Here is a 144,179-nt window from a genome sequence, read left to right as displayed (position 1 = left end):
AATCGGCCTTACATTAATGTCATCTTCTCCCTCCCTGGATATTTAGGAACAATATCACAGTGGTGGTGTACACTTCTGTGATATTGGGAGTAATACCATCCTCTCTTACCCTAAATATTAGAAACAATAACACAGAAGGGGTGTTCACCCCCTGCGATATTGGGAGTCATATCATTCTCTCCACCCTGGATATTAGGAACAATAGCACAGCGGGGCTATACCCACCTTCAATATTGGGAGTAATGTCATCTCCCTCTCTGGATATTAGGAACAATATCGCAGTGGTGGTGTACACCCTCTGTGATATTGGGAGTAATATCAGCCTCTCCCACTCTGGATATTTTTTTTAAATGTCAGAGAAGGTGTGTACACCTCCTACGATATTGGGAGTAATATCATTCTCTCCACCCAGGATATTAGGAACAATAGCACAGAGTAAGACTCCATCTCAAAAAAAAAAAAAAAAAAAAAAAAAGCTATTAAAGGAGACTCTCCAAGGTAGGACTTCCTCCAATTGCACTTGAAGTTGGTCCTGCCTGCGGGAGAATCTGCAGGTGGTCCTCTGTTGAGGAAACGGGAGGTGACTGTGGAAGGACCCACATCTCTTCACTCTCCCTGGTGTGTTGAGTCTATGCTCCTGGCACAGCCCCACTCCCAGGTGACCTTCCTTATCAGACCCTCTCACCCTACCCTTTTGACCTCTTGTGACCTTTTCTTAGCAAACTGCCCTAAAGGGTCCCATTGCCTCTGAAATCTCACACCTTGCAGGAAGTTTCCAGAGTGCCTCAATGGCTCCTCCCCAACACCTGGCCAGGACTTAGTTCTTTTGAGGCTTCCTTCCCGTTATCCTCTGCTACCCACCTCTCCTGCACCAGATGAGGCCAGGTCTCTGGTGCCGACCTTCCATAGCCCTGACTTGCTCATCTGGCCTTTTGGTTTCCTCTGTGACCTGACATGTTTATCCTCCACCTTTTATTTCTGCAAAATTCATATTTTCAAACATGAATTGCTTGCTGGGCACAGTGGCTCACGCCTGTAATCCCAGCACTTTGGGAGGCTGAGGCAGGTGGATTGCCTGAGGTCAGGAGCTTGAGACCAGTCTGGCCAACGTGGTGAAACCCTGTCTCTACTAAAAATACAAAAAAATTGGCCAGGCATGGTGGTGTGTGCCTTTGATCCCAGCTACTCAGGAGGCTGAGACAGAAGAATTGCATGAAATGGAGGTTGCAGTGAGCTGAGATATTGCATCGCTGTACTCCAGCCTGAGCAACAGAGCGAGACTCCGTCTCAAAAAAAAAAAAAAAATCAATTGGACCCTTCTGCTGTTTGGATAGCCTTTTTTTTTTCCCCCCCAGGAAGAGAACATGGATTTAATTTAAACAACAGAAAAAAAATTTCAGCTTTTGGAACAAAGCGTTTAAAAAAAAAAGTAGCCTTCAAATGTGGACTTTCATGAAAGATAAGATGATTAAGCCAGATTTCTACAGGCTGGGAATGACTCTATTAAGGACCCCATCTTGGAGATTCAATTTTGGAATAATCCAGAGTGGGAGGCTGAGCAGAGGACATAAAGGAAGTTCTTGTCCCACGGGAAGGAAAAGCACAGACACAGGCAGGTGAGGCTTCAGGAGAAGGTCAAGCTGAGAGCTCTGCTGTGTCTTTTGGGGTTGACACCTGTGCATGGCAGTTGGTGACTCATTTGAGGAAACTCACTCCCAGGGACTCGGAAGGGGTCTGAGAACCCCAGGGCCAATTCCTGCTTCCTTGAGCTGTGCCCTGGAGGGCTGAGAACTCTTAACTAAGCTCTGGCTGTTTGAGCCAAGGCCAACATGGTGTGGAGATGGGCAGCAGCTGGAGTGGAGGGCAGGGACTCCCAGGGTGCCAAGGAGTGTGGGGAAACTGAGGCACAGAAGAGGTTTGGGTTTATGTGAAAGCTTTAAGAGTTCTAGCACCTCACAGCCAGAGAGGCCATGGCCACACCTATGCACATCAGCATGGGATGCCTGATATATCCCCAAGGGAGAGGGGCTTCAGGCCACACTTGGGATTGCCCAGGTCAAGGAGTTCAGGAACCATGGCCTCCAGGGGAAGCCAAGAGTTTCAGATGAATCCAGGGCTTGACAGCAGAACCAATGAGAAAATCTAGTCACATGTCTACAGCATATCACTGTTAAAAATACCATTCTCTGTTATGCTTGGCAAGGAGGGATGATTATTTATTAGCTTCTACAGATTAGACAATGGGGTGGGGGAGGGCTCAAGGTGAGATGATTTTTGGGGTCTCAGTCTGCGCAGGGCAGGCATCCCAGTCTTCGGTCTCCAAATCCACCTCCTGCCTGTCCCCCCACATTACTCCTCCAGGCTTGCGGTTCATTGAAGGTGATTTCTAAGGTTCAGCTCCCATGTCAGGCAGGAAGGTCGGCTACCGGGGCTGAGATCCCCACATTGCCTCCAGCCCTTGCTTCCTACCTGGCACCCCCCGGCACCACCAGGGGCTGGGCCAGGCTGCTGTGCTGCACGTAGCAGGAGTAGGGTGCTGTGTCATTTAAGGGCGCTAACACCACCACCCAGGCCTGGTAAGTGCCATTTCCACTGTAAAGAACATTTCCACATAATTTAGGCTCCCGCACCTTGCCAGCCCGAGTCCAGTGCACATCAATTTCCTGTGGGTAGAAGTTCTAGGCCAGGCACTTGAGTTTCTTGTTTTCTCCTGGGGCCTGGTGGCTGGTGACCATCACGGAGGGAGGATCTGTGGAGGGATAGAGCGTGACACTGCAGGCTTGAGGTCGACTTCTCTGGGCCCAGGTCTCTTCCCACCCCCACCCCTGGATGTCAGCAGTCGTCAGAGCTCTAAGCTCTGCACCTGCCACCCAGGACACTTTCCAGAAGATGAGGGAAGGCTGACGCTTTCCCAGGTCCTTCTCTGTTGGATCATGGAATATCCTGGCTCCCATCTCGCCCAGTCCCCACCCCGCCCATGAATTGACTCTTTCAGCAACAAGTTGTGAATGCTCCATGCACTTTCCCATGTTTCCCATATCTCAGTGGGCCTTGGAGTTCTCCTCTCCCCCAATCTCAGCCCAGCTGCTTGATTCAGCCCATGGCTCTATTCAGCAACTTCTTCCCTGCAGCACCGCACACTCCTGAGTCTCACTACATCTCCAATCCATGTCTCAGCCTGCAGCCATCAGTTCCACTCACTGGCTTGGTCTCATCATTCCGGAGCTGACATTTTACACACCTCCCTTCCCTCTACAACCCAGGGAGGCATCGTTGTAGAGAGAAACAGCTACGGGATTGGGAATCTGAAGCCTGGAATTTGAGTCCCAGCTTTGCCTCTCACAGACAGTGTTACCCTAAACTCTCTGACCTCAAGCTCCTTGTCTGTCAACTGGAGACAATTTGGGAACACCCACCAACAAAGAATGGACTTCCTGGCACATTCTGCCTGAACTTTTGAAGACATTCTTTTCAGACCACAAATTATGTCATCCCAGGGAAGGAATGAATCCTACAAGATGAAAGCTGGGGGTCTGAGGGAACATCCAGGTACAGATGAGACCAGACTCAGATGTTGCCTGAGCTCCTAGCTGGAGATCATCTTTTATTCTGGGCTCAGTACTGGGGAGCAGGGAGCAGTGAGTACCTTGCTGGTCCAGGATATTTTTGCTGTATTTCAGGTATTTCCGCAGAGTCTCAGGGCACTCCTCCTCCAGGTAAGCCTTGGCCCGCAGCACATAGACTGGTTCTGCCTCCCACTTCTGCTTGGTGATGTGGGCTGCTGGGTCCAAGGGGATCCAGGCTGGGATTTCTTTGTCGAATTTAATGTAGCCCCTTTCATCATAGGTATACTTCCAGAATGCTCCAGTGCTTCTGTTATTCTGGATCTCACAACCGAACCGTCCCTGCAAAGTGTGAGACCCTGAAAACTCCCCCAACCCCACAGAGAGACAGTCAGCCTGGTGAGAAATTCATCAAAATAACTCTTAGTCCTGCACATTTGGCAACCCAAAAGAAACAAAGGTTTTTGCAATTCAAGCATGCAATCTTTTTATCAAGGCAAATAAGTTACTACTCCAACACACAGCAGACAGAGAGAGGCTAACTCAGTTTGGTTCGGCATTTCAGACTTGTCTCAGTTGAGATATGTTCCTCCTTAAGAGAGCTACAAGCTGGGTACTGTGGCTCATGCCTGTAATCCCAGCACTTTGAGAAGCTGAAGCGAGTGGATTGCTTGAGCCCAGGGGTTCCAGACCAGCCAGGGTGACACGGCAAAATTTCATCTCTACAAAAAATATATAAATTAGCCTAACATGATAGTACATGCCTGTAGTCCCCACTACTCAGGAGGCTGAGGTGGGAAAATCAATTCAGCCTGGGAGGTCAAGAATGCAATGAGCCAAAGTCACACCACTGCATTTCAGCTTCAGCCTGGATGACAGAGTGAGTACCTATCTCAAAAAAAATAAAAAGATGAACCCAGTGGCTCACGCCTGTAATCCTAGCACTTTGAGAAGCCAAGGCAGATGGATCACCTTAGGTCATAAGTTTCAGACCAGCCCAGCCAACATGGTGAAACCCCATCTTTACTAAAAATACAAAACTAGGCTGGACACAGTGGCTCATGCCTGTAATCCCAGCACTTTTGGGGCAGTACTTTGAGGCAGGAGGATCACCTGAGGCCAGGAGTTCAAGACCAGCCTGGCCAACATGATAAGACCCCGTCTCTACTAAAAATACAAAAATTAGCTCAGTATGCTGTCAGACACCTGTAATCCCAGCTACTCGGGAGGCTGAGGGAGGAGAATCGCTTGAACCTGGGGGGCAGAAGTTGTAGTGAGTCAAAATCATGCCATTGTATTCCAGCCTGAACGACAGAGCAAGACTCCATCTCAGATAAATAAATTAATAACCCGGCATGGTGATACATGCCTGTAACCTATAGTCCCAGCTACTCGGGAGGCTGAGGCAGGAGAATCACTTGAACCCAGGAGGCAGAGATTGCAGTGAGCCGAGATCACACCATTGCACTGCAGCTTACGTGACAAGAGCAAAACTCTGTCTCACACACACAAAAAAGAGCTACAGAATATGGATAGATTTCTATCTCTTCTTCAGCATCACTTCTAAGGACAATTACTTGTTTGAATTTATGCTGAGTCCTGAGGAAGCTGTCACAACTACACCAAAGTGTACTTCTGAATTGGATAGAAATGATTTGGGATTTCATATGAGTAAAGGAAGGCTTGCCTTTTCTCTCAGCTCTAGGTGGAGTTCATATCATCACCCGAATAACCCTAATCTGATCACTTCTTTCTTCCTATCTGGTTTTGATATCTTTATCCCAAATCTCTAAAGTCCCAACCTTCCTGCCCATTAGCCACAACTCTCAGAAATGGACCTCCTTAGGGCACGGGACACAGCCTCTTCATCCTGATGATAAAAGAGGTGTTTACCCAGCACTGGTTGGTGCTGTTGGCGTAGACTCTGACAGCTCTCAAGCTGTCTGGGCTCAAGTCCAAGGTGTCTCCCGCTCCTAGCTGGTGTATTGCCTGAACTGGAGCCACTCACCTCTCTGTGCCTCTATTCCCTCACCTCTGAAATAGCAATGCCAAGAGCACTGTTTGAGGGGGTTATTCTGAGCATTAAATATGCTCATAGATGGGCCTGGCACAAAATAAATGCTCAGTAAATGTCAGCTACTATTAATTTCCTTTTTTTTTTTTTTAATGCAGTTTTGTTCTTGTTGCCCAGGCTGGAGTACAATGGCAGGATCTTGGCCCACTGCAACCTCCACCTCCCAGATTTAAGTGATTCTCCTGCCTCAGCCTACTGAGTAGCTGGGACCACAGATGCATGCCATGACACCAGGCTATTTTTTGTATTATTAGTACAGACAGGGTTTCACCATGTTGGCTGGGCTGATCTCAAACTACTGACCTCGGGCGATTCACCCACCTAAGCCTCCAAAAGTACTGGGATTACAATGCGCCCTGCCTAAGATTATTTTCTTTTCTTTTCTTTTCTTTTTTTCTTGAGACAGAGTCTCACTCTGTCACCAGGCACCAGGCTGGAGTGTAGTGGCGAGATCTCAGCTCACGGCAACCCCCGATTCCCAGGTTCAAGCAATTCTACTGCCTCAGCCTCCTCAGTAGCTGGGACTACAGGCGTGCGCCACCATGCCCAGCTGATTTTTGTATTTTTAGTGGAGACGAGGTTTCACCATATTGGCCAGGATGGTCTTAGTCTCTTGACCTCGTGATCCGCCCACACTGGTCTACCAAAGTGCTGGGATTACAGGTGTGAGCCACCGTGCTCAGCCACGATTATTTTCTAATACCCTGTGTCCATATCTCTTCTTCCTCCTATCAATTCTATTTCTGTCTGTCAAAGCTTCTCCTAGTGTCTTTCCCGATCACCTGTGCCCCTGCCTCTCCTATTGCTGACACACAGCCTGGGCCATTTTCCTTCCCAAGATCTCCCATCCCACACCCTTCAAATGTCTGCCTGTCTCTTTCTTGCTCTTTTTGGAAACCTTCAGATCCCATGTAGCATCTTGGGCATTTTTGTACTTAGAAGCCCATCTTTTGACACCCACTCTATGATAATTTAACATCAGCAGTTCACCAGGCCTGAGGTTGGCTGTCTCAGGGCCGGCAGTGTGGTTTAGGACAAAGAGTGCTGGGCTGGGGACACAGGGACCGTCTCTGCACAGGCTCTGCCATCAGCTCCTCCGACCACAGTGCAGGTGGCCCTTTCTGGGCCTGCATCTTATGGAGAGGAGGAACTTTAGGGCTCCAGGGAACTCTAACAGCCCGTAGCTTTGAATCCAGCACTTCCCGAGCCCCCAGCATGGGCTACCGTGTGTGCCAGGTGCTTTTCTCTGTTCATTCCACACATTTCAATTGAGGAAATATTGGCTGCACCCTGTCCTAGGCGATGGAGCTTGACAGACTGTGACATCCTTCATGGAAAAGACATAGTTAATTATTACAAAACTGTTTGGAGGTGGGTCTCAATGCTCCAGTGTTTGCAGATTTCAACCAGATATTTTGGGAACGTCTCACTGTCAACAGCTGGGACCGGCAGAGCCACCAGCTGAGCCCAGGTCTGAGCGACTTTGAGAGTGGCTCACTCTCCAGGCAACCTCCCTGGTCAGGGGTGAGTGTGATGCCTTCTCACGGGAGGAATCAGTCTCGGAGGGGTGGGGGTGTGGTGGTGAGAGGTCAGAGATGCCTGGGTAAGAAGTGACTCTGCCATCACTTCCTGTGTGAGCTGAGGCCTGGAATGAGTATGGGGCAATCGACGGGGAAGCGGGGAGCACCTGTGCTATGTGGGGAAGGGATGCGGACATGTCTGCGTTTCTGCTGTGCCTCTGGTTCCTCCTCTGGGATTGGGACTGTTTCCATCCTGCTGACCCCTTGCCATTCACACCTGGGGGGCTGCCTCTTGGGTTAGACCTTCCATCCCCACAGTCTGTTGTTCACTGACCGTTAGTGTTGTTGTAATACTCCATGATGTCATTCAGGGTCTCCATAAAGATGTCTTCCCTGGCCTTCTGAAGTTGGCTGTCCTGCTCCCAGTCCTCCATTCCTTCCACCTGTCTCCAGAGTCCTAGGGGCCGAGACCTCCTGTCTTTACTGTCGTACTCGAAGAAGGAAAGGTCATTGAGGAAGCCAAAGGCCTGAAACCTGGGGATGTCTCCAACAGGCTTGGACAGCCCCGTGTAGACATAGGTCAGAGAGTAACGACCTGCAAAAGAAAAGACTCTGATGGTTGAGAGTCATGCAAGGGTCCCACAGTGGGACTGCGGAGGCCAGGAGGGAAGACCTGCCCACTGGCCTCTTCCTTCCCAGCCCTTTCTCCTGCCATCAACCTCACACCACTGGAAACTCATGCTGTACTTTCATACTGGAGATGTTATTTCACAGACCACTGTGTCTTCACTACATTGTTTCCTCTGCTTGACACATAAGAAGATAATATTCCTCAGCCTCCTCAAAGATACATTGGGACCATGTGACTGAGTTTTGTCAAAGAAGAATGTGCAGAAGTGATGTCTTTCATCTTGTCCAAGACCCTACCAGCTGGCTTGCCCCCTCTGTTTCTCATCCCTTGAGGTGACAACTTTGAAGGCCACCGGATAATATGAAAGAGTCCCAATATGCCTTTAGCCTGGATCCCTGAGTCACCTCATGGGGGAAAAGAACCTTGACCAATGTGCATGGAATCTGACATAAATAAGAAATTAACATTAGAAATGCTGCGCTCGGTGGCTCATGCCTGTAATCCCAGCACTTTGGGAGGCCAAGGCAGGCGGATTACTTGAGATCAGGAATTGGAGACCAGCCTGGACAACATAGTGAAACCCCATTTTACTAAAAATACAAAACTTAGCTGAGTGTGGTGGTGCATGCCTATAATCCCAGTTGTGTGGGAGGCTGAGGCAGGAAAATCACTTGAAGCAGAGAGGCAGAGGTTGAAGCGAGCCAATATTATGCCATTGCACTCCAGCGTGAATGACAGAGTGAGACTTCATCTCACGGAATAAAAGCACAACAAGTTAACATTTCTAGTTTAACCTGACAAATACATATAGTTAGAAAGGATAGAAAGGAAAATTTACTAGAAAATTTAAGAAATGACCGAGACTGGATTAGCACAGTGTTAAGACTAGGATAGAGCTCAGAATTCCCAGGGTTGTACCTTGCATTTTGGTACAAGGTGGGAGCTGAGAGATGGGGACATTTCCATAATAGTTCCACAATTATTTTATGATACAATTTACACAGGTGCTAATAATGTTGGAGGTCATATGGCAGATTCCTAGTTCAGTTACTAAAATTATTCTAGCTCATGAGTTTCTAAATGTAATTAGTGTTTAAATCAGTAGACCTTACAACTGAATTCATGGACATAGAGAGTAGGATGGTTACTAAAGGCTGGGAATGATAGTAGTAGCGGTAGGGGGAAATTGGAAGGATGGTTAATGGGTACAAAGAAATAGAAAGAATGAATAAGACCTACTATTTGATAGCACAACAAGGTGACTCCTCTAGTCAATAATAATTAACTGGGCCAGGTGTGGTGGCTCACACCTGTAATTCCAACACTTTGGGAGGTTGAGGCAGGTGGATCACTTGAAGTCAGTAGTTCAAGACTAGTCTGGCCAACATGGTAAAATCTCGTCTGTACTAAAAACACACAAATTAGCCGGGCATGGTGGTGCAGACCTGTAGTCCCAGCACCTCGAAAGGTTGAGGCAGGAGAATTGCTTGAACCCCAGAGGCAGAGGTTGTAGTGAGCCAAAATTGCACCACTGCACTCCAGCCTGGGCAATTCTGTCTCAAAAAAAAAAAAAAAAAATGAACAAGACTTACTATTTGATAACACAATGGGGTGACTCTAGTCAATAATAATTTAACTGGGGCCCGGTGCCGTGGCTCACGCCTATAATTCCAGGACTCTGGGAGGCTGAGGTGGGTGGATCACTAGGGGTCAGGAGTTCAAGACCAGTCTGGCTAACATGGTGAAACCCCATCTCTACTAAAAATACATAAGTTAGCCAGGTGTGGCAGTGCACACCTGTAATCCCAGCTACTCCAAAGGGTGAAGCAGGAGAATTGCTTGAACCTGACAGGCAGAGGTTGCAGTGAGCCAAGATCACACTACTGCACTCCAGCTTGGCTGACAGATCAAGATTCCATCTCATATATATAATAACCATAATTATAATTTCATTGTACACTTTTAAATAACCAGAAGAGTATAATTGGATTGTCTGTAACACGAAGGATAAATGCTTGAGGGGATGGATACCTCATTCTCTATGATGTGATTATTTCACATTGCATGCCTGAATCACAACATCTCATGTACCCCATAAATATATGCACGAACTATGCACCCACAACTTTTTTTTTTTGAGACCGAGTCTCTCTCTGTTACCAGGCTGGAGTGCAGTGGTGTGATCTTGGGTTGGGTTCAAGCAATTCCCCTGCCTTAACCTCCTGAGTAGCTGAGACTACAGGCATGCACTACTATGCCTGGCTACTTTTTTGTATTTCAGTAGAGATGGGGTTTCACTACGTTGGCCAGGATGGTCTCGATCTCCTGACCTTGTGATCTGCCTGCCTTGGCCTCCCAAAGTGCTGAGATTACAAGCCTGAGCCACCGCTCCCAGCCCCTACTTTTTTTAATTTACAAAAAAATCAATAGACCTTGAGTAAAGCAGATTGTTCTCCACAGTGATGGACCTCATCCAAACAGTTGAAGGCCTTAAAAGAAAAAGCCTCAGAGGTCCCCTAAAGAAAAAAAGAATTCTGCCTACAGTCTGCCCTTGAACTCAAGACTAAGACATCAACTCTTCCCTGGGTCTCCAGCCTGCTGGCCTGCTCTGAAGATTTAGGACTTGCTTCTTCTCCCAATAAGGTGAGTCAATTCCTTGAAATAAATCTCTCTCTCTTCAGGCTACTCACCTTCCAGACCCACTGGCTTGGTATCTGAGTGTGGGGTGAGGGCACGGGTTTCCTTCTAGCACCATCCCTCCAGCTGACCTGCCTTCTCACTTTCCCCTTGGGGCTGCTCTCTCTTTCCCTCAGTGTCAGGCAGGTGTACCCAGCCATCAGGAGCAGAAGCAACTCCAGGCTGTGGTTCCTGCTCTGTCCTGGCTGTCTGACCCCAGGCAGGTCACTTGGTCTTTGGAGTCTTTGTTTTCACTGTAAACTAAGGGTTTTACATTCAGATTCCTGAAGGTCTTATTTAGGGTGAGGGCAGAGGCTCCCTGAATGCTCCTGGAAGTGTGTGAGCTGAGTGAGATGACAGCCTGGGGCACCCATTCCTACCGGATGCCAGGGAATCCCAGCTGCATCCAGCCCTTCTCCCAGCCACATGTCCTGTTTCCTCACCTCCTCCCAGTCCTCTCCAGCACCCACCCCTTGCTTTCCCCACTCACCATCTTGGGTCCCCTGGGGAACAGCAGGACCCAGAAGGAGCAGCAAAGACAGCAGGACAGGCACCATTCTTACAATTGTGCCTACTTGGAGGGTTCTGGGCAGGAGGCACAGGTATTATCCTGGGTCCTGGGGCCCTGCCCAGGGGAGGAGAATCTACAGGCCAATGGGAGTGCCAGGACGGGCTCCTCACCTGACAGACAGACAAAAAAAAAAAGGATACACAAGCCAGCTGGGCAGAGGTTGTAATGAGTGAGTCTACACATAGGATATGCAAATTTAGAGCTGAGACAGTTGATCTCTGGACTGAGGCTATGTGTGTGCCTGGGGCAGAAGGATGCCAGTGGGTGGAAGGTGTGTGTGACAGGTGGCAGATACCTGGGAGGCACCAGACTTCCAGTCTATTATGATGATCCCTGGGCCAGTAGGGGCTTTTGTGTGTTTTCAGACCACACTTCATCCCTGCCTTCTGGAAAACCCTCAACCTGTCCAGGTCATGGGCCTGGGTAGACCCCAGCTGGGGTGGGACCCTCACTTGCCCACACATGACCCTGCCAGAGCTGTCTGGAGGACATTCACATCCACATCTCTCCCTCCTTCCTTTCTGTGCCTGTGGAATCCCAGCCTTCCATGATGGAAGCAGAAATCCTTTTGCATCCTCCTTTTGCAGCCTCCTTTGCAATATAAGGAGCAGGTGTGCATGGGGTTTATGCTCAGTAAGCCGAAGCTACTGCCCTGGACGTTGGGTCATGTGTCTGGAAAACTAAGAGGCAGGCACAGTGGACAGTGTTTTCTGGTGGTCTTGGGAGTGGTCACAACTCCAGCTCCTGAGGGCAGTGGGGCTGCAGTAGCTGTGGGGGTGTCTGGGTTCCAGTTTCTGGTGGTGTCTTTGGTCCACCCTGGCCCTCTGGTGTCCCCTGCTGGCAGCTGTTGTGTGTTTACAGGGCTGGGTCTCAGTGTGATTTTGACTGGTCTGCTTCTGCAAAATCTGAGCCTGGGTTCCCAGCCTCACTAGGGAAGCAAGGACTGGAGGCAGCATGAGGTCTCATCCCCAGAAGCCATCCTTTCTGCCTGACATGAGACAGACAAACCTCAGAAATCACCCTCACTGAGCTGGACGCAATGGCTCATACCTGTAATCCCAGTACTTTGGGAGGCCAAGGTAGAAGGATCACTCGAGGCCACAAGTTCAAGACCAGCCTGGGCCACAAAAGGAGACCCAGTCTCTATTAAAAAAAAAAAAAATCTTTTTAACTAATCAGACATGGTCATGCATACCTGTATTACCAGCAGGAGACAGGGCAGGAGGATCGCTTGAGCCCAGGAGGTCAAGGCTGTGATGAGTTGGATTGCACCAGTATGCTCCAGCCTGGCCAACAGACCCAGACCCTACCTCTAAACAAGTAAGAAAGAAAGAAAGAAAGAAATTACCCTCAATGGCATCAGAAAGGCTGGGGAAGCAGTGCACAAAGAGAGACAGTGGTGGATTTCGAGACAGAAGACTGGAATGTGTGCCCTGAGCTGACTGGCATCCCAAAATTGCATCACCTCGAAAACATTCTAATGTCTAAACTGCAGAGCCTAACAAACAGAAACCTTCTTCTTCAGCACAGCAGAGGATGGTATCTTATCTGTTGAATGCTTTAAAATGTAATTTGATTTTCTCATTTGTTCTGCTCCCAAGCGCTGGATTCATCTGAAACTCTTGGTTTCCCCTGGAGGCCATGGTTCCTGGACACTCTGACCTGGGTGATCCCAAGCATGGCCTGGATCTCTGTCCCTCGGAGTTGTTCAGGCATCCCCTGCTCATGTACATAGGTGTGGCCATGGCCCCTCTGATTGTGAGGTGCCAGAGCCAGATGCAACTGAGTCACCAACTGCCATGCACAGGTTTCATCCCCAAAAGACACAGCAGAGCTCTCACCTTGACCTTCTCCTGAAGCACCACCTGCCTATGCCCCTGCTTTTTCTTCCTGTGGTTCAAGAACTTCCTTTACATCCAAAGCTCAGCCATTCATTCTATAGTACTCCAAAATCCATCTTTCAAGCCAGGTTCCTGAAGAAAATCATTTTCAGCCTTCAGAATTCTGAGCCAACCATCTCGTCTTTCTTGAAAGCCCAAATTTGAAGGCTATATCTTTTTTTTTGAGCCAGAGTTTTGCTCTGTCACCCAGGCTGGAGTGCAGTGGCATGATCTCAGCTCACTGCAACCTGCGCCTGCTGGGTTCAAGCAATTCTCCTGCCTCAGCCTCCCGAGTAGCTGAGATTACAGGCGCCCACCACCACACCCAGCTAATGTTTTGTATTTTAGTAGAGATGAGGTTTCACCACATTAGTCAGGCTGGTCTCGAACTCCTGACCTCAAATGATCCCCCTACCTTGGCTTCCCAAAGGGCTGGGATTACAGGCATGAGCCACCTCTCACAGACTTACCTTTTTTTTTTTTTTTTTTTTTCTGATGCTTTGGCTTCTGTTTGAAAATTAAACTCTATTTGAAGATTAGACTCCTTTAGGCTATGTGAAATTCACAGTTCCTTCTTCTGGGGTAAAAAGCTCTATCTGAATACAGAGGGCCCCAGGGAAGAAGACAAACAGTCAAGAGAAGGAAATATAGAAACATTATTTTGAAATATGATGACAGCTTGCAGAAATAAAAGATAAAAGATAAACACTCCAGATCAACAAGGAAATCAAAATCCTTGTGAGCCCATCCAGGCTAACAAAGATTTGAATATCAGATGTGGCCTCATCTGTAACAAGAGAGCGGGACTGGAGTGGACAAGGTAGAGGAAACCCAGTCCAGGCCAGGTGTGGGAGAGGAGGAGAGGGGCTCAGAGCCACAAGGCACTCAGAGAAAACTTCCTGCTAGGAGTCAGATTTCAGAGGCGATGGGAAGGCCTAAGGCAGTTTGTTAAGAAGAAGTTGAAAGACTGTTCCTAACCAGGTGGGCATGGGACAGCTGAGATGGGGCGGTCACAAAGGCCCCACAAGGGAGGTGACCTGGGGGTGAGGCTGTGCCAGGGGCATCTGCTGGGCACATCAGGGACAACAAAGACATCCAGGGAACCACAAGTGGGTCCTTCCATGGTCACTTCCTGTTTCCCCAACAGAGGACAACCCGCAGGTTCTCCTACAGCTAGGACCGACTTGGAATGCAAACGTAGGAAGCTCCAACCCCAAAGAGTCTCATTGCCACAAATTATAATCTTCTTTTATAATTTCCCAGTCATGCCGGTTGGGTGGCTCATGTCTGTAATCCCAGCACTTTGGGAGGCCGAGGCAGGGAGATCACCTGAGGTCAGGAGTTTGAGACCAGCCTGACCAACATGGAGAAACCCCATCTCTACTAAAAATAGAAAATTAGCCCTGCATAGTGGTGCATGCCTGTAAGCCCAGCTACTCAAGAGGCTGAGGCTGGAGAATTGCTTAAACCCAGGAGGTGCAGGTTGCAGTGGGCCGAGATCACTCCATTGCACTCCAGCCTGAGCAACAAGAATGAAACTATGTTTTAAAAAAAAAATCCCCAGTCACATTTTATTTTATTTTATTTTGACAGAGTCTTGCTCTGTCATCCAGGTTGGAGTGTAGTGTGAGATCTCAGCTCACTACAATCTCTGCCTCCCAGGTTCAAGTGATTCTTCTGCCTCAGTTTCCAAAGTAGCTGGGATTACAGGCACGTGTCACCACACCCAGCTAATTTTTGTATTCATTCAGTAGAAACGGGGTTTCACCATGTGGCCCAGGCTGGTCTCAAACTCCTGACCTCAAGTGATCCAACTGCCTCCGCCTCCCAAGTGCTGGGATTACAGGCATGAGTCACCCAGCCGGGCCACCAGTCACTTTAGAATAGCATGTTGCTTTGTATGCGGAGGGCCTCTCTGCAATTAGCCCATCAACCCTGAGAGTGCTGGAAAAGGCCTGATTTCCAAATAACTGGCTCCCTCTGTGTACACTGAGTCTTATTGTATGCATTAAAAATTACCTTGAGAAAAACTGGCAAAAGAGCAGATGGCACAGAAAGATGGAGAGTCCCTGACCTAGAAGAATGGGGCAGTTGGAGAACACAGGTTGTGACAGAAAGGACACGCTCATGGTCGTGCCCCATTCATTGCATGGCATTGCATCGTCGGAGGGCTCAGGAGGGTCTCTGGATGCCAGTGAGACCCCAGCTGCAGCCAGTTTCCAAGTTCTTGACACCATCTGGAGAAAGAATTCAGGGACGAATCAGAATGAAGCAAAAGGCCAGAAGCTTTTATTGCAAAGTGGAAGTGCACACAGGCACACTTGTGAGGATAGTCGCACACAGCAGAGTTTGAGTTTCTAATTTTACAGATGTTTCTTTAATTAGGGATTGGAGTAATCGCTAGGTATTCTGGCTGAGCACGGTGCCTCACACCTGTAATCCCAGCACTTTGGGAGGCTGAGGCAGGTGGATCACTGGAGCCCAGGAGTTTGAGACCAGCCTGGGCAACATAGTGAGATCCCATCTCCATAAAAAAATGAACAAAAATTAGGCGCATGTCATGGAGACTGCCTATAGTCCTACCTACTTGGGAGGTTGAGGCAGGAGGATTGCTTGAACCCAGGAGTTCAAGGCTGCAGTGAGCCATGATTGCACATTGCACTCTAGCCTGGGTGACAGAGACCCTGCCTCAAAAAGAAATAATCATTAGGTATTGTGGAAAAGGAGGGGATTACAGGGACACTGTCCACCACCCCCATTACTGTCCCCTTTCTCCCTTATTTGGCTTTGCCCAGAAGAGTCATGGACATGTCACCCTGACCAGGGTTTTGGCCATTTTCTCTTCATTATTTGGGATGTTCTGTTACACTGTGGTTTCTTTGCCTAGTTCTTGTTTCAGCTGTTGTTTGGCTTTTCCATCCTGCAACCACCCAGTGCTATTCTTATCTCAACCGGACACGTCCATTGGACTGAAGCTCCCAGAAGCTGATTCCAACCTCCCTACATTGCATTGATCGCCCCCACCTACCCCACCCCTCAGTTGTCTTCAGGAAGTTTGTTTCCACCAGATTGGCTTCAGTAACCCTCAAATATGTCTGGCGCTGTTTCTTCTTATCTTTACTCATTCACGCAGAGATCTCTTTTTGGAAGTGTTTGTTGATTGTCTTCTTCCTACCAGGCATTGGGCTAAGCCCTAGGAAGAGAGAAAGGAGCAGGACAAACCCCATCCCTGTCCTTATCAAACGTGTCCCCATCCGCCCCCAGAAATTCTATCCCTGATCAACGTCCTGCTTATCCACAACCCCTCCAACAAAGCCCTTCCCAATGCCATTTCAGGTTTTCTTTCTTTCTCCAACAAAGCTCTCGGTAACACCAGCCATCAGTAGCAACGACAGGAATGTCAGAATCCCAATTTGTTATTCAATTTATGATTTGGTAATTAGGTTACAAAACCTTTTTCTTGTTGTTTGTTGAGAAATGCTGAGTGCATGATAAAACATATTGTTTGCTAAGAAGAATGATGGCAAAGAAAACCTAGCCACCTCCCGGCAAGTTGAAAACTGCTTGGGGCATTCTCAAGTGGCAAGACAGTATATGAATATCATATACCAGTTAAAACAATTCTTCAAGTGTGGGATATGTGACCCTGCCCCCATGGTTCCCTCGTGGAGAATACTTTAAAGTTTGTCTTGGTCAGTGGTAAGCAGGCACCAGCTGCCTAACTAGTTCATTTTTGTTCTATGAGAAAATACCAAACACCTGTTTGTTGATAATAATCACCTGTTCAGAGAGAATACGTGGGTCAGAGTCTGCTCAAGTCCCTCAGCCTGGAATTCTGTCAGCCCGCTGACAGCCACACCCAGCTCAGAAGGCTGTTGGCCCCCCAGAAGTCCCATTTTGCTGTTCTATCTGGGTGTCTGCTTCTTAATGCCTTCAGCGCCACCTGGGTGAGGGTCTCTACGGCCAAGCTGGTCTTGGTAGTTGCTGTCAGGTTTAATAATTAGGCATTATTAGCCAGGTGCGGTGGCTCACGCCTATAATCTCAACACTTTGGGAGGCAGAGACGGGTGGATCACCTGAGATCAGGAGTTTGAGACCAATCTGGCCAACAGGCTGAAACCCTGTCTCTACTAAAAATACAAAAATATTTTTAAAAAATAAAAAATAATTAGGCATTAAATGTTTGGGGTTTTTTGTTTGTTTTTGTTTTGTTTTGAGACGGAGTCTCACTCACCGTGTAACCCAGGCTGGAGTGCAGTGGCATAATCTCGGCTCACGCCAACCTCCACCTCCCAGGTTTAAGCAATTCCCCTACCTCAGCCTCCCGAGTTAGCTGGGACTACAGGCACGCATCACCATGCCTGGCTAATTTTTGTATTTTTAGTAGAGACAAGGTTTCACCATATTGTCCAGGAGAGCGATGGCAAAGAAAATCGAGCCAGCACCTCCAAGCAGAAAACTGCTCAGGGAGTTCTAAAATAGTAAAGATTATGTGTGTATCACACACCAGTTAAACTAGTTCTTTAAGCATGGGTTATGTGACCCTGCCCCCGGGGCTACCTCGTGGAGAATGCTTTCTAGTTTGTCTTTGATCAGTGGTAAGCAGGCACCAGCTGCCTGCCTAGTTTACTTTTGTTCTATGAGAAAACACAGAACACCTGTGTGTTAATAATCACCTATTCAGAGAGAATAAACATGTGGGTCAGTCTGTTCAATGCCCTTAGCCCGGAATGCTGTCAGCTCCCTGAGGCCCTCAGCTCAGAAGGCTATTGACACCCAGATAATACCACTTTGCTGTTCTATCTGGATGTCTGCTTCTTAATTCCCTCAGCGCCGCCTGGGTGGGGGTCTTTATGGCCAAGCTGGTCTCGGAATCATGCCCCATTAGACTTCATCCCGTTCCCTTACTAATCATTACTAGATTTTCTCAAAAGCAAGCTTGAGAGAATGAAAGGCCCGAAGACCCCTTTGCTTACTTCATCCAAACATGCAGTGCCCTTCTCCTATTTCCATGGTTCCAACGTGACAGGCTGGTCCACAAAGAGTTTCCTCTTGATCAATGACTACCATCTTCAGATTGGTTTTGACTAGTTTCCCGAGGATGTGCAGAAAGTGGAGTTCTGCCAGGCTTGGTGGCTCATGTGGTAGTCCCAGCACCTTGGGAAGGCTGAAGCAAGAGGATTGCTTGAGCCCAGGACTTCAAGACCAGCCTGGCCAACACGATGAAATCCTGTCTCTACTAAAAATACAAAAATCAGTCAGGCATGGTGGTGGGCACCTGTAATCCCAGCTACTCAGGAGGCTGAGGCAGGAGAATCACTTGAACCCGTGAGGCCGAAGTTGCAGTGAGCCAAGATGGTGCCACTGCACACCAGCCTGGGCAACAGAGCAAGACTCCCTCACAAAAAAAAAAAAAAAAAAAAAGGCAGTCTCACTCTGTCACCCATGCTGCAATGCAATGGCACGCTCGCGGCTGGGTTCCAGTGATTCTCCTGCCTCAGCTTCCTGCGTAACTGTAACTGCAACTACAGGCACACGTCACCAGGCCTGGCTAATTTTTTTTTTTTTTTTGTAGGGGTGGGGTCTTGCTGTGATGCCCAGGCTGGTCTAGAGTTCCTGGCCTCAAGAGATCCTCCACCTCAGCTTCCCAAAATGCTTGGATTACAACTGTGAGCCACTAAGCCTGAAGCAAGCACTCCTTTTAAATTAACCCTTTTTGTGGCTTTTTTTTTTTTTTTTTTCCAGTAAATGCCTTCAATGAGCACTTCAATCTACCATAACAGATACCTCAGCCAACTGTTTATCACTGCACAGCAGGCCTGCCAGAATCCCGCAGACCCCTGGTTTTCACTGTGTTCAGCCCCAATCTGGCCCCGTAACCAACCTCAGCTTCCCAGCCCTCCATTTCCCTGAGCAACTATTGCCTGGAAATAATCCTTGTACCAATCTCTGTATCCGCCAGGAGCATTCGTTATTAAAAATGTAATTCAGTGTCTAGAAACGTAAGCAAAAACATAAACGTATTTATTGGTTAGCTCTCAGAATCCACAGAAAGGATGGAGAACCCAGGCTCAGAATTCCACAGGAGCAGAACAGTCAAAATCACACCAGCAACCGGCCCGGTAAACACACAAGCTGCCAGCAGGGGGCAGCAGAGGCCACAGCACGAGATCAACAACATCCCCAGGGACTGGAGCTCAGACGCCCCCACAGCTACTGCAGCCCCACTGCTCCCGGGAGCTGGCGGTCGCAGCCCCTGCCGAGACCACCAGAAAGCTTCGTCCACTGTGCCCGCCTTTTTGTTTCCCTGACACTTGACCCAATCTCCAAGGCGGTAGCTTCGGCTTGCTGAGCATAAACGCCGCGCACACCTCGTTCTGTTGCCAGGGAGGCTGCAAAAGGAGGATGCGCTATTTCTGCTTCCATCATGGAAGGCTGGGATTCCACAGGCACAGAAAGGAAGGAGGGAGAGATGTGGATGTGAACGTCCTCCAGACAGCTCTGGCAGGGTCGGATGTGGGCAAGTGAGGGTCCCACCCCAGCTGGGGTCTACCCAGGTCCACGTCCTGAACATGTTGAGGGTTTTTGCAGAAGACGGGGATGAAGGCTGGTCTGACAACACTCAAGTCCCCGTACTGACCCCAGAGGGTGTCATAACAAACTGGAAGGGCGACACATCCCAGGCATCTGCCACCCATCACACACACCTCCCACCCACTGGCAGCCTTCTGCCCCAAGCACACACAAAGCCTCAGTCCAGAGATCAATTGTCTCAGCTCTGCAGTTGTATGTCCTGTGTGTAGACTCACTGAGCACAACCTCTGCCCAGCCTGGCGTGTGCATACTTTTTTCTCACTGTCAGGGGAGGAGCCCGTCCTGGCACTCCCATTGGCCTGTAGATTCTCCTCCCCTGGGCAGGGCCCCAGGACCCAGGATAATCCTGTGCCCCTACTCAGGCACAATGGTAAAAATGGTGCCTATCCTTCTGTCTCTGCCGCTCCTTCTGGGTCCTGCTGTCCCCCAGGGGACCCAAGATGGTGAGTGGGGAAAGCAAGGGGTGGGTGCTGGAGAGGACTGGGAGGAGGTGAGGAAACAGGACATGTGGCTGGGAGAAGGGCTGGATGCAGCTGGGATTCCCTGGCATCTGGTAGGAACAGGTGCCCCAGGCTGTCATCTCACTCAGCTCACACACTTCCAGGAGCATTCAGGGAGCCTCTGCCCTCACCCTAAATAAGACCTTCAGGAATCTGAATGTAAAACCCTTAGTTTACAGTGAAAACAAAGACTCCAAAGACCAAGTGACCTGCCTGGGGTCAGACAGCCAGGACAGAGCAGGAACCACATGCCTGGAGCTGCTTCTGCTCCTGATGGCTGGGTACACCTGCCTGATGCTGAGGGAAAGAGAGAGCAGCCCCATGGGGAAAGTGAGAAGGCAGGTCAGCTGGAGGGATGGTGCTAGAAGGAAACCCGTGCCCTCACCCCACACTCAGATACCAAGCCAGTGGGTCTGGAAGGTGAGTAGCCTGAAGAGAAGACGGTGGGATCTTGGGGAGATCAAGGGTCACTGCTAGGACAGGGCAGGAGGCTGTGTGTGGCATGAGAATGTGCAGGATGAATACATGGAAGCGAATGGCTTCTCAGCTGTGTGAGTCCAACATTCATGACACTTACAAATTGTCAGAATAGCTGTTTCATGTTCATTTTGTAATAACATTCAGGATGTGGTTAGGATGTTAATCCCATTCTGCATCAAAATCTGAATTATTCGGGGTTCTCCTGAGAAACAAAACTAATATACATTGTATACACACGCACATACAATATACACTGTATACTCATATATACACTAAATATATATGTGTGTGTGTACAAAAGAGAGAAAAAGAGTAGTTTTATCTAACATTTCTTATGGCTCACACAATTCTGAGGGCTAAAAGTCCTAAATCAGCAAAGCAAGCCAGCAGGCTGGAGACCCAGGAAAGAGTTGATGTTGCAGGCCTGAGTCCAAGGGTAGTCTGGAGCAGAATTCTTTCTTCTTTGTGGGACCTCAGCCTTTCCTCTGAATGCCTTCCACTGATTGGATGAGGCCCACCCATGTTATAGAGTGTAATCTGTTTTACTCATTACTGATTTTAAATCTAATGATTAAATCTACTGGCTAATCATATTAAGAAACTCATGAACAAGAATGACTTCAGTACTTCAACTAGTAATCTGCCATATGACCTCCAACATTACTAACACTCATGTAAATTATATTCTAAATTAACTATGGAACTAATTATGGAAATATCCCCCTCTCTCAGCTTCCATCTTACACCAAAATGTAAGGTGAAATGCCAGGAATTTGAGAGGAATCCTAGTCTTACCCTGTGCTGACCCATTCTGGGTCACTTCTCAGGTTTTCTAGTAAATTCATCTTCCTACACTTTCTAACTCTGTGTATTTGTCTGGTTAGACTAGAAATGTTTGTTTCTTAGTCAAGTTCAATGCAGATTGGCCAAGGTTCCTCTCCTCCACAGGGTGACTCGGGGATCCAGGCTACTTGCATCTTGGGACTCTTCTATTTCATCCCGTGGCCTCCATAGTCATCAACTAAAGGGATAAGAGGCAGTAGGGACAAGCCAGGCAGTAGGGTCGTGGACCAGAAGAAATACATCAGTCACTTCCACTCACTTTCTTGTTTGACAAAACTGAGTCACATGGTTTCAATATATCAATAAGGAGGCTGAGAAATATTGTCTTCTTCTGTGCCAAGCAGATTAAACTCTGCAGTGAAGACACAGAATGGTCTCTGAACTATCATCCCCAGCATGAAAGCAGAGGCTGTTTCCTTGAGTGAGGCTCCAATGGTGTGAAGTGATGGCAGAGGAGAGAGGTGGGGAGGAAGAGGCAGTGGCCAGGCCTCCCCTCCTGGCCTCTGCAGCCCTACAGTGGGACATCCTTTCATGGCCCCAGCCCTCAGAGTCTTTTCTCTTGCAGGTCACTACTCTCTGACCTATCTCTACACGGGGCTGTCCAGGCCAAGCAAAGGCATCCACAGGTTGCAGGGCACCGTCTTCCTCAATGACCGGGCCTTCTTCCGCTACGACAGTGAAGTCGGGAAGGCTGAGCCCCTGGGACCATGGAGACATGTGGAAGGAGTGGAGGACTGGGAGAAGCAGAGCCAATTTCAGAAGGCCAGGGGGGAATTCTTCCTGGAGACCCTGAAGGAAATCATGGAGTATTACAATGACAGTAACGGTCAGTGAACAACAGACCGTGGGGGTGGAAGGTCTAACCCAAGAAGCAGCCCCCTAGGTGTGAATCGCAAGGGGTCAGCAGGATGGAAACAGTCCCAATCCCAGAGGAGGAACCAGAGGCACAGCAGAAACGCAGACATGTCCGCATCCCTTCCCCACATAGCACAGGTGCTCCCCGCTTCCCCATCGATTGCCCCATCCTCATCCCAGGCCTCAGCTCACACAGGAAGTGATGGCAGAGTCACTTCTTACCCAGGCATCTCTGACCTCTCACCTCCACACTCCCACCCATCCCAGGCTGATTTCCCCCGTGAGAAGGCATCAGACTCACCCCTGACCAGGGAGGTTGCCTGGAGAGTGAGCCACTCTCAAAGTCGCTCAGACCTGGGCTCAGCTGGTGGCTCTGCCAGTCCCAGCTGTTGACAGTGAGACGTTCCCAAAATATCTGGTTGAAATCTGCAAACATTGGAGCATTGAGACCCACCTCCAAACAGTTTTGTAATATTTAACTATATCTTTTCCATGAAGGATGTCACAGTCTGTCCTGATCTCCTTTGCAGCTGCATCACCTAGGACAGGGTGCAGCCAATATTTGCTCAATTGAAATGTGTGGAATGAACAGAGAAAAGCACCTGGCACACACGGTAGCCCATGCTGGGGGCTCGGGAAGTGCTGGATTCAAAGCTGTGGGCTGTTAGAGTTCCCTGGAGCCCTAAAGTTTCTCCTCTCCATAAGATGCAGACCCGGGAAGGGCCACCTGCACTGTGGTCGGAGGAGCTGATGGCAGAGCCTGTGCAGAGATGGTCTCTGTGTCCCCAGCCCAGCACTGTTTCTCCTAAACCACACCGCTGGTCCCAAGGCAGCCAATCTCAGGTCTGGTGAACTGCTGATGTTAAATTATCATAGAGTGGGTGTCATAAAATGGGCTTCTGGCCAGGTGTGGTGCCTCATGCTTGTAATCCCAGCACTTTGGGAGAGTAAGGCAGGCAGATCATGAGGTCAGGAGTTCCAGACCAGCCTGTCCAATATGGTGAGACCTCATTTCTACTAAATACATATACACCCAAAAATTAGCCAGGCGTGGTGGCGTATGCCTGCAGTCCAAGCTACTTGGGAGGCTGAGGCAGGAGAATCACTTGAACCCGGGAGGCGGAGGTTGCAGTGAGCTGAGATTGTGCCACTGTACTGCAGCCTGGGCAACAGAGTGAGATTCCATCTCCAAAAAAAAAAAAGCTGGGCTTCTAAGTACAAAAATGCCCAAGATGCTACATGGGAACTGAATGTTTCCAAAAAGAGCAAGAAAGAGACAGGCAGACGTTTGAAGGGTGTGGGATAAGGGATAAGAGATCTTGGGAAGGAAAATGGCCCATGCCATGTGTCAGCAATAGGAGAGGCCGGGGCACAGGTGATCGGGAAAGACACTGGGAGAAGCTTTGACGGACAGGAATAGAAATGGCAAAGTGGATAATTACAAGGAAGGAGGATGAAGAAATGAACACAGGGTGTTAGAAAATAATAGCAGCTGACATTTACTGAGCACTTATTTTGTGCCAGGCCCATCTATGAGCACATTTAATGCTCAGAATAACCCGCTGAATCCATTCTCTTAGCATTGCTGTTTCAGGGGAGAGGACATAGAGCCTCAGAGAGGTGATTGGCCCCAGTTCACGCAGCACACCAGGTAGGAGCGGGAGACACCTGGGACTTGAGCCCAGACAGCTTGAGAGCTGCCAGAGTCTATGCCAACAGCACCAACCAGTGCTGGGTAAACACCTCTTTTATCATCAGGATGAAGAGGCTGTGTCCCATGCCCTAAGGAGGTCCATTTCTGAGAGTTGTGGCTAATAGGCAGGAAGTTGGGACTTTAGAGATTTGGGATAAAGATATCAACACCAGAAAGGAAGAAAGAAGTGATCGGCTGGGCGGGGTGGGTCATGCCTGTCATCCCAGCACTTTGGGAGGCCGAGGCAGGTGGATCACGAGGTGAGGAGTTCAAGACCAGACTGGCCAACATGATGAAACCCCGTCTCTACTAAAAAAATACAAAAATTAGCTGGGCATGGTGGCTCATGCCTGTAATCCCAGCTACTTGGGAGGCTGAGGTAGGAGAATTTCTTGAACCAGGATCCAGGAGGCAGAGGTTGCAGTGAGTCGAGATCACCCCACTGCACTCCAGCCTGGGCTACAGAGCAAGACTCCATCTCAAAAAAAAAAAAAAAAGTACAAAAATTAGTCGAGTATGGTAGCACATGCCTGGAATTCCAGCTACTTGGGAGGCTGAGGCAGGAGAATTGCTTGAACCCAGGAGACAGAGGTTGCAGTGAGCCAAGATTGCGCCACTGCACTCCAGCATGGGCAACAGAGTGAGAGTCTCTCTCTCAAAAAAGAAGTGATCAGATTAGGTTGATTTAGGTGATGATATGAACTCCACCTAGAGCTGAGAGAAATCACAAATCACTTCTATCCAATTCGGAAATGTACTTTGGTATGGTTGTGACAGCTTCCTAAACACTCCCTGTAAGTTTAAACTAATAAAAAGAGATGTTACAGAAGAGATAGAAATCTGCCCACAGCCTCTAGCTCTCTTAATTTCCCTGGCTGGGAGGAATGCACATTTCATCTCAAATTGGCCTGAAATGCCAAACCATAAAGACTCTGCCACTGTCTGTCAACTGTATGTCCAGATAAAATCATATGCCATGATTAAGGAACTGCATGGTTAGATTGCAAAAGCCTTTCCTCCTATTGAGTTGTGAAGAGTTCAGGACTAAGAGTTATTCAGATGGCATTGGCACTAGGCTGACTGGCTCCCTGTGGGGTCGGGGGAGGTTTCAGGGTCTCATGCCTTGCAGGAAAGATTTGGTTGTGAGATCCAGAATAACAGAAGCACTGAAGCATTCTGGAAGAATGCCTATGATGGAAAGGACTACATTGAATTCAACAAAGAAATCCCAGCCTGGGTCCCCTTGGTCCCAGAAGCCCAGAACACCAAGCAGAAGTGGGAGGCAGAACCAGTCTATGTGCTGCGGGCCAAGGCTTACCTGGAGGAGGAGTGCCCTGCGACTCTTCGGAAATACCTGAACTACAGCAAAAGTATCCTGGACCAGCAAGGTACTCACTGCTCCCTGCTCCCCAGTACTGAGCCCAAAATAAAAGATGATCTCAGGCTAGGAGCTCAGAGAGCATCTTAGGTCAGTCTCCTCCATCCATATAAGTCACGTAAACCCCCAGTTTTCACCTTCTAGGATTCATTCCTTTTCTGGAAGGACATCAAACCTTCAGGCAGAATGGGCCAGGAAAGCCACCGATTCACTGGTGGGCTTCCCTAAATATCACCCATTGACAGATGAGGACCTGGAGGTGAGAGAGGTGAGAGTAACACTGCCTGTAAGAGACAGAGGTGGGGCTGGCGTGGAGGCTCACGCCTGTAATCCCAACACTTTGGGAGGCTGAAGTGGGTGGATCACTTGAGGTCAGAAGTTCGAGTGGCCAACATGATGAAACCCTATCTCTACCAAAAATACAAAAATTAGCCAGGTGTGGTGGCAGACACCTGTAATCCCAGCTACTCAGGAGACTGAGGCATGAGAATCCCTTGAACCCAGGAGGATGAGGTTGCAGTGAGCTGAGATGGTGCCAAGGCACTCCAGCCTGGGCAATAGAGCGAGACTCAGTCTCAAAAAAGAGAAAAAAAAAAGAGGCAGAACTAGGACTCCAATTCCAGACTTCAGATTCCCAATCCCGTAGTTGATTCTCTCTACAATGATGCCTCCCTGGGTGGTGGAGAGAAGGGAGGTGTGTAAAATGTCAGCTCCGGAACGATGAGATCAAGCCAGTGTGAGTGGAATTGATGGCTGCAAGCTGAGACTTGGATTGGAGATGTAGTGAGACTCAGGAGTGTGCAGTGCTGCAGGGAAGAAGTTGCTGAATAGAGCCATGAGCTGAATCAAGCAGCTGGGCTGAGATTGGGGGAGAGGAGAACTCCAAGGCCCACTGAGATATGGGAAACATGGGGAAGTGCACGGAGCATTCACAACTTGTTGCTGTCTGAGTCAATGCATGGGTGGGGTGGGGACTGGGAAAAGGGGAGCCAGGACATCCACGATCCAACAGAGAATCTGGGAAAGCGTCAGCCTTCCCTGATCTTCTGAAAAGTGTCCCGGGTGTCAAGGGCAGAGCTTAGAGCTCAGAGCTCTGCTGATTGCTGATATCCAGGGGTGGGGGTGGGAAGAGACCTGGGCCCAGAGAAGTCGACCTCAAGCCTGCAGTGTCATGCTCTATCCCTCCACAGATCCTCCCTCCGTGGTGGTCACCAGCCACCAGGCCCCAGGAAAAAACAAGAAACTCAAGTGCCTGGCCTACGACTTCTACCCAGGGGAAATTGATGTGCACTGGACTCGGGCCGGCAAGGTGCAGGAGCCTGACTCAGGGGGAGATGTTCTTTGCAGTGGAAATGGCACTTACCTGACCTGGGTGGTGGTGCACATGTCCCCAAAAGACTCAGCCCCCTACTCCTGCTATGTGCAGCACAGCAGCCTGGCCCAGCCCCTGGTGGTGCCTGGGGATGCCAGTTAGGAAGCAAGGGCTGGAGGCAATGTGGGGATCTCAGCCCCGGTAGCCGACCTTCCTGCCTGACGTGGGAGCTGAACCTTAGAAATCACCATCAATGGATCCGCAAGTCCCGAGCAGCAATGTGTGGGGAGAGGCAGGAGGTGGATTTGGAGACTGAAGACTGGGATGCCTGCCCTGAGTTGCCTCGGACCCCAAAATCATCTCACCTTAAACTGCCCCCATTGTCTAATCTGTAGAACCAAATAAATAATCATCTTTTTGTCTAGCATGACAGAGAATGGTATTAACTGTAAAATGCTGTAGAAATATGACTGGATTTTCTCATTGGTTCTGCTCCCAAGCACTGGATTCATCTGAAATTCTTGGTTTCCCCTGGAGGCCATGGTTCCTGGGCACCTTGACTTGGGCAATTTCAAGCATGGCCTGGACCTGCTGTCCCTTAGGGATTGTTCAGGTGTCCCCTGCTGATGTCCACAGGTGTGGCCATGGCCCCTATGGCTGTAAGGTGCTAGAACTCTGCAAGCTCTTTCATACAAGCCCAGGCCTCTTCTGTGCCTCAGTTTTCCCACACTCCTTAGCACCCTGGGGGAACCGGCCCTCCACTCCAGCCACTCCACATCTCCACATTGGCCTTGGCCCACACAGCCAAAGCTTATTTGAGAGCCCTCAGATCTCCAGGGTACAGCACAAGGGTGCAGGAATTGGCCCTGGGGTTCTCAGACTCCCTTCGAGTCCCTGTGAGCTATGATTGCACCACTGCACTCCAGCCTAAGCAACAGACCAAGACCCTGTCTCAAAAAATAAATGGGCTGGGTGTGGTGGCTCACATCTGTAATCCAAGCACTCTGGGAGGCTGAGGTGGTGGATCAAAAGGTCAGGAATCTAAGACCAGCCTGGCCAAGATGGTGAAACCCTGTCTCTACTAAAAATACAAAAAATTAGCCAGGTGTGGTGGCACAAGCCTGTAATCCCAGCTACTCAGGAGACTGAGGAAGGAGAATTGCTTCAACCTGGGAGGCGGAGGTTGCAGTGAGCCAAGATCAGGCCACTGCACTCCAGCCTGGGCGACACAGCGAGACTCCATCTCAAAAAATAAAATAAAATAATAAACAAATATACATATTAATACAATAGGTAAATAATACATAATTTCTGGATGAATCAATAAATACGTAAGCAAAGGCAATAGAAAACACTAAATATTTCTGATGAACAAGAAGAACCCCACGGCTGGGACAGTGAATTCTACTGGGAAAGAAAGTTGAAAAAGCAAAGCTCAGAGAAATTGAAGAGGACCTAAACATACATATACCTGTCTATACCTGATTGATGTATTTTGCCTGATTCAGTGCGTGTCATTCCTGCAGTCTACCTGGGAACTATCTCCAGGAGAGTCCTTCACAGAGAGACAAGATAGTTTAGGGCAGAGGTCCCCAACCCCTGGTACCTGTTCATGGCCTGTTAGGAGCCGAACCACATATCAAAAGGTGAGTTGCAGGATCGAAGCTTCATCACTATTTACAGCCACTCCCCATGGCTCACATGATCGCCTGAGCTCCACCTCCTATCAGATCAGCAGCGGCATTAGATTCTCTTTTTTTTTTTTTTCATCAGAAAGTCCTGCTCAGGCATTAAATTCTCATAGGAGCACAAACCCTATCTTGAACTGCTCATGTGAGGGATCTAGGTTGTGGGCTCCTTATGAGAATCTAATGCTTGATGATCTGTCACTGTCTCCCACCACCCCCAGACAGGACTGTCTAGTTGCAGGAAAACAAGCTCAGGGCTCCCACTGATTCTACACCACGGCGAGTTGTAGAATTATTTCATTATATATTACCATGTAATAATAATAGAAATAAAGTGCACAGTAAAAGGAATGCATGAGCTATGATCACACCATTGCCCTCCAGCCTGGGCAACAGAGTTCTTAAAAAAACTATGTATCAATAACATGTAATAATCTTTTTTTAAGCTCCCTAACAGGATATGTGGCAGGTTCCTGTGGCAGCTGCTGGCGGAGGGCTGTCACTCCACCCCCGTGGGACACCTCCTGCTTCCCGTGCTCCTGGGATTCCACCTTGTGCTGCTGGCTGCCAGTGGGCCTGGAGTCTATGGTGATGAGCAGAGTGGATTCATGTGTCACATCCAGCAGCTGGGCTGTAAGGCTGCCTGCTTCGATGCCTTCCAACCCTCCTCCCCGCTGCATTTCTGGGTCTTCCAGGTCATCTTGGTGGCTGTACCCACCGCCCTTTACATGCGGTTCACCCTGTATCATGTGATCTGGCACAGAGAAGAATCAGGAAAGGGGAAAGGAGAGGAGGAGGCCCTGATCCAGGGAGGCGAGAGCTGCAGAGATGCCCCAGGGGTTGGAAGCCTCAAGCTGCTCTGGGCTTATGTGGCTCACCTGGGGGCTCGGCTTGTCCTGGAGGGGACAGCGCTGGGGTTGCAGTACCACTTGTACGGGTTCCAAATGCCCAGCTCCTCTGCATGTCGCCAAGAGCTTTGTCCATATAGATTAACCTGCACCTTTTCCTGCCCCTCAGAGAAGATCATCTTTCTATAAAGCCATCTTTGGGGTGGGTGGATTCTGTCTCTTGTTCACTCTTTCTGTTGGAGATTGTGCTTCTGGGTCTGGGAAGACTGTGTAAGCCCCTGCGGAACTTCCTAGGTGGGCCTCTTCCTCCAGCCATGCTCTGGCCCTGAGCAGCAAAAGGAACCTCCAGCTGACACTGTGAGCAATCCATCAGCCTGGCCTGCCTTGTTCCATCTCAGAGACCATGTGCCCCATAGCCCTAGTAAATAGGGGTGACATATCCTGACCTCCCCCACCTCTGGATACGGTCAAGTTGAGGTACTGGTCAACCAAAGGAGCTGAAGGAGTGAAGGACCTGCCATCCCCTAATATGTGGGATGGTAATATTGATTATTTCAAGTTGAAAACTTTGGAGAAATTGCACTCACAGAAAGCACTAACTGGGCCAGGCACTGTGGCTCACGCCTGTAATCCCAGCACTTTGGGAGGCCTAGGCAGGCGGATCCTTTGAGGTCAGGAGTTCAAAACCAGCCTGGCCAACATGATGAAACCCCATCTCTATTAAAACTACAAAAATTAGCTGGGCATGGTGGCATGTGCCTGTAATCCCAGCTACTTGGGAGGCTGAGGCAGGAAAATTGCTTGAACCTGGGAGGTGGAGGTTGCAATGAGCCAAGATTGTGCCACTGCACTCCAGCCTGGGTGACTCTACCAAGTACCAGCTCAGCCAGGAGACCCCCACCCAGGTGGCACTGAAGGTAATGAGAGGCAGACACCCCGATAGAACAACAAAGTGGGTCTATCTGGGGGGCAAGCAGCCTTCTGAACTGAGAGCCTCAGGGGCAGACAGCATTCGAAGCTGAAGGCCCCGAATACACGCTGACCCATGCATTTAATCTCCCTGAACAGGTGATCGTTATTAACAAACAGGTGTTCTGTATTTTCTCATAACTCAAAAATGTACCAAGTAGGCAGCTTACCACTGACTACAGACAAACTAAAAGGTATTCTCCATGAAGGAGCCATGGCGGCAGGGGCAGGTATTGTTTTGACTGGTGGATGATATTTATACATCGTCCTGCCACTTTGGAATGTGTCAAATGGTTTTCCACTTGGGGAGGGGGTCAGCTAGGTTTTCCTTGCCATCGTTTTTCCTAACAAACAATATACTCTATCATACACTCAGCATTCATCAATATCCATAAACTCAATATTTCTCAACATGATTCTGTCTCAAAAAAAAAAAAAATGCTAGTGTTCCTTAGGACTGTGTTGCAGGCCCATCCTACACCCTCACTCTTCCTGGATAACCTTTCCTTTGTCTGTAGCTTCAGCCACACGTCCTTGAGGATGACTTCCCAGTGGAGATCCCCAGTCTGGGCTGCCTCTTGAGTTCAAGCTTAAAATCCTGTCTGTTGGCCAGGTGAAGTGGCTCACACCTGTAATCCCAGCACTTTGGGAGGCTGAGGCAGGCGGATCCTTTGAGGTCAGGTGTTTGAGACCAGCATGGTCAACATGATGAAACCCTGTCTCTACTAAAAATACAAAAAGTTATCCAGGTGTGATGGCACATGCCTGTAATCCCAGCTACTTGGGAGGCTAAGACAAGAGAATCACTTGGACCCAGGAAGTGGAGGTTGCAGTGAGCTAAAATCACAGCACTGCACTCCAGCCTGGGTGACAGAGACTCTGGTTAGGTGCCTCCTAGGCTCAGACACCTGGTCTGGGAGCAGTGGGCTCCTCTGGATCCTTGAGCACTTAATCTTTATGTGCAAGATCTTAAAACACACTGTGCGGATTAGTGTCAGATTTCCTTCTTAAGCTAATAGAATAGAACTGTAGCTTTCAGGATTCAGGATTTTTCCTCACAGGCAATTCAGTTGCAGTTGTGTATTATTGCCACCAGAGGACACTATGTATCCTGCTAACATGATGAAAGGCTCTCCTAGCAGATTTAATAACCTGTAGGGAGAACATTTACAATGTTAGCAGTTTTCTTTTTTTCTTTCTCTCTCTTTTTTTCTCCCTCTGTCACCCAGGCTGGAGTGCAGTGGCATGATCTCGGCTCACTGCAACCTCCGCCTCCCGCCTCCTGGGTTCAAGCGATTCTCCTGCCTCAATCTCCCAAGTAGCTGGGATTACGGGCGCACGGCACCATGCCAGGCTAATTTTTGTATTTTTAGTAGAGACAAAGTTTCACCATGTTGGCCAGGCTGGTCTTGAACTCCTGACCTCATGATCCACCCGCCTCGGTCTCCCAAACAGCTGGGATTACAGGTGAGAGCCACTGTGCCTGGCCTGCAATTTTCAAGTATATACTGCATTTTTATTAACTAGAGTCCCTATGCTGTACAATAGATCCCCAGAATGTATTTATCTTTCTAATTGAAACATTCTACCCTTTGACCAACATCTTCCCATGCTAAGGAACTAATGATGAGGCCAGGAGCAGTAGTTCACGCCTGTAATCCCAATACTTTGGGAGGCCAAGGCGGGTGGATCACTTGAGGTCAGGAGTTTGAGACCACCCTGGCCAATATGGTGAAACCCTATTTCTTTTTTTTTTTTTTTTTTTTGAGGCGGAGTTTCGCTGTTGTTACCCAGACTGGAGTGCAATGGCACAATCTTGGCTCACGGCAACCTCCGCCTCCTGGGTTCAAGCAATTCTCCTGCCTCAGCCTAAGTAGCTGGAATTACAGGCGTGCACCACCATGCCCAGCTAATTTTTGTATTTTTAGTAGAGACGGGGTTTCACCTTGTTGACCAGGATGGTCTCCATCTCTTGACCTCGTGATCCACCCGCCTGGGCCTTCCAAAGCGCTGGGATTATAGGCATGAGCCACCGCGCCCGGCCGAAACCCTATTTCTACTAAAAATACAAAAATTAGCTGGGCATGCCGGTGGTGGGCGCCTTTAATTCCAGCTACTCAGGAGGCTGAGGCAGGAAAATTGCTTGAACCTGGGAGATGGAGGCTGCAGCAAGCCGAGGTCACACCACTGCACTCCAGCCTGGACGACAGAGCAAGATTCCATCTCAAAAAATAATAAAAAAAAACTAATGATGAATGACTGTGACTTGAGAAAGGTCATGCCACACAGATTGCAATATGGGGTTAAAGTCAAAATTGTCTTTTTTTTTCTGAGATGGAATTCTGTTCTGTCACACAGGCTGGAGTGCAGTGGCACGATCTCAGCTCACTGCAACCTCTGCCTCCTGGGTTCAAGCAATGCTCCTGCCTCAGCCTCCTGAGTAGCTGGGATCACAGGCATGTGCCACTGCACCTGGCTATTTTTTTTTTTGTATTTTTAGAAGAGATGGGGTTTCACCATGTTGGCCAGGCTGGTCTCGAACTCCTGACCTCGTGATCCACCCACCTCAGCCTCCCAAAGTGCTGGGGTTACAGGCGTGAGCCACTGCACCCAGCCAATGTCAAAATTATTGAGTATGCCTGGTGTGGCCACAGGTAGTGCACAAGAGTGGAGCCCAGTGGCACGTGGGGGACCCAGGCTGCCCTGACTAAGGATGCAAGGACCGGAGCCTGGCCCTTCCTCCCTGTGCAGAACCTATGGCACTCCATCCTGGGTGACAGAGCGAGACTCTGTCTGAAAAAAAACAAACAAAACTATTGGGTCCTAGGCTTAGTAACTGTGTGATGAAATAATCTGTACAACAAACCTCCATGACACGAGTTCACCTCTGTAACAAACCTGCACGTATACTCCCGAACCTAAAATAAAAGCTGTTTTTCATTTTTTATTTTATTAATAAAAGAGTTGTAAATGAGGAAGAAAGGAGGAAAATGTGGGAAAGGAAACAGCTGTTCAGTCAAGGCTGTGAAACTTTTCTGGGAAGAAGGATCTGGATGTGGGAGCGGTGGGCTCCTCTGGATCTTTGAGCACTTAATCTTTATGTGCAGGATCTTAAAACACATTGTGTGGATCAATGTCAGATTTCCTTCTGACCCTGCAATGGGCAGTCTTAGCTTGCGGACCCCACTGACCCTGCCTAGTCCTGCTCTGTGAGGCTCTGCTCACTCCTTTCATATGGGGCAGAGCTGCATTCGGTGTCTGAATTCCTTTCCACCTACTCAGCTTCCTTCACAGAATCTCCCCCAGTCCACAGCATCTCCTGCACCACTGCCTCATCTTGTCGGTTTTTTCTCAAAAGACCCAAACTAACACGGTGTCTTTACTGGGATTTGGTTAAATGTTGCTATCCAAATGTATGTGACACCAGAGCTCAGATTAATCCAGAACTGGCTATTGGAACCAGATGCTTCTATAAATAGACCCGGTTTTTCAGACAAGAGTTCCAGCATGTGGGAAATAGTGGTGCAGAGATCAGCTTCTAAGATACATTGATTTAAAATACACCTATAAGTCAGCTATTTTCAGGAAAGTCATGGTGGCTCATGCCTGTAATCCCAGCACTTTAGGAGGCCAAGGTTGGAAGATCGCTTGAGCCCAGGAGTTTGAGATAAGCCTGGGGAACACAGTGATGAAACCCTGTCTTTTAAATTTTAAAATAAAAGTTTAAAGTTATCTGGGGTGATGGTGCATGCCTGTACTCCCAGCTACTCAGGAGGCTGAAGTAATAGGATCACTTGAGGCTAGGAGTTTGAGACTGCAGCGAGTCATGATCGCACCACTGTACTCCAGCCTGGGAGACAGAGTGAGACCCTGCCTCAAAAAAGAGAAGAAAAAGGTGAAATCAATGTTAACAGCATATTTTACTTAATCTGATACTCCAGAATGCTATGATTTCAACATGTATTCAATATTGTTAAACCACTAATGATATATTTGACTTTTTTTAATACTAAATCTTTGAAACTCAGCATGTATTTCAAATTAAAGCACATCTCAATTCGGATCAGACACGTCCGGGAACTCAATAGCCATGTGTGGCTAATGGTTGCCCAGGACTAGAATCTTAAACCAAAGAAGACACTTAGGACACAGCATGGCCAAATTCGGATCCTGGTCCTTAGAATGAAATCTGCACATGGTGAGGAACGCACAAGTGTTCAGTATCATCATCCTTGCTTTACGGTGATTAAGGCTGAGTTTACTAGTCAGAGAGCCAGATCCACATCCTTCTTCCCAGAAAGGTTCACAGCCTTAACTGAATAGCTGTTTCCTTTCACACGTTTTCCTTCTCTCTTCCTCATTTACAACTCTTTTATTAATAAATTAAAAAAAAAAAAAAAAACGAAAAACAACTTTTATTTTAGGTTCGGGAGTGTATGTGCAGGTTTGTTACAGAGGTGAACTCATGTCATGGGGGTTTGTTGTACAGATTGTTTCGTCAGCCAGTTACTGAGCCCAAGAGTTTTGTTTGTTTTTGTTTTGTTTTGTTTCAGACCGAGTCTCTCTCTGTCACCCAGGATGGAGTGCTGTGGCGTGAACTCGGCTCACTGCAACCTCTGCTTCCCCAGTTCAAGCAATTCTCCTCCCTCAGCCTCCTGAATAGCTGGGATTACAGGTACGCACAACCACACCTGCCTAATTTTTGTATTTTTACTAGGTTTACTGGGTTTCACCATGTTGGCCAGGCTGGTCTCAAACTCCTGACCTCAAATGATCTCCCTGCCTCGGCCTCCCAACATGCTAGGATTACAGGTATGAACCACCATGCCTGACCCAATAGTTATTTTTTTCTAATCCTCTCCCTCTTCCTGCCCTCCACCTTCAAGTAGAGCCCAATGTCTGTTGTTTCCTTCTTTGTGTTTAGGAGTTCTCATCATTTAGCTCCCATTTACGTGAGAACATGCAGTATTTGGTCTTCTGTTCCTATGTTAGTTTTCTGAGAATAATGGACTCCAGCTCCATCCATATTCCCGCAAAATACATGATCTTGTTTTTTATGGTTGCATAGTATTCCATGGTGTATATAGGCCACATTTACTTTATCCAGTCTGTAACTGATGGGCATTATCCAGTCTGTAATTATCCCAGTCTGTAATTGATGGGCATTTAGACTGATTCCATGTCTTTGCTATTGTGAATAGTGCTGCAATGAACATTCACGTGCATGTGTCTTTAGGATAGAATGATCTATATTCCTCTGGGTATATACCCAGTAATGGGATTGCTGCATCAAATGATAGTTTTCCTTCTGTTTCCTTTCCTTCTTTCTCTCCTTCCCTCCTTTTCTCCCTCTCTCCCTCCCTTCTTTCCTTCCTTCCTTCATTCCTTCCTTTTTTCTCTCCCTTCCTCCCTCTCTCTCTCTTTCCTTCCTACCTTCCCATTCCCTTACCTCCTTCCTTCCCTCCCTTCCATTCCCTTTCCTTTCCTTCCCTCCCTCCCTTCTTCCTTCCCTTCCTTCCTTCCCTTCCTTTTTTTTCCTTTTCCAGACGGGGTCTCATTGTGTTGCTCAGGCTGGAATGCAATGGTGCAAGCACACCTCACTGCAGCCTCTGACTCCAGGGCTCAAGTGATCCTTCCATTTAAGCCTCCCAAGTAGCTGGGACTACCAGTGCGCCCCACCACAGCCAACTCATTTTATTAATTCCTGGTAGAGACCGGGTCTCAGTATGTTGCCCCGGCTGGTCTCGAACTCCTGGACTCAAGTGATCCTCCCACCTCAGCCTCCCAAAGGACTGGGATTACAGGCATGAGTCACCGCCCCCAAGCTCTTCTCCCTTTTGACTCATTTTGAGGCCCCTGTCGCAGGGTGCAAGACTTTGGGTGTCGTGGGACGGGGAGCGGGGGTTGTCTTCTAGTCTAGGGAACCACCGAGATGCCGGGCCTCCGAAGTCCTAGAGAGGGCTCTTCGGCCGCGGACGCCGGCTGCACTTCCGGCCTTTGTGGGCAGTGGCGACAGCCGCCAGTGCTGTTTGTTCCTACAAGCTGCTGGGTGAGGAGTTTCTCGGGACTCCCAGCGAGAGGCGTCTGTCACCAGGCACGCAGCGCCAGTCTCTCTCCGGTCCCCCTTTGTTTCCCGAGCCAGCTGGGAAGACTAAAAGGGCGGCGGCTGGGGGCGGTCCATAGTTCGACCCCTCTTTTCTGGCACCCTTGGAACCTGCAGGCTGCGGATTTCCGGCCGACCCGGCTCCCACCAAAATCCATGCTGCTGTCCGTGGCAGCGCCTTTTGAAAATGGCCTGGTAGAAAGTCCGGGTTGTTGAACTGGAAAGGCACTCTGCATCCCTTGACTTGCAGTTTTTATCATTCTCCAACGGGCACTTACTCCCAGTAGACGGCAAATGAAGATTCAGACAAAAGTTTTGCCTTTCCCAGGATGGGACACTCCAGCAAGGGTGCCGGTACTGACATTGGTTCTCGGTTTACTCTGAGATAGCTTAAGAGAGAGATGCCGGTGAAAAGCTTGTGGACAGGGATCAGGGAAGACTTCCACAGAGTGGCGTGTATTCGAAGGAGGGGTAGGAATTGGTTACGTGGACGACATGCTCCACCATCCAAGAAGAACATTCCAGATGGAGTTCAGACAAAAGCACAAAGTTCGAAAAGTGAGAAGTGCAGAGAAAGTGGTAAATATTTCGACACCATCCTGATAAATGGTTGTTTGTGGTTTTTTTTTGGGGGGGGGGGCAGTCTGGCTCTATTGCCCAGGTTGGAGTGCAGTGGCGCGATCACGGCTCACGGCAACCTCCGCCTCCCGGGTTCAAGCAATTCGCCTGCCTCAGCCTACCGAGTAACTGGAATTACAGGCGCCCACCACCTCACCCAGCTAATATTTGTATTTTTAGTAGAGACGGGGTTTCGTCATGTTGGCCAGGCTGGTCTCAAATTCCTGACCTCAGCCTCCCAAAGTGCTGGGATTACAGATGTGAGCCACCGTGCCCAGCCCCATCCTGGTAATTGTTTATTCTGTGTCGGGGAGTGGTGATTAAAGAATGTGTGACCACAGATCCCTTCTGCTAAAAATAGCCAAGCCCCTTAAAAAATAAAAGTTAAAACCTCTGGATTTGTTTTCTAGAAATAGTATAGCAGGAGAACTGACTGCCACTTACTAACCAATTTATTTAACCTTTCTGACTTTCAAATCCCTGATTTCTAGGGGGATAGCAATAGTATCTTGTAATAGGGAGGAACAGATAAGGTTAATTTACATAAAGCATCCACCACAGTGTGTGTGGCAGGCAGTAGTAATACGTCGGAGGTTTGTCATTGTTTTTACTATGAATAGGCATTAAAAATGTGATGTATCCCTTCCCATTATGGAGCCTCCTTCTCTGTACAGTAAGCAATGTGGGAAGAGGAAGAAAAAACAGTAAATTCCAGAAAGTGGTAAGAAAGATGTATGTGGAACTGATAGTAATCTATTCAATCCTCACAAAATTTGGGACATAATCTCTCTTCTTACACCCATAAAACATCTTGTAGCATTTTTATCTGAGTGAAAGCAAGTATGATAATATATATTTTTAAAAATAAATATACTTTGTAAATCACTTTTTTTTTTTTTTTTTTTTTTGAGACAGGGTCTGGCTCTGTTGCCCAGGCTGGAGTGCAGTGGCATGATCTTGGCTGACTGCAGCCTCTACCTCCTGGGCTCAAGCCTTGGCCTCCCAAAGTGCTGGGATTACAGATGTGAGCCACCACACCTGGCCCTTTCTTTCTTTTGTGTCTTTGGATTTGTCTTTGTGGAGAGGGGACCAGATAGGTCTTTTTTCCTATGACCAATTATTAAACCCATGTTCCTTATTTTTCTGTTGGAAAGCCCCTGCCTGGCACTCAAAACAAGCCCAAAGCTAATAGAGTTGGGAAAACTACTCAAAACTATATATTTGCAATCGAAACTTCAAGAAAAAGCAGTAACAGTCCTCATTAAAGATGTTAGCACTGACCAGGCGTGGTGGCTCACGCCTGTATTCCTAACACTTTGGGAGACCAAGGCAGGAGGATGGCTTGAGCCCAGGAGTTCAAGACCAGCCTGGGCAACATGGTAAAACCTCATCGCCACCAAAATATATATATATATATAAATTAGCTGGGCATGGTGGCACATGCCTGTAGTCCCAGCTAGTCAGGAGGGAGGCTGAGATGGGAGGATTGCTTGAGCCCAGGAGTTTGAGGCTGCAGTGAGCCATGATCACTCCACTGAACTCCAGCCTGGGCAATGGAGGACGACGCTGTCTCAAAAAAAAAAAAAAAGATAGGAGTTTTCCTCACACATCTTCTCTGTCCATTCACATGTCTGTGTTGTAACTGAATCACAGGGTTCAGTCACTGGCCGTTTGCAGAGTCTGATTAACAAGAACAAGATGTGGTATAAAGTGACTTTTTATTCCAAAGCTAGCTTACGGGAAGAAGTACAGGCTTCCTGCCTTAAGGATGTCCCTTCAACTCTGGGGCAGAAAGCAGGGACTGTTAAAAGGGGACTTGGCACGAATGGCATGAAGGGGAGGGAGCAAGCAGGTGGGGGGTCCACAAAACTCACTTTGGTGTCTTAACCAGGTTGTCTAGTTGGCACCTTCATGGGCAGAACAAAAATGTCCAAGCCCAGCTGCCACTCTGTAAAGGTGGCCAAAACTCCCCAGGTGGAAGAGAGTTTCAAGGTGGGCACCCTTTGGGTTGTAAATGGACTGTTGTCCTCGAGGTGGTCTCCTGGTGGGAGTGAGTTCCATTGTGGAGCTTCTCAGCACGTAGTTAGATAAGCTTGCCTTATTGGGAGTGTCTGGTGAAGGAAAAGTAAGAGGTTATAATTGCATTCCTAAAGAGCTAAGTAGGAAACAGGGGAACAAGGGGAGAAAGAGAAAAGAAGAAAGAAATAATAAAATAATAACTCATTTTATTTCTCTTAGAAAATAGGGGTACTCAGTTACAATGTGGGGCTGTCAGGAGCCGACCTCAGGTCTGGGCATGGGCAGACTTTCTCCATTATGTGCTCCCCTTAGATGATCTGGTGGGAATAGGACTCCCAATTGTCAGTTCCTGTAGCTTTTTTTTCTTTCCTCTGTCACCCAGGCTGGAGTTCAGTGGTGTGATATCAGCTCACTGCAACCTCTACCTCCCTGCTTCAAGCAATTCTCCGGCCTCAGCCTTCCGAGTAGCTGGAATTACAGACGCGCACCACCACACCCAGGTAATTTTTGTATTTTTAGTGGAGACAGAGTTTCACCATATTGTCCAGGCTGGTCTCAAACTCCTGACCTCAGGTGATCCACCTGCCTCAGCCTCCCAAAGTCCTGGGATTTCAGACGTGAGCCACCACACCCAGCCAGTATCTGTAGCTCTTATCCCTGGGTCAGTTTCTCCAGAGGAAAACCCTCTAGTCTCCTTCCTGAAAAGTCCAAGCCCAGCTGCCACTCTGTACCAACAGAAGTAAGGACTTAACCTTTGAAAGGAGGAAAGCTAGGGCTGTCCACCCACGGTGAGTCTGAAATCCTACACCCCTCAGGCCAGCAATCAGACCCTGCTGGCCTGAAGAATACCGAGCACAGTTGAGGGTGTGGACGCTACAGAGAAAACAAAAGGATTAAATAGATATTTACTTCCTGAATGGTGAGACCCTCTCCTGGCATTTTGGTGCACACCTGTAATTCCAGCTACCCAGGAGGCTGAGGTGGGAGGATCGCTTGAACCCAGGAGGCAGAGATTGCAGTGAGCTGAGATTGTGCCACTGCCCTCAAGCCTGGGTGAGAGAGCAAGACTCCATCTCAAAAAAAACCAAAAAACTAATTTTTGTCTGTAGACGTAAGAGTCGCTGGCTCTCCCTCATGCAGCCTCCAAGATGTACCACGGAAATTTAGACATTTATGGATTGCCTTGGAATGGAAAAGGTAGTAACAGCAACTCCAGGAGTTCCTGCCAAGTTCTACCCTGAGTGGAACAAGTTGCTGATTGTTCCCTTCCCTGGATTTTAACCAAGGTGATAAATAAATACAGTGGGAGGGGATATCTGGGAGAGGTAGAGGCCTTGACTCCAGACCTTGAGCTTATTGAAGTCAGAAACTTTGTTCCTGAGCAATAAAAGTAGTTTTTGGTTTTCTTTTTCTTCTTTCTTTCCCTTGGGTTCAAGTGATCCTCCTGCCTCTGCCTCCCAAGTAGGTGAGACTACAGGTGAATACCACCGCACCCGGCTTAATTTTTTATATTTTGTAGAAACAGGGTCTTGCTGGCTGGACGCGTGGCTCACGCCTGTAATCCCAGCACTTTGGGAGGCCGAGGTGGGTGGATCACCTGAGGTTAGGAGTTCAAAACCAGCCTGACCAACATGGTGAAACCCTGTCTCTACTAAAAATACAAAAATTAGCCGGGCATGGTGATACATGCATACAATCCCAGCTACTTGGGAGGTTGAGGCAGAAGAATCGTTTGAACCTGGGAAGCAGAGGTTGTAGTGAGCCAAGATCACACCCTTGCACTCCAGAAAAAGAAAGGAAGGAAGGGAGGGAGGGAAGGAGGGAGAAAGGGAGGGGAAGGAGAAAAAAGCAAAGAAGAAACAGGGTCTTGCTTTGCTGCCCAGGCTAGTCTTGAACTCCTGGCTCAAGCAATCCTCCTACCTCAGCCTCCTAAAATGCTGAGATTACAGGCTTGAGCCACCACCCTGGCCCCAGTTTTCTTAATTGCAGGGACAGGATGGGGTTTGGAATACAAAAGAGCTGTTCCTGCTACTTACACATCCATATTTTTGAGCAAGTCCATTCTCCTAGTGAAGCCTTAATGTCTTTATCTCTAAAATGGGGATAATCGACCCTACCTCATTGGGTATTTGTGTAGATAAATAACACATAAAAAGTCCCTTTCACATCAAGGGTGCTCAAAAAAATGGCAGATAATATCATTCTGATTTATCTAGACATGGAAACTCTGAGACATTAAGGCACCATCCAAAGGACACACAGCTCATTAGGGGTAGGAGCAAGAATACAATTTGTTTTCTTGACTCTCCAGCTAATAGTCTTGCTTCTACCCTGTACTACTTGAAGAGGAGGCTTTAGTTTTATTTATTTATTTATTTGAAACGCAGTTTTGCTCTTGTCGCCCAGACTAGAGTGCAATGGCGCCATCTTGGTTCACTGCAACCTCCACCTCCCGGGTTCAAGCGATTCTTCGGCCCCAGCCTCCAAAGTAGCTGGGATTACAGGCACACACCACCATGCCTGGCTAATTTTTGTATTTTTGGTAGAGGCGAGGTCTCACCATGTTGGCCAAGCTAGTCTTGAACTCCTGATCTCAGGTGATCTGCCTGTCTCGGCCTCCCAAAGTGCTGGGATTACAGGCATGAGCCACCCCGCCTGGCCTACTTCTTTTTTTTTTTTAACCACATTTGAATTGCTAAGGTAAGAAAAGTGTCAGGGCCATAGGATGTTAGGAAATAAAGGTTCTCCCCTTTTCTTTCTTTCTTTTTTTTTTAGAGACAGGATCTTACTCTGACACCCAAGATGGAGTGCAGTGGTATGATCAGAGCTCACTGCAGCCTCCAACTCTTGGCCTCAAGTGATACTCCTGCCTTGATCTCCCAAGTAGCTCAGACTACAGGCACGTGCCACCACACTCAGCTAATTTTTGTATTTTTTGTAGACACAAAATCTTGCCTTGTTGCACAGGTTGATCTCAAACTCCTGGCCTCAAACAATCATCCCGCCTCAGCCTCCCAAATTGCTGGGATTACAGGTGTGAGCCACCATGCTCCACTCCAGTTCACCCCTTTTCTAACACCAGCCTCCCTCCTTGTTTTCTGCTGCAGACAACAGGCCCCCACCTCTCACAGCCAGACCTTGGACAAAGCTTACTTTTCTGTACTGCATGGTATAGGAGGTATTGGTGAGCACCACCTCTGCCCCACCTACCCCCTCCTCCCCACTCTTTCCCCATCCATCCCTGCCCCCAGTCTCACCCCTTCCAGATGCAGGCTCTCTTCCGCTGAGCAGAGCTGCTCTGCCAGGGCAGTTACAAAGATTCTTTGTAATGTGTTTACAGGAGGAGAGCGTGAGAGTGGGGCCTGGCTGTACTGATGGGCCCACCAGGCCTGTTTACATAAGCAGAGAAGGAGCCAAAGCAGATGACCCTGTAGCTCAGGGACCTACATTAAACACATAACCAAAGTCCAGAGCCCCATGCCCCAGCCACCCAGTTTCTGGGCTACACCACACAGAAGCAGCATGGAGGAGCCTCTTGACCCAGGGAGGGTTGTTGACTCGGCTGGGTGAGAGATGTTTGCACAGGGAGGGAGCTAGCAGGGCCATCTGGCTGTTCTGCTCAGTGCTGGGCCATTTGCAGGTCAAGCACCCTCAGGGTTCCAGGGCCCCTGGGAAGGCAGCCCCAGCCAATACCATTTCTTCTTTGGGGAAATTTCTAAAACATTATTATTTTTACACTTTTTTCTCCCAGTAATTACACCCAACCCAAATAAACTGTGAAGTTTTATTTTGCAAGGTGGTGAGAAATGCGGTTCTCTGCATTTAAAATGTGGCAGTGGCTGGCACCTAAAAGTCCTCTGCAGTTTACAAAGCATTGCCACCTCTACAATGTCATACCATCTTCAGGGTAGCTAAGTGGGTAGCTACTGCCAAAATCATCCCTATTTTACAGATGAGGGAGTCGAGACTTAGAGAGGTCAGGTCATTTGCACAAACCAAGTGCCAAACAAGATGCAGAGGCTGGAGAGTGACTCCAGATTTTACACCCCTTCTACTCTGACACTTTCCTCTTCGTTGGGCTGAAAAATAAGGCAAGAAGAGAGCTTGTTTCAACACATAATCGCCTTGCAGGTGGCTCCCAGTAGAGAGCATCACATCTCAGACATGCTGGAAGCAAAAGTGGTCGGCAACAAGAGGCACCTGGGGTTCCCCCAAGGACACCACCAGTGGGGCATTCTCTGCATTCTAGTCAAAGCCTTCTATAAAGAGGCCAGACGAAGTGGCTCACACCTGTAATCCCAGCACTTTGGGAGGCCGAGGCGGGTAGATTACCTGAGGTCAGGAGTTCGAGACCAGCCTGGTCAACATGGTGAAACCCCATCTCTATTAAAGATATTAGTTAGCCGGGTGGGGCAGTGGGCATCTGTAATCCCAGCTACTGAGGAGGCTGAGGCATGAGAATTGCTTGAACCTGGAGGCGGAGGTTGCAGTGAGCTGAGATCTTGCCATTGCACTCCAACCTGGGTAACAGAGCAAGACTGTCGTTACCCCCACCCCCGCCCAAAAAAAAGAAATGAAAAGGAAGAAAAAACCTTACATTGAGAGACTGAACCCCAACTGTGTGAAAGTGCATGAAACATACACAGAGCATCCCACCACCAGCTGAAATCATGCAGGCAAGAAAGGGAACGTGTTATAGAATCACAGAAACTTTCCTCCAAGTTCCTTTGCTCTTGTCTCCTCTTGGGCTTTGTCTCCCCTGCATTCAGACCTGCACAATACCTGAGTCCCCATTAGTGCTGTAGCTACTTCCTTCCAGTTCTTTATCCTCCCTTTTACTACCCAAAACACCAAACCTACCCGAAAGGCATCATCATTCCATCTTTTTTTTTTTGGAGACGGAGTCTTGCTGTTTCCAGCATGTGCCACGACACCTGACTAATTTTTTGTATTTTAGTAGAGACGGGGTTTCACCATGTTTGCCAGGCTGGTCTCGAACTCCTGACCTCAAGTGATCCACCCACCTCAGCCTCTCAAAATGCTAGGATCACAGATGTGAGCCACTATCCCTGCCCCAACCCAATTCTTTAGTGATCACTTTTCTGTAACAACTGTGTGACTGTGTTTTGCAGCTTTTAAAATACCTTTTTTTCTTTTTTCTTTTGAGATGGAGTCTCACTCTGTCACCAGGCTAGAGTACAGTGGTGCAATTTTGGTTCACTGCAACCTCTGCCTCCCAGGTTCAAGTGATTCTCCTGCCTCAGCCTCCCAAGTAGTTGGGATTACAGGTGCACGCCACCACGCCCAGCTAATTTTTCTATTTTTAGTAGAGATGGGGTTTCACCATGTTGGCCAGGATGGTGTTGATCTCATGACTTCGTGATCACCCACCTCAGCCTCCCAAAGCACCGGCCCTTAAAATACTTTTACGCACGCGTATAGAGGTACCTTCATACAGAGTCTCATTTAGAAAACTTCACCTCCCCACAGGATCTGTGTTCATTTCCTGCCTAAACTGCTAAAGGCGGCTTGTTTGTTTTTTTCTATCTTCATCTTCAATGTGCCTGAATTCTTTCTGCTATCATGCTTTTAACCAGCCTACAGTGAGATCTTTCATTACCTTCCTGATAAAGTGCTATTTATAAGTTTTCTCTTTTTTTATTATTATTATTTTTTTTTTAAGATGGAATTTCGTTCTTGTTGCCCAGGCTGGAATGCAACGGCACGATCTTGGCTCACTGCCACCTCTGCCTCCCGGGTTCAAGCAATTCTCCTGCCTCGCCCTCCTGAGTAGCTGGGATTACAAACATGTGCCACCACGCCCGGCTAATTTTGTATTTTTAGTAGAGATGGCGTTTCTCCAAGTTAGTCAGGCTGGTCTCGAACTCTCGACCTCAAGTGATCCACCCACCTCGACCTCCTAAAGTGCCGGGATCACAGGCCTAAGCCACTGCGCCCAGCCCTATTTATGAGTTTTCAAGTACTCTTTCTACTTCGAAGCCCTGACTTCTCTTCCCCCCACCAAAAAATGTTAAGTAGCCCTCTCCTTTATCCTTCTTTATTCTCTCTCTACATTCACTGTTTGTTTGTTTGTTTGTTTGAGATGAAGTCTCACTATGTTGCCCAGGCTGGTCTCAAACTCATGGGCTCAAGCCGTCCTACCACCTCGGCCTCCCGAGTAGCTGGGATTATAGGCATGAATAACCACACCAGTTCTTCTCTCTCTACATTCATTACCACCATAGGTTGTTTTTTTTGTTTTTTTTGTTTTTTTTTAAGACAGAGGCTCTCTCTGTTGCCCAGGCTGGAGTACAGTGGCATGATCTTGGCTCACTGCAACCTCTGCCTCCTGAGCTTAACCAGTTCTCATTCCTCAGCCTCTGGAGTAGCTGGGACTACAGGCATGCACCACCACACCCGGCTAATTTTTGAATTTTCAGTAGAGACAAGGTTTCATCATGCTGGCCAGGCTGGTCTCAAACTCCTGACCTCAAGTAATCCACCATACTCAACCTCCCGAAGTGCTAGGATTACAGGCGTGAGCCATGTACCTGGCCCACCTAGATTGTTCAAATCAGACTGTGACTCCTGGAACCAGATGTTGGAAGGATCATGTTGCAGGTAAATGACAGCTTACTTCCTGGCCACTGCCCTAGGCTGTCTCTGGATATGTTTGCATATCCACCCTGTGCTGCCTTATGCCATAGGCTTCTTGGAATAATGACAGTTCTTTTCCTTTACAAACTATTCAGTTATTTAGAGGAAGTTCCAAGTTGGTCCAGCTGCTCTCCAGATTCCAATCCAACTCTGAGATGTGTCGCCATGCTGTGTGTTCTCTGTCCTCTGACATTTGTCTTTACCAGAGGCAAAACTTGGCAGGCCCTGCTAGAAATGACTCCCAGTTTGCATGTGATGGAAACTCCAGGGATCAGAGAAGTTTGAGCATTGCGTCCTAAGGTCAAATACCAGGAATTTTTTTTTTTTTTGAGACAAGCGTCGCTCTGTCACCAGGCTGGAGTGCAGTGGTGCAATCATAGCTCACTACAGCCTTGACCTCCTAGATTTAAGTGATCCTCCCACCTCAGCCTCCCAAGTAGCAGGGACTATAGGCATGTGCTGCCATCCCTGGCTAACTTTTTTATTTTTAGTTTTTATAGACAGAGTCTCATTATGTTGCCCAGGCTGGTCTGAAACTCCTGGGCTCAAGCGATCCTCCTGCCTCAGCCTCCCAAAGTGCTCAGATTACAAATGTGAGCCACTGCTCCCATCTAGCACCAGCTTTTGAGAAAATAAAAGCTTTATTGTGAGTCATCTGGCAAGGAAAGCCTCAAATCTGTCTCCCAGAGCTGGGGGCTAGGTCAGATTTTATAAGCATAAGGTAATGAGACTGATTGGTTCTTGAAATGAGGTGATGCCAGGAGGTATGATCTGACTGAGTCCTGTCATGGGGTGCTGCCAGCACTCAATCTGATTGGATCCTGGATCCTGCCATGTGGTGTCCACTTCTTAATTCAGTCCCCTTCTTCAGTCTGAGCACTTAGATTCTGCCCTGTGGTTGCATGCTTGGTTCATCTGGGCATGCTCAGGTTACCCGACTTTCACCTAGGGGTCCATGGCAACTGAAAAATAACTCAATTTTGTTACATAAAAATATAACCAGATTGATCTGATGCATTTACACTTTGTGTACTGTAGACAGAGGATGTGCTCTCATTGGCCCTGATGCAAAGTAGGTGAGCCCCAAAATGGGGCTTAGCCCACAAGGTTTCTTGGCTTTGCCCAGGAAAAAAATCAAGGACAAGCTGCGGGGAGAAGAAAATTGCTTTATGGAAGAGGCAGTGTCGTAGCTGCAGTGCTCTTACAGCTCTATGACTGCTCCCGCAGAGCAGGGGTTAGCATCTCAGGACAGTTTTGAGTCTTACTTATACCTACTTTTTTGTTGAGATGGAGTCTTACTCTTGTCACCCAGGCTGGAGTGCAGTGGCATGATCTCCACTCACTGCAACCTCCACCTCCCAGGTTCAAGCGATTCTTCTGCCTCAGCCCCCCTAGTAGCTGAGATTACAGGTGCATGCCACCATACCCTGCTAATTTTTGCATTTATTTAGTAGAGACAGGCTTTTGCCATGTTGGCCAGGCTGGTCTCAAACTCCTGACCCTCAAGTGATCCACCTACCTCAGCCTCCCAAAGTTCTGGGATTACAGGTGTAAGCCACCACACCCGGCCTACCTACTTTTAATTACACGTAAATTAAGGGGCAGTTAGTCCAGAAATTACTAGGGAAGGAGGAGTAACTTCTAGGTTGTCAGCTCATTGCCATGGAAAGGGGTGGCAATGCCCAGAGGTTGCCATGGCAACAGTAAATTGACATGGCACACTGGTGGGCATGTCTTATGAAAAGCTGCTTCTGTCCTGGCCCTCTTTTAGCTAGTCCTCAATTTGGTTCAGAGTCCAAGCCCCACCTACAGAGTCAAGTCCCTCCTCCCCCCTCAGCACTGCTGGGAAAGAGCTTCAGGATGGACCCACACATGCCACTCAAGTCCAGGAGTCAGTCAACAGCCCAGAGCTCTAAACTCACCTTGTGTCCAATGCAAGTGAGGCAAAAAATATATATATATATATAGTGATAGCAATACTGTTAGCATGTGCCAGGCCCTGCAACTACTGATTTACATGAATCAACTCCATCATGCAAGCCTCATGACAACCCAATGAGGTAGGTGCTAAGAGTACACGGTACAGACAAGATGAGAACCATGGCCGTTTGAGTCCAGAGCCCCTCCCCTACCCACCATAGCAAAGAAGGGTATGACTTGGGCTTACTTGGGAATGAGGCCACAAGTCTGGGGGGTTTTTTGGTTTGTTTTGACTTGATTTGATTTGGCACTAATGTTCTCATAAACATCCTCATTCAGACCCAGGTGCTTTTGCAGTCGTGTGACTGGACGTGGGCTAGGACTCTGTTGTCCGTGGCTGGAGTCCAAAGCTGAGAACAAAGAAGGACAAACTTCAGGAGGACACTCCCAGCCCACAGCAAAGATCCCAGATGTCACCTACATGACAGAGAGAAAAGCTCAGGTGTTTTGCTCGCTCAGCCAGTTTTTCTGCACCTCAAGTCTGGATGAAACCAGGAAGAAAGAGAGAAAGGACTTTGTAGAAGCCAAATGCCTTCTGCTTATCACAGGGGGCATCCCTCTCCTCCTCCGTGGCTGGTTCCATCGCCCCCTCACCATGAAGACAAGTGAGGATGTCTTCAAAACCTGGGGCAGAGGCCCAGCACTGTAGCTCTCGCCTGTAATTCCAGCCCTTTGGGAAGCCGAGATGGGCAGATCACTTGAGTCCAGGAATTCAAGACCAGCCTGGCCAACCTGGTGAAACCCCATATATACGGAAAATACAAAAAATTAGCTGGGCGTGGTGTTGGGCACCTGTAACCCCAGCTACTGGGGAGGTTGAGGCAGAATAGCTTGAGCCAGGAGGCGGAGGTTGGAGTGAGCCGAGATTGCACCACTGTAGTCCAGACTGGGTGAGAGAGAGACTCCATCTCAAAACAAAAACAAAAACAAAAACGACCTGGGGGTAGGGGGAGCAGGAGTCTCAGTCACAGGGGAGACCCCGTATCTACAAAAAACCTCATCCTCTAGTTGAGCATTATTTTAGGTAGAAGACTCTCCCACCTAGGCAGGTAGTGGATGATTCAATAAGTCCACTAAGATTGCCAGAGAAGGTAGCCAGAGAGGGGCAGCGGCACCAGAGGAGGTCCACGTTCCAGCCAATTGAGTGGCCAAAGGTGCCTAAGTTTCTCACAGATCAAGTGGACCCAGAAGCAGGTAGCTGGGCTTGAGCTGTCCAACTGGTGCCCCCACCCAAGAGTCCCGAGAAAAGGAGGTTGTGCAGTGCCCTGCTAGGGGCAGAAGGCAGATCGACAGGGACAGGGGACTGAGTAGTAAGCAGGTCCCCAAGGCCCCCTGAGGATTTCATCCCTGAACTCCACAAGCCAACGTTTGGGTGGCTGATGCACAGTAGTGGTAGACTGTGTTTTCCAAAAGTGACCATGGCAGTATTTTTGGTCCCACATTGCAATTCCAGAATCACACCACTTCCCATCAAAAGGTGGCATCTGACTGGCCGCAATGGCTCACACCTGTAATCCCAGCACTCTGGGAGGCTGAGGTAGGTGGATCACCTGAGGTCAGAGTTTGAGACCAGCCTGGCCAACCTGGCCGTCTCTACTAAAAATACAAAAATTAGGCCGGGAACAGTGGCTCACGCCTGTAATCCTAGCATTTTGGGAGGCCGAGGCAGGTGGATCACGAGGTCAAGATATCGAGACCATCCTGGTCAACATGGTGAAACCCTGTCTCTACTAAAAATACAAAAAATTAGCTGGACATGGTGGTGCGTGCCTGTAATCCCAGGTACTCAGGAGGCTGAGGCAGGAGAATTGCCTGAACCCAGGAGGCGGAGGTTGTGATGAGCCGAGATCCCGCCATTGCACTCCAGCCTGGGTAACAAGCGAAACTCCGTCTCAAAAAAAAATACAAAAATTAGCTGAGCATAGTGGCAGGCGCCTGTAATCCCAACTACTCAGGAGACTGGGGCAGGAGACTTGCTTCAACTCAGGAGGCAGAGGTTGCAGTGAGCCAAGATTGTGCCACTGCACTCCAGACTGGGCGACAAAAGGGAGACTCCATCTCAAAAAAAAAAGGTGGCATTGCCAGGCATGGCACCTGTAAAACCAGAACTTTGGGAGGCCAAGGCAGGAGTATTGCTTTAGTCCAGAAGTTTAAGACCAGCCTAGGCAGCATAGTGAGACCCCTATAACTCACTGTGTTGTTATCTCAACACATTGGGAGGTCAAGATGGGAGGATTTCTTGAGCCCAGGAGTTCAAGACCAGCCTGGGTAACATAGCGAGACTCCATATCTACAGAAAAGTTAAAAATTAGCCAAGTGTGGTGGTGCATGCATGTAGTCCCAGCAACTCAGGAGGCTGAGGCAGAAGGATCGCTTGAGCCCAAAAGTTCAAGGCTGTAGTCAGCTGTGATCATACCACTGTGCTGTAGCCTGGGAGACAGAATAAGACCCTATGTCAATATATATATAATGTATATATATTATATATATATATATATATAATATAGTTAAGTGCTACAGCACTTAAAGCGGGGACAGTTTTAGCTGTGTAATTTGAAAAACTTGCCTCTAAGTGCATAGATGATGAAGTTAGAATGAGGGAACTGTGTCCACTTGAGTTGAGCATTCTTTCAGTGAGAAAGGATTTGGTTATATTTTAACTCTTCAAAACTGATTCTCATTCTTGTCAATCAACTGTGAAATTTCTGTGTTAATTTCTAGCAGAGGTAATAGAGTTAATCCAAAATCATAGGTGTATATAAGTCCAGGTTGACAAGCATACTCAAAATCCCAGGCACTGAGCTGAAAAAGGGATCATTTCCCAGTGGGCCTTAAGTCCCACATAAACCACTGTGCAAAAATCGAGAAAGAGATACAGAAAGTGACTGGCCTAAGGCTTGTCACTTGAAAGTGAGTGGCTGAATGACTGGCGGATGGTTGCAAATCAAATCCAAATCTCCTGACCTCTAATTTCAGAGGGTGCAGTGCCTCCCCAATGCCCAATTTTAGAGTTAAATGGCTTAGCAAGGGCTTTACTGGATTGAAGTCAACATTAAAAGACATTAGATTCCATCCACACAGTCATTGCCCCCTGGTCTCTAATGAGAATTTGCCCAGTTAAAATTGTAACATTGGGTTTAAGCTGAGAGATCTTGACTTTCAGCCTGTAACTTTTGAAAAGGGTTGATATACTTAGGAGTTCCTGCTACAAAGTAAGAGTCAAGGACCCTCTTCAGCAAAGATGAGCTGGCCTTAGTGGTAAATGGAAAATGAGCTCCTTTAAATCACCACTCTGTCACCAGTCATTAAGAAAACTTTCTAAGAACATACATGTATTGTGTTTTTAGGAGGGCTGGGATTTATGCAAGGTTCTGACTAACATGCTACCACGGGAAGGTGGAGGTGCTGCTCAGCCCTAGAGACAGACACACACATATATACACACACACACACACACAGAAACATTAGACACACAACTGGTAGTGTCAAGCCAAATACTTAGTAGCATGAGGAGGGCATTGAACCCATCCATGCTCCAAAGAAGGAGAGACCTTTCCCTAATTCACACGTGCATTCTCTGTCCTTCTCCCCCACACCTGCCTCATCCTCAAGCCCATGCATTATTACATAGAATACAATTAGGCAGTGCTATCAGGTTACAGAATTGTCAACCATGCTCTCATTAAAACAACAGCACAGTCAAACAGACAGCATGCTAGCATATGAAATGTGATTAATTCTTTCAGACATGGCTCATGATGAATGTAGCCACACAAGGAGGACAGCAGCTATGCTGTGCACCAAGCCTAACTGAGTGAATAGCCAGCTCCCAAAGTGCTTCACACTCTCATTTCACCCTCAGAGGCAGAGAAGAGGACTACAAAGGACTCATGGATCTCCCATGCTCTCTGAAAAGCACTCCCATTTCGCCTGTGGACCAAAAGTAACCACAAAAGCAGATTTTTATTTGTAGAGCACACAACTTTTGGAAAATACACAGCTAAAACTGTCCCCGCTTTAAGTGCTACAGCAATTGAGAGGGAGTATATTTTTTAGAAAAGAGTAAGTTGAGTGTGATTATATTCAAAATAAAAGAGTACTTTGAGTGGGAGTATATTTTTAATAAAAGAGTACATTTAGAGGGAGTATATTTTTTATAAAAGAGTAATTTGATTGTGATTATATTGAAAATAAAAGAGTACTTTGAAAGGGTGTATATTTTTGATAAAAGTATATTGAGAGGGAGTATATTTTTTATAAAAGTAATTTGAGAAGGAGTATATTTTTTATAAAAGAGTACTTTGAGTGTGATTATATTCAAAGTAAAAGAGTACATTGAGAGGGAGTATATTTTTTATAAAAGAGTACTTTGAGTGTGATTATATTCAGATTAAAAGAGTACTTTCAGAGGCAGTATATTTTTTATAAAAGTATTTTGAGAGGGAGTATATTTATTATAAAGAGTAGTTTGAGTGTGATTATACTCAGATTAAAAGAGTACTTTGAGAGGGAGTACATTTTTTATAAAAGAGTACTTTGAGAGGGAGTACATTTGTTATAAAAGAGTACTTTGAATGAGAATATATTCAAAATAAAAGACTAATTTGAGAAGGAGTATATTTTTTATGAAACAGTACTTTGAGAGGGAGTACATATTTTATAAACGTGTAATTTGAGTGTGATTATATTCAAAATATTTGAGTATTTTGAGAGGGAGTATATTTTTTATAAAAGTACTTTGTGTGTGATTATATTCAAAATAAAAGAGTACTTTGAGAGGGAGTATATTTTTTATAAAATAGTAATTTGAGTGGGAGTATATTTTTTTTAAAAGAGTACATTGAGATGTGTATATTTTTTATAAAAGAGTACACTAAGTGTTATATTCAAAATAAAAGTAATTTGAGAGGTAGTATATTTTTTAAAAAGTATTTTTAGAGGGAGTGTATTTTTTATAAAAGAGTATTTTGAGCGTGATTATATTCAAAATAAAAGTACATTGTGATTGAGTATACTTTTTATAAACGATTTCTTTGAGAGGGAGTATATTTTTTATAAAAGAGTAATTTGAGAGGCAGTATACTTTTTATAAAAGAGTACCTTGAGAGGGAGTATATTTTTTATAAAAGAGTACTTTGAGTGTGATTATATTCAAAATAAAAGAGTATATAGAGTGGGAGTATATTTTTAATAAAAGAGTACATTTAGAGGGAATATATTTTTTATAAAAGAGCACTTTGTGATTATATTGAAAATAAAAGAGTACTTTAGAAGGTGTATAATTTTTATAAAAGAGTACATTGATAGGGAGTATATTTTTTATAAAAGAGTAACTTGTGTGTGATTATATTTAAAATAAAAGAGTACTTTGAGATTGAGTATATTTTTTATAAAAGAGTACTTTGAGTGTGGTTATATTCAAAATAAAACAGTACTTTAAGAGGGTGTATATTTGTTATAAAAGAGTATTTTGAGTGTGATTATATTCAAAATAAAAGAATTTTGAGAGGGAGTATATTTTTCATAAAAGAGTACTTTGAGTGTGATTATATTCAAAATACAAGAGTTCTTAGAGAGGGAGTCTATTTTTAATAAAAGAGTATATTGACAGGGAATATATTTTTTTATAAAAGAGTAGTTTTTGTGTAATTATATTCAAAATAAAAGTATTTTGAGAGGGAGTATATTTTTCATAAAAGAGTACTTTGAATGTGATTATATTCAAAATAAAAGAGTACTTTGAGAGTATTTTTTTATAAAAGTAGTATGAGTGTGATTATATATAAAATGAAAGAGTACATTAAGAGAGAGTATATTTTTCATAAAAGAGTACTTTGAGTGTGATTATATTCAAAATAAAAGTAATTTGAGAGGGAGTATATTTTTTATAAAAGTGTACTTTTAAAAGAAGTATATTTTTTATAAAAATGTACTTTGTGTGTGATTATATTCAAAATAAAAGAGTACTTTGTGAGGGAGTATATTTTTTATAAAAGTACATTTAGTGTGATTATATTCAAAATAAAAGAGTACTTTGAGAGGGAGTATATTTTTTATAAAAGAGTACATTGAGTGTGATTATATGAAAAATAAAAGAGTACTTTGAGAGGTAGTATATTTTTTATGAAAGAGTAGTTTGTGTGTTATTATATTCAAAATAAAAGAGTACTTTGAGAGGGACTATATTTTTTATAAACCAGTACATTGAGAGGGAGTACATTTTTTATAAAAGAGTAGTTTGAGTGTGATTATATTAAAAAAAAGAGAACTTTGAGAGGGAGTATATTTTTCATAAAAGAGTACTTTGAGTGTGATTATATTCAAAATACGAGAGTTCTTAGGGAGTCTATTTTTAATAAAAGAGTACATTGACAGGGAATATATTTTTTATTAAAGAATAGTTTTTGTGTAATTATATTCAAAATAAAAGAGTACGTTGAGAGGGAGTATATTTTTTATAAAATAGTACTTTGAGTGTGAATATATTCTAAATAAAATAGTAATTTGAGAGGGAGTATATATTTTATAAAAGAGTACTTTGGGAGGGAGTATATTTTTTATAAAAGCAATTTGCATGTGATTATAGTCAAAATAAAAGAGTACTTTGAGATTGAGTATATTTTTTATAAAAGACTACTTTCAGAGGGAATATATTTTTTATAAAAGAGTATTTGGAGTGTGAATATATTCAAAAATATAGAGTACTTTGAGTGGGAGTATATTTTTTATAAAAGAGTACTTTGAGTGTGATTATATTCAAAATAAAAGAGTACTTTGAGACGGTGTATATTTTTTATAAATGTGTAATTTGAGTGTGAGTATATTGAAAATACAAGAGTACTTTGTGAATTAGTATATTTTTTATAAAACAGTTCGTTGATTGTGATTATATTCAAAATATAAGAGTACTTTGAGAGGGAGTATGTTTTTTATAAAAGAGCAATTTGCATGTCATTATATTCAAAATAAAAGAGTACTTTGAGATTGAGCATATTTTTTATAAAAGAGTCCTTTGAGATGGAGTATGTTTTTTATAAATGTGTAATTTGAGTGTGATTATATTGAAAATATAAGAGTACTTTGAGAGTCAGTATATTTTTTATAAAACAGATCTTTGATTGTGATTATATTCAAAGTAAAAGAGTCCTTTGAGAGGGAGTATGTTTTGTATAAGAGTACGTTGAGAGGGAGTATATTAGTTATAAAAAGTACTTTGTGTGTGATTATATTCAAAATAAAAGAGTACTTTGAGAGGGAGTATATTTTTCATAAAAGAGTACTTTAAGTGTGATTATATTCCAAATAAAAGAGTACTTTGAGAAGGAGTATATTTTTTATAAAAGAGTACATTGAGTGTGATTATATTGAAAATAAGAGGGAGTATATTTTTTATAAAAGAGTATTTTGAGTGTGATAATATTCAAAATAAAAGAGTATATTGAGAGGGACTATATTTTTTATAAAAGAATACATTGAGTGTGATTATATTCATAATAAAAGAGTAGTTTGAGAGGGAGTATTTTTTTTCTAAATGAGTTATTTTTGTGTGATTATAATAAATTTAAAAGAGTAATTTTAGAAGTATATTTTTCATAAAAGAGTACTTTGAGTGTTATATTCAAAGTAAAAGAGTAATTTGAGAGGGAGTATATTTTTTTGTAAAAGATTACTTTGTGTGTGATTATATTCAAAATAAGACTACTTTGAGAGGGAGTATATTTTTTATAAAAGAGTACATTGAGTGTGATTATATTCAAAATAAAATAGTAATTTGAGAGGGCGTATGTATCTTATAAAAGTGTACTTTCAGTGTTTTTATATTCAAATTAAAAGAGGACTTTGAGAGGGAGTATATTTTTTATAAAAGACTACTTTTTGCATGAGTATATTTTCTACAAAAGAGTAATTTGAGTGTGATTATATTCAAAATAAAAGAGTACTTTGAGAGGTAGTATATTTTTTATAAAAGAGTACTTTGAGTGTGATTATATTCAAAATTATTGAGTACTTTGAGAGGGAGTATATTTTTTACAAAAGAGTACTTTCAGTGTGATTATATTCAAAATAAAACAGCACTTTGAGAGGGAGTATATTTTTTAAAGAGTGTACTATTAGTGTGATTATATTCAAAATAAAAAAGTATTTTGAGAGGGAGTATATTTTTTATAAAAGAGTATTTTGAGTGTGATTATATTCAAAATAAAAGAGTTCTTTGAGAGGGAGTATATCATTTATAAAAGAGTACTTTGAGCGTGATTATATTCAAAATAAAGGGTACTTGAGAGGGAGTATAATTTTTATAAAAGAGTAATTTTAGTGTAATTATATTCAAAATAATACAGTACTTTGAGAGGGAGTATATTTTTTATAAAAGAGTACTTTGAGTGTGATTATATTCAAAATAAGAGTACATTGAGTGGGAGTATATTTTTAATAAAAGAGTAATTTGAGAGGCAGTATATATTTTATAAAAGAGTACCTTGAGAGGGAGTATATTTTTTATAAAAGAGTAGTTTGAGTGTGATTATATTCAAAATAAAAGAGTACATTGAGTGGGAGTATATTTTTAATAAAGGAGTACATTGATAGGATATATTTTATGAAAGAGTACTTTGAGTGTGATTATATTGAAAATAAAAGAGTACTTGAGAGGGTGTATATTTTTTATAAAAGAGTGCATTGGTAGGGAGTATATTATTTATAAAAGAGTACTTTGTGATTATATTTAAAATAAAAGAGTAATTTTAGATTGAGTATATTTTTTATAAAAGAGTACTTTGAGAGGGAGTACATTTTTTATAAAAGAGTACTTTGAGTGTGGTTATATTCAAAATAAAACAGTACTTTAAGAGGGTGTATATTTGTTATAAAAGAGTATTTTGAGTGTGATTATATTCAAAATAAAAGAGAATTTTGAGAGTGAGTATATTTTTCATAAAAGAGTACTTTGTGATTATATTCAAAATACTAGAGTACTTATAGAGGGAGTCTATTTTTAATAAAAGAGTACATTGACAGGGAGTATATTTTTTTTAAAGAATAGTTTGTGTGTAATTATATTCAAAATAAAAGAGTACTTTGAGAGGGAGTATATATTTTATAAAAGAGTACTTTGTGAGGGAGTATATTTTTTATAAAAGAGCAATTTGCGTGTGATTATATTCAAAATGAAATCGTACTTTGAGATTGAGTATATTTTTTATAAAAGACTACTTTGAGAGGGAGTGTATTTTTTATAAAAGAGTACTTTGAGTGTGAATATATGCAAAATAAAAGAGTATTTTGATATTGAGCATATTTTTTATAAAAGAGTCCTTTGAGATGGAGTATATTCTTTATAAACATGTAATTTGAGTGTGATTATATTCAAAATAGAAGAGTGCTTTGAGAGGGAGTGTATTTTTTATAAAGAGTACTTTGAGAAGGAGTATATTTTTCATAAAAGAGTATTTTGAGTGTGATTATATTCAAAATAAAAGAGTACATTGAGAGGGAGGATATTTTTTATTAAAGAGTAGTTTAAGTGTGATTATATTCAAAATAATAGAGTATTTAGAGAGGGAGTATATTTTTGTAAAACAGTACTTTGAGAGGGAGTATATTTTTTATAAAACAGCACTTAGAGTGTGATTATATTCAGAATAAAGGAGTACTTTGAGAGAGAGTATATTTTTTATAAAAGAGTACTTTGAGCGGGAGTATATTTTTCATAAAAGAGTACTTTAAATGTGATTATATTCCAAATAAAAGAGTACTTAGAGAAAGAGTATATTTTTTATAAAAGAGTACTTTGAGTGTGATTATATTCAAAATAAAAGAGAACTTTGAGAGGGATTATATTTTTTATAAATGAGTACTTTGAGAGGGAGTATATTTTTTAAAAAAGAGTTTGAGTGTGATTATATTCAAAATAAAAGAGTACTTTGAGAGGGAGTATATTTTTCATAAAAGAGTAATTTTTGTTTGATTGTATTAAAAAAATGAGTATTTTGAGAGGGACTATATTTTTTATAAATGAGTACTTTGAGAGGGAGTATATTTTTTATAAACGAGTAGTTAGAGTGTGATTATATTCAAAATAAAAGAGTACTTTAAGAGGTAGTATATTTTTCATAACAGAGTACTTTGAGTGTGATTATATTCAAAATACAAGAGTACTTAGAGAGGGAGCATATTTTTAATAAAAGAGTACATTGAGAGGGAGTGTATTTTTCATAAAAGAGTAGTTTGTGTGTGATTATATTCGAAATAAAATGGTACTTTGAGAGGGAGTATATTTTTTATAAAAGAGTACTTTGAATGTGATTATATTGAAAATAAAAGAGTATTTGAGAGGGACTATATTTTTTATAAAAGAATAGTGTGAGTGTGATTATATTCAAAATAAAGGAGTACTTTGAGAGGCAGTATATTTTATATAAAAGAGTAATTTGAATGTGATTATATTCAAAATAAAAGAGTACTTTGTGAGGGACTACATTTTTTATAAAAGAGTATTTTGAGTGTGATTATATTTAAAATAAAAGAATAATTTGAGAGGGAGTATATTTTTATAAAAGAGTACTTTCAGTGTGATTATATTCAAAATAAAAGAGTACTTTGAGAGGGAGTATATTTTTTATAAAAGAGCACTGTGAGTGTGATTATATTAAAAATAAATGAGTACTTTTAGAAGGAATAATTTTTTTATAAAAGTACTTTGAGAGGGAGTATATTTTTTATAAAAGTGTATTTTGAGTGTGATTATATTCACAATAAAAGAGTACTTTGAGAGGTAATTTTTTTTTATAAAAGAGTACTTTGTGATTATATTCAAAACTATTGAGTACTTTGAGTGGGAGTATATTTTTTACAAAAGAGTACTTTCAGTGCGATTACATTCAAAATAGAACAGTACTTTGAGAGGGAGTATATTTTTTAAAAAGTGTACTATTAGTGTGATTATATTCAAAATAAAAAAGTATTTTGAGAGGGAGTATATTTTTTATAAAAGAGTATTTTCAGTGTGATTATATTCAAAATAAAAGTGTTCTTTGAGAGTGAGTATATTATTTATAAAAGAGTAGTTTCAGTGTGATTATATTCAAAATAAAGGGTACTTGAGAGGGAGTATAATTTTTATAAAAGTAATTTTAGTGTGATTATATTCAAAATAATACAGTACTTTGAGAGGGAGTATATTTTTTATAAAAGAATGCTTTGAGATGGAGTATATTCTTTATAAACATGTAATTTGAGTGTGATTATATTCAAAATAAAAGAGTACTTAGAGAGGGAGTGTATTTTTTATAAAGAGTACTTTGGGAAGGAGTATATTTTTCATAAAAGAGTACTTTGACTGTGATTATATTCAAAATAATAGAGTACATTGAGAGGGAGGATATTTTTTATTAAAGAGTACTTTGAGTGTGATTATATTCAAAATAAAAGAGAACTTTGAGGGGGAATATATATTTTATAAACAAGTACTTTGACCGGGAGTATATTTTTTATAAAAGAGTATTTTGAGTGTGATTATATACAAAATAATAGAGTAATTTGAGAGGGAGTATATTTTTTACAAAACAGTACTTTGAGTGAGATTATATTCAAAATAATAGAGTACTTTGAGAGGGACTATATTTCTATAGAAGAGTACTCTGAGTGTGATTATATTCAAAATAAAAGGGTAATTTGAGATGGAGTACATTTTTTATAAAAGAGTACTTTGAGTGTGACTATATTCAAAATAAAAGAGTACTTTTAGAGGAACTATATTTTTTATAAAAGAATAGTGTGAGTGTGATTATATTCAAAATAAAAGAGTATTTTGAGAGGCAGTATATTTTATATAAAAGAGTAATTTGAATGTGATTATATTCAAAATAAAAGCGTACTTTGTGAGGGACTACATTTTTTATAAAAGCGTATTTTGAGTGCAATTATATTTAAAATAAAAGAGTAATTTAAGAGGGAGTATATTTTTATAAAAGAGTACTTTCAGTGTGATTATATTCAAAATAAAAGAATACTTGAAAAAAAAAGCTAAGATGGCTGATCACTAGCAGCTCAGGCTCCTAGCTCCCAGTGAAAGCGCAGAGAACGAGAGGATGCCACACTTTCAGACGAATATTTGTTGCTCACGGACCAGGAGATTCCCAACAGAGAAGCCCCACGTGTCGCCAGGGCGACTCTTGTGGCCGGCGCGGCGGTTTTGCTGGTGCCTTAGTGTGCCAGTTTTTGGTGCAGAGTCTGGATATTCCCAGGCAGAAAAGCACCATCAATCTTAACACCGCGGTTTTGGCTGGCACAGTGGACTGCTCAGATTTCGGCACTGGGAATTAACAAGTTGGACGTCTGCTCAGAGACCTAGTTAGAAAGTCGGTAATTACAAAGACAACAGACGGATAAATATATAATGAAGGGAAGAAATCAGCGTAAAAAGGCAGAGAATACTCAAAATCAGAATGCCTCTCCCTCTACAGGGGATCGCAATTCCTCATCAGTAACGGAACAAGGCTTAATAGATTACGAGTGTGTTCCAATAACAGAAGCAGGCTTCAAAACGTGGGTGATAAGAAAATTCTGTGAATTAAAAGAACTTGTTCTAACCCAATGCAAAGAAACTAAGAACCTTGAAAAAAGGTTTGATGAAATGTTAACGAGAATGGACAATTTAGAGAGGAATATAAGTGAATTGATGGAGCTGAAAAACACAACACGAGAACTTCGTGAAGCATGCACAAGTTTAAACAGTCAAATTGATCAAGTAGAAGAAAGGACATCAGAAGTCGAGAACCAGCTCAGTGAAATGAAACGAGAAGACAAGATTGGAGAAAAAAGGATGAAAAGGAATGAGCAAAGTCTCCAGGAAATATGGGACTATGTGAAAAGACCTAATTTACGTTTGATAGGTGTACCTGAATGTGATGAAGAGAATGAATCCAAGTTGGAAAATACTCTTCAGGATATCATTCAGGAAAATTTTCCCAACCTGGCAAGGCAGGGTACTATTCAACTCCAGGTAACACAGAGAACACCACAAAGATATTCTTCAAGAAGACCAACCCCAAGGCACATAATTGCCAGATTTATTAGGGTTGAAATGAAGGAGAAAATACTAAGGGCAGCCAGAGAGAAAGGTCAGGTTACCCATAAAGGGAAACCTATCAGACTTACAGCAGATCTCTCAGCAGAAACCCTACAAGCCAGAAAAGAGTGGGGACCAATATTTAACATCCTTAAAGAAAAGAACTTTCAACCCAGAATTTCCTATCCAGCCAAACTAAGCTTTATAATAGAAGGAAAAATTAAATCCTTTGCGAACAAACAAGTACTTAGAGAGTTCACCACCACCAGGCCTGCTTTACAAGAGCTTCTGAAAGAAGCACTATACATATAAAGGAGCAACCAATATCAGCCTTTCCAAAAATATATCAAAAAGAAAAGAACATTAACACAATGAAAAATTTACACTAACTAATAGGCAAAACAGCCAGCTAGCATCAAATGCTAGTATTAAAGTTATATATATTCTAATTGGATAAAAAGCCAAAACCCATTGCTATGCTGCATCCAGACCTATCTCACATGCAACGATACACAAAGACTCAAAACAAAGAGAAGGAGGAAGATTTATCAACCAATCAGAGAGTAAAAATAAACAAATAAAAAGCAGGAGATGCAATTCTCTCCTCTGATAAAGTAGACTTTAAAGTAACAAAGAACAAAATTGGCAAAGAAGGACATTACATAATGGCAAAAGGATCAGTGTAACAAGAAGAGCTAACAATTTTATAGATCAACGAGACAGAAAATTAACAAGGACATCCAGGACTTGAACTCAGACCTGGAACAAGTAAACTTAATAAACATTTATAGAACTCTCCACTTCAAATACATAAAACATACATTACCACCTCACACCTATTCCATAAGTGACTACATAATTGGAAGTAAATCACTCCTCAGTAATCGCATAGCATTTCATAGGTTTAAATGAAATATTGGTTGGCTGCTCGTTTGTTATTTTCTTCCCTTATTCCTTCCTGTTTACATCAAGTATAATTATTGGTATAAAAGAGGTTTTCAATACCCATTACTAAACTGCATTCTAGCCTGGGCAAGAAAGCAATACTCCCATTCTCTCTCTCTCTTTCTCTTCCTTTTTCCTCCTCTTCTTTATTCTTTTTCTTTCTTTCTTTCTTTCAAAAAAAAAAAAAAGAATACTTGAGAGGGAGTATATTTTTTATAAAAGAGTACTGTGAGTGTGATTATATTCAAAATAAATGAGTACTTTCAGAAGGAGTAATTTTTTTTATAAAAGAGTACTTTGAGAGGGAGTATATCTTTTATAAAAGTGTATTTTGAGTGTGATTATATTCAAAATAAAAGTAATTTGAGAGAGTATATTTTTTATAAAAGATTACTTTGAGACGGAGTATATTTCTTATCAAAGTGTAGGCTGAGGGGGAGTATATTTTTTCAAAAGAGAATTTTGAGTGTGACTATATTCAAAATAAATGAGTACTTTGAAAGGGAGTATATTTTTTATAAAAGAGTATTTTGAGTGTGATTATATTCAAAATAAATGAGTAATTTGAGAGGGGGTATATTTTTTATAAAAGAGTAATTTGTGAGTGATTATATTCAAAATAAAAGAGTATTTTGACAGGGAGTATATTTTTTATAAAAGAGTACATTGAGTTTGATTATATTCCAAATAAAAGAGTATTTGAAAGGGAGTATAATTTTTATAAAAGAGTACTTTGAGAGGGAGTATATTTTTTACAAAACAGTACTTTGAGTGTGATTATATTCAAAATAAAAGAGTACCTTGGGAGGGCATATATTTTTTATAAATGAGTATTTTGTGATTCTATTGAAGTTAAAAGAGTACTTTGAGAGGGAGTATATTTTTTATAAAAGACTATTTTGAGTGTGATTATATTCAAAATAAAAGAGTAATTTGAGAGGGAGTATATTTTTTAGAAAAGAGTACTTTGGGATTATATTCAAAATAAAAGAGAAAGTTGAGAGGGAGTATATTTTTTATAAAAGAGTACTTTGAGTGTGATTATATTCAAAGCAAAAGAGTACCTTGAGAGGGAGAATATTTTTTGTAAAAGAGTACTTTGTGTGTGATTATATTCAACATAAAGAGTACTTTGAGAGTGATTATGTTTTTTATAAAAGAGTACATTGTGTGTGATTATATTGAAAAGAAAATAGTACTTTGAGAGGGAGTATGTTTTTTATAAAAGTACTTTCAGTGTGATTATATTCAAAGTGAAAGAGTACATTGAGAGGGAGTATATTTTTTATAAAAGAGTACTTTGTGTGTGATTATATTAAAAATAAAAGAGTACTTTGAGAGGGAGTATATATTTTATAAAAGAGTATTTTGAGTGTGATTATATTCAACATAATAGAATAATTTGAGAGGGAGTATATTTTTTATAAAATAGTACTGTGAGTGTGATTATATTCAAAATAAAAGAGTACTTTGAGAGGGAGTATATTTTGTATAAAAGAGTACTTTGACTGTGATTATATTCAAAATAAAAGAGTAGTTTTAGAGGGAGTATATTTTTTATAAAAGAATGCTTTTAGTGTGATTATAATAAAAATAAAAGTAATTTGAGAGGGAGTATATTTTTTATAAAAGAGTAATTTGAGTGTGATTATATTCAAAATAAATGAGTATTATGATAGGGAGTATATTTTTTATTAAAGTATACTTTGAGTGTGATTATATTCAAAATAAAAGAGTAGTTTGAGAGGGAGTATATTTTTTATAAAGGAGTAGACTGAGAGGGAGTATATTTTTTATAAAAGAGTAGTTTGAGATTGAGTATATTTTTTATAAAAGAGTATTTTGAGAGGGAGTATATTTTTTATAAAAGAGTACTTGGAGTGTTGTTATATTCCAAATAGAAGAGTACTTTGAGAAGGTGTATATGTTTTATAAAAGAGTTCTTTGAGAGGGAGTATATTTTTTATAAAAGTGTACTTTGAGTGTGATTATATTCAAAATTAAAGACTATTTTGAGAGGGAGTATAATTTTTATAAAAGAGTACATTCAGAGGGAGTATATTTTTTATAAAAGAGTACTTTGAGTGTGATTATATTTAAAATAATAAGTACTTTGAGAGGGAGTTTATTTTTTATAAAAGAATACTTTGTGTGTGATTATATTCAAAATAATAAGTACTTTGAGAGGGAGTATATTTTTTATCAAAGAGTACTTTGAATGTGATTATATTCAACATAAAGGAGTATTTTTATAGGGAGTATATTTTATATAAAAGAGTACTTTGAGTGTGATTATACTCAAAATAAAATAGTAATTTGATAGGGATTATATTTTTTATAACAGAGTATTTTGATTGTGATTATATTAAAAATAAATGAATACATTGAGAGGGAGTATATTTTTTATGAAAGACTAATTTGAGATGGAGTATATTTTTTATAAATAAGTAATTTGAAGTGATTATATTCAAAATAAAAGAGTATTTGAAAGGGAGCATATTTTTTCTAAAAGAGTACTTTTTGTGTGATTATATTCAAAATAAAAGAGTACCTTGAGACAGAGTATATTTTTTATAAAAGAGTACTTTCAGTGTGACTGTATTCAAAATAAAAGAGTAGTTTTAGAGGGTTTTTTTTAATAAAAGAGTACTTTGAGAGGGAATATATTATTTATAAATGGTATTTTGAATTTGATTATATTCAAAATAAAAGAGTACTTTGATAAGGAGTATATTTTTTATAAAAGAGTATTTTGAGAGGGAGTATATTTTTTATAAAAGTGTAGTTTGAGAGGGAGCATATTTTTTATAAAACAGTACATTGAGTGTGATTATATTCAAAATAAAAGAATACTTTGAGAGGCAGTATATTTTTTATAATAGAGTACATTGTGAGGGAGGATATTTTTTATGAAAGAATACTTTGAGTGTGATTGTATTCAGAATAAATGAGTATTTTGAGAAGGAGTATATTTTTTATAAAAGTGTACTTTGAGTGTGATTATATTCAAAATAAATGAGTACTTTGAGAGGGAATATATTTTTTATAAATGAGTAATTTGAGAGGGAGTATATTTTTTATAAATGTGTAGTTTCAGAGGGAGTATATTTTTTATAAAAGAGACAGTGAGTGTGATTATATTCAAAATAAAATTGTAATTTGAGAGGCAGTATATTTTTTATAAAAGAGTACATTGAGAGGGAGTATATTTTTTATAAAAGAGTACTTTCAGTGTGATTATATTCAAAATAAAAGAGTAATTTGAAAGGGAGTATATTTTTTATAAAAGAGTACATTGAGAGGGAGTATATTTTTTATAAAAGAGAAATTTGAGTGTGATTATATTCAAAATAAAATAGTCCTTGTAGAGGCAGTACATTTTTTATAAAAGAGTAGTTTGAGAGGGAGTATATTTTTTATAAAAGAGTATTTTGAGAGGGAGTATATTTTTTATAAAAGAGTACTTCTAGTGTGATTATCTTCAAAATAGAAGTGTACTTTGAGAGGGACTATATTTTTTATAAAAGAGAATTTTGAGTGTGATTATATACAAAATAAAAGAGTAATTTGAGAGGCAGTATATTTTTTATAAAAGATTACATTGAGACGGAGTATATTTATTATAAATTAGTAATTTGTGTGTGATTATATTCAAAATAAATGAGTACTCTTAAAGGGAGTATATATTTTATAAAACAGTAATTTGAGAGGGATTATATTTTTTATAAAATGGTACATTGAGAGGGAGTGTATTTCTTAGAAAAGAGTTCTTTGAGTGTCATTATATTCAAAATAAAACAGTAGTTTGAGAGGAAGTTTTTTTTTATAAAAGAGTATTTTGAGAGGGAGTGTATATTTATAAAAGAGTACTTTGTGTGTGATTATATTCAAAATAAAAGGGTACTTTGTGTGTTATTATATTCAAAATAAAAGAGTATTTTGAGAGGGAGTATATTTTTCATAAAAGAGTAGTTGGGTGATTATATTCAAAACAAAAAAGTACTTTGAGAGGGAGTATGTCTTTTATAAAAGAGTACTTTGAGTGTGATTATATTTAAAATAAAAGAGTACTTTGAGTGGGAGTTTATTTTTTATAAAAGAATACTTTGAGAGGGAGTATATTTTTTATAACAGAGGACTTTGAGTGTGATTATATTCAAAATAAAAGAGTACTTTGAGAGGGAGTATATTTTTTATAAAAGAGGACTTTGAGTGTGATTATATTCAAAATAAAAGAGTACTTAGTGAGTATATTTTTTATAAAAGAGTACTTTGAGAGGTAGTATATTTTTTATAAAATAGTACTTTGAGTGTGATTATATTCAAAAGAAAAGAGTGCTTTGAGAGGGAGTATATTTTTTATAAAAGAGGACGTTGAAAGGGAGTATATTTTTTATAAAACTGTACTCTGTGTGTGATTATATTCAAAATAAAGGATTACTTTGAGAGAGAGTATGTTATTTTTAAAGAGTACTTTCAGTGTGATTATATTCAAAACAAATAGTACTTTGAGAAGGAGTATTTTTTTTATAAATGGGTATTTTGTGTGTGATTATATTTAAAATAAAAGAATAGTTTGTGTAGGAGTATATTTTTTATAAAAGAGGACGTTGAAAGGGAGTATATTTTTTATAAAATAGTATATTGAGTGTGATTATATTCAAAATAAATGAGCAATTTTAGAGTGAGTGTATTTTTTATAAAAGTAATTTGAGTGTAATTATATTCTAAATTAAAGAGTACTTTAAGAGGGAGTATGTTTTTTATAAAAGAGTACTTTGAGTGTGATTATATTCAAAATAAAGAGTATTTTCAGAGGGAGTATGTTTTTTATAAAAGTGTAATTTGTGTGTGATTATTTTCAATGTAAAATAGTACTTTGAGAGGGAGTATGTTTTTTATAAATGAATAATTTCAGTGTGATTCTATTTAGAATAAAAGAGTACTTCGACAAGGAGCATGTTTTTTATAAAAGAGTACTTTGAGTTTGATTATATTCAAAATAAAACAGTACTTTGGGAGGGAGTATATTTTTTATAATAGAGTACATTGTGAGGGAGGATATTTTTTATGAAAGAATACTTTGAGTGTGATTTTATTCAGAATAAAGGAGTATTTTGAGAAGGAGTATATTTTTTATAAAAGTGTACTTTGAGTGTGATTATATTCAAAATAAAAGAGTGTTTTGAGTGTGAGTATATTCTAAATAAATAGTAATTTGAGGGTGAGTATATTTTTTAGAAATGTGTACCACGTGAGGCACTATATTTTTTATAAATCTGTGCTTTGAGTGTTTGTATATTCTAAATAAAAGAGTACTTTGAGTGGGAGTATATTTTTTATAAAACAATACTTTTAGTGTGAATATAATCTAAATATATTAGTAATTTCAGAGCCAGTATATTTTTTATAAAAGAGTACCTTTAGAGGGAGTATATTTTTTACTAAAGAGTCCTTTGGGTGTGTGTATATGGTACATAAAAGAGTACTTTGTGAGGGAGTATACTTTTTATAAAAGAGGACTTAGAATGTGAGTATAATCTATATAAAGTGTACTTTGAGGGTCAGTATATTTTTTATAAAAGAGTATATTGAGAGGAAGTGTATTATTTACAGAAGAGTAATTTGAGTGTGTTTGTATTCTAAATGAAAGGGTACTTTGAGTGTGAGTATATTCTCAATAAAAGAGTACTTTGAGAGGGATTATATTTTTTATACAAGAGGACTTTGTCAGTATATTCTATATAAATAAGTAGTTTGAGAGGGAGTATATATTTTATAAAAGAGGATATCAATTTGATTATATTCTAAACAAAAGAATACTTTCAGTATTAGTATATTGTAAATAAAAGAGTATTTTGAGAGGGAGTATATTTTTCTTAAAGGGTACTTTGAGTGGGAGTATATATTTTATGAAGTTGTACTTTGAGTGTGAGTATATTCTAAATAAAAGAGTAATTTGAGAGTGAGTATATTTTTTATAAATGAATTCTTTGTGTGTGATTATATTCAAAATAAAAGAATACTTTGTGTGTGAGTATATTTTCTATAAAAGAGTACTTTGAGAGCATGTATATTTCAAATAAAAGAGTAGTTTGAAAGAGAATACATATCTAATAAATGAATACATTGAGACTGAGTATATTTTTCATAAAAGAGTGAGTGTGAGAATATTCTAAGTAAAAGAGTACATTGAGTGTGATTTTTTTTTATTAAATGAGTATTTTGAGTGGGAGTATATTTTTTATAAATGAGTATATTGAGGTTGTGTGTATTCTAAATAAAAGAATACTTTGAGGGGGATTATATTTTTTATAGATGAGTAATTTTGGTGTGAGTATATTTTTTATAAGATAGTGATTTGAGAGTGATTGTGTTCTAAATAAAAGAGTATTTTTTGAGGGAGTATATTTTTTATAAAAGAGCCCTTTTAGTGTGTGTATATTCTAAATAAAAGAGTAATTTGTGAGTGAGTATGTATTTTATAAAAGAGTTCTTTGACAGGGTGTATATTTTTTATAAAAGAATAGTTTGAGAGTGAGTATATTCTCAATAAAACAGTAATTTAAGAGTGAATATATTCTAAATAAGAGTACTTAGTGAGTCAGTATATTCCAAATAGTACATTGAGAGGGTGTATATTTTTTATAAAAGAGTAGTTTGTGAGTACATTCTAAATAAAAGAGTACTTTGAGAGGGAGTATATTTTTTATAAAAGAGTACATTTAGAGTGAGTATTTTCTAAATAAAGAATATTTTGTGGGTCAGTATATCTTTTAAAAAAGAAGTATTTGAGAGTGAGTTTGTTCTTAATAAAAGAGTACTTTGAGAGTGAGTACATTCTAAAGAAAAGAATGCTTTGAGTGTGTATATTCTAATTAAAAGACTACATTGAGAGTGAGTATATTATAAATAAAATTGTATTTTGGGAGGCTGTATAGTTTTTGTAAAACCGTAGTTTGTGAGTGTATTCTAAATAAAAGGGTACTTTTATAGTTAGTATATTTTTTATAAAAGTGTATTTTGAGTGTGAATATATTCTAAATAAAAAGTAATTTGTGATGGAGTATATTATAAAGAAAAGAGTACATTTCGAGTAGGTATAATTTTTATAAAAGTGTAATTTGAGAGTGAGTATATTCTAAATGAAAGAGTACTTTGAGAGGGGCTGTATTTTTTAATAGAAGTGTACTTTGAGGGTGAGTGTATTTTTTATAAATGTGTACGTTGTGAGTATAGTCTAAATAAAAGAGTACTTTGAGTGTGAGTCTATTTTTTGTAAAGGAGTATTTTGAGAGTGATTATATTCTAAGTAAAAGAGTACATTGAGCGTGAGTATACTTTTTATAAAAGAGTATTTTGAGAGTGAGTATATTTTAAATAAAATTTTAATTTGAGGGTATGTTTTTTTTAAAAGAATACTTTGAGAGTGAGTGTATTCTATATAAAAGAGTATTTTCAGTATGAGTATATTCTAAATAAATGAGTACTTTGAGTGTGAGTATATTTTTAATAAATGAGTACTTTGCGACTGGATGTATTCTAAATAAAAGAGTACTTTGAGAGTGAGTATATTCTAAATAAAAGAACTTTGATGGATGTTTAGCTGTGGGGCAGAGCTGGTGCGTCCTGTCAAGTCTGACAGCTGTTGAGCTGGAGATTGGGAATGGCTGGTGCAGGTGTGGAAGATTAAGCATCATGGAGCTGGAATCTGGAGAGGAGCAGGTGCTGCAGTTTAAATTTAATAGTCGTGGAGCTTGAGACCCGGGAGGAGCAGGTGCTGCACTTTTACTTTGATTTTCGTGGAGCTGGAGTCCAGGGAGGAGCAGGTTTTGCAGTTTAAGTTTGATGATCTTGAAGCTGGAGTTTGGGGAGGAGCCATTGATGCCTCCGTGTAAGTCTGAGGGTCCCGGAGCTCCTGGCCCCAGGGAGGACCCACTGCTACAGTTGAAGTTTGAGGGTTATGGAGCTGGAGACCTGGTGAGTAGCTGGTGCTGCTGTTCTAATTTGAGGGTCAGAGAGACATGGGGAGGGGCTGTGATGCCTGAAAAGTCTGAGAGTCATTGAGCTGGAGATCCATGGAGGAGCTGGTGCTGCTTTTATATCTTGAGGATTGCGGGGTGGAGACCCAGAGAGATGGTGCTGTTGTTCTAATTCCAGGGTCAGAGAGACCTGTGGAGGGGCTTGTGACACCTGCCCAGTCTGAGAGGCATTGAGCTGGAGATGCAGGGAGGAGCTGGTGCTGCTGTTACAGCTTGAGGTTTGTGGAGCTGGAGACCCGGGGAGGAGCTGGGGCTGCTGTTCTAATTCCAGGGTCAGAGAGACCTGTGGAGGGGCTTGTGATTCATGCCCATTCTGAGAGTCATTGACCTGGAGATGCAGGGAGGAGCTTGTGCTGATGTTAGAGCTTGAGGTTTGTGGAGCTGGAGACCCAGGGAGGAGCTGGGGCTGCTGTTCTAATTCCAGGGTCAGAGAGACATGGGGAGGGCCTCATAATGCCTTTCAAGCCTGAGAGTCATTGCCAGGGAGATCCATGGAGGAGCTGCTGCTGCTGTTATAGCTTGAGGATTGTGGAGCTGGAGACCCAGGGAGGAGCTGGTGCTGTTGTTCTAATTCCAGGCTCAGAGAGACATGGGGAGGGGCTTCTGGTGCCTTTCAAGTCTAAGGGTCATTGCTCTGGATATTTACAGATGAGCTTCTGCTGCTGCTGTTATAGCTTGAGGATTGTGGAACTGGATACCCAGGGAGGAGCTGGTGCTGCTGTTCTATCTTGAGGGTCAGAGAGACCTGGGGAGGGTCTTGTGATGCCTGCCAAGTCTGAGTCATTGAGCTAGAGATCCAGGGATGAGCTGATGCTGCTTTTATAGCTTGAGGATTGTGGAGCTGGAGACCCAGGGAGAAGCTGGTGCTGCTGTTCTAATTCCAGGGTCAGAGAGACATGGGGAGGGGGTCGTGATGCCTTTCAACTGTGAGAGTCATTGTGCTGGAGATCCAGGAAGGAGCTGGTGTTGCTGTTATAGCTTGAAGATTGTGGAGCTGGAGACCAGGGAGGAGCTGATGCTGCTGTTCTAATTTGAATGTCAGAGAGAACTGGGGAGGGGCTTGTGATGCCTGCCAAGTCTTAGAGTCATTGAGCTGGAGATCCAGGTAGGAGCTGCTGCTGCTCTTATAGCTTGAGGATTGTATAGCTGAAGACCCAGTGAGGAGCTGGTGGTCCTGTTCTTATTCCCGGGTCAGAGAGATATGGGGAGGGCCTCGAGATGCCTTTCAAGTCTGAGAGTCATTGCGCTGGAGATCCAGGGAGGAGCTGCTGCTGCTCTTATAGCTTGAGGATTGTATAGCTGAAGACCCAGTGAGGAGCTGGTGGTGCTGTTCTTATTCCCGGGTCAGAGAGATATGGGGAGGGCCTCGAGATGCCTTTCAAGTCTGAGAGTCATTGCGCTGGAGATCCAGGGAGGAGCTGCTGCTGCTGTCATAGCTTGAGGATTGTGGAGCTGGAGACCAGGGATGAGCTGGTATTGCTGTTTTAATTTGAGGGTCAGAGAAACCTGGGGAGGGGCTTCTGATGCCTGCCAAGTCTGAGAGTCATTGATTTGGAGAACTCAGGTAGGAGCTGGGGCTGCTATTATAACTTGAGGATTGTGGAGCTGGAGACCCAGAGAGGAGCTGGTGCTGCTGCTCTAAGTTGAGGGTCAGAGAGACCTGGGGAGGGGCTTGTGACATCTGCCAAGTCTGAGAGTCATTGAGCTGGAGATCCAGGGAGGAGCTGATGCTGTTTTTATAGCTTGACGTTTGTGGAGCTGGAAACCTAGGCAGGAGCTATTGCTGCTGTTCTAATTCCAGGGTAAGAGAGACATGGGGAGGGGCTCGTGAGGTCTTTCAAGTCTGAGAGTCATTGCACTGGAGATATAGGGAGGAGGTGGTGCTGCTGTTATAGATTGAGAATTGTGGAGCTGGAGACCCAGGGAGGAGCTGGGGTTGCTGTTCTAATTTGAGGGTCATAGAGACCTGGGGAGGAGCTTGTGATGCCTGCCAAGTCTGAGAGTCATTGAGCTGGAGATCCAGGGAGGAGCTGGTGCTGCTGTTATAGCTTGAGGATTGTGGATCTGGAGACCCAGGGAGGAACTGGTGTTGCTGTTCTAATTCCAGGGTAAGAGAGACATGGGGAGGGGCTCGAGATGCCTTTCAATTCTGAGAGTCATTGCACTGGAGATCCACGGAGGAGTTGTTGCTGCTGTTATAGCTTGAGGATTGTGGAGCTGGAGACCCAGGGAGGAGCTGGTGCTGCTTTTCTAATTCCATGGTGAGAGAGACTTGGGGAGGGACTCGTGATGCCTTTCAAGTCTGAGAGTCATTGTGCTGGAGATCCAGGGAGGAGCTGGTGCTGCGGTTATAGCTTGAGGATTGTGGAGGTGGAGACCCAGGGAGGAGCTGCTGGTGCTGTTGAAATTTGAGGGTAAGCGAATCCAGGGGAGGGGCTTCTGATGCCTGCCATGTCTGAGAGTCACTGAGCTGGAGATCCAGGGAGGAGCGGGTGCTGCTGTTGTAGCTTGAGGATTGTGGAACTGGAGACCCAGGGAGGAGCTGGTGCTACTGTTCTAATTTGAGGGTCAGAAGAACCTGGGATGTGCTTGTGCTGCCTGCCAAGTCTGAGAGTCATTGAGCTGAAGTTCCAGGGTGGATCTGGTGCTGCTGTTACACATTGAAGTTTGTGGAGGTGGAGACTCAGGGAGGAGCTGGTGCTGCTGTTCTAATTCCAGAGTCAGAGAGACATGGGGAGGGGCTCATCATGCCTTTCAAGTTTGAGAGTCATTGCCCTGGAGATCCCTGGAGGAGCTGCTGCTGCTGATATAGCTGGAGGATTGTGGAGCTGGAGACCCAGGGAGAAGCTGGTGCTGCTGTTCCAACTCCAGGGTCAGAACAATATAGGGAGGGGCTCGTGATGCCTGCCAAGTCTGAGAGTCATTGAGCTGGAGATCCAGGGAAGAGCTGGTGCTGCTGTTTTATATTGAGGATTGTGGAGCTGGAGACCCAGGGAGGAGCTGGTGCTACTGTTCTAATTCCAGGGTAACAGAGACCAGGGGAGGGGCTTGTGATGACTGCCAAGTCTGTGAGTCACTGAGCTGGAGATCCAAGGAGGAGCTGGTGCTACTGTTATAGCTTGGGGGTTGTGGAGCTGTAGACCCATGGAGGAGCTGGTGCTGTTGTTCTAATTCCAGGGACACAGAGACATGGGAAGTGGCTCGTGATGCCTTTCAAGTCTGAGAGTCATTGAGCTGGAGATCCAGGTTGGAGGTGGTGCTGCTGTTATAGCTTGAGGATGCAGAGCTGGAGACTCTGGGAGGAGCTGGTGCTGCTGTAATAGCTTCAGGATGTTGGTGTCTTCAGACTTCATGAGCCATGTCGGAAAGAATAAATCACATTTCATATGCAAGTATGCTCTCTGTTTGACTGTGCTGTTGGTTTTAAAGAGAGCGTCATTGAAAAGGCTCGAACCTGATAGCCCTGCCTCAATGTGTTCTGTGTAATAGTGCGTGAGCTTGGGAAGGAGGCAGGGATGCGGGAGGAGGGAGAATGGATGTGTCCATTAGGGAAAGGTGTCTCTTCCTTTGGAGCATGGATGTGTTCAAAGCCCTCCTCATACAAATATTTGGCTCAACACTACCATTTGTGTATCTAGATGGTGTGTGTGTGTGTGTGTGTGTGTATGTGGATCTGTAGGTCTGTCTCCAGGTCTGAGGAGCACCTCCTACTTCCTGTGTTAGCATGTTACTCAGAACCTTGGAGAGACCCCAGCCCTCCTAAAAACACAATACATGTATGTTCTAAGCAATTTATCTTGATGATCCGAGAGAGGATGTTGATTGAAACCATCTCATTTCCCATTTAAAACTGAGGCCAGCTCATGTTTGCTGAAGAGGGTTCTCAGCTCTTCCTTTGTAACAGGAACTCCTTCGTTAATCAAGACTTTTCAACAGTTTCCAGCTGAATGTCAAGATCTCTCAGGTTAGACCCAATGTTAAAATTGTAACTGGGCAAATTGTCATTAGTGACAAGGCACCAAAGACTGTGCCGATGGAATCTAATGTCTTCTAATGTTGACTTCAATCCAGTAAAGTCCTTATTAATCCATTTAACTGTAACATTGAGCGTTGGGTAGGCACAGAACCTTCTGAAAGTAGACGGCAAGGGATTTGGATTTGATAACCAGCCTTCTGCCAGTCACTCACCGACATACTTTCAAGGGAAAAGCCTTAGGCGAGTCACATTCTGTCTCTGTTTTTCGAATTTTGCCCAGTGATTTCTGTGCGCCTTAAGGCCCATTGTGAAACCAACCCTTTTTCAGCTCAGTACCTGGTTTCTTAAGAATACTTGTCAATCGGGACTTCAATACACCTAGGATTTGGATTAATTCTATTACCTCTGCTAGAAATTAACATGGAAAAGTCACAGTTGATTGATAAGAATGAGAATCAGTTATAAAGAATTAAAATATAACCAAATCCTTTCTCACTGAAAGAATGCTCAACTCAAATGGACACAGTTCCCTCATTTTAACTTCATCATCTATGCACTTAGAGGCAAGTTTTTCAAATTACACAGCTAAAACTGTCCCCACTTTAAGTGCTATAGCACTTATAAAAAAATATACTCCCTCTAAAGTTACTCTTTTATAAAAAATATACTCCCTCTCAAAATACTCTTTTATAAAAAAATACTCCCTCACAATATACTCATTTATTTTGAATATAATCACACTCAAAGTTCTCTTTTATAAAAAATACACTCTCTCTAAAAATACTCTTTTTACAAAATATACTACCTCTCATATTACTTTTATTTTCAATATAATCACACTCAAAGTTCTCTTTTATAGAAAATATACTCCCTCTCAATATACTTTTATAAAAAATATACTTCCTCTCAAAGTACTAATTTTGAATACAATCACACTCAAAGTACTCCTTTATAAAAAATATATTCCCTCTCAAAGTACTCTTTTACTTTGAATATAATCACACTCAAAGAACTCTTTTATAAAAAATACACTCCCTCTAAAAATACTCTTTGTAAAAAATACTACCTCTAAAAGTACTCTTTTATTTTGAATATAATCAGACTCAAAGTACTCCTTTATAAAAAATATACTCCCTCTCAAAGTCCTTTTATTTTGAATATAATCACACTAAAATTGCTCTTTTATAAAAGATATACACCCTTTTAAAGTACTCGTTTATAAAAAATATAGTCCTCTCAAAGTACTCTTTTATTTTGAATATAATCACACTCAAACTACTCTTTTATAAAAAACATAGTCCCACTCAAAGTACTCTTTCTTTTTAATATAATCACACTCAAGGTCTTCATTTATAAAAAATATACTCCCTCTCAAAATACTCTTTTATAAAAAATACACTCCCTCACAATGTACTCTTTTAGTTTGAATATAATCACACTCAAAGCAGTCTTTTATGAAAAATATACTCCCTCTCAAAATACTCAATTATTTTGAATATAATCTAACTCAAACTACCCTTTTTAAAAAAATATACTCCATCTTAAAAGACTGTTTTCTAAAAAATATACCCAATCTGAAATTCCTGTTTTAGTTTGAATATTTTTACACTCAAAATACTCTGTTTTAAAAAATATACTCCGTCTCAAAGTAGTCTTTTATAAAAAATATACTCCCTCTCAATGTAATCTTTTATTTGGAATATATTCACACTCAAAGTACTATTTTATAAAAAATATAGTACCTCTCAAAGTATTCTATTATACAAAATATACTCCCTCTCAAAGAACTCTTTTATTTTGACTATAATCACACTCAAAGTACTCTTTTATAAAAAATATTCTCCCTCTCAAACTACTCTTATATTTTGTATACAATCACACTCAAACTACTCTTATATGAAAAATATACTCCTTCTGAAAGTCCTCTTTTATTTTGAATATAATCACACGCAAACTACTCTTTTATAAAAAATAATATACTCCCTCTCAAAATACCCTTTTATTTTGAATATAATCACACTCAAATTACTCTTTTATAAAAAATATGCTACCTCTCAAAGTACTCTTTTATAAAATATATACTCCCTCTCAATGTACTCTTTTATTTGGAATATAATCACACACAATGTACTCTTTTATAAAAATGTTATTCCCTCTCAAAGTACTCTTTTATTTTGAATATTATCACACTCATATTAATCTTTTATAAAAAATATACTCCCTCTCAAAGTACTATTTTATTTTGAATGTAATCCCACTAAATTTACTCTTTTATATTGAATGTAATCACACTCAGATTACTCTTTTATGAAAAATACTGTCCTGCACAAAGTTCTCTTTTACTTTGAATATAATCACACTTAATGTACTCTTTTATATAAAATATACTAACTCTCAAAGTACTCTTTTATTTGGAATATAATCACACACAATGTACTCTTTTATAAAAATGATACTCCCTCTCAAAGTACTCCTTTATTTTGGATATAATCACACTCAAAGTACTGCTATGTAAAAAATATACTCCCTATCAAAGTACTCATTTATAAAAAATATACTCCCTCTCAAAGTACTCTTTTATTTTCAATATAATCCCACCGAAAGTACTCTTTTATATTGAATATAATCACACTCAAAGTACTCTTTTATTAAAAAAAAATCCCAAAGTATTCTTTAATAAAAAATATACTCCCTCGCAAAGTACTCTTTTATAAAAAATATAAACCCTCTCAAAATACTCTTTTATTTTGAATATAATGACACTCTAGGTAGTCTTTTATAAAAAATACACTCCCTCTCAAACTACTGCTTTATTTTGAATATAATCTGAATAAAAGTACTCTTTTATATTGAATATAATCACACTCAATGTACTCTTTTATAAAAAATCTATTCCCTCTCACAGTACTGTTTTATTTTGAATATAATCACACTGGAAGTACTCTTTTATAAAAAATATATTCCCTCTCAAAGTACTCTTTTATAAAAAGTATAAAGACTCTCAAAGTACTCTTTGATTTTGAATATAATCACACTCAAAGTACTCTTTTATAAAAAAAACTCCCTCTCAAAGTACTCTTTTATATTGAATATAATCCCAATCAAAGTATTGTTTTATCAAAAACATATGCCTTCACAAAGTATTCTTTTATTTTGAGTATAATCCCACTAAAATTACTCTTTTATATTGAATATAATCACACTCAATGTACTCTTTTATAAAAAATATACTCCCTCTCAGAGTACTGTTTTATTTTGAATAGAGCCCCACTAAAATTACTCTTTTATATTGAATATAATCAAACGGAAAGTATTCTAGTATAAAAAATATACTCCCTCTCAAAGTACTCTTTTATTTTAAGTATAATCCCACTCAAAGTACTCTTTTATAAAAAATATATTCCCTTTCAAAGTACTCTTTTATATTGAATATAATCAAACTCAAAGTACTATTTTATAAAAAATATACTGCCTCTCAATGTATTCTTTTATTTTGAATATAATACCACTCAAATTATTCTTTTATAAAAAATATACTACCTCTAAAATTACTCCTTTATTTTGAATATAATCACGCACAAAGTACTCTTTTATATTGAATATAATCACACTGGAAGAACTCTTTTATAAAAAATATACTCCCTCACAATGTACTCTTTTATTTTGAATATAATGCCACTAAAACTATTGTTTTATATTGAATATAATGACACTGGAAATACTCTTTTATAAAAAATATTCTCCCTCTGAAAGTACTCTTTTATTTTGAATAAAATCTCACTAAATGTACACTTTTATATTGAATATAATCACACTGTAAGTACTCTTTTATAAAACATATACTCCCACTCAAAGTACTATTTTATATTGAGTATAATCCCACTCAAATTATTGTTTTATAAAAATTTACTCCCTCTTAAAATACTCTTTTATATTGAATATAATCACACACAAAGTAGTCTTTTACAAAAAATATACTCCCTCTCAAAGCACTCTTTTATTTTGAAAATAATCCCACTAAAATTACTCTTTTATATTGAGTATAATCAAACTGTAATTAATCTTTTATAAAAAAAATTCTCCCTCTCAAAGTATTCTTTTATTTCGAATATAATCAAACACAAAGTACTCCTTTATAAAAAATACACTCCCTTTCAAAGGACAATATTATTTTGAATATAATCAAACTCAAGGTAGTATTTTAAAATAAATATACTCCCTCTCAAAATACTATTTATAGTGAATGTAATCAAACTCATTATACTCTTTATAAAAAATATACTCCCTCTCACAGTACTGTTTCATATTGAATATAATCACACACAAAGTACTCTTTTATAAAAAAAAATCCCACTCAAAGTACTCTTTTATTTTAAATATAATCAAACTCAAAGTAGTGTTTTATAAAAAATATATTCCCTCTCAACATACACTTTAATACTGAATATAATCCCACTCAAAGTACTCTTTTATTTTGAATATGATCCCACTCAATTACTGTTTTATAAAAAATATACTCCCTCTGAAATTAGTCTTTTATTTTGAATATAATCACAGTCAAATTACTCTTTTATAAAAAATATACTCAGTCTCAAAGTACTCTTTTATATTGAATATAATCACACTCAAAGTAGTCTTTTATAAAAAATATATTTCTTCTCAAAGTACTTTTATTTTGAATATAATCACACTCAAAGTACTCTTTTACAAAAAATATAGTCCTTCTCACAGTACTGTTTTATTTTAAATATAATCACACTCAAAGTACTCTTTTATAAAAAATATACTCCCTCTCAAAATACTCTTTCATTTTGAATATAATCACACTTAAAGTACTCTGTATAAAAAATATACTATCAAAATACTAATTTATTTTGAATATATTCACACTGAATGTATTCTTTTATAAAAAAAATACATCCACACAAAGTACTCTTTCATATTGAATATAATCCCACACAAAGTACTCTTTTATAAAAAATATATTCCCTTTCTATCTACCCTTTTTTTTTAATATATTCTCCATCAAATTACTCTTTTATAAAAAATATACTCCCTCTCAAGGTATTCTTTTATTTTGAATGTAATCAGACTAAAACTACTCTTTTATATTTAATATAATCACACTCACAGAACTCTTTTATATTGAATATACTCCCTATCAAAGTACTCTTTTATATTGAATATAATCACACTCAATGTACTCTTTTATAAAAAATATACTCCCTCTCACAGTAGGAGTTTATTTGAATATAATCACCCTCAAACTACTCTTTTATGAAAAATATTCTACCTCTCACAGTACCATTTTATTTTGAATATAATCACACTGGAAGTACTTTTTATAAAAAATATACTGCCTCTCAGATTACTCTTTTATATTCAATATAATCACACTTAAACTACTCTTTTATAGAAAATATACTCCCTCTCAAAGTACTCTTTTATTTTGAATATAATCCCACTAAAAGTACTCTTTTATATTGAATATAATCACACTGGAAGTACTCTTTTATAAAAAATATACTCCCTATCAAACTACTCTTCTTTACTGAATATAATCTCACTCAAAGTACTCATTTTTAAAAAATATAAACCCTCTCAAAGTACTCTTTTATATTGAATATAATCACACTGGATGTACTCTTTTATAAAAAATTTACTGCCTCTCAGATTTCTCTTTTATACTAAATATAATCACACTCAAAGTACCCTTTTGTAAAAAAATATACTGCCCCTCAAAGTACTCTTTTATATTGAATATAATCACACTCAAAGTACTATTTTATAAAAAATATACTCCGTCACAAAGTACTCTTTTATTTTGAATATAATCTCACTAAAAGTTCTCTTTTATAAAAAAAAAATACTGCCTTTCAAACTACTCTCTTATATTGAATATAATCACACACAAAGTACTCTTTTGTAAAAAATGTACTCCCTCTCAAATTACTCTTTGATATTGAATTTAATCACACTCAAAGGACTCTTTTATAAAAAATATGCTCCCTGTCAAAGTACTCTTTTGTATTGAATATAATCACTCTCAAACTACTCTTTAATAGAAAATATACTCCCACTCAAAGTACTTTTTTACATTGAATGTAATCACACTCAAAGTACTCTTTTATAAAAAATTTACTCCCTCTCAAACTACTCTTTTATATTGAATGTAATCACACTCAATGTACTCTTTTATAAAAAATATACTCCCTCTCAAAGTACTATTTTTTTTGAATATAGTAACACTGGAAGTACTCTTTTATACAAAATATACTCTCTTTCAAAATACTACTTTATTTTGAATACAATCACACTGGAAGGACTCTTTAAAAAAAATATGTTCCCGCTCAAAGTACTCTTTTATATTGAATATCATCACACTCAAAGTACTCTTTTATAAAAAATATACCCCCCACAAAGTACTCTTTTAAATTGAATATCATCACACCCAAAGTACTCTTTTATAAAAAATGTACCCCCCCACAAAGTACTCTTTTATATTGAATATAATCACACTCAAAGTACTCTTTTATATTGAATATAATCACACTCAAACTACTCTTTTATAAAAAATATACTCCCTCTCAAATTATTCTTTTATATTGAATATAATCACACTGGAAGTGCTCTTTTATAAAAAATATACTCCCTCTCAAAGTACTCTTTTATATGGAATATAATCACACTCATAGTACTCTTTTATATTGAATATAATCACACTCAAAGTACTATTTTATAAAAAATATACTCCCTCTCAAAGTTCTCTTTTATATTGAATATAATCATGCTCAAAGTACTCTTTCATATTGAATATAATCACACTCAAACTACTCTATTATAAAAAATACACTCCCTCTCAAGGTACCCTTTTATATTGAATATAATCACACTCAAATTACTGTTTTATAAAAAATATACTCCCTCTCAAAGTACACTTTTATATTGGATATAATCACAGTCGGAGTACTCTTTTATAAAAAATATACTTCCTCTCAATGTACTCTTTTATAAAAAATATATTGCCTCTCAAAGAACTCTTATAAAAAATATAGTCCTTCTCAAAGTACTCTTTTATATTGAATATAATCACATTCAAAGTACTCTTTTATAAAAAATATACTCCTTCTCAAAATACTCTTTTATAAAAAATATACTCCCTCTCAAAGTACTCTTTTATATTGAATATAATCACACTGGAAGTACTCTTTTATAAAAAATAAACTCCCTCTCCATGTTCTCTTTTATATTGAATATAAACACACTCAATGTACCCTTTTATATTGAATATAATCACACTCAATGTACTCTTTTATAAAAAATATACTCCCTCTCAAAGTACTCTTTTATATTGAATATAATCTCATGCAAAGCACTCTTTTATAAAAAATATACTCCCTCTCAAAGTACTCTTTTATGAAATATATACTCCCTCTCAAAGTACTCTTTTATAAAAATTATAGTCCCTCTCAAAGTACTCTTTTATATTGAATATAATCACACTCAAAGTACTCTTTTATATTGAATATAATCAGACTCAAAGTAGTATTTTATAAAAAATATACTCCCTCTCAAAGTCCTCTTTTATATTGAATATAATCACACTCAAAGTACTCTTTTATATTGAATATGATCACACTGAAAGTACTCTTTTATAAAAAATACACTCCCGCTAAAAGTACTCTTTTATTTTGAATATAATCATACTCAAAATACTCTTTCATATTGAATATAATGACACACAAAGTACTCTTTTATATTGAATATAATCACACTCAAACTACTCTTTTATAAAAAATGTACTCCCTCTCAAATTACATTTTTATATTGAATATAATCACTCTCAAAGTACTCTTTTATAAAAAATGTACTCCCTCTCAAAATCCTTTTTTATAAACAATATACTCCCTCTCAATGTACTCTTTTATATTGAATATAATCACACTCAAAGTACTCGTTTATACTGAATATAATCACACTGGAAGTGCTCTTTTATGAAAAATATACTCCCTCTCAAAGTACTCTTTTACATTGAATATAATAACACTCAAAGTACTATTTTATATTGAATATAATCACACTCAAAGTAAAATTTTATAAAAAATACACTCCCTCTCAAAGTACTCGTTTATATTGAATATAATCACACTCAAAGTACTCTTTCATATTGAATATAATCACACTCAAAGTACTCTTTTATATTGAATATAATCACACTCAAAGTACTATTTTATAAAAAATATACTCCCTCTCAAAGTACTCTTTTATGAAAAATATACTCCCTCTCAAAGTACTATTTTAAATTGAATATAATCACACTCAAATTACTCTTTTATAAAAAATATACTCCCTCTCAAAGTACTCTTTTATATTGAATATAATCACACTGGAAGTGCTCTTTTATAAAAAGTATACTCCCTCTCAAAGTACTCTTTTATATTGAATATAATCACACTCGAAGTACTCTTTTATATTAAATATAATCACACTCAATGTACTCTTTTATAAAAAATATACCCTTTCTCAAAGTACTCTTTTATATTGAATATAATCCCACTCAAAGTACTCTGTCATATTGAATATAATCACACTCAAACTAATCTATTATAAAAAATACAGTCCCTCTCAAGGTACTATTTTATATTGAATATAATCACATTCAAAGTACTCTTTTATAAAAAATATACTCCCTGTCAAAGTACCATTTTATTTTGAACATAATCACACTCAAAGTGCTGTTTTATAAAAAATATACTCCCTTTCAAACTACTATTTTATTTTGAATATAATCACACTGGAAGTACTCTTTTATAAAAAATATACTCCCTCTAAAAGTACTTCTTTATATTGGATATAATCACACTCAAAGTACTCTTTTATATTGAATATAATCACACTGGATGTACTCTTTTATAAAAAATATACTGCTTCTCAAAATACTCTTTTATGTTGAATATAGTCACACACAAAGTACTCTTTTATAAAAAATATACTCCTTCTCAAAGTGCTCTTTTATATTGCATATAATCACACTCAAAATAGTCTTTTATAAAAAATATACTCCCTCTCAAAGTACTATTTTATATTGAATATACTCACATTAAATGGACTCTTTTATAAAAAATATACTCCCTGTCAAAGTACTCTTTTGTATTGAATACAATCACACTCAAAGTACTCTTTTATGAAAAATATACTCCCTCTCAAAGTACTCTTTTATATTGAATATAATCACACTGGAAGTACAATTTTATAAAAAATATACTCCCTCTCAAAGCACTCTTTTACATTGAATATAATCACACTGGAATCACTTTTTATAAAAAATATACTCCCTCTCAAACTACTCTTTTACATTGAATATAATCACATTGGAATTACTTTTTATAAAAAATATATACTCCCTCTCAAAGTACTCTTTTATAAAAAATATACTCCCTCTCAAAGTACTCTTTTATATTGAACATAATCACACTGAAAGTACTCTTTTATAAAAAATATACTCCCTCTCAAAGTACAGTTTTATATTGAATATAATCACACACAAACTACTTTTTATAAAAAATATACTCCATCTCAAAGTACTCTTTTACATTGAATATAATCACAGTGGAATTACTTTTTATCAAAAATATACTCCCTCTCAAAGTACTCTTTTATATTGAATATAATCACACTCAAAGTACTCTTTTATAAAAAATATACTCCCTCTCAAAATACTCCTTTATATTGAATATAATCACACAGGAAGTACTCTTTTATAAAAAATATACTCCCTCTCAGTGTTCTCTTTTATATTGAATATAAACACACTCAATGTACCCTTTTATATTGAATTTAATCACACTAAAGTACTATTTTATAAAAAATATACTCCCTCTCAAAGTACTCTTTTATATTGAATATAATCACACACAAAGTACTCTTTTATAAAAAATGTACTCCCTCTCAAAGTCCTTTTTTATAAATCACACTCAAAGTACTCTTTCGTATTGAATATAATCACACTGAAATTACTCTTTTATAAAAAATACACTCCCTCTCAAAGTACTCTTTTATTTTGAATATAATCATACTGAAAGTACTCTTTCATATTGAATATAATGACACTCAAAGTACTCTTTTGTATTGAATATAATCACACTCAAAGTACTCTTTTATAAAAAATATACTCCCTCTCAAAGTACTCTTTTATAAAAAAATATACTCACTCTCAAAGTACTCTTTTATATTGAATATAATCACACTCAAAGTACTCTTTTATAAAAAATATACTCCTTCTCAAAGTACTCCTTAACATTCAATATAATCACACTGGAATTTCTTTTTATAAAAAATATCCTCCCTCTCAAAGTATTCTTTTATAAAGATATACTCCCTCTCAAAGTACTCTTTTATACTGAATATAATCACACTCAGAGTACACTTTTATGAAAAATATACTCCCTCTCAATGTACTCTTTTATATTGAATATAAACACACTCAGTGTACACTTTTATATTGAATATAATCACACTCAATGTACTCTTTTATAAAAAATAACTCCCTCTCAAAATACTCTTTTATATTGAATATAATGTCACGCAAAGTACTCTTTTATAAAAAATGTACTCCCTCTCAAAGTACTCTTTTATGAGAAAATACTCCCTCTCAACGTACTCTTATGAAAAATATACTCCCTCTCAAAGAACTGTTTTATAATAAATATAGTCCCTCTCAAAGTACACTTTTATATTCAATATAATCACATTTAAAGTAGTCTTTTATAAAAAATATACACGTTCTCAAGGTACTGTTTTATAAAAAATATACTCCGTCTCAAACTACTCTTTTATATTGAATGTAATCACACTCAAAGTACTCTTCTATAAAAAATATACTCCCTCTCAAAGTACTATTTTATATTGAATACAATCACACACAAATTACTATTTTATAAAGAATATAATCCCTTTCAAAGTACTATTTTATTTTGAATATAATCAAACTGGAAGTAGTCTTTTATAAAAAATATACTCCCTCTCAAAGTACTCATTTATATTGAATATAATAACACACAAAATACTCTTTTATAAAAAATATACTCCTTCTCAAAATGCTCTTTTATATGGAATATAATCACACTCAAAATAGTCTTCATATAAAACATACTCTCTCTCAAAGTACTCTTTCATATTGAATACAATCGCACTCAAAGTACTCTTTTATAAAAAATATACTCTCAAATTACATTTTTATATTGAATATAATCACTCTCAAATTACTCTTTTATAAAAAATGTACTCCCTCTGAAAGTCCTTTTTTATAAAAAATATACTCCCTCTCAAAGTACTCTTTTAGATTGAATATAATTACACTCAAAGTACTATTTTATATTGAATATAATCACACTCAAACTACTCTTTTATAAAAAATGCACTCCCTCTCAAAGTACTCTTTTATATTGAATATAATCACACTGGAACTGCTCTTTTATGAAAAATATACTCCCTCTCAAACTACTCTTTTATATTGAATATAATCACACTCAAAGTACTATTTTATATTGAATATAATCACACTCAAAGTACAATTTTATAAAAAATATACTCCCTCTCAAAGTACTCGTTTATATTGAATATAATCACACTTAATATACTCTTTTATAAAAAATATACCCTTTCTCAAATTACTCTTTCATATTGAATATAATCACACTGAGAGTACTCTTTTATGAAAAATACACTCCCTCTCAAAGTACTCTTTTATTTTGAATATAATCACACTGGAAGTACTCTTTTATAAAAAATATACTCCCTCTCAAAGTACATTTTTATATTGAATATAATCACACTCAAAGTACTCTTTTATATAAAATACACTCCCTCTCAAAGTACTCTTTTATATTGAATATAATCACACTGGATGTACTCTTTTATAAAAAATATACTGCTTCTCAAAATACTCTTTTATGTTGAATATAGTCACACACAAAGTACTCTTTTATAAAAAATATACTCCTTCTCAAAGTGCTCTTTTATATTGCATATAATCACACTCAAAATAGTCTTTTATAAAAAATATACTCCCTATCAAAGTACTACTTTATATTGAATATAATCACACTAAATGGACTCTTGTATAAAAAATATACTCCCTGTCAAAGTACTCTTTTGTATTGAATACAATCACACTCAAAGTACTCTTTTATAAAAAATATACTCCCTCTCAAAATACTCCTTTATATTGAATATAATCACACAGGAAGTACTCTTTTATAAAAAATATACTCCCTCTCAATGTTCTCTTTTATATTGAATATAAACACACTCAATGTACCCTTTTATATTGAATTTAATCACACTAAAGTACTATTTTATAAAAAAAATACTCCCTCTCAAAGAACTCTTTTATATTGAATATAATCACACACAAAGTACTCTTTTATAAAAAATGTACTCCCTCTCAAAGTCCTTTTTTATAGAAAATATACTCCCTCTCAAATTACTCTTTTATATTGAATATAATCACACTCAAAGTACTCTTTTGTATTGAATATAATCACACTCAAACTACTCTTTTATAAAAAATATACTCCCTCTCAAAGTCCTCTTTTATATTGAATATAATCACACTCAAAGTACTCTTTTATACTCAATATAATCACACTCAATCTACTCTTTTATAAAAAATGTACTCCCTCTCAAAGTACTCTTTTATATTGTATATAATCACACTCAAAGTTCTCTTTTATATTGAATATAATCACACTCATTGTACTATTTTATAAAAAATATACTCCCTATCAAAGTCCTCTTTTATATTGAATAAAATCACACTCAAAGTACTCTTTCGTATTGAATATAATCACACTGAAAGTACTCTTTTATAAAAAATACACTCCCTCTCAAAGTACTCTTTTATTTTGAATATAATCATACTCAAAGTACTCTTTCATATTGAATATAATGACACTCAAAGTACTCTTTTGTATTGAATATAATCACACTCAAAGTACTCATAAAAAATATACTCCCGCTCAAAGTACTCTTATAAAAAATATACTCACTCTCAAAGTACTCTTTTATATTGAATATAATCACACACAAAATACTCTTTTATAAATAATATACTCCTTCACAAAATACTCCTTTACATTCAATATAATCACACTGGAATTACTTTTTATAAAAAATATCCTCCCTCTCAAAGTATTCTTTTATAAAAAATATACTCCCTCTCAAAGTACTCTTTTATATTGAATATAATCATACTCAAAGTACTCTTTTATAAAAAATATACTCCTCAATGTACTCTTTTATATTGAATATAAACACACTCAATGTACCCTTTTATATTGAATATAATCACACTCAATGTACTCTTTTATAAAAAATATACTACCTCTCAAAATACTCTTTTATATTGAATATAATCTCACGCAAAGTACTCTTTTATAAAAAATATACTCCCTCTCAAATACTATTTTATATTGAATATAATCACACTAAATGGACTCTTTTATAAAAAATATACTCCCTCTCAAAGTACTCTTTTATATTGAATATAATCACACTGGAAGTATAAAAAATTTTATAAAATTTTATAAAAAATATACTCCCTCTCAAAGCACTCTTTTACATTGAATATAATCACACTGGAATCACTTTTTATGAAAAATATACTCCCTCTCAAACTACTCTTTTACATTGAATATAATCACACTGGAATTACTTTTTATAAAAAATATATACTCCCTCTCAAAGTACTCTTTTATAAAAAACATACTCCCTCTCAAAGTACTCTTTTATATTGAATATAATCACACTGAAAGTACTCTTTTATAAAAAATATACTCCCTCTCAAAGTACAGTTTTATGTTGAATATAATCACACACAAAGTACTTTTTATAAAAAATATACTCCGTCTCAAAGTACTCTTTTACATTGAATATAATCACAGTGGAATTACTTTTTATCAAAAATATACTCCCTCTCAAAGTACTCTTTTATATTGAATATAATCACACACAAAGTACTCTTTTATAAAAAATATACTCCCTCTCAAAGTACTCTTTTATATTGAATATGATCACACACGAAGTACTATTTTATAAAGAATATAATCCCTTTCAAAGTACTATTTTATTTTGCATACAATCAAACTGGAAGTAGTCTTTTATAAAAAATATACTCCCTCTCAAAGTACTCATTTATATTAAATATAATAACACACAAAATACTCTTTTATAAAAAATATACTCCTTCTCAAAATGCTCTTTTATATGGAATATAATCACACTCAAAATAGTCTTCATATAAAACATACTCCCTCTCAAAGTACTCTTTCATATTGAATACAATCACACTCAAAGTACTCTTTTATAAAAAATATACTCACTCTCAAATTACTTTTTATATTGAATATAATCACTCTCAAATTACTCTTTTATAAAAAATGTACTCCCTCTCAAAGTCCTTTTTTATAAAATATATACTCCCTCTCAAAGTACTCTTTTAGATTGAATATAATCACACTCAAAGTACTCTTTTATATTGAATATAATCACACTGGAGGTGCTCTTTTATGAAAAATATATTCCCTCTCAAAGTACTCTTTTATATTGAATATAATCACACTCAATGTACTATTTTATATTGAATATAATCACACTCAAAGTACAATTTTATAAAAAATATACTCCCTCTCAATGTACTCATTTATATTGAATATAATCACACTCAAAGTACTCTTTCATATTGAATATAATCACACTGAAAGTACTCTTTTATGAAAAATACACTCCCTCTCAAAGTACTCTTTTATTTTGAATATAATCATACTCAAAGTACTCTTTCATATTGAATATAATGACACTCAAAGTACTCTTTTATATTGAATATAATCACACTCAAAGTACTATTTTATAAAAAATATACTTCCTCTCAAAGTACTCTTTTATGAAAAATATACTCCCTCTCAAAGTACTAATTTATATTGAATATAATCACACTCAAATTACTCTTTTATAAAAAACATACTCCCTCTCAAAGTACTCTTTTATATTGAATATAATCACACTGGAAATGCTCTTTTATAAAAAATATACTCCCTCTCAAAGTACTCTTTTATAAAAAATATACTCCCTCTCAAAATACTCTTTTATATTGAATATAATCACACTCGAAGTACTCTTTTATGTTGAATATAATCACACTTAATGTACTCTTTTATAAACACATTGGACCTACTCTTTTATATTTTTATAAATATTTTATATTTTATATTTTATATTTTTATATTTTTATAAAAAATATACTCCCTCTCAAAGTACTCTTTTATATTGAATATAATCACACTCAAAGTACTCTTTTATAAAAAATATAAACGCTCTCAGAGTAGTCTTTCATTTTGAATATAATCACACTGGACTTACTCTTTATAAAAAAATATTCCCTCTCAAAGTACTCTTTTATATTGGCTATAATCACACTCAAAGTATTCTTTTATATTGAATTTAATCACGCACAATGTACTCTTTTATATTGAATATAATCTCACTCAAAGTATTCTTTTATATTGAACATAATCAAACACAAGGTACTCTTTTATATTGAATATAATCAAACTCAATGTAGACTTTTATAAAAAATATACTCCCTCTCAAAGTACTCTTTATATTGAATATAATCACACTCAAAGTACTCTTTTATAAAAAATATACTCCCTCTCAATGTACTCTTTTATATTGTATGTAATCAAACTCAAAGTACTCTTTTTTAAAAAATATACTCCCTCTCAAACTACTCTTTTATATTGAATATAATCAAACTCAAAGTAGTCTTTTATAAAAAATATAAACCCTTTCAAAGTACTCTTTTATTTTGAATATAATCACACTGGAAGTACTCTTTTATAAAAAAAAAATCCTCGCTCTCACTCTACTATTTTATTTTGAATATAATCAAACTCAAAATACTCTTTTATAAAAAATATAAACCCTCTCGAAGTAGTCTTTTATTTTGAATATAATCGCACTTGATGTACTCTTTTATAAAAAAATATACTCCCTCTCAGAGTACTCTTTTATATTGAATATAATTAAACTCAAAGTATTCTTTTGTAAAAAATATACTACCTCTGAAAGCACTCTTTTATATTGAATATAATCAAACACAAAGTACTCTTTTATTAAACATATACTCCCTCTCAATGTACTGTTTTATTTTAAATGTAATCACAATGCAATTACTCATTTTTTAAAAATATAAGCCCTCTCAAAGTAGTCTTTTATTTTGCATATAATCACATTGAAAATCCTCTTTTATAAAAAAATACTCCCTCTCAAAGTACTGTTTTATTTTGAATATAATCAAACTCAAACTACTCTTTTATATTGAATATAATCACACTCAATGTACTATTTTATAAAAAATACACTCCCTCTCAAATTACTCATTTATATTGAATATAATCCCACTCAAATTACTCTTTTATAAAAAATATGCTGCCTCTCAAAATACTCATTTATTTTGAATATAATCCCACTAAAAGTATTTCTTTATTTTGTATATATTCACACTCAAAGTACTCTATTATAAAAAATATACTGCCTCTCTAATTACTCTTTTATATTGAATATAATCCCACACAATGTACTCTTTTAAGTAAAATATACTCCCTCTCAAAGTCCTCTTTTATTTTGAATATAATCCCACTAAAAGTACTCTTTTATATTGAATATAATCACATTGGAAGTACTCATTTTTAAAAAATAAATGGCCTCTCAACGTACTCTTTTATTTTGAATATAATCTCACTGAAAGTACACATGTATTGTGTTTTTAGGAGGGCTAGGATTAATGCATGGTTCTGAGTAACATGCTACCAGAGGAAGGTGGAGATCCTGCTCAGCCCTAGAGACAGATACACACATACACACACACAAAAAAAACTTTAGACACACAACTGGTAGTGTCAAGCCAAATACTTAGTAGCATGAGGAGGGCATTGAACCCATCCATGCTCCAAAGAAGGAGAGACCTTTCCCTAATTCACACGTGCATTCTCCCTCCTTCTCCCCCAAACCTGCCTCATCCTCAAGCCCACGCATTATTACATAGAATGCAATTAGGCAGCGCAATCAGGTTACAGAATTGTCAATGATGCTCTCATTAAAACAACAGCACAGTCAAACAGACAGCATGCTAGCATATGAAATGTGATTAATTCTTTCAGACATGGCTCATGATGAATGTAGTCACACAAGGAGGACAGCAGCTATGTTGTGCACCGAGCCTGTGTGAATGGCCACCTCCCAAAGTGCTTCACACTCTCATTTCACCCTCAGAGGCAGAAAAGAGGACTGCAAAGGACTCATGGGTCTCCCATGCTCTCTGCAAAGGACTCCCATTTCTCATGCGGACCAAAAGTAACCACAAAAGTAGATTTTTATTTGTAGATCACACAACTTTTGGAAAATACACAGCTAAAACTGTCCCCGCTTTAAGTGCTATTATATATATATATATAATATATATATATATATATAAAATATATATATACACACACACACACACACACACACACACACATATATATATTTGGAGACAGAGAGAGAGAGATTGTCAAGATTGTCAATTTACCTTCTTCCCTGAATCTCCTCTTTCTCTCTCTTTTTTTTTTTTTTTTTTAGGACAGAGTCCTGCTGTGTCACCCAGGCTGGAGTGCAGTGGCGCGATCTCAGCTTACTGTAGCCTCCACCTCCTGGGTTCAAGCGATTCTCCTGTCTCAGCCTCACAAGTAGCTGGATCACAGGTGCATGCTACCACATCCAGCTAATTTTTTGTATTTTTAGTAGGAGATGGGGTTTCACTATGTTGGCCACGTGGGTCTTGAACTCTTTTTCCTTTTTTTTCTTTTTTTTTTTTTTGTAATGTGCCCTATGCCTGGGGTCTTGAACTCTTGAACTCACTCTGTCGCCCTAGATGGAGTAGATTGGCGAGATGTCAGCTCACTGCAACCTCTGCCCCAGGCTCAAGCTATTGTCCTGCTTCAGCCTCCTGAGTAGCTGGGATTATAGGCGCCTGCCACCATGCCTGGCTAATTTTTGTATACAAAATATATATATATATTATATATATATATAAAATATATTATATTTTTAATAGAAATGGAGTTTCACCATGTTGGCCACGCTGGTCACGAACTCCTGACCTCAGGTGATCCACGTGCCTCAGCCTCCCAAAGCGCTGGGATTACAGGAGGGAGCCACTGCACCCGGCCCATATTCTGCTCATATATTTTTTTTTTCTTTAGAGACCTACTGTAGCTGGAAGAGAGGAAGTGACTACGGAAGAATACATGGTCATTACCTAATTGTTATTAAACATGGTCATCTGGGACCTGCCTAAGGTCTCCTCACCCAGACCCTGGGCTTTCTCTCTGTCTGGATAGCCCATCCACTGGAGATTCCTGTGGCCTGACCTCCTCCCACCTGGGCCATCCACCTTACCTAAGGAGGACTAGACTTCCTGCAAGCAGGACCAGTGAGCAGCTTGCAGATGCTGTGTGAATTTGTTTGAGGTCGCCACCAACTCCGTGGTACTGAGGCCACAAAAATTGTTAGGAAGGTTGATTCTGGTCTAAGGCTGTGATGAGATGCCAAGAATTAAAAACAACCAGCTGCATCTGTCATTATACAAGGCTTATTTCCTCCAATGAGGGGCTAGGGAGCTCACTTCCAGAATACACAGAGAATTTCCTTATGCAACAAGAAGAAAAAGACTCTATTCTTTGAAAGGGAAGGAATTGCAACTGTGCTTCCGTGTGTGTGTGTGTGTGTGTATGAGTGTTTGCTTGTTTGATTATTTTGAGACAGGGTCTCACTCTCCCATGCTGGAGTATAGTGGCACCATCATAGCTCACTGCAGCCTTGACCTCCCAGGCTCAAGTGATCTTCTCACCCCAGCCTCCTGAGTAGCTGGGACTACAGGCAGGTGTCACCATGCCTAGCTAATGTTTTTTTTTTTTTTTTAACTTTTGATAGAGATGAGTCTCACTATGTTGCTCAGACTGTTCTCAAACTCCTGAGCTCAAAGGATCCTCCCACCACCACCTCCCAAAATGTTGGTATTACAGGCATGAGCCACCACACCCAGTAGAGACAGTCTCACTCTGTTGCTCAGCCTGGAGTGCAATGGTGTTATAGCTCACTGTAACCTTGAACTCCGGTCAAGTGAGCCTCCTGCCTCAGCCTTCAAAGTAGCTAGGACTGCAGAACTGCTACCACCCTTCACTAATTTTTTTAATTTTTTAATTTTTTTTTTTTTGAGATGGAGTCTCGCTCGGTCACCCAGGCTGGAGTGCAGTGGTGAAATCTCAGCTCACTGCAATCTCCACCTCCCAAGTTCAAGCGATTCTCTTGCCTCAGTCTCCCAAGTAGCTGGGACTACAGACGCATGCCACCACATCCGGCTAATTTTTGTATTTTTAGTAGAAATGGGATTTCACCATATTGGCCAGGCTGTTCTCAAACTCCTGATTTTATAATCAAAAATCTTTGCCCGCCTTGGCCTCCCAAAGTGCTGGAATTACAGGTGTGAGCCACCGCACTTGGTCTTTTTTTTTTTTTTTTGGTAGAGACAAGCTGTCATAATTTTGGCCAAGCTTGTTTTGAACTCCTGACCTCAAGCAATCCTCCCTCCTCAGCCTTCCAAAGTGCTGAGATTAGAGGCTGGGATTACACTGTGCCCAGCCACACGTTTTGAAGTAGTATACATGATTTCACATCAATTATTACATTGAGTTTTTCCAGGGGGCAAGGAACAAAGTTAGACAGAGATTTGTTGTGAGGACATGCAAGCAAGTAGGGAGACAGAGCACAATGGCATCTGCAGCTAAATCAAGCAATGTAGAGAATGAATCATTGTTTGGGGCCTGGAGGTTATTTGGGCTGTCATCTTGTCGAGCTGTGTGCCCCCAGTACTAGGTGGCTGGGCTCCCTTCTGTGTGCTCTGCCATTGTGCTGTGCCAGCCCTTGGTTTCTGTTGGAAGGAGAAAAGTTCCTTTTTAAACTTTCCTTTCTTGTTAAAGAATAAATCGTAAGTGTGCTAATAACTTTCTTAGGCCCTATCCTATGTGGCTGTTAGGCATGCCATGCTTACAGGCACGTAGTACATTCTATGTTCTTGTACTTTAACCAAGATATCTGTGCTGTACGTGCTCACAGGCATGTCCCAGCTCTCCATTGCTTTTACCTGTTTAGAAAAGTTTTAAGTTGTTAGCCAACTGGGTTTTATTTTAGATTGTGAGGTCTGGCTCCAGCCGATGGAGATCAGACATAGCAGTAAGGATGACCCCAAATGCATAAGGAATAAATATGTCTGCTTTTCCTCTGTTTGTTTTACTGTCATGGCAAGATGGCTAGTAAGAGTACCCTTCCTGCAGTCCAGGAATTAAAAATTAAGTTGCTAAAAGATCCTTTGTCTCAGTGCTAATTTTTCTTTGTGGCACTGAGCATCTATTTCCAAAAGTTTCTACAGCTGTTTGTCTTTCTCTCCTTACTCATGACTTCCACTGCCTCCTGGCTCCTATCACCTGATGACTTCTGCTTACTGATTTCTGCTTGCCTTCTGGCTTTCTGTGTGTGTCTGTCTCACATTTAAACTCCTAAACAGGTCAGGTGCAGTGGCTCACACCTGTAATCCCAGCACTCTGGGAGGCCGAGGAGGGAGGATCACTTGAGGCCAGGAGTTCAAGACCACCCTGGCCAACATGGTGAAACCCCATCTCTACTAAAAATACAAAAATTAGCCAAGTATGGTGGTGTTGGCAAGTGCCTATAATAACAATTACTTGGGAGGCTGAGGCATGAGAATCACCTGAACCAGGAAACAGAGGTTTCAGTGAGCCAAGATTGTGCCACTGCCCTCCAGCCTGAGTGACAGAGTGAGACTCCATCTCAAAGAAACAAAGAAAAAACTCCCAAAGAAAGAGGACCTCATTGCTTCAATCAGTCACAACTGTTCTGGTCATCAGACCTCTCAACACCAGGCCAGCTCCTGGTTCCACTGGTCAGTATACATATTAGCTGTGCTGCCAAAAGGGGCCCACACCTGTTGATCCAGTCAGCTCAGGTCAGGACATTTCTCTGATCCAATCAGCTTTAGTCCAAAAAGTGTTCATTTATGGGTCCATGTAAATGTGGATTTTTTTCCCGTCTCTGCCACCCCTGAGACAGCAAGAGCAACCCTTCCCCTTCCTCCTCTCCTCAGTTTACTCAATGTGAACATGATGAGGATGAAGATGATCTACTTCCACTTAATGAATAGTAAATATATTTTCTCTTTCTTAAAAAACAGTGTTCACATGGTACGAATGTAGCAGATACTTCCAGCGAACCAGCCTCCTCTTCAACACAACTATGGTTTTGAACAGTGTTTAAAATATCAATAAATACTTATTTGTATATAAAAACAGGAAAAGGATAAACTAAAGTCATGGGGGTTGTGTTAGGGTGAAGGGATTATAGGTAATTACTTTTCTCCATTTCTCCATTTTGCAAATTTCCTTTAATGATACTGTCATTGCCTTTTTTTTTTTTTTTTTTTTTGAGACAGAGTCTCGCTCTGTCGCCAGGCTGGAGTGCAAGTGGTGCCATCTCGACTCACTGAAACCTCTGCCTCCTAGGTTCAAGCAATTTTCCTGCCTCAGCCTCCTGAGTAGCTGGGACTACAGGCGCGTGCCACCACGCCCAGCTAATTTTTGTATTTTTAGTAGAAACCGGGTTTCACCATGTTGGCCAGGATGGTCTCGATCTCTTGACCTCGTTATCAGCTGGCCTCAGCCTCCCAAAATGTGGGCAAAGATGAAGGCTGTAATTGTGGTAGCTTGTGAAAGCACTTTGAAGGTACAAGTGTCTGTTATTACTCTGAAAACTCCTTTTAAACGGTTATAATAGCATATGCCACATGAGCAAAGCATGGAACCTTCTAACTATGCTTGCTTGTGGAAAGACATCCCTTGTCCACAGGCCAAGTGTTTGAAAATACCACCCACTGCATACAGCTCCAGGGACCCCGAGAGAACCTACCATGGCAGCTTTGGGAAACCAGCTACCCTTAGCTTCACTTTGATCTTCCTCTGCCTACAACCTTGTTTCAGTTCCTCTGCCACAGACATACAATTACCAAGTATTATTATTGCTTGATAATAACTATAATTACTACAAGGAATGCCTGAGATGGAAAAGACAGGTGAAATCGGAACTTTCACATGAACTGGTGTCTGAGCTGGAGAGTCTGTTTGAGTTTGAGTCGAGGAAAGCCTGAAACCCCCGACCACCCACTCCCGTCGGTCCCTGCATTAACTGGGGGCGAACAAGGACCCGACCGTCCAAACTGGAGGCTTGAAAACTTAAGGCCAAGGTGCCGGGTCCAGCGATTCGGAAACCGAGATGCAAAGTCCTCCCTCCTTCCTAGAGAGGACCCGGAAGCGCGGCGCGGTCCCGGAAGGCGAGGTGCTGACATACTTCCGGCCTTTGTGACTCATTGTGTCTGTGTCGAGGCGTCGGGAGGGCCTAAGTCCGTGTGCGGTGCCCTTTGGCCGGCCTGAGCCCCAGAGTCAGCTCCCCTTTCTCGCCCAGCGCCCCCAGGCCGCTCCCGGGGCTCACGGTGAGACTTGGGGCCGGCCTCTGGGGTGGGCGGGTGAGGCCGCAGGGGTGTGTGCGTGAGGGTGGGCTCCGCAGCTGCAGCCCTGGAACCCCCTCCAGGCGGCCCCGGTGTTGTGCGAAGAGAGTCCATGCTCCTGCCTCCTGGCCGGGCCGGCCGTAGGAAGCGTCGTCCTCCCTGGGAGACGTCCCCGCCCCACCTCCGGGACCAGGCGGGGAGGGGACGAGGGTTTCAGTGGCCGGGGGTGCCTGGAGACGTGGGGAGTAGTTAAATGCGGGCCCCTCTCCGGCAGTGTCGTCATCGCCCTTTGACGTTTCTGCAACTGGGTCGTGAGGGAACCGACCCCTGTCTTGATTTTTCTGCTCTCCCTTCGTCGCCATTTGCTTTGATTCCGGTGAGGTGTTTTTTCCCCCCGGGTCCTTCGGGACCTTGAGGTGAAATGAGCGGAAGGCTGAGAGATGGACACATTTTGAGGTGCCGCATTCGTTTCCAGACCTGCTTTTCCTTCTCCCACCCCGACCACTGAGCGGTGATTAAGGAGTATTTGAAGCCTAGTCATAGTGGATAAAGAAGTGATTGGGATCTTGTAGAGATTATATCCACCCCACTCTGTTTCAGCTTGATGGTATGTTTTGAAGGCTTTGTAAAAGAGCTGTTCGGGACGTTAGGTGGATTTTTCAATTCTGGATAGTTGCTCTGTTTGACATGGAGTGGGAGAGAAGTGAAGGGAATTTGGAAATTGCACTGTGTCACTGGGAGGCTGATTAGCTGAGTGACCTTGGATAAGACAAGACACTCACCAAGTCTTAATTTCGTCATCAATAAAACTAACTGGATTTTCCCAAAAGGTCCTTCCGACTTCGAAATGATTTGGTCGATGTAATTGAAAAATTCAACTGCAGTTTAGCCTGACACTCCTCCCTCTCTCCCCTCCCTTTCCTGCCTTGCCCCCGGTACACAATAAGATACTTTCATTATAGAGAGTGGCTGTTCCATGGCCTGAGACCAAAGAAAGCATTTATTGTACGGGCCAGTGCTAGGCGGATTGGAGACGGTCAATAAATACTTGTTGAATTGAATTGTGGAGAATTCATTGTAACCACATCACAAAGCACTGTTAGTATATATGCTGAACGAGTGTGGAGAAATCGCTGTATTACATAGGGAACCATGATGATTTGCCCCAGAACGTGTATCCAGATTTGTATCTTCTCTGAATTACCATACAAGATTATTATTATTTCAGGCAGTTTTCACCAATCTGAAAATACAAACAGGGGAGCTAGCTACTTAGTCTTTTGCTCATTCTCCACTTGATTTAAAAACATTTAAAGTTTTTTCTAATGTTTTCTATTGCATCCAAATACAGATGAATAGCATATTAAATCTAACGTTTTCATTCTACGGGAGTATCAATATTCTTTGTATAGCTAGCCATCTTTTAAGGTAGCTTTTTCATATTAAAACATTTGATAGCTCCGTTTTTAAAAAAAAAAAAAAAAAATGGGTGTAAAGGGCAATTTATTTAAACCTTTCAGGGTTGTTTTTTTTTTTTTTTTTTTGAAACAGAGGACAGAGTCTTGCTCTGTCTCCCAGGCTGGAGTGCAGTGGCGAGATCTTGGCTTACTGCAGCCTTTGCCTTCCAGGTTCAAGTGATCCTCCCGCCTCAGCCTACTGAGCAACTGGGACTACAGGCATGTGCCACAAGACCTGGCTGATTTTTGTATTTTTAGTAGAGACAGAGTTTCGCCATGTTGGCCAGGCTGGTCTCAAACTCCTGACAGACAATCCACCCACCTTGGCCTCCCAAAGTGCTGGGATTACAGGCATGAACCACTGTGCACCCAGCCTTTATTTACACTTTCAAGACTATGCCCTGGAAAAATACTGAGCTGTTTAGAAAACAGCCTTTGAAATAAACAGTTTGTAACTTAAAGCTCTTGTTTAAGAAAATCCTTTCTGTTTATCTTAGGTGAGAACTGAAGTATCCTTAGCTGCTGGGGGTAATTAAAGTGGATAGTATGTCAGTATGTTTTTCAGCCCATGTTCACCCAGAGATAATTTCCTACTATCTGGAACCGCTAACCTACCCCCATTTGACTGATAAGGATACAAATGCCAGAGAACTTAAATACCTCACTCAGGGATGTGCCACTTATTTGTGGGAGACTAGAATTCAGTTATTGACACCTGAGCAGCTTTCACTATTATGATACTTGTCCCATTGCTTAATCTTTTAAGCAGGCTGAAAATTGGAATGTTCAGTTACATCTTTTAAGCTTATTGAAAAAAATTAAAACATTTCTGTAGTGCCTACTAAATGCCAAGCACTATTTTAAGTGCTTTTTATCTGTTACCTCATTAAATCCTCACAGCAACTCAGGGGCAAATGCTCATTTGTATTCCCGTTAATACAGATGAGGAAACTAATACAGAGAGAGGTTAACTTGTTGACTTGTCTAAGGTCATCGACTAGTAAGGGGTGGAGCAGCTTTAATGCTAAGGTCAAACTCATCCAAGTAGCCCATGGAACAAATTTGAGGGCAACATTGAATGTAGAATGAACAGGCCTTTTTTACAGAGTCTCACTCTATTGCCCAGGCTGGAGTGCAGTGACACAACCTTGGCTCACTGCAACCTCTGCCTCCCGGGTTCAGGCGATTCTCCTGCCTCAGCCTCTCTAGTAGCTGGGATTACAGGCACATGCCACCACACCTGGCTAATTTTTGTATTTTTAGTAGAGACAGAGTTTCACCATATTGGTTAGGCTTGTCTTGAACTCCTGACCTCGTGATCTGCCCGCCTTAGCCTCCCAAAGTGCTGGAATTACAGGCGTTAGCCACTGCAGTGGCCTGAATGGACTTCTAAAAAATAGTAACATTGTCAATTTAATCAAGTGTATTTTTAAAACAGGCTTGCAAGGAATCATGCTAAGTGGTCTAAGAAGCAAAAAGAGGCATGCTCTTAACAATAATCTAGTTGAGGAAGAAAGCAAGAGAAATTACAGAGAAAAAGTCTGGGCACAGTGGCTCACACCTGTAATCCCAGCACTTTGAGAGGCTGAGGTGGATGGATCACCTGAAGTCAAGGTTCAATACCAGCCTGGCCAATTTGGTAAAACCCCATCTCTATTAAAAATAAAAAACATTAGCCAGCCATTGTGGTGGGCGCCTGTAATCCCAGCTACTCAGGAGGCTGAGGCAGGAAAATCGCTTGAACTCGGGAGGCAGAGATTACAGTGAACCAAGATTGCACCATTGCACTCCAGCCTAGGCAATAAGAGTGAAACTCTGTCTCAAAAATATATATATATTACAGAGAAAGAAACATGAGAAACTAGCAAATGTTTGGTGAAGAGTATTAGGGTCTTTTTTTTTTTTTGCAAGGAGAACTGCAGTATTGGGATATTTAGAGACAGAAGAGAAGACTGTACTCAGATCATCTGACAAATCTAAAATAAAACCCAGCTTTTCCACCGCTGTGATGGGTCTTCCCTGGACGCCAGAGTAGGAGCAGAGAAATACTGAGGGTGGGGAAGATGACCTGTTCCAGTCAGGGGCAGAGGGAATGTGCCCATGTCCATGTCTGTTTCCCCCTGGACTCATTTCCTCCTTAGAGTCGCATCCTGTTGATTCCCACTGACCCAAGAAGTGGCCTGCTCAATTGCTGAGGCAGGATACAACTTCCACAGAAGTAGGGATTTCTGGTGGCTGGGCTAGCTGTCACACTAGTTGTGCTTAGTTGCCATGTTTGAAGGTCCCACTTGGTTATGTTGTGGACATTCAAGTCCCCCACTTGAATCTTCTGTGTCTTCTCCTTTTTTCCCAGGAACGGCTTCAGTCACATAGTGACCCTCTGGTGAAAACTGGGCGGTAGATGAGGCTGTTTCTGAGTGATTTTTTTTTTTTTGAGACAGAATTTCGCTCTTGTTGCCTAGGCTGAAGTGCAATGGTGCAATCTCGGTTCACTGGAACCTCCGCCTCCTGGGTTCAAGCGATTCTCTTGCCTCAGTCTCCCAAGTAGCTGGGATTATAGGCGAATGCCACCACGCCCAGCTAATTCTTTGTCTTTTTAGTAGAGACAGGATTTCTCCATTTTGGTCAGGCTGGACTTGAACTCCCAGCCTCAGGCGATCCGCCCTCCTTGGCCTCCCAAAGTGCTGGGATTATAGGTGTGAGCCTGGCAGTGATTTTCTTTTTTGAGACAGAGTCTCGCTCTGTCGCCCAGGCTGGAGTGCAGTGGCGCGATCTCGGCTCACTGAAACCTCCACTTCCCGGGTTCAAGCTATTCTTCTGCCTCAGCCTCCCAAGTAGCTGAGATTGCAGGCACACACCACCACACCCAGCTGATTTTTGTATCTTTAGTAGAGACAGGGTTTCACATGTTGGCCAGGCTGGTCTTGAAATCCTGAACTCAGTGTATCCACCGCCTTGGCCTCCCAACTTGGTGGGATGACAGGCGTGAGCCACTGTGCTCAGCCTCTCAGTTGTTTATACAGTGAGATAAGTGTAGCTAGCTCCTGAGATTGTTATGTGGTCAAGTGAAATGCTTAAATACCCGGTACCTAGAAAGCACTCAGTAAACATTGGCTCTTACTATTATACCTACGAGAGGGTTCTTGAACTGTAATAAGTGGCAAGTGGCGTTTTAGCTTAGCTTTGAAGGATAAGTAGGATTTGAAAAGGCAGAGAGGACTGAGGAGGAAGTCCCAGGTGTGGAGTGTGATGTGGGAAAAGAATGGCAGTCAAAATAGAAGGCATATGTAGGAAATACGTAGGAAATACTGAGGAGAGTGCTTTTGTTGGATAGGAAAGGTTTATGGGAGGGATTGATGGGAAAAGAAGCTTGAGGCGAAGTTGGGACCAGGCACTGGAGAGTATTGACTGCAAGGCTGTAGAGTTTTAGAAAGAATAATCTGAGAGGTGGATTGTGGGAGAGTAGGGAGAAAATGAAGGCAGGGAACCAAAAAGGAAGCTGGACTTCATGGAACTAGATAAATAAGTATGGCCTGTAATCCCAGCACTTTGGGAGGCCAAAGCAGGTGGCTCACTTGAGGCCTGGAGTTTGAGACCAGCCTGGCCAACATGGTGAAACCCTGTCTCTACTAAAAATACAAAAATGAGCTGGGCATGGTGGCGTGTGACTGTAATCACAACTACTCAGGATGCTGAGGCCGGAGAATCGCTTGAACCCAGGAGGTGGAGTTGCAGTGAGCTGAGATCATGCACTCCAGCCTGGGCAACAGAGCAAGACTCTGTTTCAAAAAAAATAAAAAAGGTAATTTTTGTGCTATTATATATACGTGATCCCTTTTCCGTCAAAGTTAAGAATATGTTTAGTGAGCGCCATATAACTGAAAATGCTTTTGCTGGTAAAACTCTTGGTTTAAATCATCGTGATAAAGCAATTGAATGGTCTTGTTTCTAAAGCTTCAATTTGATGTTTAGTTTTGATGGCTGTAGAAGTGAAAAAGTTACTTCACAAAGATTTGTAGTGTCAGTTCTGCTTAGTAACTTTTATCCAACCCGTCAACCATGCTAAATTTTTGTTGTTGAAATTCAAAGAGTATATTTCTATTTTCCATTACTTTAAATCACCTGTTCTTACAAATGAATTAGGCAGTGGTATTTTATATTTTTAACAAATAGGCTTAAGACCCACCTGAAATTCTTAATTAGAAAGATTTTTAAACAGGTTAGAAAATATTTCCAAGTTTCTCAGGCTGTAGTGCAGTGGTGCAATTTCTGTTCACTGCCACCTCCACCTCCCGGGTTCAAGCGATTCTCCTGCCTCAGCCTCCCAAATAGCTGTTAGTACAGGTGCCCACCATCATGCCTGGCTAATTTTTTGTATTTTTAGTAGAGACAGGGTTTCACCATATTGGCCAGGCTGGTCTTGAACTCCTGACCTCAGGTGATCCCCGCCCCCACCACCACCTTAGCCTCCCAAATTGCTGGGATTACAGGCGTGATCCACCGTGCCTGGCCCCAAGTTTCTAAAATGTGAACATAGATGGCAATGGCTTTTTCCTGGATATTTGATATCATTTTTGGCGGTTAAACTATGTAACAGTGGAAACATTTCATACAGCTGTTCTTGTAATTGCTCTTTCTTTGCACTTATTTTTTTTTAAAGAAGCTACTTACTCATTGGTGACTTTTTGTTTGATTTAGATTGACATTGGTTTTTACCTCCTAATGTGGCTAAAACCTTGCTCTAGCTAGATGCTTCATCTGTGCCATTTTCTTGCTGTTCACGTTTGTTTATATCATTAGCGTGTCCTGTAATTGCAGTTTCTCTACAATAATCTTTTTTTTTTTTTAAGACGGAGTCTGGCTCTGTTGCCCAGGCTGGAGTGCAGTGGCATGATCTCAGCTCACTGCAACCTCCACTTCTGGGGTTCAAGCGATTCTTCTGCCTCAGCCTCCCAAGTAGCTGGGACTACAGGGATGCGCCACCACGCCAGCTAATTTTTGTATTATTAATAGAGACGGGGATTTCACCATGTTGGCCGGGCTGGTCTCAAACTCCTGACCTCGTGATCCACCCACCTTGGCCTCCCAAAGTGCTGGGATTACAGGTGTAAGCCACCACACCTGGCATTTTTTTCCCCCCCAGACAGGGCCTTGCTGTCACCCAGGCTGGCGTGCAGTGGTGTGATCATAGCTGATTACAATCTCAAACTTTTGGTCTCAGTTCTCCCACCTCAGCCTCCTGAGGAGCTGTGACTGCAGACAGTCACCATGCCCAGCTTATTTTTTTCTTTTTCATAGAGACTGGGTCTCCTGTGTTGCCCAGGCTGCTCTCAAACTCCTAGCCTCAAGCAATCCTCCTGCCTCAGCCTCCAAAGGGCTGGAATTAGAGGCATGAGCCACCAAATCTGTCTACAAGAGTCTTAAAGCTGCTTGTCTCTTTTATGAGAGTAATATTAGTTAAAGCTAGATTTTTTTTTTTTTTTTTTTGAGACAGAATCTTGCTGTGTCGCCAAGCTAGAGTACAATGGCATCATCTTGGCTCACTGCAACCTCCATCTCCCAGGTTCAAGTGATTCTTCTGCCTTAGCCTCCCAAATAGCTGAGACTAAAGGCATGCCACCACAACCAGCTAATTTTTGTATTTTTAATAGAGATGGGGTTTTACCATATTGGCCGGGATGCTCTCAATCTTCTGGCCTCGTGATCCTCCTGCCTCAGCCTCCCAAAGTGCTGGGATTACAGGTGTGAGCCATACCCAGCCAAAGCTAGATTTAAAAATCCATTATTTCACATAACTGGTCTCAGATAAACCAGGCTACATCACAGTGTCTAAAATGAGCAACACCTGTGACAGGTCAGCACAGACTAAGTAAGGGTATTAGTGTCAATTTGTATGTTAAATATGGCTTAATTTCTCTCACTTTTAAGATGCAGACATTCTAATATTTTCTGTATCCCTTCAAGATTATCTTGTACTTTGGAAACCACAATTTAGACTGGCCAAGGCACCCATAAAAATAGCGAAAATAGCTAGATGGCACAAAAGTAGGCCCCAGGGCTTCAAATTTGGTGGAATATTGACTCCACTAGGCAGCCCCCTGCAACTGACCAAACCTAAGCCTCAGTTATGTCATCTGTAAAATGGCACTTTACAATTTGGCTAACCTGCTAGGGCTGTTGTGGGGACAAAAGAGGATGGTACATGTACCACTTTAAGCCTGGTACCTGGCACCCTGCTAACATTCAGCTCTCTCTGGGCCAGGCACCATCAGTGCTCCATTTCATAAGCTGCTCTCCACCTGCAGGTAAATCACTCTGACTCCAAGCAAACACCCTGAGGGTGGAGTCTGCTTGTTTGAATCCTGTGTTTGAGGTTTCTGTTTGCAAATCTTGATACATGATGTGACAATAAAGACTGTAGTTTTTTCCTCAGTTTTTCAGGATCATTCTTTTTTTTTTGAGACAGAATTTAACTCTTGTCACCCAGGCAGGGAGTGGAGTAGCGCAGTCTCAGCTTACTGCAACCTAAGCCTCCCGGGTTCAAGCGATTCTTCTGTCTCAGCCTCCTAAGTAGCGGGGATTACAGGCACCTGCCACCACGCCTGGCTAATTTTTGTATTTTTAGGAGAGGTGGGGTTTCACTATGTTGGGCAGGCTGGTCTTGAACTCCTGACCTCAGGTGATCTGCCCACCTTGACCTCCCAAAGTGCTGGGATTACAGGTGTGAGCCACCGTGCCCAACCTCAGGAGCATTCTTATAGTGCCTCGATGTGCTGCCTCTTATGAAGTGTGAGCAGCACAGGTACTTTTCGTAAAGGTACATACTAATTTTTTTTTAATACTTCAGGAATAGTACAGAAACACATCATAAAACGTCTCCCAGGATTTAAAGGCGAGCACAGACCCTGTTTGGATCAAGTCAGTTCCTGGAGCTTGAATGATGACTGCTGAGTCACGGGAAGCCACAGGTCTCTCCCCACAGGCTGCACAGGAGAAGGATGGTATCGTAATAGTGAAGGTGGAAGAGGAAGATGAGGAAGACCACATGTGGGGGCAGGATTCCAGCCTACAGGACACGCCTCCTCCAGACCCAGAGATATTCCGCCAACGCTTCAGACGCTTCTGTTACCAGAACACTTTCGGGCCCCGAGAGGCTCTCAGTCGGCTGAAGGAACTTTGTCATCAGTGGCTGCGGCCAGAAATAAACACCAAGGAGCAGATCCTGGAGCTGCTGGTGCTGGAGCAGTTCCTTTCCATCCTGCCCAAGGAGCTCCAGGTCTGGCTGCAGGAATACCGCCCCGACAGTGGAGAGGAGGCTGTGACCCTTCTAGAAGACCTGGAGCTTGATTTATCAGGACAGCAGGTAAAAACAGGTGAAATCTATTATGTGTGAGCAGGGCACAGATGTTGAAGCTGGAGCCAGGAGAAGTATTAGCAGTCTTTAGGTGATTAGGTGGTTACTCTGTCTGAAAAAGGTTCTGGCCTTCTCCTCCCTCCATCCACCTGTATACGGTCTGTTTTTAAATATTTTAAATTCCTATTTACAAAGTGATTTACCCACAAGCCCAATCTATTTTTGCCTTCAGGTCCCAGGTCAAGTTCATGGACCTGAGATGCTCGCAAGGGGGATGGTGCCTCTGGATCCAGTTCAGGAGTCCTCAAGCTTTGACTTTCATCATGAGGCCACCCAGTCCCACTTCAAACATTCCTCTCGGAAACCCCGCCTCTTACAGTCACGAGGTAAGAAGCAAGATTTCATGTGGGGAAAGAGAAATGATTCAGGATGAAAGTCCTCTCTGTGCTGCTGAGTGCTTGTGATGAAGAAGCATGCTTGGCCTGGGCAACATAGCAAGATCCTATCTCTACAAAAAATAGAAAAAATTGCCAGGTGTGGTGGCGCACACCTGTGGTCCCAGCTACTCAGGAGGCTGAGGTGAGAGGATTGATTGAGCCCAGGAGGTTGAGGCTGCAATGAGCTGTAATCATGCCACTGATCACTCCAACCTGGGCAACAGAGCAAAGACCCTGTCTCAAAAGCTACTTACAGAAAAGAACTAGGCTGGGCGTGGTGGCTCATACCTGTAATCTCAGCACTTTGGGAGGCTGAGGCGGGTGGATCACTTGAGGTCAGGAGTTCAAGACCCAGCCTGGACAACATGGTGAAACCCTGTCTCTACTAAAAATATGAAAATTAGCCGGGTATGGATGGCATGTGCCTGTAATTTCAGCTACTCGGGAGGCTGAGGCAGGAGAATCACTTGAACCCGGGAGGTAGAGGTTGCAGTGAGCCAAGATTGCACCATTGCACTCTAGCCTGGCTGACAGAGCAAGGCTCTGTCTTTAAAAAATATATAAATAAATTAATTAATTAAAAATTTTAAAAAACAGACCAGGCGCAGTGGCTCACACCTGTAATCCCAGCACTTTGGGAGGTGAGGTGAGTGGATCACCTGAGTGGGGAGTTCAAGACCAGCCTAACAACATGGAGAAACCCCATCTCTACTAAAAATACAGAATTAGCCAGATGTGGTAACAGATGCCTGTAATCCCAGCTACTCCGGAGGCTGAGGCAGGAGAATCGCTTGAACCCAGGAGGCAGAGGTTGCAGTGATCTAAGATTGTGCCATTGCCCTCCAGCCTGGGAAATAAGAGCAAAACTCTGTCTCAAAAGAAAAAAAAAACTTACCCAGAAGTAAGAAGACCTCCTTACTTCCCTGCCTTTCTGGATATTGCTACTAAAGTGTTATTTTTTTTTGTTTTTCTGAATTTCATTGAGACAGGGTCACACTCTGTCATCCAGGCTGGAGTGCGGTGGCATGATCATAGTTCACTGCAGTCTTGACCATTGGGCTCAAGCCATCCTCCCACCTCAGTTGCTACTAAATATTTTAAAGCTGTGTTGTGTTTTCCACAAGTGTAGGCATCAGTGGGATTCTCATATCCTGGTATCATTCCTTGGACTGGAGAAAATTAGGAGCCAGACTTGAGTCATGGACTGAATGGACCCACTTCTACAGCTGAGAATAGGAACCTGGGTTCCCATCCTGGCTCTGCCACTCTTAACTGGGAATGTGACAGTAGGCAAGTCATTTGTACTCTCAGGGACTCATTTTCCCTTTCTTTAAAATAAAAGGATTGGACCAGGTGATTGGGACCCTTTTTGACTCCTGCTCAAGAGTAGAGGTCTTGGGAAAACTGAGGCCTGTGTTCTCTCATTTGTGTTGTCTGGAATTCTCTATTTGGTACCTAAACACTGAACAGTGAACATGCTGGTGCAGGAAGGAACGTGCCCCGAGACCTTCTTTGAGCAAGGCTCAGAGCAGAGCTGATTTACTCACAGCCCCTTTCTCCTTCCCCAGCTCTTCCTGCCACCCACATTCCTGCACCCCCTCATGAGGGGAGTCCCAGAGACCAGGCAATGGCATCTGCGCTGTTCACAGCGGATTCCCAGGTGAGCTGTGGCCCCTCTGCCCTCCTGAGTCCCCAGCGTCTGCCTCTGTTCTTGAGCTCTCTTTGTGGTCTCCACACAGGCTCTGGATGCCCCTGCTCTCAAAGAAGCCCCAACCCTGTCTCTTCCTTTTAGTGTCTTTATACCACAAACTCCCCTCTGCCCCCAGGCTCTGGCCACCTTTTCCTTCCCAGCATCCTATGGCTTTGCAGCCACCTCTGTTCCTGACTCCAGGTTTGGGCAATGGGATCATTCCTGAGTTTGGGGGGAAATGACTGTGTTTGTCTCCTGTTATTTCAGGCAATGGTGAAGATCGAGGACATGGCTGTGTCCCTCATTCTGGAGGAATGGGGATGTCAGAATCTGGCTCGGAGGAATCTCAGTAGGGACAACAGGCAGGAAAATTATGGGAGTGCATTTCCCCAGGGTAAGACAGATGCAGGCTTACTGTCTGATAAGATGGTTTTGCCTTGGCCGGGCACAGTGGATCACACCTATAATCCCAGCACTTTGGGAGGCCAAGGCAGACGGTTCATGAGGTCAAGAGTTCAAGACCAGCCTGGCCAACATGGTGAAACCCCATCTCTACTGAAAATACAAAAATTAGCTGGGCATGGTGGCACACATCTATAATCCCAGCTACTTGGGAGGCTGAGGCAGGAGAATCTCTTGAACCTGGGAGGTGGAGGTTGCAATGAACGAAGATCACACCACTGCACTCCAGCTTGGGCAACAGAGCGAGACTCTGTCTCCAAAAAAGAAAAAGAAAAGGAAAAGATCTTTTGCCTCTTTATGTGTTAGCTGTAGGATCTCTGATGTGTTCAGTTGAATGTTGATGAAGACTTAGAGACTACCTAGACCCCCTTTTTAGACCAGAGAGTGAGAACATTTGTGTTTATTCAACTCCAAAAGCATGGTATTGTGACACTAATTCCAGATGGGTTTTTTATCGCCAAATAGTTTTTGCTCTTTAAAATCAGAAATAATTGTATTCCAAGTCCACTCATTTGCCTGAGAGGCAGCTCTGCTGCATTCCCATGGATTACAATTTAGGTGGCTCTGTCAGAATATCTCTTTCCTAGCAGAGATGCCAATACACTGCTTTGTGTAGTTCCACAACTTGCACCCGGACTGTCCTTGTGATGAGGATTCCCAGCTTCTAAACTTAATGGTGATTTTCTGTGAAGAGCTCTGGGTCCTGGATGTGTAGTAAGAATGAGGAAGTTCAACAGGCATTAGCCAGATAAGACAAGGTGACACTGTTAGCAGACATTTTCATTTGGCTCTGCTAGATATTAACCCCTCAGGACAGTGCTGCAAAGAGGCCCTCACATAAGTTCAGTAATAAACAGGTCCATAGCAAGACTTCTACCTGGGAGGGCAAAGGGAATGTGAATAAAGCGTGAACATGAAGGATGTTACTAATGAAGCTTTGAGTTCTATTTTCAATCATAGGCATAAATGGGGCTTATAAATTCTCTTAGTACTTGCTCTTTGTACTAGATGAATTTTTTTTTTTTTTTTTTTGAGACAGAGTCTTGCTGTTTCCCAGTGCAGTGGTGCAATCATAACTCACTGCAGCCTCAACCTTCCAGGCTCAAGCCATCCTCCCACCTCAGCCTCCAGAGTAGCTGGGACTATAGTCATGCATCACCATGCCCAGCTAACTTTTGCATTTCTCGTCATGATGCCCAGGCTTATCTCAAACCCTTAGGCTCAAGCCATCCATTCGTCTCCGCCTTCCAGAGTTCTGGGATTCACAGGCATGAGCCATAGCACCCGGCCTCCAGTATTATTTTCAGTTCCTTTTCAATTCTGAGTTATTCTGTGTCAGTGAGTGAAGGGTTTAATTATGTTTACTAACGCTTTAACCACTTTTTTTTTTTTACCTACCCCTCTGTTACTTGAGCACTGTCAGCTCTGTGCTCCTCTCCCTGATGGAGAGACGCTATTTCCTATGTCTGAAGGTTCCTGTAGCCTGCCATGTTCAAAACAAGTTCCTTGGCTAGGCACAATGGCTCACACCTGTAATTCCAGCACTTGAGGAGGCTGAGGCAGGAGGATTGCTTGAAGCCAGGAGTTTAGGACCAGCATGGGGAATATAGCAAGACCACTGTCTCCACAAAAAAATTTTAAAAATTAGCCAGGCAGGGTGGTGTAGGCCTGCAGTCCCAGCTACTTGAGAGCCTGAGACAGGAGAATCGCTTGAGCCCAGGAGATTGAGGCTGCAGTGAGCTGTGTTCAGGGCACTATACTCCAGCCTGGGTGATAGAGCAAAACCCTGTCTCAAAAACAAAAAACCAAGTCCTTGTTTGCCTGCTAATCATCAACTTGTTGATGGAAAACTCACAGAATTGGAGAAATATTTACTTTTTTTTAAACTGTATTCCTTTGTTTCTGGTGGTACCACTAATCATTTTCTATGAAAGACCAGTTCTTTTTTTAAACTTATGAATACTTGTTAGAAATGGAACATGATCTTTTTTTTTTTTTTGAGACGAAGTTTTGCTCTTGTTGCCCAGGCTGTAGTGCAGTGGCACAATCTCAGTTTACTGCAACCTCCGACTCCCAGGCTCAAGCGATTCTCCTGCTTTAGCCTCCCAAGTAGCTGGGATTACAGGCCTGAGCCACCACTCCTGGCTAATTTTTTGTATTTTTAGTAGAGAGGGGATTTCACCATGTTGGCCAGGTTGGTCTCAAACTCCTGACCTCAGGTGATCCACCTGCCTCGGCCTTCCAAAGTTCTGGGATTACAGGCTTGAGCCACCACGCCTAGCCATGATATTTTAAATGTATACATATACCTTCCAATTAATTATCAGGTGATCCAGTAATAGAACTGTGACCTCTGAAGGCTCCTGCTTCTCATCCCTTTCCTCCTCCTGTGACTTGTTCTCTTCCCTCTGCTAATTCCCTGTGTGTCTGTTTCTTCCCATCCTCTCCCCATGCTCCCTCTGTTGTCATTTTCCCCTTATTCTCCACTCTTTGCTCTCTCATTTTCCAAATTTTGTTGTTCCCAAACTGGGACAACAGATTTCCCTGTTGTCCCAATTTTTCCCCTTTTCTCCTATTTAATCTCCAATTAATATTGTAAAGTCAGGCTGGACGCAATGGCTCATGCCTGTAATCTCAGCACTTTTGGGAGGCCGAGGCACTCAGGTCACCTGAGGCCAGGAGTTTGAGAGCAGCCTGGCCGACATGATGAAACCACGTGTCTACTAAAAAATATAAAAATTGGCCGGTGTGGTGGCTTACACCTATAATCCCAGCATTTTGGGAGGCCAAAGCAGATAGATCATGAGGTCAGGAGTTCGAGACCAGCCTGGCTAACATAGTGAAACACTGTCTGTACCAAAAATACAAAAAATTAGCCAGGTGTGGTGGTGGGCACCTGTAGTCTCAGCTACTTGGGAGACTGAGGCATAATTGCTTGAACCCCAGAGGCAGAGGTTGCAGTGAGCTGAGATCATGCCACTGCACTGTAGTCCAGGTGACAACATGAGACTCCGTCTCAAAAAAAAAAATAAGCCGGGCATGGTGGCGTGCACCTGTAGTCTAGCTACTCAGGAGGCTGAGGCAGAAGAATTGCTCAAACCCAGGAGGCGGAGGTTGCAGTGAACCGAGATTGCACCATTGCACTTCAGCCTGGGCAACAGAGCAAGACTCTGTCTCCAAGAAAAATAAAAATAATGTGAAGTCATTTTGCAGCCATGTAGAAGCTTCCCAGGAAATTGTCACTTGATCCACCTATATATTCAAAAGAAAAAGGTGCAATTTGAATTTTCTATTTGTTGTATCAGGTGGCGAAAACAGGAATGAGAACGAGGAGTCAACCTCAAAGGCTGAAACCGCGAAAGACTCGGCATCACGCGGGGAGACGGCAGGAAGATTCCAGAAAGAGTTTGGAGAGAAACGTGACCAGGAGAGCAAAACAGGAGAAAGACAGCAGAATAACCCTGAGGAGAAAACTGGGAAAGAGAAGAGAGATTCAGGGCCACCTACAGGAAAGGACAAAAGAACCACCACAGGAGAGAGAGGCCCAAGGGAGAAGGGAAAAGGATTGGGAAGAAGCTTCAGTCTGAGCTCCAACTTCACCACCCCTGAAGAAGTTCCCACAGGAACAAAGTCTCACAGATGTGATGAATGTGGTAAATGCTTTACAAGAAGTTCAAGCCTTATCCGTCATAAAATAATCCACACTGGAGAAAAGCCCTATGAATGTAGTGAGTGTGGGAAAGCCTTCAGTCTTAACTCCAACCTTGTCCTACATCAGAGGATCCACACGGGAGAGAAACCTCATGAATGTAACGAGTGTGGCAAGGCCTTCAGTCACAGTTCAAATCTCATCCTCCATCAGCGCATCCACTCTGGAGAGAAACCTTATGAATGTAACGAATGTGGGAAGGCCTTCAGCCAGAGCTCAGACCTCACCAAGCATCAGAGAATCCACACGGGGGAGAAACCCTATGAATGTAGTGAATGTGGAAAAGCTTTCAACCGAAACTCATACCTGATTTTGCATCGGAGAATTCACACTCGAGAAAAGCCCTACAAGTGCACTAAGTGTGGCAAAGCCTTTACCCGCAGCTCCACCCTCACTCTGCATCATAGAATCCACGCCAGAGAGAGAGCCTCTGAGTACAGCCCAGCCTCCCTTGATGCGTTTGGCGCCTTCCTGAAAAGCTGTGTGTAGAGCAAGAATTTGCCATCAAGCCATTTCCCCCTTTTGTTTTTAAAATTATTTCAGAGATGTGTGCCCATAGAGGGAAAAAGAAATACAGCCTCAACGGATTAAAAAACAAAAATCACACTTAAGGATCCTTCTGGTCACATCAGCAATGTTCTGCCTTTGTGTAGTAGTTGAGCATATAATCCTTCCACACAGCCTCTGCAGGGAAAAGCTTATCTGATGGATAATCCACGTGAGATTTCCACACAAGATAAAAGCACATGCATAGTAAAATGTCAAGCTTTTCAAGGTAACGAGGATACCTTTAAGGCACTCTTCGACTCTGGCAACCACAGCGTAATAGTTAAAAGATCAAGATTGGCTCCACGAACATGATACAGAGGTTAAGATGCCACTTACTGCAAACAAGCCCTACTTTGGCCAACATCTTGCTTCTTTCTCAAAAAAGAGGAACAGTGAAAACAAAAACGACATGGGGACATGCTGCTCAAGCTAGTTATATATATGATAAGTTATATATATGATCACTGGTAGCCTACCAAAGCTATAGAAATCTAGGACTGTGCTAGTCAGTATCAAACCAAAGATTTCTATCTCTTCCTGAAAGAGAGGGTATGTGCACCAGTCTACAATTCCAAAGGACTGCAACAAATGTAGATGGTTCTATCCTCATCCCTGAGATCACTTCTACTGAAATGGCAACAACTCAAAATACTTCTCTCCCTTCTTGAAATCCCTAAAGCACTATAGCACTCCCAAATGCATTTCTCCGCAAGTTAGCGCTTGATTGTATACTGTCTTTTAATCCTTCATTGTTTCATGTATGAAGTTTTTAATCACCCCACTCCACCCCAAAAAAAGATTCGGTTGTCAAGGGATATATTTCTGTCCCTGCCAGCACAGTGCTGGACATAGTGAGTGCTGAAAACCTGAGAAGCACTCATTAAGACTGACTTCTAACAGGACTTCTATGTGTGTGATAAAGGCCTGTGAATCATGAGTCCCTGAAATACGGTAGCCTGGCTCAGCTTCTAAAGAGGACCTTTGTAGCCACAAGGCATGCTAAACCGCTAGGGTCTGATGCTATTTTTGTTCCAAATATAAACAAAAGGCACTGGTTAGCCGCCTGCATAGACTTTCTAAACACAGATCACTGAGTAAATACCATGGAATGTCAGAAACGACTCTATCATCGTCATCTTAAAGAAGAAAAATAACACTGACTAAGGTCATTTTTTTTTTATCTCCTGTGGCGAAGCTCTTAGAATTCTTTAAGCTTCTGAACAGTGTGATGATTTGGGGATTTTCTGAATCATTTGTAACTTAGATACTGGAGCTCAGAAGATGTGATTTTTATTGCTTTTCAGAAAAAGGAATGTGGTAGGGAGCATTTTTTTTCCACACTTTTCCAGTAACTTTGCAAAAGCATTAGTTGTTAACTGGCAATTACTAAATGTATTTTGTTACTCTGAGAAGCTCTCCACTGTACTGAGATGTGTCTGGCTTTGTCATCACGATGCACAGTGACTTTTCTGTTTCTCATCACTAAAGATCGAGGTGAAGTTATGAAACTTTCATTAGTCCCATCGTCTGTGCAGAGTGTGCAACTGCCTACCTAGAAGCTGATGGCAGAGACTGTTTCACACACAGGAAACCCAAGTATTGTGGGCTGTGTAGGTAGTCATTGGCACTCAAGTAGGACAAGGGTCCTACCCAAGGGTAGGACAGCCCTGCAGAAACTTAGAGACTGAGAACAAACCTCAAGACTGTCAGTGTGACCTCCCCATAACAAGAGAACCCCATATATAGTTTGAGACTTTCCCTTAAGAAACTTACACTAAAACTGTATTCGTCAGTCATTCACTGATCAACGGCTAACATCCATGGGACCAAATGGTTTTATGTGGTGCCAACTAAGTGGGAGCTAAAATTCTGCACAGTGGCTATTCTTTGGCCTCTCCTTGACGTTATGACTTAAATCAACCACAACTTCCTATAGCTTCTAAGCAGTTTCATCAATGTTACTTGGGAAAACATGTTGCAAGTCAACCATGCAATGGAAGAAAAACCTGTTACTCCAGAAGAGTATATCTAAGCAACTTTTTATGGTAAAGTGGAGGTAGAAAATGTATTAAGGATTTTCTTCAAAGAATAAGCCACAGCAATGGTTATGTGGAAAACTGCTGGTGCTTTTCAGCAAGGACTTTTGCCCTCTAGAAAGCAACTGAGGCCGGGCGCCGTGGCTCACACCTGTAATCCTAGCACTTTGGGAGGCCAAGGTGGGTGGATCACCTGAGGTCAGGAGTTCGAGACCAGCCTGGCCAACATAGTCAAACCCCGACTCTACTAAAAAAAGAAAAATTAGCCGGGCATGGTAGCAGGCACCTGTAATCCCAGGTACTTGGGAGGCTGAGGCAGGAGAATCACTTGAACCCAGGAGGCAGAGGTTGCAGTGAGCCAAGATTGTGCCATTACACTTCGGCCTGAGTGACAAGCAAAACTCTGGCTCAAAAAAAAAAAAAAAAGCAACTGAAAGTGAGGTGTGGAACTCCAGGCAAACACTGACCTTGTTTTTTAAGACGGAAAGGACTTTGGTCATGTTTACATTGGCCTTTTTTTTTTCTTTCGGCCACGACTACATGCTGATACAATTTGGCCATCATTTTTGGGTTTTATGTTTAAATGGAAAATGTGACCTGTGCCCTCACATTTAATTCCATTTTATTGGGACATCTTCCTGACTTTGTTGGATAGCTGCCACTGGGACTGCTTCAGATCTTCAACACATGCTCTCCTTGAAGCAGCTATTTGAAGATGTGTTTTCTGAGGAAAAGAGGCTACAGCTGTTTATTAAAACCACTTGCAGTGCATTCATTTATCAGATGCTCAGTGCAAAGTGTAATTGGGTCATGGTCAAAAAATGCAACATCTCACTGGCGTTCGAGATAGTCATTCAAAAGTTTTTGGCTGGCTGAAGTTTGTTAACAGTTGAAACACCCTACGGTTAACCATTAGCATGCCAGTTGTCCTAATGAAAATTTTTGAAGAGTTTTTCAATATATACCCTGCCCTTGCCAGGAAGAGAAGTAAAATCCTCAGGTTGTGGCGTATTTGTTTCTCCTCCAGCCTGGAAGGCAAGGCTAAAACCTGAGAATATTGACGTATGAGACATCTTGATATTAAGGCACTTAATATTAAAGGCATAAAAGTGAAACTGCTAAATATGTGTAGAGAGATTGACGTGTGATACATGGGACAGTTTACATAGATGTCAGGTAATTTATTCCAGAAAGGAACCTCTTTAATGTGATGAATATGGCAAAGCCTTTAATCACATCTCAGCCCTTAGCATCAGAAAGCCTACACTGTAAATAATGAATATTATGTGTGAGGAAAACTTTCCTGTATAGCACTCATTGCTTCAGACAGAAAATGAATTACATCGGTATGTTCCAGTCATGTGATGAATTTGAGAAACACTGCAAGAGGGAGCTCAATCGTGCCCCGGCACGGTGGCTCACACCCGTAATCCCAGCACTTTGGGAGGCCAAGGCGGGTGGATCACAAGGTCAGTAGTTTGAGACCAGCCTGGCCAACAAGGTGAAACCCTGTCTCTACTAAAAATAAAAAATTAGCCGAGTGTGGTGGCACATACCTGTAGTCCTAGCTACTCGGGAGGCTGAGGCAGGAGAATCACTTGAACCTGGGAGATAGAGGTTGCAGTGAGCTATCATGCCACTGCACTCCAGCCTGGGTGACAAGAGTGAGACTCCGTATCAAAAAACAAAAAAGGGAACTCAATCCTTAACTGCAGAGGATCTACAGACTGGAAAAAAAAATGTGGGGAAATGCTTTAAAAAAAATAGCAAAATGTGCGACTTCTTACAAAAATTGTTAATATTGGGTACTTCTATATATTTTATATGACCATAATGTCCATTTGTGTTTTGTACCTTCAGTCCCTGTTACTGTTCTGTGTATTACCTGTAAGCAGATTCTGTGTTCTATTTTAGTCTATTTGACAGAACACATCACTCCAAAATGAAGTTTTGGAGCAAACAGTGAAGAAATCAATGTGGTTGTAGACAAAAAGTCAGTTCACAGAACAGAGCAGCAGGGAGATGAAGGGAAAAGCTTCATAGTTCAGTGCTTATCAAATCAAGAGATTGGTACATTTGTGAGGAAAGACAGGCTAATGGGGCACTAAAATGGAACAACTTTAAACATGCAGCATTTTGAGTTTTTCTTCAAAACCAAGAGGTTGACCTCTGAGCTGTCAGGTCACCATTGCACACAAAAGGATGGTTTCTCTTTTCAGCAGAGGGTCTTGTCCATGAAGTGAGAGTGGGAAGTGTACAGGAATGGCCAAGTGGGACTGCTTAAGCTGACCAGGTTCTCTAAACCATACTCATGCTTTCCCACTGACTCACTCTTAAATCCTTATGCTTAGAAAATTGGGGATAGGACTGGCCGGACTCGGTGGCACACACCTGTAATCCCAGCACTTTGGGAGGCCTTGGCGGGCAGGTCACGTGAGATCAGGAGTTCGAGACGAGCCTGGCCAATATGGTGAAACCCCATCTCTACTAAAAATACAAAAATTAGCTGGGCATGGTGGTGAGCGCCTGTAATCCCAGTTACATGGGAGGCTGAGACAGGAGAATCGTTTGAACCAGGGAGGCAGAGGTTGCAGTGAGCCAAGGGTGCACCACTGCCCTCCAGCCTGGACAACAGAGTAAGACTCTGTCTCAAAAAAAAGGAAAGAAAATTGGGGATAGGAGAACAGCAATGGACATTCTCCGGAATTGGATGCAGATGCATCGTCGTGGCATTGCAGGAAGTCTGCAATTTTGCAGTATTCCTGTGGCTGTGTTCCTGTGTTCACTGCTCCCACTTTTCTTCTCCTGGTCTATGATGATTAGGAGAAAGGGTTGTGAAGAGTCATTGATGTGAAAGAATTGTTTTTGAATTTTTATCCTAGAGTCAGTCACCTTTATTCCAGGTAGTCATGCTGATCTACTTATCCAAAGCCAGCTAACCAGGTTCATCCTCATGGAAGACTCTGTATGAGTTGGAGTAACAGTACTGAAATACACTCAAACAGTGACAGCAATACTTGCCGGGGGGACCATATTTCTCTGTGTCCTACTCTGAGCAACTTCTCAGAATTACTTCTGAGGGGGCTGGGGTTTTCCCATCTGGGAAATCGAGTGAAGGTCTGCAGATTGTTAAATATAGAATCAGAGAAAAAGAAAAGTCAGTGGTATAAATAGATCACTTCGTAGAAGTTAGGGTAGATTTTTATTTCAACTACTGGAGAATTTAATAAAAAGCATTATTGTTTGAGAAGTTTTTCTAACATAGATTTAGGTTGTGTTTTTAGAATGGACACTACTGTACATTTAAAAGCAATTATTTTGCTATTCAGATTAATTTTTTATTTGAAAATGAAATTATCTGTTTTACTTTTCAATGCTTTGTGAAACAAACTTGAAGTTATAGGGAGGTAAGCCATCTCCAATTCTGCAGGTCAAACAGAAGTTTGGGAAATACTTTTAACATCCCACAATACAGAATGTCTTAACATGAGAATTGAATTTCGTGTTGTCTGGTTCCATTTAATAGCAGACACCACCCCAATCTCATGTTTTTCTGTATTCTAAAACAATGGAAGGAAACCAGGTGTTTGGTAGACTTCTAAATCATGGTCTGCGATGATTTTAATCTGAGTTTCTCACCTCCATTTACTAAAGAATCATGACTTAATTCAAATTGCACAGTAATCAGTAAGTGAATATATCTTTAAAATGGAATTTTCTCCCTTCAGCAAGCACTCATTAAGCAGTGAAGCTGAGTATTTTAAAATATAAAGAAAGATATGTGTGAGTGATTGAAAGGTGGTATTAAAAAACTTAGGTTTCATTCCAGTTTCAGGTTTGGGTTTTAAGTTCCTTTGGTCCAGGGAAAGGTCCAGGCAGCCACAGTCACCCTAAATCACTGTCATTAAGTCTTCCAGCAAGGTTAAGTGCGTTATGGAAGGAAAAGGGGGAAGTGGACTGTAACAGCCTCACACTCCTGGGCTGAGGAAGAGTAATTAGGAGGCCTGAGGAGGGGCCAAGGAAAGGCTGTTGGGATGTGTTAGGGTTGGTACCCGAGTGCCTTCCCCTCACCTCAACCAGGGAAGAGCATCCGGCTGCTTTTTAAAGTTTTTAGTCTGCCCTGGCAAAGACAAAGCATGTTAGATTAGAGATGCTTCTGCTGATCGCAGGGGTTCTTATTTGAAAACATATGAGGGGGGTGGGGTGGGAGGAGGCAGATTGTGGTTATGCAGGAAAATCTTGTCCTAAAAATATATGAGTTTGGGGGTAAGGGGTGGGATAGCCAAGCAAAATCAGTAATTATTTTAAAATGAGCATATGTATTTTTATTAACTTTTAGTTAAATATAGATTTTACAGTGAGGTGAGCATAAGCCTAGATCTATATAGAGAGCTAACTCGGGCATCGTCTCGTTTATTTGTAGACTATTAAAAGCAACCTGTCCTGTTTTGTCAGTTCCTAGCTTCTTCATTTAGAATAAATTAGACCAAAAGAAGAAATGTACTTGTCTCTATATACCCGCAGAATGAAGTTACCGTTGTTAAAAACTGGATTTTTCATTCTACTAGGTTCTGAAGAGTCCAGATACTTGGTAGATGTTCGGTATGTGATTTTTAAAATTGAATTTGTTCACTTAAAGTTCTCCTTAACATTTCTAGGAAGACTTTTTTCAATAAATAATGGAATCTTAGAGGAAAAGTGGGTTTTTAAAAGCTAGGAAACTCCTCCGCTAAAAGTAATCATTGGAAACCTTGATCGAGGTCTAAAGTTTTAATCCTAAGAGAGATGGCAGCATAATGAAACATGTACCCATTTATAGTCAGTGGTCCATCTTAGAGGAGGCCAGTGGTGTCTGATAAAGAAATATTAGAGTAGTGAGGTTGGGGAAGAAAATTGTGGGGATTTGTAATAAATATTCTCTATGTTGTTTCTCTTCTGAGTCATGGTAAAACAATAAATTATCATCTCTAGGTGGCAGTGCTTGTGCTGGGTTTTTTGTTTGTTTGTTTGTTTGTTTAAATCATCCTTGGTTGCATAAATACACATTGGGGGCAAAGAAAAAAAGTATTTCAAAGTTAAAAGGACTGGAACTGCGACCCACAAACAATTCTCACGCAAACCTCTATTTGTTGACTTTGTAAACCAAAAGTAAAATTCAAAGACCTCCCAGTCCTCGGAATGAACCCCTCCGCTCAGCCAAGGGCATTCCAAAGTTAACCTGAAAAACGAGTTCAGGCCATGCTGGGAAGTGGGAGCCAGACATGCCTTATTATACCATCTTCCCTTATAGAATTACTGGTACAACAGACTCTTTAAGACTGATAGACGTGGTTGGGCACAGTAGCTCACTCCTATAATCCTAGCACTTTGGGAAGCCGAGGCGGGTGGATCACCTGAGGTCAGGAGTTCAAGACCAGCCTGGCCAACATGGTGAAACCCCATTGCTAGTAAAAATACAAAAATTATTCAGGTATAACTTTTAAGACTGGATATGGAAAAAAAAATAAAAAAATTAGCCAGGCATGGTGGCGGGTACCTGTAATCCCAGCTACTTGGGAGGCTGAGGCAGAAGAATCACTTGAACCTGGGAGGCAGAGGTTGCAGTGAGTCAGTATGGTGTCACTGCATTCCAATCATGTAACAGAGTGAAACTCCAGCTCAAAAAAAAAAAAAGACTGATAGACATTTACAATCTGTTCTCTCAAGCCTGTCACCTGGAGGCATCATCTGCATGATAAAAGCTTGGTCACCACTGCCCCTTATTGTAACCCAGACATTCCTTTCTACTGATAATAACTCTTTGAGCCAATTGCCAATCAGAAAAAAATTGGGGAGATGGTCTCACTCTGTCGCCCACGCTGGAGTGCAATGGCACAATCTCAGCTCATTGCAACCTCTGCTCCTGGATCTAGTGAACTTCTCACCTCAGCCTACTGAGTAGCTGGGACTACAGGGCCAGCTAATTTTTCTATTTTTTTTTGTAGAGATGGGATTTCACCTTGTTTCCCAGGCTGGTCTCCAGAGCTGCTCTGCAGAGTGATAACTTCCTTGCAACCAGGTTTGCACACATCAGAGAAGCTATGGAGCAAGTGCTGCCCCATGATGCTTGCACAGAGTTGGCTGCTGCAGTGACGAGTAAAAAGTGAACTGGGAGGATGTGAGATGTGTACAAGAGGCATCCAAATGCATCTATTAACTGTTTTTATTCACACTTCTGACAATGTGTGATTTTTTTTTTTTTTGTCTTTTTGTTGTTTTTTTTCTTTTTGTGGAGAATGGGGTCTCGCTATATTGCCCAGGCAGGTCTCGAACTCCTGGGCTCAAGCTATCCTCCCACCTCTGCCTCCCTAAGAGCTGGGATTACAGGCGTGAGCCACAGCGCCCAGTGACAATGTGTGATTTTTTTCCCATGCCAATGCTCTAAGTCTCCGGACACCAACTGGGTGCCCTACAATTCAATTCAATTCTGACACTGCCTGGAGCTGGTGCAGACCTCATAGGTTGTGGGCTCAGTCCCTCAAGACTGCCCCCATTTCAGACTCCAGTCTTAAGTTCTGGGTTTTCACCTGTGCTCCTGACCGGCTATAAATCAAGGGCTTCCACAACCCTCTCCTCAGGCTCAGGTTTGATAATTTGTTAGGATGGCTCATAGATCTCATATATATTTTTATTATATATGCACACACACACACATCTTTCTTGAGATAGGGTCTCACTCTGTCACCCAGGCTGGAGTGTAGTGGTCCAGTCATAGCTTACTGTGGCCTGAAACTCCTGGGTTGAAGCAATCCTCCTGCCTCAGCCTCCTGAGTAGCTGGGGCCACAGGGACACACCACCAGGCCCAGGTAATTTTTTTTTTTTTTTTGTATTTTTTGTAGAGACAGTCTGGCCATTTCCCAGGCTACTCTTGAACTCTTGGGCTCAAGTGATCTGCCTGTCTTGGCCTCACAGGCTTGAGCTGCCAAACCCAGCCTTACTTTTGTTGGTTTGTTTTAATAATTATTATTTTTCCTTTTATAGAGACAGGGGTCTCCCTATGTTGCCCAGGCTGGTTTCGAACTTCTGTCTGCCCTCAAGCAGTCCTCCCACCTTGGCCTCCCAAAGTGCTGGGATTACAGGCATAAGTCACTGTGCTGGACCCAGAACTGGATTTTATTTGTATTTATTTTCTTTATTTAGACAGGGTCTCATTCTGTTGTTCAAGCTGGAACGCAGTGGCACGCATGATCATGGCTCACTGCAGCCTCAACCTCCTGGACTCAAGCAATCCTCCTATCTCAGCCTCAGCTGAGACTACAGGCATGCACCACTACACACACACACGAACAGACATACACACACGTGTGTGTGTGTGTGTGTGTGTGTATATATATATATATATATTTTTTTTTTTTTTTTGTAGAGACAGGGTCTTGTTATGTTGCCCAGGCTGGTCTCAGATTCCTAGGCCTCAAGCAATCTTCCCACCTCAACTTCCCAAAGTGCTGGGATTACAATCATGAGCCACCATGCAAGGCCCTAAAATCCAGTTTTACCAAGAACATCCTGCTGTTAGTTTAATAAGAACCTCTCACCCTCCTCCATATCTAATTATTTTTATTTTTATTTTTATTTTTTTGAGACAAAGTCTTTCTCTGTTTCCCAGGCTGGAATTCAGTGGAATGATCTCAGCTCACTGCAACCTCCACCTCCTGGGTTCAAGAGATTCTCCTGACTCAGCCTCCCGAGTAGCTGAGATTGCAGATGCACACCACCATGCTCGGCTAATTTTTGTATTTTTTTTAGAGATGGGGTTTCACCACGTTGGCCAAGCTGGTCTCGAATTCCTGACCTCAAGTGATCTACCTGCCTCAGCCTCCCAAAGTGCTGGGATGACAGGCGTGAGCCACCGCTCCCAGCCCATATCTAATTATTCTTAATATCTGATCAGTTTCCTTGTCCTCCACCATCCCCCAGGCAATGTCTGATCACCCTGGCCTGTCTTCAGCAAGAATACCCCTTCCCTCTGATGTTTCCTCTTGATCATTTTCCATCCACTGACCCCCATCTCGCTCCTTGGCTATAAAATCCCACTAGCCCATGTTGTGTTCAGAGCCGAGCCCAATCTCTCTCCCTTACTGCAATATCCTACTGCAGTGGTTCCTGTATTAGGATGGTCCTGAATAAAATCTTTCTTACCATGCTTTAACAAGTATCATTGAAGAGTTTTTTCATTAACAGTTTAACTCCACCATTCCACTTCCATTCTCTTTTCCTTTCTTTTTTTTTTTTTTCTTGATACAGAGTCTTGCTCTGTTACCCAGGCTCGAGTGCAGTGTTGTGATCTTGGGTCACTGCAACCCCCACCTCCTGGGTTCAAGCGATTCTCCTGCCTCAGCCTCCCAAGTAGCTGGGATTACAGGCACATGCCACCACACTTGGCTAATTTTTGTATTTTTAGTAGAGATGGGGTTTCACCATATTGGCCAGGCTGGTCTCGAACTCCTGACCTTGTGATCTGCCTGCCTCAGCCTCCCAAAGTGCTGGGATTACAGGCATGAGCCACAGCACCCGGCCTCCTTTCAATTTCTCTAGCAAATATCTTTACAGCTTTCTACATGCTTTACATGCCTTCTGCTTCCAGGAAGAAAAAGGGACGTGTTCAGAGTTGTCATGGGCCAGAGGATTGTTCAGCCTACTCTAAGAGAAGTCAAGGTTTGGTTACCCTCTACTGGCCAACATTGCTGATGGCAGCAAAAATGGGTGATGATGAGAATAAGCGAGGAAGATCCAGAAAACCACCTTTTTAGAGAGAATCATGAACACCTTACTGGAAATGGAGGGAAAGTGCCAGAGACAACACTAAACACTGGAATCTTTTCCTTTCCTGGACTTCTGCTGCAAAGAGCACGGGAATTATTTTTCTTTTGTCAAGCCAAATAATCTCCCAGGCATGATGGTGCATGCCTGTGGTCCCAGCTACTCCAGAGGCTGAGGCAGCAGGATTGCTTGAGACCAGGAGTTCTCTACCAGCCTAGGCAACATGGCAAAACTCCTACAAATCTTTTTTCTTTTTTTTTTTAAGATGGGGTTTCACCATGTTGGCCAGGCTGGTAGAGAACTCCTGACCTCGAGTGATCCACCCACCTCAGCCTCCCAAAGTGCTGGGATTACAGGCGTAAGCCACCACGCCCGGGATTTTTTTTTTTTTTTTTAATAGCTAGGCATGGTAATGTGTGCTTACTCAGGAGGCTGAGGCAGGAGGATCACTTGAGTCCAGTAGTTGGGGGCTGCAGTGAGCTATGATCACACTACTGCACTCCAGCCTGGGCAACAGAGTGAGGCCCTGTCTCAAATAAAAATAAAAATCTCTTGAGACATAGAAAGTACACAGGGTTGGAGAATCTGGCTTGTGCTCTCAGCTTTGATACTAATTAGCTAACCAGTATATCTTGGATCCTTGGATCTGACTCTTCAGGCACTGGTTTCTTCATCTGAAAACAAGAGCTTAGCCAGATTGTCCATAAGGTCTCTTTTGACATTAATATTTTACAGCTCTAAGCCCCTTTGCTTGAGGAGTATCTCAGCCCTGGAAAAGACAATTGGTTTGAAAATAGAAGAATTTTCTTTTTTCTTTTTTTTTTTTGAGACAGAGTCTCGCTCTGTCTCCCAGGCTGGAGTGCAGTGGCGTGATCTTGGCTCATTGCAGCCTCCGCCTCCCAGGTTCAAGCAATTCTCCTGCATCAGCCTCCTGAGTAGCTGGGACTACAGGTGTGTGACCACGCCCAGCTAAATTTTTTTTGTACTTTTAGTAGAGACAGGGTTTTACCATGTTGGCCAGGATGATCTCGATCTCTTGACCTTGTGATCCGCCTGCCTTGGACTCCCAGGAAATAGAAGGATTTTCTTCAAGTCCCAGCATAATCACTTAATGGTTTCATAACTAGGCAAAGACCCATTGACCAAGAGGCTGGTTGGAACCCCTACCAAAGCATTGATACAGGTGTGGCTCATGGAATGTGTGCAGGTTTCCTGGTTTTTCCCTCTGTCCTGGTGATCCTGTTTCCATTTCCCATCTCTTTCTTTCCAGTCTAACTAAGAGGCAGTGGAGTGCCTAAGAGCACAGGCTTTGGAGAAAGAGGGCCAAGTTTCAATCCTGACGCTCCCACGTGTCAGTTGTATGTTACTGGAAAAGTGACTTTTCTGGGCCTGTTTCCTGGTCTATAAAATGGAAATTTTTAGGGTCTGGCACAGTGGCTCACACCTGTAATCCTGGCACTTTGGGAGGCTGAGGCACGCGGATCACTTGAGGTCAGGAGTTCGAGACCATGGGGGAATGAATGAAAAAGACTGACCAGGCTGGGCTCGGTGGCTCATGTCTGTAATCCCAGCACTTTGGGAGGCTGAGGTGGGCAGATCACAAAGTCAAGAGATTGAGACCATCCTGATCAACATGGTGAAACCTCGTCTCTACTAAAAAATACAACAATTAGCCAGGCATGGTGGCACGCACCTGTAGTCCCAGCTACTCAGGAGGCTGAGGGAGAAGAATCACTTGAACCAGGAGGCAGAGGTTGCAGTGAGCCAAGATTGTGCCACTGCACTGCAGCCTGGTGTCAGAGCGAGACTCCATCTCAGAAAAAATAAATAAAAATGAAAAAGATTGACCATGTGATAATTGTTAAAGCTGGCCAGTGAGTACTGGAGGCTCTCTCTTTTTTTTTTTTTTTTAAGAGAAAGCAAGTCTATTAGAGAAGAAACAGAAGAATGCACATGGAGGCTCATTTTCTCTAAATTTGCATGCCATTAAACGTTTAAAAAATTAAAATTATCCTGGAAAATAGGGAAGAATGATGTTGAGTATCTATGAATTCATGGCACATTTGGACAGGGAATTCCATGTGCAGGCAGGCATGTTGATGTTCCTCAACACTTGAGTTTTGCAGGACCAGACAAAAGCAAATTCACTGGGGGCCAGAAGGAGTAGCACTGAAGTCGAAAACACAGAATCTTCAGTCTGAAAACCTGCAGCTGAGCCAGAGAAGCAGGAGGAAAAGACAGGTATAGACATCTTCATCAAGTCCTGCGGCATCAGGAGTCCAGCCCCTGGGTCTTCTACTCAGGAAGTTTAGGACCCACAGAAGGGCAAGGCTACTTCTGATTGATGTCACCGTGACCCTGGTCTGCAAAGTTGAGGACTAAACTCTCCTTCTCTTGTCCAAATTCCTATTTAACGGGCCTGGGGAGTCACCCCCTACAAACCATAAAGCCTCATCAGATGGGTTTTATTTAACCTTATATAACCTGACTGACTTTCCAACCAGGCTCTGGTGTAACATCACACAGCAGATAAAGAAGGAAACCAAAATATTTTTACCCCAAATATGTTTCTTTGCCATATCTTGAAATAGCCCTGCAAAGCTGTCTCTTGCAGGGAAACTCTACAGTCAGTAGAGAATCCCTTTCCCTTTCAGACCTTTTTCCTGATCCAGGAGAGAATCAACTGGGCCTCTGGCACTTTTTAAAGCCTGGTAAGAAATAGTTGCAGTCTGTTCTCTCTAAAACCTGCTGCCGGGAGGCTCCATCTGCATAATGGAAACCCTGGTCTCCACAACCCCTTAGTTTAGCGGTCCCCAACTTTTTGGCACCAGGAACCAGTTTTGTGGAAGACAATTTTTTCCACAAATGGTAGGAGGGGGATGGGTGGTTTCGTGGTTTCAGGATGATTCAAGCACATTACACTTATTGTGCACTTTATTTCTATTATTACATTGTAATATATAGTGAAATAATTATACAACACATCATAATGTAGAATTAGAGCCCAGAGCTTTTTTTCCTGTAATTAGAGGGTCCCATTGTGGGGTTATGGGAGATAGGGACAGATCATCAGGTATTAGATTCTCATAAGGAATGCACAATCTAGATCCCTCACAAGTGCAGTTCACAATAGGGTTTGTGCTCATATGAGAATCTAATGTTAAGGCTGATCTGGAAGGAGGCGGAGCTCAGGCAGTAATAAGAGCGATGGGGAGTGGCTGTAGATACAGATGAAGCTTCACTCCTGCAGTGTGGCCCAGTTCCTAACAGGCCATGGACTGGTACCTGTCTGTGCCCCAGGGTTTGGGGACCTCTGCCTTAGTTAACCCAGACATTCTTTTCTATTGATTATAGGGCTTTAGACAAATACTTTCAGCCAATTGCCAATTAGAAAATCCTTGAGACAATAACTTTCAATCAATTGCCAATTAGACAATAACTTTCAGCCAATTGCCAATTAGAAAAATCCTTTAGACAATAACTTTCAGCCAATTGGCAATTAGAAAATCCTTTAGACAATAACTTTTCAGCCAACTGCCAATTAGAAAATCCTTGCTTCCACCTAGGACTTGGAACATCCCCGACATTCCAATTGTCTTGCCTTTCCCACAGAACCAATATGAATAGTGATTGGTGTCTTGTCTCCCTAAATTGTATAAACCCAAGCTGTAGCCCGACCATCAAAGGCACATGTTCTTAGGACCTCTTGAGACTGCCTCGCGCCATTCGTCACTCATATTTGGTTCAAAATAAATGTCTTCAAATATTTTAGTTTGACTATTTTCATCGACAAAGTATGAACTCAGTCTCTGGCTTCACGGACCAAGCACGGGTTTCCATGTCCATAAACCTGGCCCGAGGTGCTGGACCTGAGGGTACCCAGTGATCTTGGGCTACGAAGTCCGCGAGAAGGACCGAGGTGGGCACCCTAGCCCATGCCCTCCTTGCCCCAAGGCGTCGGGGTGGGGTGGGAGAACTTCCGAAGCCTTCATCTGGTCTGACCGTCTTTGGTAAAAACAGAAAGAGTACCTAGCTGTTCTTTTGGGGTCGATTCAGCACCTCGCTGATGTCTCAAGGGCCAGAAACACAGAGAAGACCTCCCGACTTTCTAGAGGGGCCGCTACGGCCCCACAACACTTTGCCAAGGGGGCGGTGCTATGACGCACTTCCGGCTGCGCGGCCTCGAGGTTTGCGGTGCGATCTCCTGGTACCAGGAGCGGCTCTGACTAACGGTGAGCCTGCTTGTCCCGGGTTAGCGAGGCGGACGGGAAAGGGCGCCTTGTCTGAATAGTTTGGGGAGGGAGGAGTGGGTTTAGCAGCTGTGGCTTCTGAGGACCCCACCTAGACTGGTCCTAGCTGGGCTGTGGGGAGGAGCTCTCCGTCCCCGCCCAGCCCCAGCTGGTGGAGGCGCTGGCTCTCTGGAAAAAGCCTTTTCTTCCACCCGGGGCTTTAACAAATGAAAACTGGACGAACAGATTTCTGGAAGTTTTTTCGCGTTCCAGAATAGTTTTTTTGTGCGCTCCCCAAGCCAAAAAAAACACGTCTATCAGTCTGACCGTGTCCGCCTTTTTTCCTTTCTCCGAACTGGAGGTCCGAACGAACCAAGGGGTTGGAAACCTGTGGGAAGCCGACCCTCATTAGAAGTCTTGGGTAGAATCCAATCCAAAGGAAGAAATAGTCCCCTCGGGCTTTGTTCGAGCTGGAACCCACACATAGGGATCTGCTTAGGTTTAGAAAAACATTTTTAAAGAACCATGTATAAATAAGAGTGTCAAGAGAAAGTTGGTTTGGGCCGAGTTCGGTGGCTCACGGCTGTAATCCTAGCACTTTGGGAGGCCGAGGCGGGCGGATCACTTGAGGACAGGAGTTCGAGAGCAGCCGGTCCAAACCCCATCCCCACTAAAAATACAGAATTGCCCGGGCATGGTGGCGTGCGCCTGTAATCCCAGCTACTCGGGAGGCTGAGGCAGGAGAATCGCTTGAACCCAGCAGGCGGAGGTTGCAGTAAGCCGAGATCGCGCCGCTGCACACCAGCCTGGGTGACAGAGCGACACTTGGTCTCAAAAAAAAAAAAAAAGAAAAAGTTGATTTGGTGGGTGAGATACTTGGAAACCCACGTAATTTAAGAACAGTTGAGCTGTGGAGAGGAAGAGTTAAGAGGCAAGACAGTTGGTTTTCAAGTATTGGAAGGCTGCTATGGAGAAAGTGAGTATTAGGTCTAGGACCAACCTAGGATTTTTGAAATGATGAGGAATTTTATTCAGGTTAAAGAAGAACTTATAACAACTAGAACTCTCCAACAGTGGAATTCTGTGCCTCAAGAATTATCTAATTTGCCTGCCTAGGGATTTGCAGGTAGACTGAAGCATTTTAGCACAAGTTGATAAGTGCTGTTCTGCTTTTAGAATCTATGATAATTTGATTTTTTTGTGCCTCATGTTGTTACAGAACGGACTTGGGGCACCTTCATAAGGGCATATAAGCTTTGGGAAATTGTCGTAGAGGAGGAGGGAAAATGGACACAGAACAACGACCTTCTGTTTATGGTAGACCGTGAACTTTTGCTTGATGGGCCTCTTGAGCTAAACAGTCTAGATAGCTTAGAAAAAAGTCACTGTGGTGGAAGACAGTTTGAGTTAGTGATGAAGCCTCTGATTTCTAGCCACATGCTTCTTTGTTTTTAAAAGACAGGGTTTTGCTTTGTCACCCAGGCTGGAGCACAGTGGTACAGTCACAACTCACTGCAGCCTGGAACTCCTGAGCTCAAGTTACGCTTCAGCCTGGGCAACAAAGCAAGACTTCGTTTCTACAAAAAAAAAAAAAAAAAAAAATTTAATTAGCCAGCTGTGGTGATGCACACCTGTAGTCTTAGCTACTTCAGAGGCTGAGGTGAGAGGATCGCTTGAGGCCAGGAGTACAAGGCTACAGTGAGCTATCATGGTGCCACTGCACTCCAGCCTGGGCAAAAAAAGTGAGACCCAGTCTCTATAATTAAAAAAAAAAAAAAAAAAAAAAAAAAAAAGGCTGGGCACAGTGGCTCACGCCTGTAATCCCAGCACTTTGGGAGGCCAAGGCAGGCAGATCACGAGATCAGGAATTCGAGACCAGCCTGACCAACATGGTGAAACCCCCATCTCTACTAAAAATACAAAAACTAGCCAGGCATGGTGGCAGGTGCCTGTAATCCCAGGTACTCAGGAGGCTGAAGCAGGAGAATTGCTTCAACCTGGGAGGTGGAGGTTGCTGTGAGCCGAGATTGCGCCACTGCACTCCAGCCTGGGAGACAGAGTGATATTCTGTCTCCAAATAAATAAATAAGATAAAGACCTGGTGAAGTGGTTAAAAAAAAATTGAAAAGACCTGGTAAAGTGGTTCACGCCCGTAACCCCAGAACTTTGGGAGATCAAAGCAGGAAGATGGCTTGAGACCAGGTGTTGCAGGCTTCAGTGAGCTGTGATTGTGCCACTGCACTCCAGCCTAGGCAACAGACTAAGACACTGTCTCTAAAAAATAAAAGTTTTAAATTAAAAAGAAAAAGTGTGAAAGAGGAGTCAAGGGATGACTCCAGGTTTTTTGGTCTGTGTAAAAAGAACAATGAGAGTTGCCATTAATTGAGCTGAGTAGCTTTTGAGGGAAAGATGGGAAAGTCTGTTCTGGACATGTTAAGCTTGAGCTGTCTTACTGGAAATCCAGATGGTGATGACAACTGGGTAGTCACATGAGTCTGGAGTTCAGAAGGGAGGTCTAAGTTGAAGGCACAGTTGGGACAGTTGTGAGTATATAGATGGTAATTAAAGCCATGCAACTGGTGAAATCATCAACAAGAGTGAGTGGAGGAAGGAGGAAGGGCGCCCAGCCTGTTACTCATTTGTAGTCTTTCTGCATCTTGCATTTGGATTGTGCGCACTGCAAAACTAATGTGCTGCTGGGCACGGTGGCTCACACCTGTAATCCCAGCACTCTGGGAGGCTGAGGTGGCCAGATTGCTTGAGGTCAGGAGTTCGAGACCAGCCTGGCCAATATGGTGAAACCCCAGCTCTACTAAAAATACAAAAATTAGCTGGGCATAATGGCATATGCCTATAATCTCAACAACTTGGGAGGCTGAGGCAGGAGAATCGCTTGAACTTGGGAGGCAGAGGTTGCAGTGAGCCAAGATCACGCCACTACACTCCAGCCTGGGTGACAGAGAGCCACTCTGTCTGAAAAAAAAAAAAAAAAAAAAAAACCAAAACTGATATGCCTAGAATAAATTGCTTAGCTAGTGAGCTTTCAACGGTCCAGCAGCAACATCTGAAGAAATTTTTTTTCTGTAATTTGCAGAGGCAATCGTATGATCCGTTGGCATCTGTGAATCTGGATTCACCAAGTTCTCAGAGTATATCCTACATGAATGTTATGTTACTACATGACTCCCTGGTGACTTGCCATATTTCCTAGGCCAAATCAGACTCTGAGCAGCCCAAACCAGTTTCTTTCCTGGTCTTGGGGTGCCCTCCTCTGGATAGAATATGAAATTTTGTAACACTTATGTAAAGTTAATCTACCACTGAGGAGGTCTCCTTTTATTTTATTTTATTTTTTATTTTTTTTGTGACGGAGTCTCACTCTGTCGCCCAGGCTGGGAGTGTAGTGTCACGATCTTGGCTCACTACAACCTCCCCCTCGCCTCCTGAGTAACCAGAATTACAGGTGTCTACCACCACGCCCACTAATTTTTGTATTTTCAGTAGAGACAGTAACTTGTAATTTTGTGGTAACTGTATTTTCTTAGTCTAGCATGTGGCCCTAAAGAACCAGAAACCCAAAGGAACCGATATTCTTGCCCCACAGAGTCCCATCTTTAGTGAGGCTCTTTCTGGAGTTTCTGGAGTTTATATGATAACCAGCCTACTAGGCATGGCCCCAGTTCACCATGTTGGCCGGGCTGTTCTCACTCCTGGCCTCAAGTGATCCGCCTGCCTTGGCCTCCCAAGGTGCTGGGATTACAGGCGTGAGCCATTGCACCTGGCCACTCCTTTTAAATATTCTCAAGAATGCTCTCCAGCACAGCTACCTCTGCTATTTCTTGTTTATTTTAGCCTTTAGTGCTCATGCTTTTGTTTTAGGAGGTGAGATGGCGTTGCACCTCCCCCGGCTCAATTTTTATGTAGTACCGAACTTGGGCACTCCATTGCTGTGCTGGATACATACAGACTTATTTGACCAAAGAATCCTTTATTCAAATTATTGGTTATAGTGCTTTTGAACACATTTCAGGAAATAATTCTGTATGCATTTTTTTCTGTGCATTACAGAAACAAATTCTTTTTCATGCTTTGGGTTGCTTCCTGATGTTTGTAATTCCACTGCTAAACACTCCAATCAGCATTAGTTTCTTTTTTTATTTTTATTTTTAAATTTTTAAAGATTAATAAAAGACTTAATTTCATAAATATGAATCATCTTTACAAAATGTTAGCGCTAAAGCCCATTTGTTTGTCACAAAAACTACTTATGATCTTTCTCTTTCTTTTTTTTTATTTTTTTTATTTTATTTATTTATTTATTTATTTATTTGAGTTGGAGTTTCGCTCTTGTTACCCAGGCTGGAGTGCAATGGTGTGATCTCAGCTCACTGAAACCTCCCCATCCTGGCTCAAGCAGTTCTCCTGCTTCAGCCTCCTGTGTAGCTGGGATTACAGGTGGTGCCACCACACCTGGCTAATTTTTGAATTTTTAGTAGAGATAGGGTTTCTCCATGATGACCAGGCTGGTCTTGAACTCCTGATCTCAGGTGATCCACCTGGCTCAGCCTCCCAAAGTGCTGGGATTACAGGCAAGAGACATTGTGCCTGGCCCTTACAATCTCTTTTAAGATTTTCTCATTCTTTAAAAAACAAAATTTGGAATTCCAAAAAAGAATGAAAAATGTGGAAATCATCTATAATTCCATAACGTGGCAATATCACTGTTAGGTTTTGGTCTTTTTCCTTCATTTTGTGTATACTATTTATAAATGTATGACTTTTAATTTTTTTTTTTTTTTTTTTTTTTTTTATTTGAGACGGAGTTTCGCTCTTGATACCCAGGCTGGAGTGCAATGGCGCGATCTCGGCTCACCGCAACCTCCGCCTCCTGGGTTCAGGCAATTCTCCTGCCTCAGCCTCCTGAGTAGCTGGGATTACAGGCACGCGCCACCGTGCCCAGCTAATTTTTTGTATTAGTAGAGACGGGGTTTCACCATGTTGACCAGGATGGTCTCGATCTCTTGACCTCGTGATCCACCCGCCTCGGCCTCCCAAAGTGCTGGGATTACAGGCTTGAGCCACCGCGCCCGGCAACTTTTAATATTTTTTAAGTGTCAAGCCAGATCCATGATTATCATCATGTGTTTGAAATTAGCATAATTGATTGTTGTTGTTTTTGTTGTTGTTGAGGCAGGGTCTTGCTCTGTCGCCCAGGCTGGAGTTCAGTGGTGCAATCACAGCTACAGGTCACTGCACCCTTGACCCCCTGAGCTTAGGTGATCCTCCCACCTCAGCCTCCTGAGTTGCTGGAACCACAAGCGTGTGCCACCACGCCTGGCTAATCTTTGTATTTTTTGTGGAGATGAGGTTTCACCATGTTGGCCAGGCTGGTCTCAAGTTCTTGACCTCAAGTGATCCACCTGCCTTGGCCTCTCAAAGTGCTAGGATTATAGGTGTGAGCCACTGCACCTGGCTCTTCCATTTTTTTTTGTTTTTTAGACAGAGTCTTGCTCTGTCACCCAGGCTGGAGTGCAGTGGCATGCTCTCGGCTCACTGCAACCTCTGCCTCCCAGGTTCAAGCGATTCTCATGCCTCAGCCTCCCAAGTAGCTGGGATTACAGGTGTGCACTACCACAGCCAGCTAACTTTTTGTATTTTTAGTAGAGAAGGGGTTTCACCATGTTAGCCAGGTCTTGATCTACTGACCTCAAGTGATCTGCCCGCCTCAGCCTCCCAAAGTGCTGGGATTACAGGCCTACTGGCCAGTTATTTTTAATGTACTAGTTAATTCCACCCTTCAGCATGACCCTGGTTATACTGACAGTCCCAGTCATTTGGCTAGTGAATTTTCATTGCTTAAGCCAAATGTCTTAGGTTTAAACAGATGGCATCTGGCTAGCAGATAGCTTGATAAAATCTCAGAAACTATAATGTCTATAGTGGTGAGGTTCTCAACTAGGTTTCAGAGCAAAGTTAATTTTAAAATTGTACTGCTACTTTGTACTTTTTAAGAGAGTGGATACCACTAAAATCAAAGTAGGATATCCTGAGCTAATTCCAGCATTTTATTTATTTGTTTTAATTTTATTTTTTGAGATGGAGTCTCACTCTGTCACCCAGGCTGGAGTGCAGTGGCACAATCTCGGCTCACTGCAACCTCCGCCTACCGGGTTCAAGTGATTCTCCTGCCTCAGCCTCCTGAGTAGCTGGGATTACAGATGCCCAGTTAATTTTGTATTTTTAGTCGAAACAGTATTTCACCACATTGGCCAGGCTGGTCTCAAACTCCTGACCACAGGTGATTTGCCTGCCTCTGTCTCCCCAAGTGCTGGAATTACAGGCATGAGCCACTGTGCCTGGCTCATTCCAGAAAGATTTTGAGCAGTTGTTTTTATATGGTAGTTTTATGGTGGACATAATTTCCACAGTTTCTTGTGCTAAACGTATGGCTGTAAAGACCCCAAAACACTTTTCAGTTTGATTATTTTATGGTAACTATATTTTCTTAGGTTTAACGTGTGGCCCTAAAGAACTGGAAACCCAAAGGACCCAATATTCCTGCCTCACAGAGTCCCATCTTTAGTGGGGCTGCTTCTGGAATTTATATGATGACCAAGGTCCTAGGCATGGCCCCAGTTCTGGGCCCTAGGCCTCCACAGGAGCAGATGGGGCCTCTGATGGCAAAAGTCGAGGAGAAAGAAGAGAAAGGCAAGTGCCTTCCTAGCCTGGAGATGTTCCGCCAGCGCTTCAGGCAGTTTGGGTACCATGACACCCCTGGACCCCGGGAGGCTCTGAGCCAACTCCGGGTGCTCTGCTGTGAGTGGCTGAGGCCCGAGATCCACACCAAGGAGCAGATCCTGGAGCTGCTGGTGCTGGAGCAGTTCCTGACCATCCTTCCCCAGGAGCTCCAGGCCTGGGTGCAGGAGCACTGCCCGGAGAGCGCTGAAGAGGCTGTCACTCTCCTCGAAGATCTGGAGCGGGAACTGGATGAGCCAGCACACCAGGTAGGCAGGGAGACCTTTGTTATTCTAGGAGATTAGAAGCATAACATTCTAGGCAGGAACAAGAGTAAGATTCACTGAATGGAAATTTCTACTGAATTTGACCATATTTTCTCCTATTTTTCTCTATTATCCTAAACTAACCTTTAGCCTTGGGAATGGAATGGGATGGGTATTTTCCTTTTCTCTTTCCTAGAGGCTCTACATAGCGCTCCTGGGATTTTCATTCCAGTTCTTAAAGTGAGCCATGCACAAACCCAGCCATTCCTAATTGTCTCTAGGTCTCAATTCCTCCAAATGAACAGAAACAGGTGTGGGAGAAGATATCCTCCTCAGGAACAGCAAAGGAATCCCCGAGCAATGCGCAGCCACAGCCCATGGAGACCAGTCACAAATATGAGGCTTGGGGACCCCTGTACATCCAAGAGACTGGTGAGGAGCAGGAGTTCTCTCAAGATCTGAGAAAGGTCCGAGGTAAGGACCACTCATTAGAGTCTTGTTCAGTGCCCCAGGCCTCTGTGATTGGAGAAGCAGAATAATTAATAATTCTTGGTTGTGTGGTGATTTCACAGATTGACTTCATTTGTTGGGCTGACTGGGTGGAAATAGTTCACCTTCCTCCCCCAGGTTCGGCTCTCTCAGCCTGGGTCCTAGCCTGGGAATGGATCACTCTTAAAGGATCAATTTCTCTTTAAAGTCTGGGTATTACAAATAATTTTTTTTTAAAGGATCGATTGAAGTGAGTTTATTAAAGAAACTGTTAATAGAGGCGTAGACAGTTCAAATGAACCAATAAAGAATAGCAGTGCACCAGACAACAGTGAAAAGCTTTTACTCCCTGTGAGCCTAAAGGGACAGAGAGGGCCCCTGTTACCAGAACCAAAAGAGCTATAGTCATGGAGGAGGGGGTCACTTGATAGGAATTGTGGCTGTAGGCCCTGCCATGGGGTGAGGACAAAACAGAATAAATACCAGCTGCACCCTCCTCCTGCCCTTAAATCTCCTGCTTTTGTTCCCCAATGGCAAACCCAGTTGGCAGCCAGAGAGCAGGAGAGACAAGACAGTGCGACCCTTAGGGTCAGCTTCCTGGAGCACAGGGCGGGGCAGAGAATGGATCTGGGAAAGGCAAATGGAAAATAATTGGCAACCTCCTTTCTGAAGCTATGGAAAGAGATGGGGCGTTTTTCACAAGTCAAAGATATATTAGGTGACTACTCCTGAGCTCAAATCTCCATAAATTATGGTTTATATAATAATCTCAGAGGCCATAAATGGTCATTCCCTGTTGAGTGTTTTTTTGAGACAGGGATTCTATCTGACACCCAGGCTGGAGGACAGTGGCGTGATCGTAGCTCACTGCAGCCTCAATCTCGGGGGCTCAAGAGATCCTCCCACCTCAGCCTCCCAAGTAGCTTGGACCACCACGCCTGGCTAACTTTTTATTTTTTTGTAGAGACAGGGTCTCACTATGTTGCCCCAGCTGGCCCTGTTATTTTGTTATTTTATGGTTTCTGCTCTTAAGTACCTTCATTTACCTGGAGAATTAGAACTAAATTCTTGAAACAGAGTTAATGTTTAATTATATGTTTGCAAAAATATGACACATTATTCTGAATCCTAATAGTTTCAAACCAGGACTTCGCTTATGTGTTGGTGGTGTAGGCCACTATTTATGTGGGTGGTGTGATTTCATGACAAGAGTCCATGGCCCTCAGAAATCTTCCTCCTTGGCATGCCTACTGTGTCTCAAACGTGAAACTCCGTTGTGGAAACAGTTTTGAGTTGTGTTAAAAGTCACATTTTCTGGGAAAAGTGAAGAATTAAACTGTTAGGTGAATTCTTCACGGTTTATGGTGAACACAGTAGCCCTCTCAGGCAGTTAGGGTCTCCCCGGAGTTGCCACAGTAATTAGAGATAAAAGTAGCCAGAGACTGGCTAGGCATGGTGGCTCACGCCTGTAATCCAAGCACTTTGGGGGCCAAGGCGGGCGGATCACCTGAGGTCGGGAGTTCAAGACCAGCCTGACCAACATGGTGAAACCCTGTCTTCATTTAAAAAAAAAAAAAAATATATATATATATATATATATAAAAGAGGGGGAAAAAAAGTAGCCAGAGACCTATCTGGTCGGTTTTATTTTCCATATCTCTTGGTGTAGCCCTCAGCAGTACCACACAAAGAAGAGGGTGGAGTGGAAGGATTATCAGACCCAGTAACAGCCTTGGGTTTTAGTACCCAGATAGGACAGAAGACAAAACTTCTGGGCCCTCCTAAGGAAAGGAAGGGAAGGTGGCGAGAGCTTTGCATAAAGTCCTTTGTTTTTGAGACCAGTGTTGCTGTCCCCCAGGCTAGAGTGCAGTGGCCCGATCTCAGCTTACTGTAGCCTCTGCCTCCCAGGTTCAAGCGATTCTCCTGCCTCATCCTCTCAAGTAGCTGGGATTACAGATATCCACCACCACACCAGGCTAATTTTTGTATTTTTAGTGGAGAGATGAGGTTTTGCCATGTTGGCCAGGCTGGTCTCAAACTCCTGACCTGAAGTGATCCACCTGCCTTGGCTTCTCAAAGGGCTGGGATTATAGGTGTGGGCCACTGCACCTGACCCTGCATAAAGTCTTAAAAGGTTATATTGTCAGTATGAAAAGATATCCTAGAGCCAAAAAATGAGCCTGCTAGCATAGGAAACAGGAAGTTACCAGTGAGGCTGAGCTCTTGAGTGAAAATCAAAGCGTACCCTGAAACATGGAAACCCCGGGCATTTACCACAGTAGTGATTGGGATCTGCCTTTGTGGTGCCTTCATGGTCCAGAAGTCTCCGAGCCAAGAAATTAACACCAACACTGGCCCTGGGTGCCAGGCAAATGTGAAGCCACAGACAGACAATTTCAGTGAATTCTGGAATATTTCAGGCCATGCAAGAATCAGTGGGGGAAGCGGAGATGTGGAATAGGGAACAAAGCCTTTTTAGAGAATAAAAATTATATCCAAAGAGAGTGAGAGTCGGGAGAAACAACAAAAGGAGAATTAAAGCCAAAATAGTCTGCAATAATAGAACATCAGTGAAAGTTTTGTTGTTGTTGTTTTGTTGTTGTTGTTGTTGTTGTTTTGAGATGGAGTCTTGCTCTGTTGCTCAGGCTGGAGTGCAGTGGCATGATACTGGTTCATTGCAACCTCTGCCTTCCAGGTCCAAGTGATTCTTCTGCCTCAGCCTCCTGAGTAGCTGGGATTACAGGTACACAGCACCATGCCCGGCTAATTTTTGTATTTTTAGTAGAGACAGGGGTTTCACCAGGCTGGTCTCGAACTCCTGACCTTGTGATCCACCCTGCTCGGCCTCCCAAAGTGCTGAGATTACAGGCATGAGCCACTGCACTCGGACTGAAAAGTCTTTATAAAATAAATTGGTTTAAAATAATATTTGTTTGTTTGTTTTTAATATAGGGTCTGGCTCTGTCACCTAGGCTGGAATGCAGAGGTGTGAAACACAGCTCACTGGAGCCTCAACCTCCCAGGTTCAAGTGATCTTCCCACCTCACCCAAATTTTTTTTTTTTTTGGTAGAGATTGGGTATTGCCATGTTGCCTAGGCTGGTCTCTAACTCCTGGGCTCAAACAATCTGCCTGCCTCAGCCTCCCAAAGTGCTGGAATTACAAGCATAAGCCACCGTGCCTGGCCTTAAAATAATTTAAGACATAAAATAAATCACTGAGACCTTAAAAAAAAAGAAACAATAATAAAAACACACACAGTCACCTTTGATAAAAACAAAATAAGAGCTTCTAAAAGTGAAAACTATAGTCATTGAAATTAAGAATGTAATGGCTGTTGTAAATAATCAAGGAGATGATTAGTGAATAGAGGTAGATGTGAGGAAGTCATCTGAAATGCTGCTTAGAAAGATCATGGTGTCAGGCATTGGACATCAGTGTGGGATTAGATGAGGATGTCCAGCATATGTTTAACAGCTGTTCCAGAGGAGGACAGAGTTGGAGAAGACAGACATGGTGGCTCACACTGGTCATTTCAGAACTTTGGAAGACCTAGGATGGCAGATCTCTTGGGGTCAGGAGTTCAAGACCAGACTAGCCAACATAGCAAAACCCTGACTCGACTAAAAATATGAAAATTAGCTGGGTGTGGTGGCACTCGCCCATAATCCCAGCTCCTCAGAAGGCTGAGACATGAGAATCACTTAAACCCAGAGGCAGAGGTTGCAGTGAGCAGAGATCACACCACTGCACTCCAGAGTGGGCAACAGAGCTAGACCCTGTCTCAAAAAAAAAAAAGACGCCGGGCACAGTGCTCATGCCTGTAATCCTAGTACTTTGGGAGGTGGAGGCAAGCGGATCCCGAGGTCAGGTATTCGAGACCAGCCTGACCAACATAGTGAATCCCTGTCTCTATTAAAAATTCAAAAATTAGCTGGGTGTGGTGGCGCATGCCTGTAATCCTAGCTACTCAGGAGGCTGAGGCAGGAGAATTGCTTGAACCCAGGAGGTGGAGGTTGCGTGAGCCGAGATCACACCACTGCACTCCAGCCTGGGCAAGAGAGCCAGACTGTGTCTGGCTCAGAAAAAAGAGGGAGAAGCACTAGTGAGAAAGAGAAAATGTTGAGTTGTCCAAAAGTGATGAAAGATATAAATCCTAAGATTCAGGGCCAGGTGTGGTTTCTCACACCTGTAATCCCAGCACTTTGGGAGGCCAAGATGGGCGGATCACGAGGTCAGGAGTTTGAGACCAGCCTGGCTAACACAGTGAAACCCTGCCTCTACTAAAAATACAAAAAATTAGCCTGGCATTGTGGCACATGCCTGTAGTCCCAGCTATTTGGGAGGCTGAGGCAGGAGAATCGCTTGAACCTGAGAGGCAGAGGTTGCAATAAGCCAAGATCATGCCACTGCACTTCAGCCTGAGCAACAGAGTGAGACCCTGCCCATCTCACAACAAGTAACCAAGACATAAAAGACAGATTACCCGCTTTAAAGGAATGCTGATTAGACTGATGGCAAACTTCCCAACAGTAACAGTGCAGGCTGGAAGACAATGAAATAAATAGTCCAAGTAAAATCTTTTTCAATTTTTGCCTGATTCAGCTATTTTTAAAATGTTAACTTTTGGTTGGACATGGTGGCTCACACCTATAATCCCAGCACTTTGGGAGGCCGAGGCGGGTGGATCACTTGAGGCCAGGAGTTCGAGACCAGCCTGAGCAACATGGTGAAACCCCATCTCTACAAAAGTACAAAAATTAATCAGGTATGGTGGCTAGTGCCTGGGGGTCCCATCTACTCAGAAGGCTGAGGCAGGAGGATCACTTGCGCCTATGAGGTGGAGGTTACAGTGAGCTAAGATCATGCCACCCTCACTCCACCTGGGCAATAGAGCCAGACCCCGTCTTAAAATAAAAGTTTTATGAAGTTACTTCTATCCCACACATCTAGTTCATGGCTGTGCAGTAACTTGAAGAAAAGTCTGGGTGTAGGCAAGCGATTGCTCATTATGGAGAGTGAAAAGGACTTTAGCTGCTGCAGCTCTGGGCCCCAGCAGATGGTGAGGAGAGGATGAGCCTGAAGGCAGCTGATGGTCACTGTCAGCAAAGCAAGGAGATAAATGGCTGGTCAGAGAGAGAGACTGTCAAGGCAGTTCCTAGGGAAAGAGAAAAAGGACTTAGGAGGAAGGTAGCTTGCTGACTGAGGCTTCTGTACCCTCAAGGGATTAACAGTCCTCAAAGGGGGCCCATTTTTCAGAGCAAATTTCCCTTACTCCCCTTTTCCCTGCATGTGGATGGCTAGGTGGACATTTAAGAGGTTTGACTGCCTGGTGAGGCGCTCTAAAAAGATAAGCTGGTTCCATCTGATTTCAACAGTGAGCGTCACTTTATAACTAAATTACAATATGTAGCCAGTGTAAGTGAAATGATGAGCTTAGTTAAGCCCTCCTGGAGATCACGTGCTTTCATTCCGATTGATACAGATCTGGGGCTGGAAGGATTGTAAATGGTCTGGATGCCCTCTTTGATTGCTTTTATGTTCAGCTGCTGTGGGAACATGGGTTTTTGTGAGTTTACCACTCAGCATCTTCCTTAATTGTCCTTGTCATTTTCCTTAACTCTGGCCCTGCAGCAATCATTCTCCCTTGTTTTTTTCTGCCTGAGGCTCAGCTGTTCTCCTTTAAAAAAAAAAAAAGCTGGAGGGGGGAAACGCTGGGCATAGTGGCTCACACCTATTATCCGAGCAGGCAGATCACCTGAGGTCAGGAATTCAAGACCAGCCTGGCCAACATGGTGAAACCCTGTCTCTACTGAAAATACAAAAATTAGCCAGGCGTGGTGGTGGGCCTTCTAGTCCCAGCTACTCAGGAGGCTGAGCTAGGAGAATTGCTTGAACCCAGGAGAAGAGGCTGTGGTGAGTCAAGATAACAGCATTGCACTCCAGCCTGAGCAACAGAATGAGACTCTGTCTCAAAATAAATAAATAAATTAAAATTAAATTTTAAAAAAGATAGGGTCAGACAGGTGCGGTGGCTCACACCTGTAATCCCAGCATTTTGGGAGGCTGAGGCAGGTGGATCACAAAGTCAGGAGTTCCAGACCAGCCTGGCCAACATAGTGAAACCCCATCTCTACTAAAAATACAAAAAATTAGTTGGGCATGGTGGCAGGCACGTGTAATCCCAGCTCCTCGGGTGGCTGAGACTGGAAAATCGCTTGAACCTGGGAGGCGCAAGTTGCCATGAGTGGAGATCATGCCACTGCACTCCAGCCTGGGTGACAGTGTGAGACTCCATCTGAAAAAAAAAGATAGGGTCAAGCTGGGTGTGGTGGCTCACGCCTGCAATTTCAGCACTTTTGGAGGCTGAGGCTGGCAGATCTCCTGAGGTCAGGAGTTCGAGACAGCCTGGCCAACATGGTGAAACCCCATCTCTACTAAAAATAAAAAATTAGCTGGGTGTGGTGGCACGTGCCTGTAGTCCTAGCTACTCAGGAGGCTGAGGCAGGAGAATCACTTGAACCCAGGAGGTTGCTATGAGGTGAGATCACACCACTGCACTCCAACCTGGGACAGAGTGAGACTCCATCTCACAAAAAAGATAGTCTCAATCTTGCACAGTCCGGCACAATCACAGTTCACTGCATCCTTGACCTTCCACGCTTAAGTGATCTTCTCACCTCAGTCTCCCAAATAGCTGGACCACAGGGGCACAACATGCCTGCTTAATTTTTTTATTTTTATGTTTTATAGAAATGGGGTCTCCCTATGTTGCCCAGGCTGGTCTTGAACTCCCAGATTCAAGCTATCCTCCTGCCTTGGCTCCCAGAGTGCTGGGATTTCAGGCATGAGCCTCTGTGGCTGGCTACCACTCTCCTATATGCTGCATTTTGTCTTCTGTATGTGAAGTTGTTTTTCTGGCAAAGCCATGTTCTTCATATCCTAATAGCTTCGGGTGGGGGCTTGTGTGAAAGTGTGGGACTGTAAACTAGATTGGATGATGCTTTACTTGTATCCATGCGCTATTATGAGCTCTACTTAGTCACCTTTCAGAGTCCATCAGTCTCAACTGGTCGTCCTGTTTCTCTGGGAACAACTGAAGTATCCTTAATCTGCTTATTGTTTCAGATTGCAGATTGAGTACCCAGCACAAGGAGTCAGCAGATGAGCAGAAAGGTTCTGAAGCAGATGGGCTCAAAGGGGATATCATTTCTGTGATTATCGCCAATAAACCTGAGGCCAGGTTAGAGAGGCAGTGTGTAAACCTTGAAAGTGAAAGAGGAACAAAACCCCCTCTTCAAGAGTCAGGCTCCAAGAAAGGTAGAGAATCAGTTCCTACTAAACCTAACGCAGGAGAGAGACGTTATATATGTGCCGAGTGTGGTAAAGCCTTTAGTAATAGCTCAAATCTCACCAAACACCGGAGAACACACACTGGCGAGAAACCTTACGTGTGCACCAAGTGTGGGAAAGCTTTCAGCCACAGCTCAAACCTCACCCTCCACTACAGAACACACTTGGTGGACCGGCCCTACGACTGTAAGTGTGGAAAAGCCTTCGGGCAGAGCTCAGACCTCCTTAAACATCAGAGAATGCACACTGAAGAGGCACCGTATCAGTGCAAAGATTGTGGGAAGGCTTTCAGTGGGAAAGGCAGTCTCATTCGTCACTATCGGATCCACACTGGGGAGAAGCCTTATCAGTGTAACGAATGTGGGAAGAGCTTCAGTCAGCATGCGGGCCTCAGCTCCCACCAGAGACTCCACACCGGAGAGAAGCCCTATAAGTGTAAGGAGTGTGGGAAAGCCTTCAACCACAGCTCAAACTTCAATAAACACCACAGAATCCACACCGGGGAAAAGCCCTACTGGTGTCATCACTGTGGAAAGACCTTCTGTAGCAAGTCAAATCTTTCCAAACATCAGCGAGTGCACACTGTAGAGGGAGAGCCGCTGTAACTGTCAAGTACACTCGTGTCGTCATTGTTTCAAAGTTTAGAATGTGAACAACAGGAAGAAGTTTTGTCATTGCAGTATTGATTCCAACGGTAGAGTTTGTATCACTCATCACCAGGGGATGCCTGAGGAGTGAGAGCTCCACAGTGACACGGTAGGCAGGAGGTCCTCAGTTGGTGTCTGGAGGTTCCACACTCGCCAGTTCACTGGGGCAGAGTCCCCTCCCCACAGTTAGGGTCCCAGTAAACCATGCCAGCATTACCTTTTGTATAGTTAAACTGACTCTTATCCGGTATAGTTAAGAAAGAAACATTAAGACTATTTCTGTTTTGACATATATTCAAGAATTTTCATTTGTAAAGAATTGAGCCACACTGAACACAGTTGAATGAGATTCAGAATAAACTTGTAACAGTTTGTAATGTCTCAGGATTATTATTATGACAAATGATGTGTTAGTTATTGAATACTTACAGATGGGGAGAACTATTCCTACTGGTTTAGCTTTTAGAAAATTTGGATTTGGGGTCAGGCATGGTGGCTCATGCCTGAAATCCCAGCACTTTAGGAGGCTGAAGTGGGTGGATCACCTGAGGTCAGGAGTTCAAGACCAGCCTGGCCAACATGGCAAAACCCCATCTCAACTAAAAATACAATTAGCCAATCGTGATGGCGGGCGCCTGTAGTCCCAGCTACTTGGGAGGCTGAGGAGGGAGAATTGCTTGAACCCAGGAGGCAGAGGTTGCAGTGGGCCGACACTACGCCACTGCACTCCAGCCTAGGTGACACAGCAAGACTCCATCTCAAAAAAGCAAATGCTTTCACCAGATCAAGAACTGGATACCAAGAGCCAGGGGCCATGTTGAACTGTCCCAGGAAGAGCACACCCCCCACAGCAGTTGTGGATGGGTTTGTGGCAGACAACCATTATCAGCTAGAACTTGTCTTTTTTATAGAAGCCACACAGGAGTGTTTTCCACATCTTCAAGGGCAGCAGTAATCACTTCAGTTCCATTCAGGGTGTGGTATTGTTTCTTGCCATTTTGATTGGTTGGAAGGGCAGGGTGTGCAGGAGATTCCACTTGACCCTTCTTCCTATGACCTATGCTACAGGAAAAGTAACCAATGTGCTGGGCATCTTTCCCCCTGCTAAACATATCCCAATTATCTTCTCAGGGACATGGCCATAGGCTGGGTCTGTTCCCACTGAGCCCACTGAGATGGATTTGGGCCAGGACTCCATTTATCAGCTGACCGCTGTCTGGAGGGCAATGGTAAGTTTTAGATCCATGTCATCTTACATCCTTATCAGAAAGCCTCTCATTTTTTTTGGCCGGGTGTGGTGGCTCACGCTTATAGTCCCAGCACTTTGGGATGCTGAGGCAGGCGGATGATGAGGTCAGGAGTTTGAGACAAACCTGACCAACATGGTGAAACCCTGTCTCTACTTAAAATACAAAATTAGCCGAGCGTGGTTGCACATGCCTGTAATCCCAGCTACTTGGGAGGCTGAGGCAGGAGAATTGTTTCAACCTGGGCAGCACAGATTGCGGTGAGCTGAGATCGAGCCACTGCACTCACTGCACTCCAGCCTGAGTGACGGAGTGTGACTCCATCTCAAAAAAAAAAACCTCAGAAGGCCTGGACATTCTGTTTTCCTAGTACATTATTCTAGTGAGCAGCCAAGGGTCCTTTGGTGGAATATTTATTGCATATACTTGTGGTACAATTGGAAGGTCTTCAAAGAAACCCAAACTCCTCTTAAGTTGATGATGGATTCTGGATCTCAGAACTGGCTCAGATCTGGAAAGTAGGGGAAGAAATGCAATTTCCCATTGTAACAGCTGGTATCAGCCTTC

The 144,179-nt window shown here is 41.9% G+C and overlaps 5 protein-coding genes across 10 annotated transcripts; 4 read left to right on the top strand and 1 right to left on the bottom strand.

The window, feature by feature from the left end:
* Positions 1 to 2,189: 2,189 nt before the first annotated feature.
* LOC105734542 (zinc-alpha-2-glycoprotein-like) lies at positions 2,190 to 11,168 on the bottom strand. The gene is given in 4 exon segments (XM_064376415.1): positions 2,190 to 2,749; positions 3,647 to 3,922; positions 7,492 to 7,752; positions 10,955 to 11,168. Coding segments are annotated over 4 exon segments (888 nt in total). The 5' UTR covers positions 11,022 to 11,168; the 3' UTR covers positions 2,190 to 2,465.
* An 8,700-nt stretch (positions 11,169 to 19,868) lies between these two features.
* Positions 19,869 to 27,000, top strand: LOC105719466 (zinc-alpha-2-glycoprotein). The gene is made up of 4 exons (XM_012455556.3): positions 19,869 to 19,952; positions 21,898 to 22,158; positions 24,993 to 25,268; positions 26,449 to 27,000. The coding sequence occupies exons 1-4, from the start codon at positions 19,877 to 19,879 to the stop codon at positions 26,730 to 26,732; spliced, it is 897 nt and encodes a 298-aa protein (XP_012310979.2). The 5' UTR covers positions 19,869 to 19,876; the 3' UTR covers positions 26,733 to 27,000.
* Positions 27,001 to 27,147: 147 nt separating this feature from the next.
* GJC3 (gap junction protein gamma 3) lies at positions 27,148 to 29,435 on the top strand. The gene is given in 5 exon segments (XM_064376343.1): positions 27,148 to 27,408; positions 28,079 to 28,216; positions 28,705 to 29,292; positions 29,294 to 29,338; positions 29,340 to 29,435. Coding segments are annotated over 5 exon segments (1,128 nt in total).
* A 6,643-nt stretch (positions 29,436 to 36,078) lies between these two features.
* On the top strand, positions 36,079 to 118,824 carry ZKSCAN1 (zinc finger with KRAB and SCAN domains 1). Of its 5 annotated transcripts, XM_064376408.1 has the most exons (7): positions 36,079 to 36,757; positions 39,198 to 39,315; positions 104,458 to 104,973; positions 105,197 to 105,350; positions 106,970 to 107,061; positions 107,359 to 107,485; positions 110,859 to 118,824. In XM_064376408.1, exons 3-7 carry the CDS (start codon positions 104,548 to 104,550, stop codon positions 111,749 to 111,751), a joined length of 1,692 nt encoding a protein of 563 aa, XP_064232478.1. In that variant the 5' UTR covers positions 36,079 to 36,757; positions 39,198 to 39,315; positions 104,458 to 104,547; the 3' UTR covers positions 111,752 to 118,824. The 5 variants fall into 5 exon arrangements, with proteins under 5 accessions (XP_064232478.1, XP_064232482.1, XP_064232483.1 ...); XM_064376412.1 differs by lacking the exon at positions 39,198 to 39,315; XM_064376413.1 differs by lacking the exons at positions 36,079 to 36,757; positions 39,198 to 39,315 and adding an exon at positions 71,980 to 72,900.
* Positions 118,825 to 126,824: 8,000 nt separating this feature from the next.
* ZSCAN21 (zinc finger and SCAN domain containing 21) lies at positions 126,825 to 142,737 on the top strand. Of its 2 annotated transcripts, none has more exons than XM_012474708.3 (4): positions 126,825 to 126,879; positions 133,386 to 133,880; positions 134,159 to 134,351; positions 141,494 to 142,737. In XM_012474708.3, the coding sequence occupies exons 2-4, from the start codon at positions 133,482 to 133,484 to the stop codon at positions 142,321 to 142,323; spliced, it is 1,422 nt and encodes a 473-aa protein (XP_012330131.1). In that variant the 5' UTR covers positions 126,825 to 126,879; positions 133,386 to 133,481; the 3' UTR covers positions 142,324 to 142,737. The 2 variants fall into 2 exon arrangements, with proteins under 2 accessions (XP_012330131.1, XP_064232475.1); XM_064376405.1 differs by lacking the exon at positions 126,825 to 126,879 and adding an exon at positions 129,783 to 130,025.
* Positions 142,738 to 144,179: the final 1,442 nt, after the last annotated feature.

This window comes from Aotus nancymaae, unplaced genomic scaffold (assembly GCF_030222135.1).
Source record: "Aotus nancymaae isolate 86718 unplaced genomic scaffold, 86718_ANA_hifiasm-v0.15.2.pri h1tg000015l_0, whole genome shotgun sequence".
In the NCBI taxonomy this organism is placed as follows: domain Eukaryota; kingdom Metazoa; phylum Chordata; class Mammalia; order Primates; family Aotidae; genus Aotus; species Aotus nancymaae.
Note: the sequence above shows the minus strand (reverse complement) of the source record. Positions and strands in the feature narration are given on the sequence as shown.

Coding starts and splice junctions, on each gene's coding strand:
- LOC105719466 (XM_012455556.3), top strand. CDS start 19,877: ATGGTAAAAATGGTGCCTATCCTTCTGTCTCTGCCGCTCCTTCTGGGT. Junction 22,159..24,992: donor GTATTACAATGACAGTAACG/GTCAGTGAACAA, acceptor GGGAGGTTTCAG/GGTCTCATGCCTTGCAGGAA. Junction 25,269..26,448: donor AAGTATCCTGGACCAGCAAG/GTACTCACTGCT, acceptor ATCCCTCCACAG/ATCCTCCCTCCGTGGTGGTC.
- ZKSCAN1 (XM_064376412.1), top strand. CDS start 104,548: ATGATGACTGCTGAGTCACGGGAAGCCACAGGTCTCTCCCCACAGGCT. Junction 104,974..105,196: donor TTGATTTATCAGGACAGCAG/GTAAAAACAGGT, acceptor TTTTGCCTTCAG/GTCCCAGGTCAAGTTCATGG. Junction 105,351..106,969: donor CCGCCTCTTACAGTCACGAG/GTAAGAAGCAAG, acceptor CTCCTTCCCCAG/CTCTTCCTGCCACCCACATT.
- ZSCAN21 (XM_012474708.3), top strand. CDS start 133,482: ATGATGACCAAGGTCCTAGGCATGGCCCCAGTTCTGGGCCCTAGGCCT. Junction 133,881..134,158: donor TGGATGAGCCAGCACACCAG/GTAGGCAGGGAG, acceptor AATTGTCTCTAG/GTCTCAATTCCTCCAAATGA. Junction 134,352..141,493: donor AGATCTGAGAAAGGTCCGAG/GTAAGGACCACT, acceptor TTATTGTTTCAG/ATTGCAGATTGAGTACCCAG.